Below are 144,179 nucleotides of genomic sequence, written 5' to 3' on the forward strand. Positions count from 1 at the left end.
TATAGGCTCCACTGTGCTTGCCGTCATGCCAAGAATGTTTTCTAGTGCTTCCACGCAGCCCATGAAAATAGCCACAGGGTTCTGGGTCTTTAGTAGCCAGACCTCTCAGATTCTCTGCCAGTCACTGTCTTTTCACTGTTAATTCGCAGGGCGGAGCTTTGTCAAGGTGGTGCTAAACAGCTGCTCCTTTGCTTGTATCTTCGGAAAAAGCTCTATTTCCATCTTTAATATCTCTATTTTTCCCTTTCAGGGTTCTTTTAAAAACCCTGACCTGGAGTTACACACTGACTTCGATCTATGTGGGAATGGGACCCGCTCTCGAGGCTTCATGACTGGCTGTTATCTGACATGCCAAGGGCACAGCCTAAGAATTCAGCTCGCCTTTGGAGGGTTTGGACCTTGTGGCTCTGGAGACGAACAGACCGGTGTGTGTGGGAGCCAGAGGACCTTTGCTGTGTGCCCGGAGACCTGAAATCTTAGGGCACTGAGCTCAGAGAAAGAGACAAAATGGACTTTTGACATCATAAACCAGTGAGTTGTTTGTTGTGTCTCCCCTCTTGCTGTGAAATGGAGACATCTCTTTCTCCCTTATAAGGGAGAGAGAGAGAGCCTGTGGTATGTCGTATACCGGGTGATCACTTACTCTTTGGAGCACTGCAAGTCTGTGTCTTTGTTGTTGCTTTTGCTGTATGCTTGAGTGCTCGGAGGTGGGTGAAGATGCTTTTTTTTGCCAGTGGTGGGAGAGGGGATTGTTGCTATCTGCCGCTTATGCATGGGAGGGAGGAGAGCGGGGGGGGGATGACTTTGGGGTTCTAACATTTAACTGTCATTAATTCTTTGGGGCACTGCTCTGTTTTCGTGGATGTTACGAAGAAAAAGCATTTCAGGATGTATATTGTATACATTTCTCTGACATTAAATGTACCTTTGAAACCTTTGAAACATCATCAGAGCACTGCCACTCATCCAGTATCTGAGAGGTCTGTTCTGTCCTCATTTCATACTCCTCCTCGCCATCAGAGCTGGGCTTTGTCCCCAAGAACATCCTGAGCCTACAGCAGCGGGGACTCTCCACCAGTGCACTTTGTCATTTTACCAGGGAGATAAGGGCCAATACCCCTCGCTGGAGGACTCATTAGACCTTCCAGATCAGACCACTCCTTCCCCTCGCTACACAGGAATAAGAGCAACTTGTCCTTAAAGTCTCCGCCCCCACCTACAGGAAACTCCGACTCCTATTCGGCACCCTTGACTACACTCTCCTCTTCTCAGAAAGTACGGACAGCCCATAGCCCCCCTCCCGGGGGGGCGCCAATAGTACCAGGCAGATCCGCTGCTGTTACATCAGCGCTTGTCTGAGCTAAAACAAAGTCTTTGCCCGCCATTTCGTCAAACCTCCGCTCTATGATTGTAACTGTTCCTAATGCTTTAACAGAAAAGTCCTAATCAACAATTCATTGGGGCTACGAATATCCACTCCATTCAATACACATGCACTTTCTACCAGTAATCCCACTGATTCACACAACTGCTCAACCCCTGTGGAATCCATAACCCTGTATCTTAATCACTTTACCAGACAATAGTTTAACACAGACTTAAAGAGACAACACAACAACCCACTGGATCAATGCTCAGGGCAATCACACAGCATCCAACGAAATCAATCCCGCACGATAACCCCACAATGGAACCACTGTTTTCTTGGGATTCTTTGGAAATGGCTCACTAACGCTTACTGGCAGCTTTCTAACTCTGCGCTGAAAGACCCACGGTACTCAGACCACCGTCCAGGGAATACACACTCCCGTCCTGCCAAATCCATGAAATTGGGATGTCTCTCCCACCCAAGCCTAGCTTGTGTGAATGTTGTGTGATTTGCTGCCCTGTTACAACTTGTTGCCAGGAAATAACAGACTGCACACTGCATATACAGGTGTCCCCCGCTTTTCGAACGTTCGCTTTACGAAACCTCACTGTTATGAAAGACCTACATAAGTACCCTGTTTTTGCTTTCAGAAGGTGTTTTCACTGTTACGAAAAAAAAGCTGCGCACGATAAAAGGCAGCGCGCGCTCGGAGCAGCAGCTCTCCCCCGGATTCGGAACTGCATTGCTTTAACACGTGCCTGTGAGCAGCTGTTTGCAAGGTGAGTTCTATGGTGTTGGAAAAGCCTAAAAGAGCACGTAAGGGTGTTACACTTAGCGTAAAACTAGACATAATTAAGCGTTTTGATTGTGGTGAATGAAGTAAGCACAGCGTGAATTTGGCTTGTGGAAGCTGACGAAGATGATGTTGAAGAGGTTTTGGCATTGCATGACCAAGATCTGATAGATGAAGAGATGATACAATTGGAAGAGGAAAGGATAACAATCGAAACCGAATGCAGTAGTGAAAATGAAGCAACTACGTGAGATTTTCGCTGCAATGATAAAGTACGACTTTAATTTTGAAAGGGTACGTAGGTTTAGGGGATATTTGCAAGATGGTTTGAATCCTTACAAAGAATTGTATGATAGAAAAATGCGCGAGGCTCAGCAGTCAAGCAAGCCTTCCACATCAGCCACAGCAGATGACGAACCTCAACATTCGACATCGAGGTGGGCAGTCATAGAAGAAGATGATCTGCCTGCCCTAATGGAAACAGACAACGAGATGACACCCCAGCGTCCCACCACCCCAACACCCAGGCCGCGGACAGATACTGTACCAATTCGCGGAGAATGCAGCAGTAGCCAGGAGGTACACAGCACATCTTTAAGAAAAAAGCCAAAATAAACATGCTAATTAATTAGGTGCCGCCTGACACGTAATTGTCGACCCAGGTCATAGACGACGCAGTCGGAAATCGGCACTGATCTGGGCCGACAATTACGTGTCGGGCGGCACCTAATTAATTAGCATGTTTATTTCGGCTTTTTTCTTAAAGATGTGCTGGATGCCTCCCGGTTACCGCTGGACCCCTGCATGCTTCACGGCAATGTATCGGTCGGTGGCCTGGAGGGTGGGGGCCACTGCACCAGCCAACCTGCAATGACTCAGTCTAAAACACCATCAATGTGCTTGGCGCTGAACCAATTCCGGTAAGTGATACTACACTGTACATACATTATTTCTACTTTATATAGGCTGTGTATTTTTACGTGTTATTTGGTATGATTTGGCAGTTTCATAGCTTAAAGGTTACTGGAGAGAGTGTTCTTGCCGACAGTGCTTGTGTGAGATTTTCTGCCAACAGAGCTTGCGTGAGATTTTCGCTTTGGCGAACAGTGCAGTAATGATTGTGGAAAAGTATTTCTACTTTATACAGGCTGTGTATTTATCATATCATTCCAGCTTTTACTATATGTTACTATTATTTTAGGTTTTATGTGTTATTTGGCATGATTTGGTAGGTTATTTTTGGGTCTGCGAATACTCACAAAATTTTCCCATATAAATAAATGGTAATTGCTTCTTCGCTCTACGACATTTCGGCTTACAAACTGTTTCATAGGAATGCTCTACTTTTGGATGGCGGGGGAAACCTGTAATTAAAAGGAGTCTTAACTAATTAGTTAGTGAAGAAAAGAAAGAAAAAAAAACAAAGCAGGCCTGTTATAATTAAACAGTCAAATGTGCACAGGTTGGAGCTCAACTCTTCCAAAAGTCATTTTCACCAATCCTCAGTAGAACTCAGCACCCTGCTCCATTGAATCACAGTCCCCACTAGGTCAAATCCTACGACCTGTTCTCTCCAGCGTCTTCTCTCATCATCTCCTGCCAAACAAAGACCAAAGCTCACAGCGGTGTCAGGCACACTAAAGAAACCTGCTCCCCTGATTGGACGGCTCACATTCTGAAGTACCTGTTATCTCTAACCGTAACCCAAAACTGCTCCTACAGAAAAACCATTACACAAAATACCCGACAACATTAACAATGAAACCATTACCAGGGCATTACAATACTTTAACCTGCAACTTTATTTTTATTCAATTCTTTCTTCTTTAACATTGGTGAATTTTTTGTTGCATGAAACAACCTCAGAAAATTCTTGATACAGGTAAACGTATCTGGTGAATGAAATTGATCCTTATTATTGTTGTGTATGAGATGAGGGTGCAATGGACAACAGCATCCATTATATCCCTGAGCTTCAGAGTTATATTTATCACTTGTAGCAATAAACATTAACCTAAATACTGGGCAGCATGGTAGCATAGTGGTTAGCATAATACCTTAACGGCCCCAGTAGTCAGCGTTCAATTCCCTCCACTACGAATGAAGAGTTTGTACCTTTCCCCCGTAATTGTGTGGTGTTTGTGTGTGAGACTCCAGTTTCGTCCCTCCTTCCAAGGTTCTACAGGTAAGGATTAGCAACCTGTCAGCATGAACGTCCAAGGATACACGGTGTATCGGAAGGATAGGAAGGTAGGCAGAGGGGAAGCCATGGCTTTATTGGTAAGAAATGATATTAGATCATTCGAAAGAGGTGATATAGGATCGGAAGGTGCAGAATATTTATGGGTTAAGCTAAGAAATCACAGGGGTAAAAGGACCCTGATGGCAGTTATTTATAAGCCTCCAAACAACTGCAGTGATGTGGACTACAAATTACAACAGGAAATAGAAAAGGCTCGTTAGAAGGGCAGTGTTATGATAATTGTGGGGGATTTTAACATGCAAGTAGTTTGGGAAAATCAGGTCAGCACTGGATCTCAAGAGAGAGAATTTGTAGAATGTCTGCGAGATGGCTTTTTAGAACAGCTTGTTGTTGAGCCCACTAGGGGATCGGCTGTACTGAATTGGGTATTGTGTAATGAACCGGAGGTGATTAGAGAGATTGAGGTGAAGGAACCCTTAGGAGACAGTGATCATAACATGATTGAGTTCACTGTGAAATTTGAAAAAGAGAAGCCGAAATCTGATGTGTCGGTATTTCAGTGGAGTAAAGGAAATTACAGTGGCATGAGAGAGGAACTAGCCAAAGTTGACTGGAAAGGGACACTGACGGGAAAGATGGCAGAGCAGCAGTGGCTGGAGTTTATACGAGAAGTGAGGAAGGTGCAAGACAGGTATATTCCAAAAAAAAGAAGAAATTTTTGAATGGGAAAAGGATGCAACCGTGGTTGACAAGAGAAGTCAAAGCCAAAGTTAAAGCAAAGGAGAGAGCATACAAGGAAGCAAAAATTAGTGGGAAGACAGAGGATTGGGAAGTTTTGAAAAGCTTACAAAAGGAAACTAAGAAGGTCATTAAGAAGGAAAAGATTAACTATGAAAGGAAGCTAGCAAAAGAGGATACTAAAAGCTTTTTCAAGTATATAAAGAGTAAAAGACAGGTGAGAGTAGATATAGGACCGATAGAAAATATGCTGGAGAAATTGTAATGGGAGATAAAGAGATGGCGGAGGAACTGAACGAGTATTTTGCATCAGTCTTCACCGAGGAAGACATCAGCAGTATACCGGACACTCAAGGCTGGCAGGGAAGAGGAGTGTGCGCAGTCACAATTACGACAGAGAAAGTACTCCGGAAGCTGAATAGTCTAAAGGTAGATAATTCTCCCGGACCAGATGGAATGCACCCTCGTGTTCTGAAGGAAGTAGCTGTGGAGATTGCGGAGGCATTAGCGATGATCTTTCAAAAGTCGATAGATTCTGGCATGGTTCCAGAGGACTAGAAGATTGCAAACGTCACTCTGCTATTTAAGAAGGGGGCAAGGAAGCAAAAAGGAAATTATAGACCTGTTAGCTTGACATCGGTAGTTGGGAAGTTGTTTAAGTCGATTGTCAAGGATGAGGTTACAGAGTACCTGGAGGCATATGACAAGATAGGCAGAACTCAGCATGGATTCCTTAAAGGAAAATCCTGCCTGTCAAACCTATTACAATTTTTTTTGAGGAAATTACAAGTAGGTTAGACAAGGGAGATGCATTGGATGTTGTATATTTGGATTTTCAGAAGGCCTTTGACAAGGTGCCACACATGAGGCTACTTAACAAGATAAGAGCCCATGGAATTACAGGAAAGTTACATACGTGGATAGAGCGTTGGCTGATTGGCAGGAAACAGAGAGTGGGAATAAAGGGATTCTATTCTGGTTGGCTGCCGGTTACCAGTGGTGTTCCACAGGGGTTCGTGTTGGGGCGGCTTCTTTTTAACAATTTATAATTTTAACAATCAACGATTTGTATTATGGAATAGGTGGCTTTGTGGCTAAGTTTGCTGACGATACGAAGATAGGTGGAGGGGCCGGTAGTGCTGAGGAAACAGAGAGTCTGCAGAGAGACTTGGATAGATCGGAAGAATGGGCAAAGAAGTGGCAAATGATATATAATGTTGGAAAGTGTATGGTTATGCACTTTGGCAGAAGAAATAAATGGGCAGACTATTATTTAAATGGGAAAAAGATTCAAAGTTCTGAGATGCAATGGGACTTGGGAGTCCTCGTACAGGATACCCTTAAGGTTAACCTCCAGGTTGAGTCGGTGGTGAAGAAGGCGAATGCAATGTTGGCATTCATTTCTAGAGGAATAGAGTATAGGAGCAGGGATGTGATGTTGAGGGTCTATAAGGTGCTGGTGAGACCTCACTTAGAATATGGTGGGCAGTTTTGGTCTCCTTATTTGAGAAAGGATGTGCAGACGTTGGAGAGGGTACAGAGAAGATTCACTAGAATGATTCCGGGAACGAGAGGGTTAACATTTGAGGAACGTTTGTCCGCTCTTGGACTGTATTCCTTGGAGTTTAGAAGAATGAGGGGAGACCTCATAGAAACATTTCAAATGTTGAAAGGCATGGACAGAGTGGATGTGGCAAAGTTGTTTCCCCATGATGGGGGAGTCTAGTATGAGAGGGCATGACTTAAGGATTGAAGGGAGCCCATTCAGAACAGAAATGCGAAAAAACTTTTTTAGTCAGAGGGTGGTGAATCTATGAAATTTGTTTCCACGGGCAGCAGTGGAGGCCAAGTCATTGGGTGTATTTAAGGCAGAGATTGATAGGTATCTGAGTAGCCGGGGCATCAAAGGTTATGGTGAGAAGGTGGGGCAGTGGGACTAAATGGGAGAATGGATCAGCTCATGATTAAATGGTGGAGCAGACTTGATGGGCTGAATGGCTGACTTCTGCTCCTTTGTCTTATGGTCTTATGGTCTATGCTAGTTTGGTGTCAGGAATATGGTGACACTTTCAGGCCTCTTACCCCCATGACATCAGAATCAGATTTAATATCACCAGCGTATGTCACGAAATTTGTCGTCTTTGCAGCAGCAAAATACAATACTTAATAATAGGTAAAAACTATGAATTATAGTAAAAAAATACAAAAATTTGTGAAGTAGTGATCATGGGTTCAACGTCCATTCAGAAATTGGATGGCATCCTTGGAGTTGTGGTTGTTTATACAAATGATGCATTTCACTGTATGTTCTGATGTTCGAATGTACATGTGACAAATAAAGGTAACCTTTAATCTTTAGAATCCCTAGTGCAAGAGGTGACCAAATGGTGCATCAAGAGTAGTAACAAAAAGGCAACTGGTACCAAGGCACACGGGGGAGAGGGGGAGAGGGGGAGAGGGGGAGAGGGGAGAGGGGAGAGGGGGAAAGGGGGAGAGGGGAGAGGGGAGAGGGGAGAGGGGAGAGGGGAGAGGGGGAGAGGGGGAGAGGGGGAGAGGGGAGAGGGGACTACACAGATGAATGTGTGCGATGTGAAAGGTAAGTTTTTTACTCAGAGAGTGGTGGATGCCTTGAATCCACTCCCTGTTATGGTGGTAGAGACAAATATATTAGAGGCTTTTAAGAGACGTGTGGATGACACATGGATGTAAGGAAGATGGAGTGATATTGACATGGTGTAGGTTGGAGGGATTAGTTTGGGTGTTTTTTGATTTTGCTTTTTAGCTCGTTTGGCATAACATTGTGGGCTGAGTTGCCTGTTCCTGTGCTGTTCTTTTCTATACTCTTGGACAAATACACAGACAAGGTCATAAAGAACTATCTTTAGTGAAAAAGAAGAGAAAGGAGTTCTACAACAGATGGTACAGCCTCCACAGAGACCTGATTTCAATATCATCGAATCTGTCTGGGACTACCTGGAGAGACAGAAGCAAGCGAGACAGCCAAAGTCTGGAGAACTGTGGCAAGTTTTCCAAGATACTTGAAACAACCGCCCGGCCAATTTTCTTAAAACTGTATGACAGCGTACCTAAGAGAATAAATGCAGTTTTAAAAGCAAAGGGTGGTCACATCAACAAGTGATTTGATTGTGTTTTTTTATTGTTTACTGCTCTTTATAGTAATGTTTTTTGATATTTAGAAACTTTTTATTTCATTATTTTTGAAAGCATCTTTGCTTTACAGAACTTCTTTACGCATGCCTAAGACTTTTGCACAGTTCTGTATATGTATATATGTATATGTACATTTAAGAGATATCTTAACGGACAAATGGAGATGGGGGGGTAGGTAGAGAAGGTTAGGGAACTTTGGATGTCAGAATCTTTTCAGCTGAAGACACTGCTGCTAGAGGTGGACCAGTTACACTTGCAAATGTCTAAGTATTAAATCACAAACAAAAAAAATGCACAAGTATGTTTGAGTTTGTTTTGTAGATTCACAAAATAGCTATTTTAACACTTGAAATTGTTTCCAGCGATTTATCAGTATATCTCCTACTCCCAGCCCACAGCCATTTGTAGCATAGCGTGTGGTAGAAGGAATGGATTCCTAAGATGGTGCAGTTACTGAGCATGTAGAGGGGTGGCAAGACATGTGGCGAGACACACTGGTGTACGTCACAGCCTTACCACCATAGTCCTTTGCCAAGTGTTGTACATAATGGTCTGAGGCAGCTGTAAATCTGTGCACTGAGGGAGAACCTCTGGGTTCCTGGACAGGTGATTGGAATACCACTTCAAAGGCTACTGTTCAACTGCCTTGTTAGTTCTGGGTCATTTGTCTGGCCCTTCCTATGAGATTTCACATTGTGAGTCCAGCTGGGAGAGTAAACACCATTCAGGTCATCGGGGTGTTTGTTTCCATGGTACTTTCACTGTCCTCATGCAATGTGGATAGAGGTGAAAGTGGCTTTGACCAGTTTAAAAGGATCTATTTATCACAGACAGCAAATAGTTAATGGGACAGTCATCCTGAAATCTGTGGCTTTACTGGCACCGGCTTCACCACTGAGTCAAGTGGGTGGGTAACGTATATTGCTAAACCACATTGCAAATCAACTGGCTGGAGCATTTACTGACATATTCAATCTCTCGTTTTGGCAGTCTGAGGTATGCATATGCTTCAGTGCCTGAGAAGAACGTAGTAACCTGCCTCAGTAACTATCATCCAGGAACACGTACATCCACCGTGATGAAATGCTTCAAGAGGATTGTATTGAAGAATGCCAGCTCCTGCCTGAGTACTGATTTGAATCCGCTACAGTTTGCCTGCCATCACACAGCAGATGCAATTTCATTGGCCTTTCACTCAGCTATGGTACATCTGGATGATGAGATACATACATCATGGTGCTCTTCATTGATTACAGCTCTGCATTTAACTCTGTCACCCCCTCGAGACATGGTGGAACAGACTTAATGAATGAATCGCATATTGCTCTTATTTTTAACAGGCATTTGTGATCTGGTTATGCATGGCCAGAGCACTGTTCAAGTAATCCAACTTACTGTGGGATAGATCATTTTAATAGAAACCAGGCAGGTATAATTCCCTTGGAATCTATTTATGTCCAGGGAACAGGTCTCTATGATTACTGCCATTGGTTTTCCTAGGCATACTGTGGGTCTCGGGAACCTCACTTGACCTCACAAGCCTGTTAATATAGTTGTTGCCTCTTCGACCTCAGCCAGTAAGAGCAGACATAAGTTTGGGTGTGTGCTAACTATTGCCATCCCTCTCATACATCAATCCTGTGCTTGTATGTCGTCGAGACTTGGATTACAAGGTTCTCATCAATACATTGAAATTCCCATGTGGTCTCACCACTCCCCATCTCTGATCTCCTCTGGTCCTCTATTCTCCCAGTTGTCCATGCTCCTCTAATCCTGACCATTTGTTCATCATGAAATCCTTCAGCAGCCCTCAGCTGACAAAATCCAAACCAGAAGAACTTTTTCCCTTGACCTTTATTTAAACTATCCTTAATATCTCAAAGTTCTAAGTTCAAAGTAAGATTATTATCAAAGTAAGTTCATGTCACCATCTGAGATTCATTTTCCTGCAGAGAAATGAAGAAATACAATCAAACATGAATATTTATACATATACAAAGACTGACAAATGAACGATGTGCAAAAGAAGAGAAACTGTGCAAGTAAAATAAACAAGTATGTTTATGAATGTTCAATTCAATTCCATTCAACTTTAATTATAGTTCAACCATACCTGAATACTCATGAATACAGACAAATGAGACAGCATTACTCAGGGACCAAGGTGCAAATCACAGTACCAACAGTCACGCACAACTCAAAGCACACATCACACGCATAGGATAGAAAGATACATCTATGCAATAAAGGAATTCAAACCTGAGCCATCCAGCAATGCCGAAATCTGCAGATGACCAAAACGGAGCTTGTTTTCTGCTGACTGAACACTGGAGTTGGGGGAGGTGGCAGGACAGCACTGAATCCAGCCTAGACATTGTGCCACCCCACCCCTGATGTAGTGCACTGGCTCCAATGCCTCTCCCCTGGTGGTGTTAAAAAACAACATGGGGGGTGGCATTGCTAGTCAGGGAAAATGTTACAGCAGGTCTCAGGCAGAACAGATTGGAGGGCTTGTCTACCAAGGCCATATGGGTGGAGCTGAGAAACAGGAAAGGTATGACCACATTAATGGGGTTGTAGTATAGACCACTCAATAGGCAGTGAGAATTGGAGGAGCAAATCGGCAGAGAGATAGAAAACAACTGTAGGAAACATAAAGTTGTGATAGCAGGGGATTTTAATTTTCCACATAATGATTGGGTCTCCCATACTGTTAAAGGTCTAGATGGGTTAGAGTTTGTAAGATGTGTTCAGGAAAGTTTGCTAAATCAATATATACAGTTACCAACTAGAGAGGATGTAATATTAGATCTCCTATTAGGTAACAAGTTAGGACAGGTGACGGAAGTGTGTGTAGGGGAGCACTTTGGTTCCAGTGATCATAACACCATTAGTTTCAACTTGATCATGGATAAAGATAGACCTGGTCCTCGGTTGAGGTTCTAAACTGGAAAAAGGCCAAATTTGAAGAAATGAGAAAGGATCTAAAATGCGTGGATTGGGACAGGTTGTTCTCTGGCAAGAATGTGATCGGTAAGTGGGAGGCCTTCAAAGAAGAAATTTTAAGAGTGCAGTGTTTGTATGTTTCTGTCAGGATTAAAGATGAAGTGAATAAGAGTAAGTGGTTCTCAAGGGATATTGGAACTCTGATAAAGAAGAAGAGAGAGATGTATAGGAAACAGGGAGCAAATAAGGTGCTTGAGGAATATAAAAAGTGCAAAAAAAACTTAAGAAAGAAATTAGGAGGGCAAAAAGAAGACATGAGGTTGCTTTGGCAGTCAAGGTGAAGGATAATTCAAAAAGCTTCTACAGGTATATTAAGAGCAAAAGGATAGTAAGGGATAAAATTTGCCCTCTTGAAGATCATAGTCAGCTATGTATGGAAACAAAAGAAATGGGGGAGATCTTAAATGGGTTTTCTGCATCTGTATTTACTAAGGAAACTGGCATGGAGTTAATGGAAATAAGGCAAACAAGTAGTGAGGTGACAGAACCTATACAGATTGAAGAGGTGCTTGCTATCTTGAGGCAAAACAGAGTGGATAGATCCCCCGGACCTGACAGGGTATTCCCTCGGACCTTGAAGGAGACTAATGTTGAAATTGCAGGGGCCCTGGCAGATATATTTAAAATGTCGGTATCTATGGGTGAGGTGCCGGAGCATTGGAGGATAGCTCATGTTGTTCTGTTGTTTAAAAAAGGCTCTAAAAGTAATCCGGGAAATTATTGGCTGGTAAGTTTGACGTCAGTAGTAGGCAAATTATTGGAAGGAGTAGTAAGAGGTAGGATCTTGTCATGGTCTGGTCCGTGAAGTCCGTATTCCGGTCCACGGTCCGGTCTGTGGACTCTGGACTCCCGGTCTTCCAGCTGTCCCTTGTTTTGACTGGGTTAATCATAGGCACCTGATTCCCATCTTGGGGCTTGGAATATAAATAGCCTTGGGGACAACTGTAGGCTGCTGGCTCGTCTTGTCAAGATTCCCTGGGAGCAACCTGCTGGTGGAAGGCTAGAGCAGCCACTTGCCATCTTCAGGCCGTGTTGGATAACCATTACTTCATGGAGCCTTGCTGTCGGTAATCGAAGCTGTCTTTGCGGTATGGATTCGGCCGTTTCCTGGGCCAGCTGAGTAGCCATCAGCCACTCCGTGCTAGGTATGGATCCGGCTGTTTCTGTAGACAGCCGAGGTTGCTGGCCATAACTGCAACTCAGACAAACCCCGATGCAGAGATGGAACTGTCTGTCGTTCTTCGGTGTTTGTTTCTTCTTGTCCTCGCCTTTGTGGAGTAAGTCAGGCCGTTCTGCCGTAGCCCTGCGGGGGGGCGGGGAAATCTGTCTTGTCTTGTCCTCGCCTCTGTGGGGTAAGTCAGGCCATTCTGCCGTTGCCCTGCGGGGGGACCTGTCCCATCTTGGTGTGGAGATAAATTTGAGTCCTGGCTTGTCTAAGGATAAGTCCTGGCTCTATGTCTATGTACTATCCAGTCTCATGTTAGTGTCATGTTAAAGATAAGTCCCAGCTCTATGTTGATGTACAGTTCCCAGTCTGTCTCTGAGCTCCACCCTCCAAGTTATCAGCCTCTGCATTCCAAGACCCCAGCCTCCAGCCTGCAGTCTCAAGCCTCAAGACCCCAGCTACGTCCTGTCCTGTAGCCATGTCATGTCCTTGCCTAGTTCTGGGGTCTGAGCACGAGGCAAGACCCAGGTTCTGGGTCCTTCTCCAGTCTCTAGCTTGGAGTCCAAGCCCAGGCTCCTAGTTCATAGTTCCTTGTCCGGGTTGCCTGTCTAGTTCATGTCCTAGCCCAAGTCTGCATTTTTGTCCCTGCTCCTTGTCTGTATCCTGTCACGTCCCTACTCTAGTCAAGTCCTGTTCCTAGTACTTCAGTATCTGTGTCTTGCATTTGGGTCCGCTACCAGCACCCCACTTTATGACAGGATCTACAAGTATTTGGATAGACAGGGACTTATTAGGCAGAGTCAACATGGCTTTGTGTGTGGTAGCCATGTTTAACAAATCTATTAGAGTTTTTCGAGGAGGTTACCAGGAAAGTGGATGAAGGGAAGGCAGTGGATGTTGTCTACATGGACTTCAGTAAGGCCTTTGACAAGGTCCCGCATGGGAGGCTAGTTAGGAAGATTCAGTCGCTAGGAATACATGGAGAGGTAGTAAATTGGATTAGACATTGGCTTAATGGACGAAGCCAGAGAGTGGTAGTAGAGAATTGCTTCTCTGAGTGGGGGCCTGTGACCAGTGGTGTGACATAGGGATCAGTGCTGGGTCCATTGTTATTTGTCATCTATATCAATGATCTGGATGATAATGTGGTAAATTGGATCAGCAAATCTGCTGATGATACAAAGATTGGAGGTGTAGTGGACAGTGAGGAAGGTTTTCAAAGCTTGTACAGGGATTTGGACAAGCTGGAAAAATGGGCTGAAAAACAGCAAATGGAGTTTAATACAGTTTAATACAGACAAGTGTGAGGTATTGCACTTTGGAAGGACAAACCAAGGTGGAACATACAAGGTAAATGGTAGGGCACTGAGGAGTGCAGTAGAACAGAGGGATCTGGGAATACAGATACAAAATTCTCTAAAAGTGTCATCACAGGTAGATAGGGTCATAAAGAGAGCTTTTGGTACATTGGCCTTTATAAGTCAAAGTATTGAGTATAAGAGTTGGAATGTTATGGTGAGGTTGTATAAGGCATTGGTGAGGCCGAATTTGGAGTAATGTGTGCAGTTTTGGTCACCAAATTACAGGAAGGATATTAATAAGGTTGAAAGAGTGCAGAGAAGGTTTACAAGGATGTTGCCGGGACTTGAGAAACTGAGTTACAGAGAAAGGTTGAATAGGTTAGGACTTCATTCCTTGGAGCGTAGAAGAATGAGGGAGATTTGATAGAGGTATGTAAAATTATGATGGGTATAGATAGAGTGAATGCAAGCAGGTTTTTTCCACTCAGGCTAGGGGAGAAAAAAACCAGAGGACATGGGTTAAGGGTGAAGGGGGAAAAGTTTAAAGGGAACACTGGGGGGCTTCTTCACACAGAGTGGTGGGAGAGCAGAATAAGCTGCCAGATGAAGTGGTAAATGCGGGCTCACTTTTAACATTTAAGAAAAACTTGGACAGGTACATGGATGGGAGGTGTATGGAGGGATATGGTCCAGTTGCAGGTCAGTGGGACTAGGAAGAAAAATGGTTCAGCACAGCCAAAAAGGGCCAAAAGGCCTGTTTCTGTGCTGTAATGTTCTATGGTTCTATGGTTCTGTGAGTAGTAGGGTGCTGAAAATGAGTCCATAGGTTGTAGAATCATTTCAGTGTTGAGATAAATGAAGTTATCTACACTGGTTCAGGAGCTGATGGCTGTTGGGTAGTAACTGTTCCCAAACAATTCCTATCTCTTTGGCCAGGCTTTTGAAACTGCTGCCTTAATATTTCTTCAAGCAGTTGGAAATTAATTTGACAACATGCCTTTGAAGCTACATGGGATATTTTTTGCTGTACTATGAATGGAAGTTCTGTTGAAGAGCTCTCTCTGGCTATCCATCCCAAAGGATGATGATGGTTCCTTTCAGTCAGTTAGTGGGGTTTGGTAAGTGCGTTCTGGAGTGGCTGTACAGGACTGCTTGCCACGTACTTGGCAGGTGAGGCCTGGAGGGGCAGCAGGGGCAGAAGCTCTGTTGTGGTGTTTCCTGTGCCTTTCCTCTGTTGCCTTGTTGAGCTTGTTCTCAGCAGCGTCCACACCTTTTCTGATGGCGTCCCTCCACTGTGAGCGATCTTGAGCCAGATCCTCCCATGTTGATGGGGCAATGTCAGCTTTCTTGAGGCTCCTGTGCAGAACATCCTTGTACCGTAGTCACTGGCTTCCTCGTTTTTGGGTGCCATTGGAAAGTCGGCCGTACAAGATGTCCTTGGGCAGTCTTCCGTCAGGCATTCTGACAACATGTCCTGCCCAGCGCAGTTGGGCTGACATGACCAAGGTTGAAACTGCTGGCATTCCAGCTCGAGAGGGGACCTCGATATTGGAGACCTTGTCTCGCCAGGTGATCTTCATCAGAGAATGTAGGTGATGCTGCTGCAGCTGGTTAAGCTGGCGTAAGTGTCTCTGATATGGGCACCATGTCTCACGTCCGTATAACAAGGTTGATATGACAACGGCCCTGTATACCTTGCACTTGGTGGCCAACCTGATGTTCTGTGACCAAACTCGATCTTTCAGCTGACCAAAGACAAAGCAGGCTTTTCTGGTTCTTGACTCAATCTGTGCATCCAGAGAAGCTGAGGTTATTATGCTGCCCAGGTAGCAAAACCTGTTGACAGCATTGAGACGAGCGTCATTAATGAGGACAGTTGGTTCTTCGTAGCTTGAGCCAGGAGCTGGTTGGTACGAAACATCTGTCTTTTTCAGGCTGATTGTCAGTCTGAAGCTTTTGGCTGCACTGGCAAAGCGACTGATGATCTCCTATAAGTCTTTGAGATAGCGGGCAACCAGTGCACAGTCATCAGCAAACTGTAGCTCATGCACCACAATGTCCCTGACTTTTGTTTTTGTTGTCAACCTTGCAAAGTCGAGGAGCCTGCCATCAGACTTTGTTTGTAGGAAGACCCCTAACTTCAGGTCTGATGTGGCATCCTGAAGAACAGCAGTGAAGAATAGTCCAAACAGTGTAGGAGCCAGAACACAACCCTGCTTTACACCGTTGCTGATGGGAAATGGGTCTGACAACTCACTACACATGTTGATGCGGCCTTCCATGCCTTTGTGAAACTGATGGATGATGATGGTCAGTCATGGGTGGCAACCAAATTTTGGTAGGAGGTTCCACAGGCCATCTCTACTAACAGTGTCAAACTCTTTGGTTAGATCAACAAATGTGACATAGAGACTTCTCTGCTGCTCAACACATTTCTCTTGGAGATGCCTTAGTGAAAAGATCATGTCCACTGTACTACAGCCTGTTCGAAAACCACACTGGCTTTCTGGAAGGATGTTGTCACTGATATTGGACACCAAGCATCTAAGGATGATCTTCATGAGGCATTTTCCAGCAACTGACAGAAGAGAGATGCCACGGTAATTGTTGCAGTCTCTCTTGTCTCCCTTGTTCTTGTAGATGGTCACGATTGATGCGTCTTTGAAGCCTTGTGGTAGTTCTGCAGCTCCACACAACTTTGTGAACAGCTAGTGCAGGCATGATGTCAGTGTGTGACCACCATACTGGTAGATCTCAGCTGCGATACCATCAGGCCCTGGTGCTTTTTTGGGTTTTAGCTGTTTGTTGGCTTTGATGCCTTGCAACAAAGCTACCAACCCTGCCTGTTGCTGTAAATGACCAAATCCAGACCTTGCGTACACCTTTGCAAGGAAAACGCCACCTCACCATAGTCAACGTTTATGCCCCAACTCTGATTAATCCCAGTGAAGTCAAGGAGGCTTTTTACAGTGAGCTGGAAACCACCATCAGTAGCGTGGCAACTTCCGATAAGCTGCTGTTGCTGGGAGACTTTAATGCTCGGGTTGGCAAGGAGTCCACTGTATGTCCTGGTGTGATTGGACGCCAAGGGGTTGGCAACAGTAACGGTAATGGTCTACTGCTCCTCTTGATGTGCACAGAATTCAAACTGTGCATTACTAACACACTATTCAGATTGCCAGACAAGCTCAAATGCATATGGATGCGTCCATGATCTAAAAGCTGGCATCTCATTGACTATGTCGTCACCCGACAACGAGACATCTCTGACGTTCGTATCACCAGAGTTAAGCGTGGAGCTGAGTGCTCAACTGATCATCAAATGGTGTGGTCGGATCTATGTCTATCGATCAAACCTCCACACAGACTGAATGCTGCCAAACCACCCAAAAAGCTGAACACCACCAAAACGAAACATCGTGAGTGTGCTGATGCCATGAAATCCTCTATGGAAACTGCTCTAAGCAGACTGGGTTGAGAATCCACCAGACGATGTTACTGAGCACTGGAATGCCTTCAAAGAAACGGTCTACAGCGCTGCCCGGGACACCTTGAGGAAAGTCAAGCACGAGCATCAGGACTGGTTTGATGTGAGCAACCAATCCGTGCAAGACCTTTTAAGAGCTAAGGCAGCTGCACACCAGGCTCTTCTTCGACACCCAAACTCAAGTTCCTAAAAACGTGCCTTTTTCAGTGCAAAGCCAACTTTGCAGAGACAGCTCAGTGCTATGAAAGACCAGTGGTGGGCGAATAAAGCCAAGGAGTTACAAGTCTTCGCTGACTGTAATGATTCAAGAAGCTTCTATGAAGCAATCAGGGTTGTGTATGGTCCATCAAAACAAGGCACCTCACAGCTCCTGAGCAAGGACAGTACATCCACCTTCACTGAGAAGTAGGAGCACATGAAAAGATGGCAAGAGCACTTCAATGAGCTGCTGAACAAACCAGAATCCATCACCAAGCCATCAAGCACTGGTCAGAGTACACCCTCGACCCATACTGTTCGAGCTAGATTCTCCCCCTACTCTTCATGAGGTCATCAAAGCCATCAAACAGCTATAACCCAACAAATCACCAGGGCCTGACGGTATTGCAGCCGAGATCTGTTGAAAAACGATTGCAATAATCTACTCACAGCTGGAACAGACAGCCATGATGTGGTCATCCAATTGACAGTGAGCCATCCAATGTCCACTTGCATTCCTCAAAGGAGAAATTAAGGTAGAAAGTCATTATTATTAACACAAGAGATTCTGTAGTTGCTGGAAATCCAGAGTAACAGATACAAAATGTTGGAGGAACTCAACAGGTCAGGCAGCATCTATGAAGAGGAATAAGCAGTTGACCCTTCTTTAGGTCCTTATTTTAAATCATTATTATTAACTTCTTACTGGATTGTAACTATTTTAATGAAGAGAGGAAATATCTGCAATAGTTCTTATTCTTGACTTTAAGGCAGTTAGACTATAAGATGTAGGAGCAGAATTAGATCATCAATTCTGCTCCACTACTCCATCATGGCTGATTTATCATACTTCTTAACCCCATTCTCCTGCCTTCTCCCAGTAACCTTTGATGCCTTGACTAATCAAGAACCTATCAAACTCTACTTTAAATGTACCCAATGACTTGGCCTCTACAACTGTCTGTGGCAAGAGTTCACAGATTCACCATCATCTGGCTAAAGAAATTCTTCCTGATCTCTGTTTTAAAGAAGTGTCCTCGTATTCTGAGTTGTAGATTCCTTGAAAATGAGTCTGTAGGTTAATAGACAATAATAGACAATAGACAATAGGTGCAGGATTAGGCCATTTGCCCTTGGAGCCAGCACCACCATTCACTGTGATCATGGCTGATCATCCACAATCAGTAGTACCCTTTTCCTGCCTTATCCACATATCCCTTGACTCCACTATCTTTAACAGCTCTATCTAAACTCTTTCTTGAAAGCATCCAGAGAATTGGCCTCCACTGCCTTCTGAGACAGAGTATTCCACAGATCCACAACTCTCTGGGTGAAAAAGTTTTTCCTGAACTCCATTCTAAATGGCCTACCCCTTATTCTTAAACTGTGGCCTCTGGTTCTGGACTCCCCTAACATCAGGAACATGCTTCCTGCCTCTAGCGTGTCCAATCCCTTAATAATCTTATATGTTTCAATCATATCCCCCCTCATCCTTCTAAATTCCAGTGTATACAAGCCCAGTCACTCCAATCTTTCAACATTTGACAATCCCACCATCCCGGGAATTAACCTTGTGAACCTACGCTGCACTCCCTCAATAGCAAGAATATCCTTCCTCAAATTTGGAGACCAAAACTGCACAGGATACTCCAGGTGTGGTCTCACCAGGGCCCTGTACAACTACAGAAGGACCTCATTGCTCCTATACTCAACTCTCCTTGTTACGAAGGCCAACATTCCATTAGCTTTCTTGCCATTTGATTAATGAATAAGCCTGTCATGAGTGAGGCCATCCATACTGGCCCAGAAGCCCGACAGCTGCCTGTCATTCTTATTCTGGAGCAGTTCTCTCTGAGGAACGGTTTAAGCTTGACTGTGACACTCCCAAGTATCAAAAATAAAAATAAAAAAGTAGTGAGGTGATATTCATGGTTCAATGTCCATTCAGATTCAAGCTCCTGAACTAGTGTGGATAACTTCACACAAACTGACTCCACAAGCTACATACTTACTTACAAGGATACTACAATTCAGTATTATTTATTTAACTTTAACTAATTTGTAAGATGTCTTCTTTTGCATATTAGCTGTTTGTCAGTCTTTGTTCATACTTCAAAGTTCAAAATGGAGTCCTGCCGAAGGGGTTTGTCCCAAAACATTGACTGTACTTTTTTCCATAGATGCTGCCTGGCCTGCTGAGTTCTTCCTGCATTTTGTATGTGTTGCTCAGATGTCCAGCATCTGCAGATTTTCTCTTGTTTGAAAGCTCAAAGTTAACTTAATTTTAAAGTACCAATACAGAATGTCACCACATCTTACTTTGAGAATCACTTTCTTGCAGGTATATTCAGGAAAATAAAGAAGTCCAATAGCATTTTTGTAATCTACAAAAATGTATATTTTTACAATATAATTTATGAAAAGCTATACAAAACTGATGAACAACTAGTGTGTAAAAGAAGACAAATTGTGTGAATAAATAAATAAATACTGAGGAAATGAGTTGTAGAGACTTTGGCAGTGAGTCCATAGGTTGTGGAATCAGTTCTGAGTTGAGGTGAGTGATGTTGTCTGCAATGGTTCAGGAACCTGATAGTTACAGGGTAATAACTCTTCCTGAATCTGGTGGAGTGGGTCTTAAGGCTCCTACACTTCCTTCCTGTTAGCAGCAATGAGAAGCGAGCATGCTTGGATGGTGAAGGTCCTTGATTTTGGATACTGCTTTCTTGTGCCAGCGCTCTTTGTGGATGTGCTCAATGGTGGGGAGGGCTTTTCCTATGATGGAGTGGGCTGTATTTTGAAGGTTTTTGATTTGCTGACTGCAAAGGCCTTAACTCAAATGAGGACCTGATTTAGATAGCTATGAGTATCCTCTCTAAAAGGAGGTTATACTGTAACTGCTGACTCTTCAAAAACTAGTTCACTTCTGTTTATCCTTCGCGGCAATGCCCACTATTTGAACAGTGGATTCCCCTCCCTACCCAAGGAAGAGATACTTCCAGCTAACAAAATAGTTTTAACACAATTCATTTATTTTTAGTGATACTCATTTAAATTCAAACAACATTATTAAAACAAATTTAAAACTCACAGGATTTTTATCTCATAAAAAAACTTCCAAATTACAAACAATTTCTAAATGATAACGTCTTTCCAAAACACAGGTATAATTCCTATAAACTAAAAATACATACCCATGAACTGCAGGTGAACCAGTCACAGTTGCAGAAATCGAAGACAGAGGAATAGGTTCTCATTCACCCCATGTTTCTGTCATGCTTCTCAACGTTCCCAACAAGGCTTAACTAATCTCTACATTTATACTGTTTCTTTGCCACTTGGGTGACTTCACCCATATGGTATTTTTTCAAATATATTTTCACATAAGCTGTAAAAGCTTATGGAGATAGAGTTTCCAGGTATCCGCAATTAACACAGTGAAGCTGACTGCCTGAGTACACAATCCTTCAAACTATTAACAAATCAGCCATTTGATATGCTGAATGATAATCCGATCTGCAAGCTTCCTTGAACAAAAAAAAAATTAGCCTGTTGTCTAAGTTTGAAACAAGCAAAATTAAACAATCCATTATTTTACACTGCACTTCTTGAGTACTAAGCCTACGTGCTGTGGGCTGATATGTCTGTGGCTCTATAGACAGTGCATATTTTCAAAGCTGTATTTTCAAACTGATTATTGTTTGCCATTTACATTAAGAGGAGAGCAGTAGTGATAGGGGATTCGATAGTTAGGGGGACAGATAAGAGTTTCTGTGGAAGAGATCGAGAATCCCGGATGGTCTGTTGCCTCCCTGGTGCCAAGGTCCGCGACATCTTGGATCAAGTTCTCAGTATTCTCAAGAGAGAAGGTGAGCAGCCGGATGTTGTGGTCCATGTAGGGACCAATAACATGGGTAGGAAAAGTGAGGAAGTCCTGAAAAGTGAGTTTCGGGAGTTAGGCGCCAAGTTAAACGACAGGACCTCCAGGATAGCAATCTCAGGATTGCTACCAGTGCCACGTGCAGGTGGGTTTAGAAATAGTAAGTTAGTGCAGATCAACACTTGGCTGAAGACGTGGTGCAGGAGGGAGGGCTTCAGATTTATAGATAATTGGGCAGTTTTCCAGGGAAGGTGGGACCTGTTCCGGTGGGACGGTTTACATCTGAACTTGAGGGGGACAAATATTCTTGCAGGTAGGTTTGCTAGAGAGGCTGCAGTGGATTTAAAGTAGATATGGGGGGGGGGAGGGGAACGAGAGTCTAGGAACAGATGTAGGGGAGAAGGAAGAAAAAGGAGATAGTAAAGTTGTTAGTGATAAACAGAGTAAGAGGTGGAAAAATCCTTAAATGCGTTTATTTTAATGCTAGGAGCATTACAAGAAAGGTGGATGGGCTTACAAGAAAGGTGGATGGATTGATACCTGGAAGTATGATGTCGTAGCTATTAGTGAAACATGGTTGCAGGAGGATGTGATTGGCAACTAAACATCCCTGAATTTCGTTGCTTCAGGTGTGATAGAATCGGAGGGACAAGAGGGGGAGGTGTTGCATTGCTTGTCAGAAAATATTACAGCAATGCTCTGGCAGGGTAGATTAGAGGGCTCATCTAGGGAGGCTATTATTGGTGGAATTGAGGAATGGGAAAGATGTAATAACACTTATAGGGGTGTATTATAGACCAACTAATGAGGAGCGACAATTAGAGGAGCAAATTTGTAAGGAGATAGCAAATATTTGTAGTAAGCACAAGGTTGTGATTGTGGGAGATTTTAATTTTCCACACATAGACTGGGAAGCCCATACTGTAAGAGGGCTGGATGGTTTGGAGTTTGTAAAATGTGTGCAGCAATACATAGAGGTACCAGTGAGAGAAGGGGCAGTGTTGGATCTCCTGTTAGGGAATGAGATAGGTCAGGTGATGGAGGTATGTGCTGGGGAGCACTTCGGGTCCAGTGATCACAATGGCATTAGTTTCAATGTAATTATGGAGAAAGATAGGTTTGGACTCAGGGTTGAGATTTTGATTGGAGAAAGGCTAACTTTAAGGAAATGCAAAAGGATTTAGGAGGAGTGGATTGGGACAAATTGTTCTATGGGAAGGATGTAATAGAGAAATGGAGGTCATTTAAAGGTGAAATTTTGAGGGTACAGAATATTTATGTTCCTGTTAGGTTGAAAGGAAAGGTTAAAAGTTTGAGACAGCCGTGGTTTTCAAGGGATATTGGAAACTTGCTTCCGAAAAAGAGAGAGATCTGCAATAAATATAGGCAGCATAGAGTAAATGAGGTGCTCGAGGAATATAAAGAATGTGAAAAGAATCTAAGAAAGAAATTAGAAAAGCTAAAAGAAGATACGAGGTTGCTTTGGCAAGTAAGGTGAAAATAAATCCAAAGGGTTTCTACGGTTATGTTAATAGCAAAAGGATAGTGAGGGATAAAATTAGTCCCTTAGAGAATAAGAGTGGACAGCTATGTGTACAACCAAAAGAGATGGGGGAGATTTTGAACAATTTCGTTTCTTCGGTATTCACTAAGGAGAAGGATATTGAATTGTGTAAGATAAGGGAAACAGGTAGGGAAGTTATGGAAACTATGATGATTACAGAAGAGGAAGTATTGGTGCTTTTAAGGGATATAAAAGTGGATAAGTCTCCGGGTCCTGACAGGATATTCCCTAGGACCTTGAGGGAAGTTAGTCTGGAAATAGCAGGGGCTCTGACAGAAATATTTCAAATGTCATTAGAAACTGGGATGGTGCCAGGGGATTGGTGTATTGCTCATGTGGTTCCATTGTTTAAAAAGAGTTCTAATAGTAAACCTAGCAATTATCGGCCTGTAATTTTGACATCAGTGGTGGGTAAATTAATGGAAAGTAGAGTTGGTATATATAATTATCTGTATAGACAGGGTCTGATTAGGAACAGTCAACATGGATTTATGTATGGAAGGTCATGTTTGATAAATCTTATTGAATTTTTGAAGAGGTTACTAGGAAAGTTGACGAGAGTAAACAGGTGGATGTTGTCTATACGGACCTCAGTAAGACCTTTGACAAGGTTCCACACGGAAGGTTAGTGAGGAAGGTTCAATTGTTAGGTATTAATATTGACGTAGTAAATTGGATTCAACAGTGGCTGGATGGGAGTTGCCAGAGAGTGGTGGTGGATAACTGTTCATCAGATTGGAGGCCGGTGACTAGTGGTGTGCCTCAGGGATCTGTACTGGGTCCAATGTTATTTGTCATATACATTAATGATCTGGATGATGGGGTGGTGAATTTGATTAGTAAGTATGCAGCTGATACTAAGTTAGGTGGCATTGTGGATAATGAAGCAGGCTCTCAAAACTTGCAGAGAGAGTTAGGCCAGTTAGAAGAGTGGGCTGAAAGATGGCAGATGGAATTTAATGCTGATAAGTGTGAGGTGTTACATTTTGGTAGGACTAATCAAAATACAAACATAGGACATACATGGCAAATGGTAGGGCATTGAAGAATGCAGTAGAACAGAGGGATGTAGGAATAATGGTGCATAGTTCCCCGAAGGTGGACTCTCATGTGGATAGGATGGTGAAGAGAGTTTTTGGTATGCTGGCCTTTATAAATCAGAGCATTGATTATAGGAGTTGGGATGCAATGTTAAAATTGTACAAGGCATTGGTGAGGCCAAATTTGGAGTATTATGTACAGTTCTGGTCACCGAATTATAGGAAAGATGTCAACAAAATAGAGAGAGTACAGAAAAGATCTACTAGAATTTTACCTGGGTTTCAGCACCTAAGTTACAGGGAAAGATTGAACAAGTTGGGTCTTTATTCTTTGGAGCGTAGAAGGTTGCGAGGGGCTTGATAGAGGTGTTTAAAATTGAGGAGGATAGATAGAGTTGACGTAGATAGGCTTTTTTCATTGAGAGTAGGGGAGATTCAAACAAGAGGACATGAGTTGAGAGTTAGGGGGCAAACATTTGGGGGTAACACGAGGGGGAACTTCTTTACTCAGAGAGTGGTAGCTGTGTGGAACGAGCTTCCAGCAGAAGTGGTAGAGGCAGGTTCGATGTTGTCGTTTAAAGTTAAATTGGATAGATATATGGAAAGGAAAGGAATGGAGGGTTATGGGCTGAGTACAGGTCGGTGGGACTAGGTGAGAGTAAGTGTTCGGCACGGACTTGAAGGGCCAAGATGGCTTGTTTCTGTGCTATAATTATTGTATGGTTATATGTATTAAGAACTGAAGATTGGCTCCTACGACAAGAGGCTAAACAAAGATTATTGTTTGCAAGTTTAACTTATTCAAAAGCAACACTTTGTTCTCTAGCAGTGTTAGCTGAAGTGTTCAGAAAGCTGACCTTGGTAAAAAAAAAAGAACGCCCCCCCACACCTATTTCCCCCCACCCCCTCGGCCCAGGACCGTGAATATTCATCACAGTATCCACCAGTTTTTGAAAGTTTTTTTTCATTCTTGGGCATTGGCTTTCGATACCAGGTTGTCATGCAATCTGTCAGGATACTCTTCACTCTACATCTATAGAAATTTGTCAAGGATTTAGATGACATGCTGTATCTGCACAAACCTTTGAGAAAGTAGAGCTGCTGCTATGCCTTCTTTGTAGTGGAATTTGGATGTTATTTACATATTTTTCGTAAGTACTATTATATTTCTTTATTTTCCTGTAAATGTTTGGAAGAAAAGGAATTTGGTCAACTGTATTTACTTTATGGATAACGTATGCATACTTTAACAGATACATACTTATCTACCTACACAAATGGGCCCAGATGGTGTCCCGGGACAGGTTCTCCGGGCCTGTGCAAACGAGCTAGCTGGAGTGTTTACTGACATCTTCAACTGCTCCTTGCTTCAGTCTAGGATCCCCTCGTGTTTTAAGAAGGCAGTGATAATCCCAGTGCCGAAGAAGAGCAAGGTGGCATGCTTGAATGACTATCGACCTGCGGCTCTGGCATCAATTGCTATGAAGTACTTCGAGAGATTGGTTATGGCACACATCAACCACAGCCTACCGGTCAACCTCGACGCTTTGCAATTCGCCTACCAGAGCAACAGGTCAACGGCAGATGCCATCTCTCTGGCCCTACATTCCTCCTTAGAACACCTGGAGAATAAAGACGCATACATAAGGCTTCTTTTCATTGACTACAGCTCAGCCTTTAATACCATCATTTCAAATAAACTGATTCCTAAGCTCCGGAACCTGGGCCTTAGCACTCAGATCTGCAGCTGGATCTTCAACTTCCTCACAGACAGGACCCAGGCTGTAAAAATAGGGGACAAACTCTCCTCTATAATCACTCTGAGCACCGGTGCCCCACAAGGCTGTGTACTCAGCCCCCTGCTGTACTCACTGTACACCCATGATTGTGTAACCAAGTTTCCGTCAAACTCAATACAGTACATAAGTTTGCTGATGACACAACAATAGTAGGCCGTATCTCGGGTAATGATGAGTCACTTAGGAGTGAAGCTTTATTGTCACCTGTATCGCTTGATTTCACTTCGTAGGAGGTGCCAGGACAAAGAAAGTTTACAACTAGTATAATCAGATGTAATGTGTGCTGATGTAGTGTCAGGGATCCACTGACAAGTTTTGACAATGGAGAGATGGTGTGCAGTTTTAACAGCACCAAATTATAGAAGATTGGTGATTTCATGTTGTCTCATGCCACTATTCTTGTGGCTAAAACTGAGAATTACTGTTCGACTTACAGTATATTTTACTTTGTAATCAAAACTTAGTTTTACTGTTAATTAAATCTACTGTCTAATGACATAATCAAGGAAATAGAACAATCAAAGTTTAGCTAATTAAGAAGTGTGTAAGAAATGTACAAGGCTGTCCCAAAATTGTGTTCAGGGATATCAGATTTATCTGGTCTCTTGGTGTGCTATAGTTTCAGTAAATTAACGATTGTTCAGACATTAATTACATGTGGCTTTTCTCTTTTGCTCCTAGAAAGCCTCATATAAATTTTTATGTTTTTCAAGTCTCTGATGTTAAACAAAATTGTAAGTTGAGAAGGGAAAACTTTAAAGGGAACCTGAGGGGCAACTACTTCACACAGTGATGTGCACGTGGAACAAGCTGTCAGAAGGTGCTGTTGAGATATTTGGACGGGTATATATACACAGGGATATGGGCCACATGCAGGCAGGTGGAATGATCTTTGATAGGTAGTTTGTTGAGTATTGACAAGATGGTTAAAAGGCCTGTTTCCCTGCAGTCATGTTTCCATAACCGAATAGCTAAATTTTTAAAAAGACAGAGTCATAGGGAAGCATAGCACAGGAACTGACCCTTTGGCTCATCTAGTCCATGCTGAACTATTATCCTGCCTGTCCCATTGACCTGCACCTGGACCACAGCCTTCCACACTTCTCCCATCCATGTATTTAACAAAACTTCTCTAAATATCAAAATTAATCTGGGAAACCACCATTTCTTGCTGGCAGCTTATTCTACTCTCACCTCCATCTGAGCGAAGAAGTTCCCCACCACACTTCCCTTAAACATTTCAACTTCCACCTTTAACCCATAACCTCCAGTTCTTGTCTCACCCAGCTTCAGTGGAAAACAAAACTGCTTGTATTTACTTTATCTATACCCTTTATAATTTTGTATATAAAAGTACATAGTGGACACTATATTAGGTAAACCTGTACCCCTGATTGTTAATGCTAATATCTAATCAGCCAATCACGTAGCAGCAACTCAATGCATAAAAGCATGCAGACATGGTCAGTTGTTCAGACCAACTATCAGAATGGGGGAGAAATATGATCTAAGTGACTTTGATGATAGTTGACCATGTTATGACCATGGTTTTTCTACATTCTTAACGTAGAATTCTGCATGGCCAGTTCACTGGTTCATTGCGGAGACTGAGAGAAAGTGGGGAGCCGCATAGGCTTGGTTGTAGCGTGAACTAGGCCCTCACGGTGTGGGATTGCCTGTTGCAGCTGCACAGCAGGGAGATGCCAGAGGGGTTGTGGAACAGGGCAGAGGCATGGAGGACTCACTTCACTTGTGTCCATACTGGGTTGGGGTCTGATCCGTGCCAGCGGTACTCTCCAGTTGCCGGATTATGTTCATCTGCATCCGTACTACCAGATAATGGTTGGGCAGCTTTGGGCTTGTTCTTGTTGACAACATCATGCCCCATAAATCTATAGGACAGGATATTTAGGGACTTGGGCTACATTATCTCTTTTTGTGTGACTTTATGTTTACTGCTTTCTTGTATGTGTTACATATGCCTTGCACTGTGAATGACTGTTGGTCCTCTATTTTGCATCTTGGCCCTGGAATAAAGGTGTTTCATTTGGCTGTATTCATGTTTGATTGATTGACAATTAAACTTGAATTTAAATTTGAACCTGATTGTTGGTACCAGGCACAGTGGTTTGAATATCTCAGAAACTGCTGATCTCCTGGGATTTTCACACATGGCAGTCTCCAGAGTTTATAGGGAATGGTGTTTAAAAAAAACATCCAGGGAGAGGCAGTTCCATGGATGAAAACATCTTTTTACTGAAAAAAGTCAGAGGAGAATGGCCACATTGGGTTAAGCTGACAGGAAGGTGACAGTGACTCAAAGAACCTCATTTGTAGAAGAGCATCTCTAAATGCACAACACATCAAACCTTGAAGTGAATGTGTAACAGCAGCAAAAGAACACAAATGTATACTCAGTGGCCTCTTTATTTGATACAGGAGATAGCTAATAGAGTAGTCACTAAGTCTATATTTTTAAATGAAATTAATTATAAACAAATAAAAAGTATTAATGAATTAAACTGAACTAGTGTAACTAAAAGCAAATAACTTACCTTCCTTTTTGCCTCTTAATCCAGAGTACTATGGACTGGGTATTGGATTCTGCACTAGTTCTGATTAGGTGCAGGATCCATAAGGGATCTCACAACTGGCAGTTCTGTCTCATGGCAGATTTAAACTCTGGGATCTATCAGTTACCCCATGACTTCATAGCTCACTGTTGGGATCTGCCATTGAATTGGATAAATGTTGATCATTTCATTGCCAGCATTTCCCAGCATGACTTCGGTATGATTTCTACCTTTGAGAAACTGGCTTGAATCCAGTGCAAAATCCTGACTGGATTGTTGGGAACATGTTGCAATACATGTTGCTCAGGGTCTTGCACTATGTATGTGTTTTCTTCTGTAACTGTTTTTTTTCTCCTGGTATTTTGAATGTATTTATTTTACTGTGTTGTTTCCCACATTGGCCCCAGAGAAGTGCTGTCTCATTTGGCTGTGACCATTTATGGTTGAATGATAATTAAACTTAGATTGGCTTGATTTGATTGATTTGAAAATGATGGGAAGAAAGTCTCTGCTGATTGTCAGGATGCTTTGCATACTTATATGGATAGCATTTAGAAATTATACAGCAACTGGGTACAAAAAAAATGCAGATCAGTAAAATAGATGTGATTAAATATTTGAGCAAAACAGTGATTTGCCCAGGTTTACCTGACTGAGTAAATGGATTCATTATGCTTAGGTGTTGCTTAATACATTCTGCATGAGGCATATGAAATGCTTTCTAGGAAAGAGTGCCCAAGTGCACTCTCAGTTATTAGTCAATGGTGCCCAGATGATGGATTAATGTGGAGCAGACACATGTGTGTAATTGCCCATGAAAGTGCAGCAAAGCCTCTTCTGTTGCTCCATTTCAATTTTTAGCTTTGGTGTTTGATTCCTTACGTCCACTTAGAATACTTAAATATCAGACCAGTTATTGTCTGTCCCTTAGTACACCTGGTGACCATTACTGTAGCCACCGCAAGAGAAAGGTAAGCGAAATCCTTGAAAAGAAATCCTTGGAAAGAAAGAAGTACAAAGGAAAGGGCTTGTTGTTACATTACACTGCATACTCGACTGAGGAAGACAAACAATTTGGAGAAGTTCGGTTCAAATCCTGGCAGAGGAATTCTGAGTCAGTTAAGTCAATGAAAAAAATTGGATATTAAAAAAAGCTAATATCCTGGTGATATCAAAACAACTTGGAGATGAAAACCCTAAATATTGTGGTCATGCATGACTTCAGGAGTAATGTGTCTCCACTCACTCATCATCAACAACTGTACAGTTAGCACTATTTCAACATTCAGCTTCTGAGGCATCATTATTTTTCAGGACTTCATGTGGAAGAACCATATCTCCTTCATTAACAAAAAGACTCAGCAGAGGATGTACCTCTTACAGCAGCTGGTAAAATTCCACCTTGCCCAGATTGTACTGTGTAATTCCGCACTGGCATCACAGAGAGCATCCACACATCAAAGTTAAAAGTACATTCATTATCACAGTATGTATACATTATATTGGGATTCATATCCTAACAGCCAGCCATGTAACAAAGAAACACAAAAGACCCTATTAAAACAAAAGAAGTCCATCAACACCAAATGCAAACAATAAATGCAAACAAAGAGCATTTTGAACTGAAGTCCACAAAAAGAGTCCAACCACAGACCCTTAGTTCAGTGTGGAGCAGAGCAGTGAGTTGATCTGGGCTGATCCTTGCCTCAGGCCATGATATCCTGATGTTTTCAATCTGGCCAGTGCCTAAATCATTGTCCAGACAATGGATTCAATCTCTTTGATGTGCTCTGAGGCTTGGACCCTGCGGCCTCGATTTGACCAGGACCCAATGTTTCAAATTCGGTTCATACTTAAATCAGAATCTAAGCCTTGGTTCCAGTTGCATTGGTAAGTTCTGAGGCTTAGATGACACCACCTTGATTCGGCCTGTACCCGACTTTTTCAATCTGGCCTGGCGCTTAAATTGATCAGATATTGGGTTTTCCTTGTTCTCAACAGCACCTCACTTCGGATCTGCCATATGGAATCATTTCCAAGTCCAAAGGGAAGTTACAGCCTATTGTTTGTGACTGCCTACCATCTCAGTAGGCCTTGTACATGTCCAGGACAAAGAATGAGACAGGAAAGAAACATTGTGGAATTCTTCCACCCTGTAAACTACCTGTTCCAAATGCTTCACTTGCAAAGCACTATAGGCTATTAAAAGAAAAAATTCACACAGGCTGTTACTCTGATCAACCATTCTAATTAACCCCCTCACCCTCCACTGTCTATTACGTACCTGAGGCACAACACTGCACTATAAACACTTTAAGCCAGTTTTGATAATGCTATTTACATTGTAAATAGGTGTTAGTATTGATGCATTTATGCACATTTTATTCCATATCTAAAATTTAACTTCTGGTTTATTGTCACTGACATATGTTGTGAAATTTGGTTGCAGCAACAGTACAGCAAAATACATAAAAAAATACAAATTACAATAAGAAATATATATACGTCTACACACACACGCACGCGCACATTTATATATATTTATTTAAATGACTAGTACCAAAAGAGAGCAAAAGTAGTGAGGAACTATATAACCATACAACAATTACAGCACGGAAACCGGCCATCTCGGCCCTTCTAGTCCGTGCTGAACTCTTACTCTCACCTAGTCCCACTGACCTGCACTCAGCCCATAACCCTCCATTCCTTTTCTGTCCATATACCTATCCAATTTAACTTTAAACGATAACATTGTACCTGTCTCAACCACTTCTGCTGGAAACTCATTCCACACAGCTGCCACTCTGAGTAAAGAAGTTCCCCATCATGTTACCCCTAAACTTTTGCCCCCCAACTCTCAACTCATGTCCTCTTGTTTGAATCTCCCCTACTCTTAATGGAAAAAGCCTATCCATGTCAACTCTATCAATCCCCCTCATAATTTTAAATACCTCTATCAAGTCCCCCCTCAACCTTCTACACTCCAAAGAATGAAGACCTAACTTGTTCAACCTTTCTCTGTAACTTAGGAGATGAAACCCAGGCAACATTTTAGTAAACCTCCTCTGTACTTTCTCAATTTTATTGACATCTTTCCTATAATTCGGTGACCAGAACTGTACACAATACTCCAAATTTGGCCTTACCAATGCCTTATACAATTTCAACATTACATCCCAACTCCTATACTCAATGCTCTGATTGATAAAGGCCAGCATACCAAAAGCTTTCTTCACCACACTATCCACATGAGATTCTACCTTCAGGGAACTATGCACCATTATTCCTAGATCCCTCTGTTCTACAGCATTCTTCAACGCCCTACCATTTACCATGTATGCTCTATTTTGATTAGTCCGACCAAAATGTAGCACCACACATTTTTCAGCATTAAACTCCATCTGCCATCTTTCAGCTCACTCTTCTAACTGGCCTGAATCTCTCTGCAAGCTTTGAAAACCTATCTCATCATCCACAACACCATCTATCTTAGTATCATCTACATATTTACTAATCCAATTTACCACCCCATCATCCAGATCATTAATATATATGACAAACAACATTGGACCCAGTACAGATCCCTGAGGCACACCGCTACACACCGTCCTCCAATCTGACAAACAGTTATCCACCACTACTCTCTGGCGTCTCCCATCCAGCCACTGCTGAATCCATTTTACTACTTCCGATTGAACGTTCCTATCTAACCTTCCGTGTGGAACCTTGTCAAAGGCCTTACTGAAGTCCATATAGACAACATCCACCGCTTTACCCTTGTCAACTTTCTTCGTAACCTCATGAAAAAGTTCAATAAGATTTGTCAAACATGACCTTCCACACACAAATCCATGGAAAACTATTCCTGAGCATTTATTGTCCATTCAGAAATCTGATGGAGGAGAAGATGAAGCTGTTTGTAAAACTTTGAGTGCATTTCTTCAGGCTCCTTGACTCCTCCATGATGGTAGCAATGAGAAAAGGGCATGTCCTGGGTGATGGGGGTCGTTGATGATGGATGACCATAAGACCATAAGGAAAAGAATTAGGCTATTTGGCCCCTGAGCTATTTCATTAAGGCTGATCCATTTTTTCTCTCAGCTCTAATCTCCTGACTTCTCCCTGTATCCCTTCTTGCCCTGACGAATCCAGAATCTATCAACCTTTGCCTTAAGTACACTTAAAGACTTGGCTTCCACAGCGATTTGTGCCAAAGGATTCCACAGATTCGCCACTCTCTGGTTAAAGAAACTCCTCCTTATCTCCGTTCTGAAAGGATGCCCCTCCATTCTAAGGCTGTATCCTTTGGTCTGATTCTCTTCCACCATGGGAAATGTCTTCTCCACATCCACTCAATCAAGCCTTTCACCATTCAATAGATTTCAATGAGATCATGGATTGATACCTGGAAGTATGATGTGGTAGCTATTAGTGAAACATGGTTACAAGAGGGTGTGATTGTCAACTAAATATTCCTGGATTTCGTTGCTTCATGTGTGATAGAATCAGAGGGTAAGGGGGGAGGTGTTGCATTGTTTGTCACAGAAAATATAACAGAGGTGCTCTGGCAGGATAGATCAGAGGACTCGTCTAGGGAGGCTATTTGGGTGGAATTGAGGAATAGAAAAGGTGTTGTGATGCTTATAGGGGTATATTATAGACCACCTAATGGGGACCGAGAACTGGAGGAGCAAATTTGTAAAGAGATAGCAGATATTTGTAGTAAGCACAAGGTTGTGATTGTTGGAGATTTTAATTTTCCACACATAGATTGGGAAGCCCATACTGCAAAAGGGCTGGATGGTTTGGAGTTTGCAAAATGTGTGTAGGATAGCTTTTTGCAGCAATACATAGAGGTACCAACGAGAGAAGGGGCAGTGTTGGATCTCCTGTTAGGGAATGAGATAGGTCACGTGATGGAGGTTTGTCTTGGGTAGCACTTCAGGTCCAGTGATCACAATGGCATTAGTTTCAATATAATTATGGAGAAGGATAGGTCTGGACTTTTGGTTGAGATTTTTGATTGGAGAAAGGCTAACTTTGAGGAGATGCGAAAGGATTTAGGAGGAGTGGATTGGGACAATTTGTTTTATGGGAAGAATGTAATAGAGAAATGGAGGTCATTTAAAGGTGAAATTTTGAGGGGCAGAATTTTTATGTTCCTGTTAGGTTGAAAGGAAAGGTTAAAAGTTTGAGAGAGCCATGGTTTTCAAGGGATATTGGAAACTTGGTTCCGAAAAAGAGAGATATCTACAATAAATATAAGCAGCATGGAGTAAATGAGGTGCTCGGGGAATATAAAGAATATAAAAAGAATCTTAAAAAAGAAATTAGAAAAGCTAAAAGATACGAGGTTGCTTTGGCAAGTAAGGTGAAAATAAATCCCAAGGGTTTCCACTGTTATATTAATAGCAAAAGGATAGTGAGGGATAAAATTGGTCCCTTAGAGAATCAGAGTGGACAGCTATGTATGGAACCAAAAGAGATGGGGAGATTTTGAACAATTTTTTTTCCTTCGGTATTCACTAAGGAGAAGGATATTGAATTGTGTAAGATAAGGGAAACAGATAGGGAAGTTATGGAAACTATGATGATTAAAGATGAGGAAGTACTGGAGCTTTTAAGGAATATAAAAGTGGATAAGTCTCCAGGTCCTGACAGGATATTCCTTAGGACCTTGGGGGAAGTTAGTGTGGAACTAGCAGGGGCTCTGACAGAAATATTTCAAATGTCATCAGAAATGGTAATGGTGCTGGAGGATTGGCATATTGCTCATGTTGTTCCATTGTTTAAAAAGGGTTCTAAGAGTAAACCTAGCATTAATCAACCTGTGAGTTTGACATCAGTGGTGGGTAAATTAATGGAAAGTATTCTTAGAGGTGCTATATATAATTATCTGGATAGACAGGGACTGATTAGGAACAGTCAACATGGATTTGTGCGTGGAAGGTCATGTTTGGCAAATTTTATTGAACTTTTTGAAGAGGTTACTAGGAAAGTTGACAAGGGTAAAGTAGTGGATGTTGTCTATAGGGACTTCAGTAAGGCCTTTGACAAGATCCCACATGAGAGGTTGATTAGGAAGGTTCAATCGTTAGGTAATAATATTGAAGTAGTAAAATAGATTCAGCAGTGGCTGGATGGGAGACGCCAGCAAGTGGTGGTGGATAACAGTTTGTCAGATTGGAGGCCGATGACTAGTGGTGTGTCTCTCTCAGGGATCTGTACTGGGTCCAATGTTGTTTGTCATATACATTAATGATCTGGATGATGGGGTGGTAAATTGGATTAGTAAGTATGCAGATGATACTAAGATAGGTGGAGTTGTGGATAATGAAGTTGGTTTTCAAAGCTTGCAGAGAGATTTAGGCCTGTTAGAAGAGTGGGCTGAAAGATGGCAGATGGAGTTTAATGCTGATAAATGTGAGTTGCTACATTTTGGCAGGACTAATCAAAATAGGACATACATGCTAAATGATAGGGCATTGAAGAATGTAGTAGAACAGAGGGATCTAGGAATAATGGTGCATAGTTCCCTGAAGATGGAATCTCATGTGGATAGTGTGGTGAAGAAAGCTTTTGGTATGTTGGCCTTTATAAATCAGAGCATTGAGTATAGGAGTTGGGATGTAATGTTGAAATTGTACAAGGCACTGGTGAGACCAAATTTGGAGTATTGTGTACAGTTTTGGTCACCAAATTATAGGAAAGATGTCAACAAAATTGAGAGAGTACCGAGAAGATTTACTAGAATGTTAGCTGGGTTTCATCACCTGAGTTACAGAGAAAGGTTGAACAAGTTGGGTCTTTATTCCCTGGAACCATAGAACCATACCATAGAACCATAGAAACTACAGCACAGAAACAGGCCTTTTGGCTCTTCTTGGCTGTGCCGAACCATTTTCTGCCTAGTCCCACTGACCTGCACACGGACCATATCCCTCCATACACCTCCCATCCATGTATCTGTCCAATTTATTCTTAAATGTTAAAAAATAACCCGCATTTACCACCTCGTCTGGCAGCTCATTCCATACTCCCACCACTCTGTGTGAAGAAGCCCCCGCTAATGTTCCCTTTAAACTGCACCCCCCCCCACCCTTAACCCATGTCCTCTGGTTTTTTTTCTCCCCTTGCCTCAGTAGAAAAAGCCTGCTTGCATTCACCCTATCTATACCCATCATAATTTTATATACCTCTATCAAATCTCCCCTCATTCTTCTAAGCTTCAGGGAATAAAGTCCTAACCTATTCAACCTTTCTCTGTAACTGAGTTTCTCTAGTCCCGGCAACATCCTTGTAAACCTTCTCTGCACTCTTTCAACCTTATTTATATCCTTCCTGTAATTTGGTGACCAAAACTGAACGCAATACTCCAGATTCGGCCTCACCAATGCTTTATACAACCTCATCATAGCATTCCAGCTCTTATACTCAATACTTCGATTAATAAAGGCCAATGTACCAAAAGCTCTCTTTACGACCCTATCTACCTGTGACGACACTTTTAGGGAATTTTGTATCTGTATTCCCAGATCCCTCTGTTCCACTGCACTCCTCAGTGCCTTACCATTAACCCTGTATGTTCTACGTTGGTTTGTCCTTCCAACGTGCAATACCTCACACTTGTCAGTATTAAACTCCATCTGCCAATTTTCAGCCCATTTTTCCAGCTTGTCCAAGTCCCTCTGCAGGCTCTGAAAACCTTCCTCACTGTCTACTACACCTCCAATCTTTGTATCATCAGCAAACTTGCTGATCCAATTTACCACATTATCATCCAGATCATTGATATAGATGACAAATAACAATGGACCCAGCACTGATCCCTGTGGCACACCATTAGTCACAGGCCTCCACTCAGAGAAGCAATTCTCTACCACCACTCTCTGGCTTCTTCCACCGAGCCAATGTCTAATCCAATTTACCACCTCTCCATGTATACCTAGCGACTGAATTTTCCTAACTAACCTCCCATGCGGGACCTTGTCAAAGGCCTTACTGAAGTCCATGTAGATAATATCCACTGCCTTCCCTTCATCCACTTTCCTGGTAACTTCCTCAAAAAACTCTAACAGATTGGTCAAACATGACCTACCACGCACAAAGCCATGTTGACTCTCCCTAATAAGCCCGTCTATCCAAATGCTTGTAGATTCTGTCTCTTAGTACTCCCTCCAATAACTTACCTACTACTGACATTAAACTCACCTACTACTGACATTAAACTCACCGGCCTATAATTTCCCGGATTACTTTTCGATCCTTTTTTAAACGTAGAAGGTTGAGGGGGGGACTTGATAGAGGTGTTTAAAATTATGAGGGTGATTGATGGAGTTGACATGGATAGGCTTTTTCCATTAAGAGTAGGGGAGATTCAAACAAGAGGACATGAGTTGAGAGTTAGGGGGCAAAAGTTTAGGGGTAACATGAGGGGGAACTTCTTTACTCAGAGAGTTGTAGCTTTGTGGAACGAGCTTCCAATAGAAGTGGTTGAGGCAGGTTCGATGTTGTTGTTTAAAGTTAAATTGGACAGCTATATGGACAGGAAAGGAAGGGAGGGTTATGGGTTGCATGCAGGTGGTGGGACTAGGTGAGAGTAAGAGTTTGGCATGGACTAGAAGGGCCGAAATGGCCTGTTTCCATGCTTAATGGTTATAGGGTTATATATGGTTATCATCACTCATTCTTCTGAATTTTAGTAAATACAGGCCTAGACCCATTAAATGTTCTTCATATGACAAGCTGTTCAAACCTGGAATCATTTTCATGAACCTCCTTTGAACCTTCTAGTTTTAGCACATCCTTTCAAATATGAGGGGCCCAAAACTGCTCACAATACTCCAAGTGAGGCCTCACCAGAGCTTTATAAAGTTACAATATTACATCCTTCCTTTTATATTCTTGTCCTCTTTAAATGAATGCTAACATCGCATTTGCCTTCTTCACTACAGACTCAACCTGCAAATTAACCTTTAGGGAATCCTGCACAAGGACTCCCAAGTTCCTTTGCATTTCAATATTCTTTTTTTCTAAATGGAGAGAAAATACAAGTCAACCTTTAATTTCTTCTACCAACGTGTATGACCATACACTTCCCAACACAGGATACCATCTGCCATTTCTTTGCCTATTCTTCTAATCTGTTTAAGTCCTTATAACCTAAAACTGATGCTGCCTTTTTGAGACTTCACATTTTGAAAGTGTTCTCAGTGCTGGAGAGGCTTGTGCCCAAGACAGAGCAGGCTTTATTTTTAATCTTCTGCATCTTTTTCCAATCCTGTGCATTAACCCCTCCATACCAGACAGTGATTTAACTGGTCAGAATGCTCTCCACTGTACACGATGTTAGGTTTCTAGTCAATTGTAACACTGAGGATGTAGATAGTGGGGGACTTAGCAATGGCAAGGACATTGAATATCAAGGAATAATGTTAAATTCTTCCTTTTTAGAGATGGTATAAACATTGCTTGACATATACCTACGGTTCAGTGTTGCCCAGGTATTGCTTCATTAGCAGAGGAATTTCAAATCAAATTAAAAATTGTGCAGTCATACCAAATCCCCTCAGATCCAATCCCATGAAAGTATATTTTTAATATCAGTGTGACACTTTATCTCATTGTTCATCATGAGTGACATGTGTTACCAGGCAATGTGAAGAGAGCTTTGGAATATTGGTCTTCGTAAATCAGGGTATTGAGTACAAGAGCTGGGATGTTATGTTGAAGTTGTATTAGACTTCAGTGAAACTCAATTTGGAGTTTTGTGTACAGTTCTGGTCAGCCAGCTACAGGAAAGGTATCAATAAGATTGAAAGAATACAGAGAAAATTTACAAGGATGTTGCCAGGACTTAAGGGCCTGAGTTATAGCAATAGGCTGAATAGGTTAGGGCTTTATTGTCTGTTGTAGGTTAATGGGAGGATATTTGATAGAGGAATACAAAATTATGAGGAGTATAGATAGGATAAATGCAAGTAGGCTTTTTTCCATTGAAGTTGGGTGGGACTAGAACTGGAGGTCATGTGTTAAAGTTGAAAGGTGGACTGTTTAAGGAAAATCTGAGGGTGAAAGTTCCAGAAATCAATGTTTGAGTTTGGGTAGACTCTAGCCTGATAACACCTTATATTCTGTCAGAGTAGCCTCCAATCAGGTGGCATGAACATCAATTTCTTGAACTTCTGGTCATTCCACCTTCCCTTCACTATTCTCTTTCCTGTTTCCCTCTCTCATCTTATCTCCTTATCTTGCCTATCAACTCCATCTGATGCTCCTCCCCCTTCCTTTCTTCCCTGGTCTTCTATCCTCCTTTCAGAATCCTCCTTCGCCTGTCCTTGATCTCTTTCACCTATCAGTTTCTCAGCTCTCTACTTCACTCTTCCCCCTCCCAGTTTCACCTATCACCTACCACCTTGTTACTTCTTCCTCTCCTACCTCCCCCCCCCCACCTTATTGCTTTTCCATAGATGCTGCCTGACCTGTTGAGTTCCTCCAGCATTTTGTGTATGTTGCTTATAGTTTTCACATTGTCCTTGTTATCCATCTCACAACCCAGACAACCAGAGATGAAGCAGGTCACTCTCAATTTCCAGGGACTACTAAAAAGGAAGGCAAGGTCTGTGCTGGGACAGCTGATCAGACTTCAGATCACCCTGGCCCCTTTATCAGACACAAAGGATAAAATCGAGGATTTGCTCTACAGTTTATAGGTAGAAGGAGATGAGTTATACAGCTCTCGTTACATGCACATGCAGGTCAACACTTTGAAGTTAATAACTCATCAGTTAATAACCCATCAGTGGTGATCGATAAGTTCGTGGCCTAAGGTAGAAGGAGATGAGATTTAACTAAAAACTTTCTGCATGATTACTCAAAGACTTGACCTGCAAGTGCATGTAACAAGAGCTGTATAACTGATCGCCTTCTACCTTAGGCCACAAACTTATCAATCACCCCAGCTGTGGACATTTTCTGGAGATCCAAGATCCGTATGCTCCATGGCCACTGGACTAAATGTGTAAATGCAGGAGGGGATTATGTTGAAAAATAAATGTGCTCTGTTTTCTAAAACGGACTCCTTCTATCTTAGGCCACGAACTTATCAATCACCCCTCGTAAATGTGATTTTCTTTTCACTTGAAAGCGTAGCAGTCATGACTGAATGGCAGAGTAGACTCAACGGACCAAATGGCCTCATTCTGCTCCTATGTCTAATGGTGTCATGAAAAAAATGACTAAATAACCCCAGTGTTACTTTAGAACAAGAGCAGTTAAGAATCGTGAAGACATCCTCTGTATCAGAAGCAAACACTTAGACTGTATCTTTTCTCTCTTCCATATTACTCTGAGATCCTTTGATGATAAATTGATGCTACTTTGTATACTATGGCCGGTTCCAGTTTATGTAACACTCTTCATTCTCTCCTCTGAACTCATCTGGTGCTTCCACCCTCTTGAGAGCGGCCTCTACACACAGCGGCCACTATATTTGGTTCACCTGTACGTTTGCTCTTTAATGCAAACTTCTAATCAACCAATCTTTTGGCAGCAGCTTAATACATAAACTGCATGCCAACATGGTCAAGAGGTTCAGTTGTTATTTAGACCAAACATCAGAATGCGGAAAAGAAATGTGATCTAAGTGATTTTGACCATAGAACGACTGTTGGTGCCAGAGTATCTCAAAAATTGCTGGTCTCCTGGGATTTTCACAAACAACAGTCACTGAAGTTTACAAAGAATGGTGCAAAAAACAAAAAAACTAGTAAGTGGCTGCTCTGAGGGCAAAAATGCCTTGTTAATGAAAGGACAGAGGAGAATGGCCAGAATGGTTCAAGCTGACAGGAAGGCAACAGAAACTGAAATAACCATGCGTTACAACAGTGGTGTGCAGAAGAGCATCTCTGAATGCACATGACATCAAACCTTGAAGTAGATGGGCTACAGCAGCAGAAGACAATGAACATACACTCAAAGGCTATTTTATTAAAAGAGGCTAATGAAGATAGCTAATAAAGTGACTAATGAGTATAAAACAGCTGTAGTAGGATCAAAAGTAATTTTCTAAATCATTGGAAGCTGATTTTGGTCCATCAATAGTAATAAAACCTACCTTAATTTTGACTTATAGAACTTGTTATATATGGGCTTTAAATATGGGAATGGATTGACTATTCACAGCTATAACTATCAAAATGGATGTTTTTTTCCCTGTTTTCTAGTGAGGAATGTTAACTGCCAAATTGAACCAATATCTGATCATATCTAGCCTTAAGGGTGTTAATCTTTCCAACACCAGGGCACAAGAGGACAATCTCTGATCAGAATATTTTTTGTTGTGAAAGATTTAACAATCAACAGCAGACAACATTATAGAACCCAAACACAATGTTTTGAGTTTATGGTCTCATTCATGCTTAAAGGATCACCCAGCTGGTTCTTTAATTATCTTCCTGGTTTGGTCATAAATGCTTTGAGACTCTACTGTTTAGCACAACTGAGAAGAGGAAATAAGCAATCCATTCCACAGACAAACTCAGTTCCTGCAGCCGTCCCCAAGAAGTGTTTCATTTATTTACAAACATCAATTTCTTTTGAGTTTAGAGACAGGAAATAGAATAGGTTAAACTCAGTGGCTCAGGAGGCTTTGAAGTAAATGAGTTTCTATTCACTAAAATGGAATCTGCCTGGTCAGGGCTTTAAAACGCCCTGAACAAGGCAGTTGATCAATATGCTGTTAACTTCCAGATAGTCCCATAGGTATGGTTACTTTCATCTACAAAGCGTTTAGAATTATTCCTTTTCTTAAATGTTTACTATCTTGCTAATCATTTTGATAAGCTAATGAAATAATTTATGCACATTCCTGCTTTCCATAACTCTTTCAAACACTATTATAAAATAAAGCAATTTATTTTCACTTCATCTAGTGGTTCTGAAATCATATAATGATCTTCCTATGTGCTTAAAATATCCCGAATAGATACATACTCAGTAGCCACTTTATTAGCTACTGCATGTACCTAATTGTGGCCACTGAGTATATATTTGTGATTGTCTGCTGTTGTTGCCCACCCACTTCAAGATTCGGCATGTGTGTTCTGAATTGCTCTTCTGCACATCACTATTGTAACACGAGTTATTGTCACTTCCCTGTCAGCTTGAACCAGTCTGGCCATTCTCCTCTGATCTACGTCATTACAATACCTTTTCACCCATAGAACACCACTCACTGGATCTTTTTTTGTTTTTCACACCATTCTCTGGAAACCCTAGAATGCACGAAAGTTTCAGGAAACATAGAAAACATAGAAACATAGAAAAATTACAGGACAATACAGGCCCTTCAGCCCACAATGCTGTGCCGAACAGGTACTTACTTTAGAAATTACCCAGGGTTACCCATAGCCCTCTGTTTTTCTAAGCTCCATGTACTTATCCAGGCATCTCTTAAAAGACCTTATTGTTTCCACCTCCACCACCGTCACCAGCAGCCCATTCCACACACTCATCACTCTTTGTGTAAAAAACTTACCCCAGCATTTCCTCTGTACCTACTTCCAAGTACCTTAAAGCTATGCCCTCTCATGCTAGCCATTTCAGCCCTGGAAAAAAAGCCTCTGATTATCCACACGATCAATGCCGCTCATCCTTTTATACACCTCTATCAGGTCGCCTCTCATCCTCCACCACTCCAAGGAGAAGAGGACAAATTCTCTCAACCTATTCTCATAAGGTATGCTCCCCAATCCAGGCAACATCCTTGTAAACATCCTCTGCACCCTTTCAATGGTTTCCACATCTTTCCTGTACTGAGGTGACCAGAACTGAGCACGGTATTCCAAGTGTGGTCTGACCAGGGTCCAATATAGCTGTAACATTACCTCTCAGCTCTTAAACTCAATCCCATGGTTGATGAAGGCCAATGCATCATATGTCTTCTTAACCACAGAGTCAACCTGCGCAGCAGCTTTGAGTGTCCTATGGACTCAGACCCCAAGATCCCTCTGATCCTCCACACTGCCAAGAGTCTTACCACACTGTCAAGAAGTCAGCAGTTCCTGTGATATTCAAACCTCTCCATCAGGCACCAACAATCATTCCACAGTCAAAGTCACTTGGATCACATTTCTTCTCCATTCTGGTATCTGGTCTGAGCAATTACTGAATCTCTTGATCACGTCTGCATGTTTTTATGCATTGAGTTGCTAGCACATGATTGGCTGATTAGGTATTTGCATTAACAAGCAGCTGTACAGGTGTACCTTAAAAAAGTGCCCATTGAATGTAGATTAACATAGAATGATTTTTAAATGGTCTTACTACTATGTTCACTGGCTATGCCTATTATTGAATGATTAAATAACAGTTCCTATGAGGATCAGGTCATCTACCCACAGTCCAATCTAAAGTCACTAAAGTTAAATATAACTTGCCAGAACATTGGTAAGATTAAATTATTTTATATTGAATTCTCAAGTCTTAAAGTTTATAGTCATCACAAGCACATCTGTAGTACCTACAAGGAAGAAGTCAACATCCCTCAGAAACAGAATCGGGTTTATGATCACTGACGTATGTCATAAAATTTGTTGCTTTCCAGCTGTGATACTGTCCAATACATAATATGAAAAAATACTTTAAGTTATAATGAGAAATATAAAATATAAATTAGTGCAAAAAGAAAGCAAAAGAGTGAGTAAAGTTCAAGGGTTCATTGTCTGTTCAGAAATCTGATGGAGGAGGAGAAGAAGCTGTTCCTAAAATGTTGAGTGTGTCTCTTTAGGCTCCTGTGCCTCCTCACTGATGGTAGTAATGAAAAGAGGGCACGTCCTGGATGGTGAGTGCGATAGACGTTGAGTTCTTGCGAATTGCCTATTGAAGATGTCCTCGGTGATGGGGGTCTGGTGCCTATGATGAAGCTGACTGAGCTTACAACCCTCTGCCGCTTTTCAGTCCTGTGCATTGGTGCCTCCATAACAGATGGTGGTGCAACCAGTTCAAATACTTTTCACGGTCTATCTGTAGATATTTGCTGGAGTCTTTGGTGATAAACCATCTCCTCAAACTCATAATGAAATATAGTCATTGGTGTGCCTTCTTCAAAATTGCATCGATATGTTGGACCCAGAATAGATCTTTAGAGATGTTGACACCCAGGAACTTGAAACTGCTCACCCTTTCCATTGCTGATCCCTCAATGAGTACCTGTGTGTGTTCCCTTGACTTCCCCCTTCCTGAAATCCACAATCAATTCCTTGGTCTTACTGATGTTGAGTGCAAGGTTATTGCTGCAACACCACTCAACCAGCTGATGTATCTCATCCCTGTATGCTACATAACCTACCATATGACTCTTACCTGCTTACTCAGGAGCAGTAACAGTTGGGCAACAAAACTTCATGCAACATCCACACTCTTTGAATGAATAAATAAAAGCTAATGATCATGCTGTCATTTGGGTGAAAAATCAGATCAGTATTTTATTTCCTGTAGAAATAAAACCATTTGAAAGTTTTCCTATATGAGACAGTCCATGTTGCAAGCCTATACTGGTCATGCTCCCCAGGTCTTTCTGCATTACATCGACAACAGAATTGGTGCTGCTGCCTGCACCCATGCTGAGCTCATCAATTTCATCAAAATTGCCTCCAATTTCCACCCTGCCCTCAAATTTACTTGGTCCATTTCTGTCACTCTGACACCTCTGACACCTCTCCACCTCTGGAGACAGACTATCCACTGACTTGTAAATCTACTGACTCCTACAGTTACCCTAACGATATCTCTTCCTATCCTGTCACTTGTAAAACGGCATCTCCGTTTTTTCAGTTTCTCTGTATTTGTTCTCAGGATGAGGTTTCCAATCTAGAGCATCTGATACATCTTTCAAAGGAGAGGGTTTCCTTCCACTACTACCGATGTTTCCCTCACCCACATGTCTATCTTGCATTTCCTGAACAACTTCCCTCAATCCATTCTCCCATAACAGGGATTGGGTTCCCTTTGACATTATTTACCACCCCATGAGCCTCCAACATCATTCTCTGTAGCACCTATCACCTCCAACAGGATGCAGTTCATCAATCTCTATAGCTTCCTGCATCTCCAGGTATACTTGAGGGCAAAGTGGAAATTGGAGGCAAATTTGATGAAAGTAACAAACTCAGCATGGGTGCAGGCAGCAGTGCCAATGCAATAGTGATGTAGCATAGAAAGAGGTGGGGAGTATTACCGGTGTGTGGGCTTGGTACATGGACTGTTCCACATAGGACCAATTTTGAATGGTTTAACATGCTCTCTTCCACTAAACACATCTCCCCTCCTCCTTACCCAGCGCCTCATCACTTTCCGTAGGGGTCGCTCTCCACATGGCTCCCCTAGTCCACTCATTTTTGCCCACTGATCTCTCTCCTGGCACTTATCCTTGCAAGTGCTACACCTGCCCCTACACCTCCTCCTTCATCACCATTCAGGTCCCCAAACTGTCCTTGCAGGTGAGGAAACACTTCACTATGTTGCCCCCTTTACTTCAGTAAAATGCACCACAGACTTTGGGGAGGGGGGGGGGGTTTGCTTGGCCAAGCACTTTTACTTTGTCCATTGCAAAAGGCAGGATCTCTCAGAGGCCACCTGTTTCAATTTGACCTCCCATTCCCATTCTGACATGTCTGTCCATGGCTTCCTCTACTGCCACAATGAGGCCCCACTGAAGGTAGATGAGAAACACCTCATATTCTGTCCAAGTGGCCTCCAACTAGATGGCATGAACATCAATTTTTTTTAAATTCCTTTCCTCGCTCCTTCTCTCTCTATATACCACTCCCTATTCTGACTCACCTCTCACGATTTCCCATCTCCTCACCTCCATCTGGTTATCTACTCCTTCCCTTTCTCTCATGGTCCATTGTCCTTTCCTATGAGAATCCCTCTTCTTCAGCCCTTTACCTCATCCATATATCCTCTCTCAGCTTCATACTTTATCCCTACCCCACCCACCCACTTTCTCCTTACCTGGTCTCACCTATCACCTGCCAGTCTGTACTCCTTCCCTTCGTCTCACCTTCTTCTTCTGGATTTTGCCCCCTTCCAGTCCAACCTAATGAAGGGTCTCAGCCCAAAACATCTACCATTTATTTCTCTCCATAGGTGCTGCCTAACCTACTGAGTTCCTCCAGCATTTTGTGTGTGTTGCTCTGGATTTCCAACATCTGTAAAATCTCTGTTTATGAAGGCGGACAGTTCCCTTTATCCAGAATATTATTCACCAGATGTTAAAATATTGATTCATTTATCCCTGAAGATACTGTGGGGATTCAGTTTCACAATGAATTTACATTTGTAATGTTGTATAAAGATGTTTCCCATGTCTGCTATTGAATAAAAATTCACACTGAGCTGTATCTGTAGTGAAGCTCACTTGTGTTCATTGGTACACAATACTGTCAGTGGTTACTTTACACAGTACCTCCTGTACCTGATGACATGGCCACCGAGTGTATGTTCCTGGTCTACTGCTGCTGTAACCCATCCACTTCAAGGTTCAAAGTTTTGTGTGATCAGAGACGCTCTCCTCTACACCGCTGTTGCAACGCGTGGTTATTTCAGCTACTGTCACCTCCCTGTCAGCATGAACCAGTCTGGCCATTGTCCTCTGACCTCTCTCATTCATAAGGCATTTTTGCCCAGAGAATTACTGCGCACTGGCTGTTTTTTTTGTTTCTCACCCCATTCTCTGTAAGCTCTAGTGACTGTTGTACATGAAAATCCCAGGAGATCAGCATTGCTGAGATACTGAAACCACCTCCTCTGGCACCAACAGTCATTCCACAGTCAAAATCACTTGGATCGCATTTCTTCTCCCATTCTAATGTTTAGTTTGAACAACAAATGAACCTCTTGACCATGTCTGCATCCTTTTATGCATTGAGTTGCTGGCACATGATGGGCTGATTTGATATTAGCATTAACGAGCAGGTGCACCTAATAAAGTGAACTCTGAGTGTATATTGCAGTTACAGTGCAATCTGTCCTGCTCCAGAAATGGATTCTCAGAGGGAAGCAGAGCACAGTGCCATGACTCCTTGTGCCATCTATCAATGATGAATTTCTGGTAGATATTAAGATAGAAGATCATAACTATTGTTAATGAAATTGGTTGTAGAGTATAGAACATAGAGTATTACAGCACAGTACGGACACTTTGGCCCACAATATTGTGCTGATCTTTCAACCTACTCCAATATCAATCTAGTCCTTCTTTCCCACACAGCCCTCCATTTTTCTAGCATCCATGTGCCTATCTAAAAGTTTCTTAAATTTCTCTAATGTATCCGCCTCTACCACCTCCCCTGGCAGGGTGTTACATGCACCTACCAGTACCTGTTTAAAAAATGTCTCTAACACCTCTCTTTACCTTTCTCCAATCACCCTAATATTGTGCTCTCTCATATTAACCATTTCCACCCTGAGAGAAAGTCTCTTGTCTTTATACTCAATCTATGCCTCTTTTAATCTTGTACACCTCTATTAAGTTTCACTTCATTCTCCTCTGCTACAAAGAGGAAAACTGTAGCTCTCTTAACCTATCCACAATCATGCTCTCTAATCAAGGCAGCATCTGGTAAATCTCCTCTGCACCCTCTCTGTATCTTCCTCATCTTCTTATATTAAGGTGACCAGGACTGAAGACAATATTACAAGTGTGGTCTAATCAGGATTTCATAGAGCTACACCACTTCCTCGTGGCTATTGAATTCAGTACCCTGACTAATTAAGGCTAGCATACCATATGCCTTCTTAACAACCCTATCAACTTGCTCAACAAATTTGAAGGATCGATGGCCATGTACCCCATGATCCCTCTGTTCTTTCTCACTGCCAAGAAACCTGTCATGACCCATTACCTTGGCCTCAATACCTCTTTGTACAATTGGATCCTCGATTTCCTCACTTGTAGACCCCAGTCAGTTCAGATTGGCAAACAACCGGCACAATCTCTACAATTGACTGGCTGCATCATAGTCTGGTATTGAAATACCAATGCCCTTGAATGGAAAGTCCTATAAGAGGTAATGGATATGCCCCAGTCCATCACAGGTAAGCCCTCCCCCCACTGAGCACATCTACATGAAACGTTGTTGCAGGAAAGCAGCTCCATCATAACCCCCACACAAGTCATGCTCTCTTCTCACAGCTGCCGTCAGGAAGAAAGTACAGGAGCCTTAGGACTCGCACCACCAGGATCATGAAACATTATTACTCCTCAACCATTAGGCTCTTGAACTGAAGGGGACAACTTCATTAACCCATCATTGAAATATTCCCACAATCCATGGACTCATTTTCAAGGACTCTTCATCTCATGTTCTTGATATTTATTGCTTATTTATTTATTATTATTATTAGTTCTTTCTCTTTTTATTTGCACAGCTTTTTGTCTTTTTTACACTGGTTGAAGGCACAAGCCGGTGTAGTCTTTCATTGATTCTATAATGATCATTATTCTATTATAGAATTATTGAGTATGCTAGAAAATGAAACACAGGGTTGTATGTAATGACATTTATGTACTTTGATAATAAATTTACTTTGAATTTTGATTGCCCTTATTATAGGCATCCATTCGTCTCATGAGACCATGGATTTGTGCCTTGGAAAGTTTCCAGGGCGCAGACCTGGGCAGGGTTGTATGGAAGACCAGCAGTTGCCCATGCTGCAAGTCTCCTTGCTCCACACCACCGATGTTGTCCAAGGGAAGGACACTAGGGCCGATACAGCTTGGCAACGGTGTCTTCGCAGAGCAATGTGTGGTTAAGTACCTTGCTCAAGTACACACACGCTGTCTCAGCCAAAACTTGAACTAGCAACCTTCAAATCACTAGACGAATTCCTTAACCACTTGGCCAACACCTTAACTATTTGCCCCTATATACTGCAAATTTATCCTTCCCCCTTTTTCAGTTGAATTTCATCTGATTTTAAGGAGAAGCTGAATGGCAGGAAGACACCTAGAGAGACAGAAAGGATTGTGAGGAAGCTTAGGATCAAGGTAACTGACAGCTTGACCGTTATTGAAAGAGCAATGAAACTTTGGGTTACCAGTTGACTAGAGTGAACAAAGTGCAGAATTATCACAGTGATATAGATGTGGAGGAAAACCAATGGAGCATTTTCAAACAAGGATAAGATATGAGTTTCACATCCTGCCTCGAAGAATTGGCCTTTGTTTATCAAGAAAATGTTCACAGGAAGTGTTGGAAAATATTTAATTATAATGGTTGTGATGAAATCTAAGGCGTGGTGCATCCAATACTCATGCAAGCACATGTTGCAGCAGGGACAGTTGGAGCAATTAGAGCAGGAACTTCCATTTCCTTCTATGTCACTGGGCTTAGAGAATACTTCTTAAAGACTCTCTGACAAGAATAGTCAATGTAAAAGCTCAAAACACACCAACAATTGGACCTTCATATTCATTTGTTGAATAATTGGGATTTGTTGAGGAGAATGGGGATTCATCTGCAGAAAGGGTAAATACAAGCAGGCATTTTCCACTTAGGTTGGGTGAGACTAGGTTTAGAGGTCATGGGTTAAGGATGAAAGGTGGAACGAGCTACCAGTGGAAGTGATGGATGCAACTTTGATTTCAACATTTAAGGAAAATTGGGATAGGTAAATGGATGGGAGGGGTATGCAGGGCTGAAGTCTGGTTGCAGAACAATGGGACAAGTCAGGTTATTAGTTTGGCATGAGCTAAATGGGTTGAGGGGCCTGTTTCTGTGCTGTAGGTCTCTATGAGTCCATAACTCCAGTTTTCCTGTTGAGCATTTAGGGATACATTTAATATTACTTTTACAGTATGGTGGGATTCACTCTGAATGATAATACTTGCTATTGAGTTTTGAGTTTCAGCAAAGTTTGAGGAAAACCTCCACATTTTCCATCTAGGGCAGCACGATAACGTAACGGTTCATGCGACACTTTACATCAGACAGCTCTAAGATCGGGGTTCAGTTCTCTGTGAGGAATCGGTACATACACCCAGTGACCACATGGCTTTCCTCCAGGTGCTCCAGTTTCCTCCGACATTCCAAAGATGTACGGGTTAGGGTTTGTGAGTTATGGGCATGCTATTTGACATCACTTCTGGGCTATCTAGGACAATCCTTGCTGATCCAATTTGGTGAAAACGATGCATTTCACTATACGTTTTGATGTACATGTGACAAATGAAGTCAATATTTAATATACTGTATTTATATTTAGTAATGCTGCAGCCAGATTCAACAACACGCACAGGATGCTGGAAGATCACAGCATGTCAGGTAACATCTATGGAGGGAAATAAGCAGCTGATGATTTACATTAAGACCCTTCACCATGTTCTGACAAAGGGTCAAAGCCTGCAAAGTCAACTATTTATTTTCCCTTTGTAGATGCTGTCTAACTTGCTGAGGTTCTCCAGTATTTTATGTGTGCTGCTCAAGATTTCTAGGACTGCAGTATATTTTGAGTCAAATTCTACAATATAACATAACACATATTTCAAAACTAGCCTGTTTCAAAACTAGCTTGTTCCGCTGCAAGATTCCCACAAACAAACTGGTTCAGTTTTCACTCTTTTCACAAGTATTACATAATCTGCTTGATATTTTCAACAGGTCTGCACCTGGCAGTCTCTCTACTCCTTTGCATTCTCTCTCTAACTTCCCTCTATCCACCAATTAACTCTATCAATATTTTATCCATCATGTCATCCATTGACCCCTCTTACCCTAGTCATCTGGTCATTCTCTCTTCCCCCCACCCCCAAGATACAAAAGTTTGACAGCATGTAGCACCAGGCTTAAGGGCAACTTCTAGCCTACTGTTAGAAGACTCTTGAAAAGACCTCTTCTTGAATAAAGATGAATGCTTTATCTCCCAGTCTGTCTCATCATGGCTCTTGTGTTTGGTTTGTCTACCTGCACTGCATTTTCTATAACACTTCTTTAACATTGTAACACCTTATTCTGCATTCTGTTTTCCTTTTTGCTACCTCGATGTACTTATGCATGGAAGGCATGCAAGTGCTACGGGCGGTTCCCACTTGCTTCAAAAATGCAACAATTATATCAGTGTTTAAGAAGAATAATGTGGACTGCCTTAATGACTATCGCCCAGTAGCACTCACATCGACAGTGATGAAATGCTTTGAGAGGTTGGTCATGACTAGACTGAACTCCTGCCTCAGCAAGGACCTGGACCCACTGCAATTTGCTTATCACCACAATAGGTCAACGGCAGATGCAATTTCAATGTCTCTCCACATGGCTTTGGACCACCTGGACAACATAAACACCTATGTCAAGATGCTGTTCATCGTCGATAGCTCAGCACTTAATACCATCATTCCCACAATCCTGACTGAGAAGTTGCAGAACTTGTGCCTCTGTACCTCCCTCTGCAATTGGATCCTCAGCTTCCTAACTGGAAGACCACAATCTGTGTGGATTGGTGATAACATATCCTCCTCGCTGACGATCAACACTGGTACACTGCAGGGGTGTGTGCTTAGCCCACTGCTCTACTCTCTATATACACATGACTGTGTGGCTGCGCGTAGCTCAAATACCATCTCTAAATTTGCTGACAATACAACCATTGTTGGTAGAATCTCAAGTGGTGACGAGAGGGCATACAGGAGTGAGATATGCCAACTAGTGGAGTGGTGCCGCGGCAACAACCTGGCACGCAATGTCAGTAAGATGAAAGAGCTGATTGTAGACTTCAGGAAGGGTAAGACAAGGGAACACATACCAATCCTCATAGAGGCATCAGAAGTGGAGAGAGTGAGCAACTTCAAGTTCTTGGGTGTCAAGATCTCTGAAGATCTAACCTAGTTACAACATATCGATGTAGTTATAAAGAAAGCAAGACAGTGGCTATACTTTATTAGGAGTTTGAAGAGATTTGGCATGTCAACAAATACACTCAAAAACTTCTATAGTTGTGAGCATTCTGACAGGCTGCATCACTGTCTGGTATGTGTTGGGGTGGGGGGGGGCGGCGGCGTTGCTGCACAGGACCTAAAGAAGCTTCAGAGGGTTGTAAATCTAGTCAGTTCCATCCTGGGCACTAGTCTACAAAGTACCCAGGACATTTACAGGGAGCAGTGTTTCAGAAAGGTAGCATCCATTATTAAGGACCTCCAGCACCCAGGGCATGCCCTTTTCTCACTGTTACCATTAGGTAGGAGATACAGAAGCCTGAAGGCACACACTCAGCAATTCAAGAACAGCTTCTTCCCCTCTGCCATCTGATTCCTAAATGGACATTGAATCTTTGGACACTGCTTCACCTTTTTTTTAATATACAGTATTTCTGTTTTTGCACATTTTTAAAAAATCTATTTTATATACATAATCGTGTAACCTCTTTAACCCCACCTGACTCCCGTTGTCTAGGGTGAATTGCCATCAACCCTGCCAAACAGTGTAAACGCTTGGTGTGGATACGGTGTGAGACCCCCAAATATCAGCAGCGACACCAATACCAAACAATAGACAAAGTGTGAGTAATGAAATATACTTTATAGCAATTCGTAATGATGGGTTAAAAGAAACAACTAAAAGAAAAGGCGCCAAATAAGTAATTTTATCAGTCTTGTACATATAATATTTTAATATGTTGGAGCTCACGCCTCCGAGTCCATCCACAACATCCTTCCGAAACTTCGGCCACCATCCGAACCCCCGAGGTCCGGTATCTGCCACCCTGGATCCGTGGTCCGTTCCCCACACATCCGTCCTCTCCACTCGCTTCCCGAAAAAGCCGGTGATCCTCAGCTCAGCACACACATACAAGATACCAGAACATGACTTCCATCAGCTAGCAAACCAATACAATTTCCATTATCACTAATTATAACCCAAACATGCTGCCACAGGGAACCCCTTACTCAGCAGTTAACAGTACCAAGTCATTTTATTATAACACTTCAGAGAAGCCATTTTGTAATAAGCAATTAACAGTTAACAGTCCAGCTAATATTACTGAGAACCCTACAATTGATTTACTTGTTTATTGATTATTATTTAATTTTTTTTCTCTCTCTCTCTCTGCTAGATTATGTATCGCATTGAATTGCTGCTGCTAAGTTAACAAATATCACGTCACATGCCAGTGATAATAAGCCTGATTCTGATTCTGATTCACTGTGTTCACATTCAGATTTCCATTTGTTTATCAACTGTACATCGCAACATACAGTGGAATGCATCTGTGTTAACAACCAACATACCCAACGATGTGCTGGGGGCTACCCGCAAGTGTTGTCACACATTCTGAAACCAACATATTCAGCAGAACAACACAAGCAGCAACTGCAACAAAAAAATACAACAACAGCAAAAAATCCCTTTTCTCATCTCTCCCACCCACTCACTCACTCACTTACACACCCCTCCATCCCTAGGCCAGACTGCTCCGGACCTCCAACTCTTCCAACGACAGGCCAAGCTGCCTCCAAGTCTCTAATACCAGGCCAAGCCACCTTCAGATCTCTAAAGCCAGGCCAGGCTGCCTCTGGGCCTCCAATCCCAGGACAGGACACCTCCAGGCCTCCAATCCCAGGACAGGACATCTCTGGGCCCACAGTCCTTGTCCTGGATTCTCAGATTTGCAGACATCAGGCCCCAACCTTCAGTATTTTGATATTTATATTTTGGTACATGTGACAATAATAAACCAATAGCCAATACCAAAGCCACCCCTCTCAGAGATATTCCCTCTCCATCACTCCTCTGCCCTTTCTTCAATGTAAAACTCACTAATTTTCTTTCTTTCTTTCCCATATTGTACAAAGAGTTTTCAATCTTAAGCATTACCTTAGCTTGGCTTACCACAGAAGCTGTCTGACCTTTTTTTTCTAATAGTTTCTGCTTTAAGTTCAAATAAGGTGGGGCGTCGTAGACAATGGCGCCTAACAGCGACTCCTTTGCCTGCACCTTCGGAACCAACTCTATTTCTATCTTTAATACCTTGATTTTTCCCTTTCAGGGTTCTTTTGAAGACCCTGACCTGAAGTTGCATGTTGATTTTGATTCTTTGCGGGAATGAGAACCGCTCTCGGGATATCACAATTGGACGTTACTTGATATGCCAAGGATGCGGCCTAAAAGATCAGCTCGCCTTTGGAGTTTTGGGATTTCGTGGCTCTGGAGGCGGGTGGATTCGCAGTCCGTGCCTCTGCAGGAAATTGGTGTGTCGTAGGAGACAGAAGATCTCTGGCTGTGTGCCCAGAGACCCAAGATCTTTGGGCACAGAGCTCGGAAAAAGCGACACAGCAGACTTTTAACATTGTAAACCAACGAGTTGTCTGTTACGTCTCCCCTCTTGTTGTGAAACAGGGACACCCCTTTTTCACGCATTAGGGAGAGAGAGAGAGCCTGTGGTATGTCAAATTACCAGGTAAATGAGTAGTCTTTGGGGTACTGCAAGTCTGTGTCTTTATTGACACTTTGCTGCACACTTGAGTGCTTGGTGGGGGGCCCCGATGCTCTTTTGCTGGTGGGGGAGGGGGGGACTTTGGGGTTCTAACATTTCACTGTCATTAATTCTTTGAGGCACTCCTCTGTTTTCATGGATGGTTACGAAGAAAAAGCATTACAGGATGTATATTGTATACATTTCCTTGACATTAAATGTACCTTTGAAACCTTTGAAATTTCCACAACCTACAGCTCTTTTTTGGATATCATCTGCTGTAAGTTTATCCACCTGTAATTTTAATGGAACTCAGCAAGTCCAGCACCATTTATGGACTGGACGAGAGAATCGACGTTTCAGGCTGAGATCCTTCATCAGGACTGGAAAAGAATGGGTGAAGATGTCAGAATGAAGAGGTGAGGGGAGGGGAGGGGAGGCATACAAGCTACCTGGTGATAGGTGAGACAAGGTGAGGGGAAAATTGGGTGGAAGGAGTGGGGGAGAGCGAGATGAAATTTGAAACTGGAAGCAAGATTCTGCAAATGCTGGAAATCCAGAGTAACACACACAAAATGCTGGAGTAACTCAGCAAGCCAGATAGCATCCCTGGTAATGAATAAACAGTCAACATTTCATATTGAGACAATTCAATAAGATTGTCCCAGCTGGTTACTTCATTCCTCCTCCTCCCCAACACACCTTCCCCTCATCTGGTGTCACCAGTCACCTGTTAGCTTGTACCCCCCCCTTTCCCCACACCTTCTTATTCTGAGTGACGAAAGAGCTCAACCCAAAACGTTCACTTTTTATTCCCTTCCATAGAAGCTGCCTGACTTCCTGCAAAACTTTCTGTGCATTACTCTGGATTTCCAGCATCTGCAGAATCTCATGTTTGGAATTTTAATACTTATTTTTACTCTCTGGAGAAGCTGCTTACCTAAAGGAAGTTCTCTTTTTGGCTTCAGTAACCGCTCTGAGTTTCACTCTACCACAATTACCGCATCTCTCCTTCACTTACCAACTCTACCACATTTGCCACACCTCTTTTTCAGTTAGCAACTCTACCAATTTCAGCATGTTCCTCCTTCACTTACCAACTTCACCATGTCTTCGTTTTTTTTCTCTGTATCTCTATCTTTCCTCATTAATCTTCTAACTTAATGCCCCACATAAGCATCACAGCTGTCCCCTTTAGACATGAAAAGCAATTAGCTTGAAGCTCCGTAGAAGTTGATGTCATGTTAAGTTATGTAAAATCAGCAAGGTTTTTAATGCTAGGTCATAAGGAAGACTGGCGTAATGGAGTGGAGGTGAATGGTATCATAATGGGTGGTCAGAAAGCACATCCTAATGGAGATTAAGATGCAGATATTCAGATTCTTTTTTTTATCATACATACATCGAAACATCACTCACAACACACTGGAGGAACTCAGCAGGTTGGGCAGCATCTGTGGAAAAGATCAGTCGACGTTTCAGGCTGGAACCCTTCATCAGGCCTATAGAAGGAAGGGGCAGAGGCCCTATAAAGAAGGTGGGGGGAGGGTGGGAAGGAGAAGGCTGGTAGGTTCCAGGTGAAAAACCAGTAAGGGGAAAGATAAAGGGGTGGGGGAGGGGAGACAGGGAGGTGATAGGCAGGAAAGGTGAAGAAAGAATAGGAGAAATACAATGGGTAGTAGAAGGAGGTGGAACCATGAGGGGGGTGATAGGCAGCTGGGGAGGGGGCAGAGTGACATGGGGATAGAGGAAGGTAGGGGGAGGGAATTACCGGAAGTTGGAAAATTCTATGTTCATACCAAGGGGCTGGAGACTACCTAGTTGGTATATGAGGTGTTGCTCCTCCAGCCTGAGCTTAGCCTCATCATGGCAGTAGAGGAGGCCATGTATGGACATATCTGAATGGGAGTGGGAAGCAGAATTGAAGTGGGTGGCTACTGGGAGATCCTGTCTGTTGTGGCCGACGGCTTCGTCGAGCACCTGCGCTCCGTCCTCCAAAACGTCGACCGATCTTTTCCACGGATGCTGCCTGACCTGTTGAGTTCCTCCAGCGTTTTGTGAGTGTTGCTTTGACCCCAGCATCTGCAAATTATTCTGTGTTTTTATCGAAACATACAGTGAATTGTGTTACTTGTATTCGCAAAGATGATAGGATGGAACAAGACAACAATGAACATAGGCTGAGTGAGCTTTGGGTTTTCTTTTTGAAGGGAGGAGGATAGACAGATAGATACAAGCCCCTTTCCTCCCACCCACTCACACACACACAGACAGTCTTCCAAGCCAGGACAGGCTGCTGGGCCTCCGGTCTCGGTGAGCTTGTGGACGTACAGACAATGGACCTCTGACATCACCAGTGGACTCAGCTTCATAGACCCAGAGCTTCTGCCATTGGGCTTCAACTTCCAGTCAACCTTCAGGTGTTGATCTTTGCTTTTGACCCAGGTCTATTCAATAATGGAATCCTGAGTTTCAGGCCTCAAATTTCAGACTTGCTGATTCATGTACCTAGGGAGTAACCAGCATTTGTGCCTCCTGCAGGGAAGGAGAAGGATGCAATGGTCCTTGGCTTTGTTCTTCCCAAACAGCTGCCTAACAGGCTGTTCCCAGGATCACACACTGAGACAGACATCAAGTGTTACTGGTAGCTCAACAACTTGGTGAAAGGTAGTCTTCAGTCTGCTCCAAACTTGTTGGTCTTCCAGAACAGCAAAATGTCCGTGAGGGAATGCTGCTGACAGGCACATTGGAGGCTGCAGGAGAATGTGCTGAGGGATGCTCTGAAGCTTAGTAGAACTACCACAAAGCCTTTATGGACAAAGACACCAGTCCAGTCTTTTTCCCACTCCTGGATGTGGAAGAGCTGATTTGTGTGGGGAAGGCAGTTGAATGCTGAAGTGTTGGTACACACACCCACTCGGGTCACAACGTGCTATGGATTTATAAGATTTGCCTTATTTGTCACACATACATGGAAACAGTGAAACCCACGGTGAAATTCATTGTTTGCATCAATAACCAGCACAGTTTGAGGTTGCGCTTGGAGCTGCCACAAATGTCACCACCAGCATCCCCACAATGCACTAGTCCTAACCCTAACCTGGGAGGAAACTGAAGCACCACGAAGAAACCCGCTGTCATGGGAAGTGCATACAAACTTCTTACAGAGAACGGTGGGAAATGAACCCTGACTGGTATTCACTGGTACTGTGAAACTAATCATAATTACTGCTATAATACCATGCTGCCATAGAAACATACATTTTTCTGCTTTTAAAAGATAAGTAAACACTACTGAATGTATTGATTATAAGCAAAAGTTTTGTATCCTTTGGTATATTTTTTTTATCATGAACAGAGTTCAGGTTTAAAATCTTCCATCAGGAAGTTAAGGAATAGCCTTGTGTAATGCCTTGGTTCATAGTTTTACTGCTATGCTATATATATTTCATTTCAGCAGCTCTGTAAGGGCAACCTGTTCTGTTTTCATGCTTGTTTGAGTTACTGTTGAAGATCAGAGATGAGGAGCAATTAGGATGGTTGGATTAAGGGACGTTTCCAACCATCCTAATTGCTCCTCATCTCTGATCTTCAACAGTAACTCAAACAAGCATGAAAACTAAAGTTGGGCTTGGGGTTTTTGTTTGAGAGGAGATGAAGAGAGAAGACACTGGGGAGAACTGGTCATAGCATACAATCCGGTGGGAAAACAGTTTGTTCAAGATGGATTGCGAGCGACGTTCGGAAGGTGGTGTGTGCTTTCATGCTGACCAAGAGCCCAGCACATGAGTGACAGAGAAATTCAAGATGACTGTTTAATTAGAATGGACCCTTTTCTCTTTGTTATTCTTAACTAGCCCTTTAGTTAAGATCCATAAATATAATTCCTTTAATCATATGCAGTGTACTGGCTGTTATTTGTGGCATTAAGTTGTAACAGGGTAGCAAATTACACAGCATCTACACAAACTAGGGTTTGGGGCTCGTCAATCTCACAAGTTTGGCGGGGCAGGAGGTTGTCTTCCCTAGACTTACACAGCCAAGGAAACCACGGAAGAGGGAGCTCAGCATCTCCCCTTTCTGTCTTGTCTTCTTCCATCTGTAATCTTCTTGCCTCTGTCTCCCAAATCCAACACTACTGGCTCAATCTGCTCATCATCCTTCCATTTACCCATCATCGAGTGGCCTCTGTCTCACCACTCCCTCTCTTCTCTTTATACTGGCAGTCTCCACTCTCTTCTCTCAACCCCAATGCTTCTTTCACCAGGCCATAAGACTACTGAACCCAGTAGTGCCACCACCCAGGTATCATCATGTATGAAGCGCCAGTAGTGTTATACTGTTTACTTTTTAACTTATGTTGTAAATGCACATTCTATTAAATGTCAATCTTCTAGATTCTTGTTTTATTACTTTATTATTTATTAATTTATTTGTGATAATAATACTTATTACGTTGCATGTGTTGGTTATACATACTGCGTTGTGCACCTTCATCCGGAGGAATGCTCTTTCGTTTGGCAGAATACACACAAGATTGAAGTTCGGCATTCTCATCTGGGCTTCTCATTCATCATCATCAGTGAGTTCTAAGTTCAAAGTACATTTATTATCAAAGAATGTATAAATTATACACCCTTGAAAATTGTTTGCTCACGGGTACCCTCAAAGCAAGAGACCCGAAATAACCCAATTAAAGAGCAACACCCGGTGTGCAAGACAAAAAAAGAATACAAATCATGCAGACAATTGAAGCGAATATCAACATCTGAAGTAAATTGAGTCCTCAGATCTGAATCCTGGAGCAGCCCAGAGTGGGCCCCCAAGCCTCACTTATCAGTTCATTATATTAGCGGGCAGGAAGCACAGCAGCAGGGGCAGTCTTCATGGCCTCAGCACCATGATGGAAGGAGTGACCATTGTGGAGATCGAGTGAAATCGACTCTCATCTCAGATCTCGACATTTTGTCTTTCCAGTCTATCTAGGCCTGCATTTAAATTGAGCAGACAGCCGAACTGCAAAAGGCTCCAAAGCCCTGTAGAGAGGAATGAACATCGTGGAGATGTGGAGAGGTAGTGAAATAGGCTCTCGCCTCTGATGTGGGTTGTAAATTATCTAAAGAATGGATCATAACTCGCATTAGGACCCGGCTACTGAGAAAGATTTGGGGCCTACAGCATGCCACCTAGTGACTCAATCTAGGCCCAGATTTTGTCGCCCAGATTTTCTCTTGTTTGTTTTGATGTTGTTGTGCTCTGTGTTGTTCTCCTGAGGATTGTGGGTATGCTGTGTTGGAGCTGCAATGTGTGACGACATTTGCAATTCTAGTTGTTAGTTGTTAATGGAAATGACACATTTCACTGTATGTTTCCATGTAACTGTGATAAATAAATCTGAATTTTAATATGAAGGTCATGGAGTCCTTTATAATTTTACTTCAGTAATTTACAAAAACATTGCCAAATCTTTGTTGATGATATCTTCATGGAATACAAGTGTAGTCACATTTCATGCAAACACAGGCAGTGTTTTATTTATTTACAATCCAAACATTCATACATTGCCACCATGTATTAAGCAGTCATAGTTTATTATGAAAACATCAAGTTTTACAGAAGATATGCACAGAGAATTTGGTGGAGGTGGCCTTATGCTACTACCTCACTACTACCATCTGGAAGGAAATAAAGGAGCCTTCGATCCCACACCATCAGGTTCAGGAACAATTATTACCCTAAAGCCATCAGGCTCTTGAATCAGCATGGATAACTTCACTCACCTCAACAGTGAACTGATTCCCCATCCTACACATTCACTTTCAAGAACTCTTCATAATTCATGTTCTCATAAGTATTTATTTATTGGTATGTATAATTTGCACCTTTTGCACATTGGTTGTTTTTCAGTGCTGTATAGTTTTTTGTAAATTCCTGCATTTTTGTAGAATACAGGAATTCTATTGTATTTCTTTATTATCCCATAAATGCTTGCAAGAAAATGTATTTCAAGATAGTATATGGTGACATAGACATACTTTAATAAATTTGGACAATAAACTTTTTGCTTCCTGGATACTTTTAGATGTATAATACAGATTTTGGGCTGCTGATCATGAAAATCACCATAGAATTTTCCTATCACACACCATTTTTTTGAAATCACATACTTTTTAAACCTCAATTCATATTTGAGACAGAATAAAAGAAACCAAGATTAAGGATCACATTTTATTGTTAAAAAATCAAACATGTCATCAATGACAGAAAATTCAAAGAAGTTCCAGTAAAAATATACATGGAAACATTCACGGAAGTGTATGGAAAATGGACAGGAAAACATACAGTGAAATGTAAAGGCAAATGTAAGGGGAGATATACAGGGAAATATACAGGAAAATGTATAGGGAAATGTACAGAGAAATATATAGTGAATTGTACAGAGAAATATACAGGGAAATGTAAAGGGAGATATACAGGGAAATGTACAGAAAAATGTACAGGAAAATGTACAGGGAAACATATAGGAAAATGTACAGGAAAATATACAGGGAAATGTATAGGGAAATGTACAAAGAAATGTATAGGGAAATATACAGGGAAGTGTATATGGGAAATGTATGGGAAATGTATACGGAAATGTACGTGGATATTTCCCTAAACATTTTGCTGTACATATACAGGGGAATGTACAAGGAAATGCACAGGGAAATGTATAGGGAAATGTGCAGGGAAATGTATAGGGAAATGTATATGGGAAATGCACAGGGAAATGTTCAGGGAAATGTATAGGGAAATGTACAGTGAAATGTACAGCAAAATGTACAGGCAAATATACAAGGAAATGTACAGCAAAATGTACAGGGAAACGTAAAGGGAATATACTGTGTAATGTTCAAGGAGATATACAGGGAAATATACAGCAAAATGTGCAGTGAAATGTACAGCAAAATGAATAGGGAAATATACAGGGAAATGTATAGGGAAAAGTACAGTGACATGTACAGCAAAATGTACAGCTAAATGTACGGGGAAATATACAGGGAAATGTATAGGGAAATGTATAGGGAAACATTCAGGGAAGTGTATTGCGAAATATACAGGAAATGTATAGGGATATGTACAGGGAAACGTACATGGAAATACATAGGGAAATATACAGGGAGACGTAAAGGGAAATGTACACAGAAATGTGTCATTCACATGAACAACTAATGCACATAAAAATGTGCCACAGGTAGCCCTCAAGTGTCATTACATACTCTACTGCCAACATAGTATGTTCAGGTAATCATTCCCTAGTCTCCAGGCTTCAGCCATCAACATTGGAGATCTAAACTTCTGATTGACCTTTGGGCTTCGATCTTCGGTATCGACCCCAAACTCTAGGCTTCAACTTTGGGCTTGTTGATTGACTTGTTATTGTGCTTCCTCAACCAATCTTCTCATATAGGCATTCTACTCTTGGGCCCACTGACCTGGGACAGTCTAATATCCACTGATATCCTTCATCACCCATCCATTTCAATGGTCTTCGTTTGCAGAGTGAAAGTCTAGAATCCACACTCCTACGTCCACATCGCTGGATTTTGAGCATGGAGCCCCTCTCTCCCATGCACCTACCTTACTCCTCACCTGGTCTGAGCAATCACCTGACAGCTTGTACTTCCTTTCCCCATCTTCTTATTCTGGCTTCTTGCCCCTGCCTTTCAAGTCCTGATGAAGAGTTTGAGCCTGAAACATTGACTCTTTATTCCTCTCCATCGATGTTGCCTGACCTGTTGAGTTCCTCTAGTATTTCATGGGTTGTACTGAATTTCCAGCAACAGATTTGTTGCTCCACTGCAAGGTCTCTTCCTGGTATCTCTACCCTAAAGAAGTTGAAATCTTCTCTTCAGTAGTTCAGTGAGACCTGTTCTCACTGCTATCATTCTGTGAGCTCTGCTGATCATCTGCTGTTCAACCATGTACTCATCTAAACTTGCTACCACAGCTACAGTAACTTCTCCCCCTCCTCTCTTTTTCCATTCCTCATTCTGGCTCCCTCCTCACCTAACCAACACCTCCCTTAGGTGTCCCTACTCCTACCCTTTATCCCCTGGTCCACTATCCTCTCATGTTAGCTTCCTTCTTTTTCAGTTCCTTACTTCTCCCACCTATCTCACTTCTCACTTTCTACCTCCTCGCTTCATTTTACCTCCCCCACTCAGTTATATTCTCTGTCACTTGGTTTCACCTGCCAGCTTGTAATCCTTCCCTCTGCCCACCTTCTTATTCTGGCTTCTGCCTCCTCCCTTTCCAGCTCTCATGAAGAGTCTCAGCCCGAAACGTTGGCTGTTCAATTGTCTCCACAGATGCTGCCTGACCTGTTGAGTTTCTCTAGTTTTTTTTTGTGCGTATACCATTCAACTGGTGCATCTTTGGGATGAGAAAGTAAACCAGAGATCCCAGAGGAAACCTATAAGATCTCAGAGAGAACATGAAGGTTTCTCACAGATGGCATCAGAGTTCAGGCCTGAAACCAGGTTGCCAGAGCTATGAACAGCAGTCCCATTTACTGCAATGCATCAATTTGACATCTTATTTTCATTCTACAGAGGTAAATTTTGAATTTTCTTCTTGACAAGTTCAAAGTCAAATATATTATCAGAGTACATACATGTCACCACATACAACCCTGAGATTCTTTTTCTGCAGGCGTATTTAGCAAATCTTAGTAACTGTACAGACTAAGTACTGTAACTAATAGCTACAGAACAGTAACTGTAAACTGTAAACATCAGGAACAGTAAACTGTAAATAAACTGTGCAAATAAATAGCAATAAATAACGAGCATGAAATAACAATATAACAGAGTCCTTAAATGAGTGTAGCTATCTCCTTTTGTCCAAGAGCCTGTTGGTTGAGGGGTAGTAACTGTTCTTGGACCTGGCGGTTTTAGTCCTGAGGCAACTGCACCTTATACCTGACGGCAGCAGCGAGAATAGAGCATGGCCTGGGTGGTGAGGATCTTTGATGATTGATACTGCTTTTCTGCGACAATATTTCATGTAGATGTGCTCAATGGTTGGGAGGGTTTTACCCGTGATCTACTGGGCTGAATCCATTATTTTTTGTTGGATTTTCTACTCAAAGGCATTTGTATTCCCAAATCAGGCCATAATGCAGCTAGTCACACACATCAAAGTTGCTGGTGAATGCAGCAGACCAGGCAGCATCTCTAGGAAGAGGTACAGTCGATGTTTCAGGCTGAGACCCTTCATCAGGACTAACTGAAGGAAGAGTTAGTAAGAGATTTGAAAGTGGGAGGGGGAGGGGGAGATCCAAAATGATAGGAGAAGACAGGAGGGGGAGGGATGGAGTCAAGAGCTGGACAGGTGATTGGCAAAGGGGATATGAGAGGATCATGGGACATGAGGCCCAGGGAGAAAGACAAGGGGGGAGGGGTACCCAGAGGATGGACAAGGGGTATAGTCAGAGGGACAGAGGGAGAAAAAGGAGAGTGAGAGAAAGAATGTGTGTATAAAAATAAATAACGGATGGGGTACAAGGGGGAGGTGGGGCATTAGTAGAAGTTAGAGAAGTCGATGTTCATGCCATCAGTTTGGAGGCTATTCCATGGGTAGCCTCCAACCTGATGGCATGAACATCGACTTCTTGAATTTCCAGCATCTGCAGAATTCCTGTTGTATGCAGCTAGTCAGCACACTTTCCCTCACATATTATAAAAGTCTGTCAAGGTTTTTGATGACACGCGAACCTCCACAACTCCTGAGGAAGTAAAGGCACTGTCATGCTTTCTCTGATGATTACTGGCTCAAGTTATCTATGGAACTGAGTATGACTACAGATAATTTTAAGTAGACAATAATTAATTTCCTTAGGAATAAAAATCATATTAATTAGCCATTAATAAATTATCATAGGAACAAATCATTCACAAATTATATAGTCAGTAGCCACTTTATTAGGTACACCTGTACACCTGTTCGTTAATGCAAATATCTAATCAGCCAATCGTATGGCAGTAATTCAATGCATAAAAGCATGGTCAAGAGGTTCCGTTATTGTTCAGACTGAATGGGGAAGAAACATGATCTAAGTAAATTTGACCATTGATGCCAGACGGGGAGGTTTGAGTATCACAGAAACTGCTGATCTCCTGGCATCTTCATGCTTTCATGCTCTAGAGTTAACAGAGAATGGTATGGAAGAAAAACAGCTGCAGCAGCAGAAAACCACAAACATACATTCAGTGGCCACTTTATTAGGTACAGGAGATACTTAACAGAGTGGCCACTGAGTGTGTGTAGTTCCCCAAACAATCTAAAACTCTATGGTTATCAAAGGGACTGTCATGCTCATTGTATTCATTCCTAAAATTTTAATCCCTGTGAAAATAAAATGTTCCTGCAAGCGGACTTCAAAAGTAGTTTGGATCGTCTAAATGTGCTTTGTAATTTGAGTAAAACAGCTTTTGAGTCATTTAACTTACTCCTGTTAAAGCTTTAGCTGAATATAAATAGACACATTAAAAATTAAACTACTCCTGCTTCAAGATAATGTGAGCCAGAGGTTGCAAGAAAGGTTTAGACAGCGGATAATAGCAGAATATTTTAAGTTGTTATAAATCTGTTAATTGATGGGCTAAGGGATGTTCCGACATCTTGTCTAGACAGGCTGAATAGAAAATCTATTTCATGAATAACAATTGCCAAGTTTCTGATCGGAGGCTGCTAAATTTAATTATCCATAGGATTAGGTGTCCATCAAATGGCTGTGCAAAGGTAAATGTCATTATTATTATGTCAAGTAACCTTGAATCTCTCTGGTGTAAATTTTATAAACTACAAGCATCAGCAGAGTTTCACCTCATTGACCTAGCACAGGCTTGAAGTGTTGCCTGTTTGTCACACCTGTTTGAAGTGCAAGTCCAAAGCTGCCGCCAAGGGCACAGGCTCTGTAAATGTTCTTGGCTTGAAAGCTGCTCTGCACTTATGGGAACAGATGGCTCATGCAGATATGAAGTCAGAATGAAAACAAGTTTATTATCACTCGCATATGTTGTGAAACTTGCTGTTATGCAGTAGCAGACCAAAGCAATACATAAAAATACAACGATTTACAAGATTCAAGATTCAGGATTCATGCTCTCTGACTATTAATATCATCAGGGAGAAGGTACTGGAGCTTGAAGGCACATACTCAAAATTTTAGAACAGCTTATACCTGTCTGCCATCAGATTTCCAAATGGACAAAGAACCAACCCATGGATACTATCTCAGTATTTTTGCTCTCTTTTTGCACTACTTTTCAATTTTTAAATTTATTTCTTACTGTAATTTATGGTATTTTTTATGCATTGCATTGTAATGCTGCTGCAAAACAATTTGCTGTAAGTTTTATGACGTATGCCAGTGATATTAAACCTGATTTTGGTCCTGATTCTGAGATTGTTTATTGTCAGTTTTTTTTTTAGGCGTCCGTTAGTCTCATGAGACCATGGACTTGCGCCTTGAAAGGTTTCCAGGGTGCAGGCCTGGGCAAGGTTGTATGGAAGACCGGCAGTTGCCCATGCTGCAAGTCTCCCCTGTCCACGGCACCGATGTTGTCCAAGGGAAGGGCATTAGGACCGATACAGCTTGGCACCAGTATCATCGCAGAGCAATGTGACAAGGACACAAGGACACAACACACTGCCTCAGCCAAGGACACAACACACTGCCTCAGCCAAGGGTTGAACTAACGACCTTTAGATCACTAGACGAACGCCTTAACCACTTGGCCACATGCCAACAGTCATCAGTACACAAGTCCAACCAAGATTGATTGCTACTCCAGATATGATATAGCATAAAAAATACATAAAGAACATGATAAAAAAGTACAATAAAAACAAATACATTAGATTAGCTAAAGTGGCCACTTTTTTAGGTACGCCTGTAGACATGCATAATAATGCAAATTTCCAATCAGCCAAGCATTTAGCAGCAACTCAATGCATAAGAACATGCAGACTGGTCAAGGGGTTCAGTTGTTGTTTCGACCAAACATCAGAATAGGAAAGAAATGTGACAGAAGTGACTTTGACTGTGGAATGATTCTTGGTGTCAGATGGTGTGGTTGGAGTATCTTAGAAACAGCTGATCTCCTGGAATTTTCACACACAGCAGTGTCTAGAGTTTACAGAGAATGGTATGGTGTGAACAACAAAAAAAAAACAGTAAGCAGCAGCTAGATGACAAAGCCTCGTTGTTAATGAAAGAGGTCAGAGAAGAATGACCAGACTGGCTTACACAGACAGGAAGGTTACAGTAACTCAAATAACCATATGTAACAACAGTGGTGTGCAGAAGAGCATCCCTAAACACACAGCATGTTGAACCTTAAAAAGGACAGCAGAAAATCACAAACATACAATCAGTGGCCACTGAATGTAGACTGATTGTCTGTACATAGAGTGATGCTCCATACAGTAGTATCTACACATAAGGTGACTATGAAAGGAAATGATAAAGTATGGCGGGTCTGGTGGGGTGAGTTAATGGGTGGAGTGGATCAATAAGAAATATATATAGGCAGAGAAGACAGACCAATGAAGGAGAGGGAGAGGAGTCGTTGAGACAAAGTTTACCAGGAGCTTCGGAGGCCAACACTGCAACCATCTGGGTTCCGCGATGGGAGTAAATGGTTCAGGTCCCAGTGGTGGCGGCTTGGTAGGGGTCTCGGGCTCGATCCCTTGTGCTTACGTTACATCTGTTCACAAAAACCTCCAGATGAGAGTAACCAGAACAACAAATTAACAAGGTCCACGCTAATGGTTGGGAAATCAGGACCACCTGGTGAGAAATTGGCTACCAGAACAAACCATAAATGGACAAGATGGAATAGATAAACCATAAATCGACAGCATGGAATTAATGGAATGCTACTGGGTTTCTGACAACAACAAAGGCCATCATCTATATTCAAAGAAAACAACTGATTACCTAGCGATTAAAGATTGTCAACAAAGGATTGATATTACATCTTGAATTGGAAGACAGACAATCATGATGCACCAAAGTAACATCATCACAGAACCGAACCGAACCGATCAGGAAAATTCAGTTCAAACCCCATCCCCACAACTCACAGGAGGTGCAACGGTAATAGCATCACATTGTACATGGGAAATGCAAGTTCGATCCTCACCTCGGGGTATAGCGACATTGGCTGCTGCAGTCAGAGAGAAGATCACAGCTAAACTGGTGACTGTGAATCAACGAACTAGGCTCCCCAGACTTAGTGGTGAAATTCCATGAGACAGCATGCTGGAAGCGGCCAATGAAGCTCTGCTCACAACTGCAACCTCCAACATAACTGAGACCAATAACCTGATGTATGCATCGGCAGCAGCAGTCCTAGAACTGCTGGGCCACAAAATGAGATACACTGGAGAGTACTGTTATAGCCATCTCCAACTCCCCCTCCAGCCCCCAAATGACGACTGGAAGCCAAGATGTAAACCACAGGGGTGGAATCAGCAGAATAACTGAGCTGCAGAAACGTAGGAAGAACAAAAACTCATCTTGGTTACAAAGGAAGTACAGAGGTATGTCCATAGCCAAAGTCCTGGAAACTGCCAAGCAACAGTTAACAGCTCTGACTACCAGACTACGGAGGTACACCAAGGAAATAGAGGCCAAGTGAATAAATGTACCCTTCTCCAAAGAACGAAGAAATATATTCACACAGTTCCAGAACAACAACATGAACCAACCAAAACAGCAATTGAGGAGTATTGGAAGAGTACAAGGGAGGAAGAAGCATAACATAACTCAGTTGCTGAAAGACCTATAAGAAAAAGCTTGTGCAATCTCCCAGAGGAAGAACCAGTCACCAGCACGGCAGTAGATGTCTAGCAATGCGTAGCAAGTATGAAGAAACATAGAAAACCTACAACATAATACAGGCCCTTCAGTCCACAAAGTTGTGCCGAACATGTCCTTAGCGTAAAAGTTACCTGGGGTTACCCATAGCCATCTATTTTTGTATGAGGGGTAATTAATAAGTTTGTGGTCCAAGGCAGAAGGAGATGAGTTATACTGCTCTTGTTACATGCACGTGCAGTTCAACTTTTTAACTGAAAATGTAGAAAGTTTGAAGTTAATAACTCATCTCCTTCTATCTTAGGCCACAAACTTATCAATCACCCCTGCTGTGGACCACTTCTGGAGGTCCAAAACACCAACTTCTACAAAGAAGGGATCCGTATGCTCCACAACCGCTGGACTAAGTGTGTAAATGTAGGAAAAATAAATGCGCTAGGTTTTCTAAAATTGACTCCTTCTACCTTAGGTCACGAACTATCAATCACCCGTTGTAAATTCCATATGCCTATCCAGGAGTCTCCTAAAAGACCCTATCGTATCTATCGTCACCACTGTTGCTGGCAGCCCATTCCATGCACTCATCACTCTCTGCATAAAACACTTACCCCTGACATCTCCTCTATACCTACTTCCAAACATCTTAAAACTGTGCCCTCTCATGCAAGCCATTTCAGCACTGGGAAAAAGCTTCTGACTATCCACACAATCAATGCCTCTCATCATCATAAGACAGGTCATCTCTCCTCCTCTGTCACTCTAAGGAGAAAAGGCCAAGTTCACTCAACCTATTCTTATTATGCATGCTCCCCAATCCAGGCAACATCCTTGTAAATCTCCTCTGCACATCCTTCCTGTAGTGAGGTGACCAGAACTGAGCACAGTACTTCAAGTGGGGTCTGACCAGGGTCCTATATAGCTGCAAGGTTAACTCTCAGATCTTAAACTCAATCCCATAATTGATGAAGACTAATGAACTGTATTCCTTCTTAACCACACAGTCAACCTGCTCAGCAGCTTTGAGTGTCCTATAGACTCGGACCTCAAGATCCCTCTGATCCTCCACACTGCCAAGAGTCTTACCATTAATACTATATTCCGCCATCATATTTGACTTACTTATCTGGGTTGAGCTCCATCTGCCAATTCTCAGCCCAGTTTTGCATCCTAGCAATGTCTTGCTGTAACCTCTGACAGCCCTCCTCACTATCTACAACACCCCCAACTTTTGTGTCATCAGCAAATTTAGTAACCCATCCCTCCACTTCCTCCTGCAGGTCATTTATAAAAATCACGAAGAGTAGGGGGCCCAGAACAGATCCCTGAGGCACTCCACTGGTGACCGACCTCCATGCAGAATATGACCTGTCTACAACCACTCTTTGCCTTCTGTGGGCAAGCCAATTCTAGTTTCACAAAGCAATGTCCCCTTGGATCCCATGCATCCTTACTTCCTCAATAGGCCTTACATGGGGTACCTTATCAAATGCCTTGCTGAAATCCATATATACTACATCTACTGCTCTACCTCCATCAATGTATTTAGTCACATCCTCAAAAAATCAATCAGGCTTGTAAAGCTCGACTTGCCTTTGACGAAGCCATACTGACTATTCCTAATCATATTATGACTCTCCAAATGTTTATAGATCCTGCCTCTCAGGATCTTCTCCATTAACTCACCAACCACTGAAATAAAACTCACTGGTCTATAATTTCCTGGGCTATCCCTACTCACTTTCTTGAATAAGGGAACAACATCCACAACCCTCCAATCCTCCGGAACCTCTCCCGTCCTCATTGATGATGCAAAGATCATTGCCAGAGGCTCAACAATCTCCTCCCTTGCTTCGCACAGTAGCCTGGGGTAGATCTCGTCAGGTCCGGTTGATTTATCCAACTTGAAGCTTTCCAAAAGCTCCAGCACATTCTCTTCCTTATGCTCAAGCTTTTCAGACTATTGTAAGTCATCTCTACAATTGCCAAGATCTTTTTCTGTAGTGAATACTGAAGCAAAGTATTCATTAAGTACCTCTGCTATCTCCTCTGGTTCCATACACACTTTTCCACTGTCACATTTGATTGGTCCTATTCTCTCAGGTCTTATCTTCTTGCTCTTCACATACTTGTAGAATGCTTTGGAGTTTTCCTTAATCTTGTCTGCCAAGACCCTCTCATGGCCCCTTCTGGCTCTCCTAATTTTATTCTTAAGCTCCTTCCTGCTAGCCTTATAATCCTTTAGATCTCTACCATTACCTAATGTTTTGAACCTTTCATAATCTCTTCTTTTCTTCTTGACTAGATTTACAACAATCTTTGTACACCACACTTCCTGTACCCTACCATCCTTTCCTTGTCTCATTGGAATGGACCTATGCAGAACTCCACACAAATATCCCCTGAACATTAGCTACATTTCTTCCGTTTGATTCCCTGAGAACATCTGTTTCCAACTTATGCTTCCAATTTCCTGCCTGATAGCCTCATATTTCCCCTTACTCCAATTAAACACTTTCCTAACTTGTCTGTTCCTATCCCTCTCCAATGCTATGGTAAAGGAGATAGAGTTGTGATCACTATCTCCAAAATGCTCTCCCACTGAGAGATCTGACACCTGAGCAGGTTCATTTCCCAATACCAAATCAAGTACAGCCTCTCCTTTTGTAGGTTTATCTACATATTGTGTCAAGAAACCTTCCTGAACACACCTAACAAACTCCACCTCATCTAAACCCCTCACTCTAGGGAGATGCCAATCAATATTTGGGAAATTACAATCTCCCACCACAACAACCCTGCTATTATTACACCTTTCCAGAATCTGCCTCCCTATTGCTCCTTGATGTCCCTGTTACTGTTGGGTGGTCTATAAAGACACCAGAAGTACTGGTCATCACCAGAGCCTGACATGATCCATGCCTATTGGCCGAAGAAACTAACAACATTACATACACGGTTGGCAGCTCAAATGAAGCGGATGCCTGAAGCAGGCTCCCACCCTGACTGGCTAACTCAAGGAAGGACAGTATTCATAATGAAGGATCCTCACAAAGGAGCAACATCATCAGAGTACCCGCCTATAACCTGCTTGTCAACAACATGGAAGCTCCGATCAGACATCATAGCCACCAAACTAAAGGAACATGTGTGTTAATTACTGAGCCCTGCTCGGTGGTGGATTGGCAATGGAACCAAAGGCTTCAAGCACCAACTACTGGTAGACAAAGCATCATGCGAGACTCCAAGAACAGGCAGACCAAAAAGAAGCAAAGAATAGTGTTCATGGGTTCATTGTCCATTCAGGAGGGGAAGAATCTCTTCTTAAAATGTTGACTGTGTGTCTTCAGGCTTCTCTACCTCTGCTTTGATGGTAGTAATGAAAAGAGGGCATGTCTTGGATGGTGGGGACATGAGACCCCTTTGTGCCAAAACATCAAGTTTGCTAATGATGCCATAGTAGTTGGCCTCATCAACAACAATGACGAGCTGGTGTACAGAGAGGAGGTAGAGCGGCTGGTAGAATGGTGCAAGCACAACACCCTCAGTCACAACATGGACAAAACCAAAGAGCTGATTGTGGATCTTAGGAAGGTACAGGCTGACCATTCCTCCTTGTACATGCACAGGTCCTCAGTCGAAAGAGTTCAGAGCACCTGGTTTTTGTGAGTGCATATAAAAGGCGATCTCACCTGGTCCCTCAACGCTACACGAAAGCACAGCAGTGGAAAGCGGGCAGTGCGTGAGTGGGCCAGTGAAGGAGTGGAGCTTTGAGGCTTTGACTCGAGAGGCTTCGACGAGAAGAGGCAGAGGACAAGATTGCTCGCAGTTAGTTTTTACAATGTCTCCTGAGACGATGATGTGCCTCTCATGTGAGATGTGGCAGTCTTGGGGGACGACCCCTCTCCCGCAGAGTCACATCTGCCAGAAGTGCATACGGCTGGGCGATCTGGAAGACCGTGTAAGGAATCTGGAGCAGCAGCTGAATGACCTTCGACTCATAAGGGAGAATGAGGCAGTTGTAGATGAGAGCTACAGGGAGGTAGTCACACCTAGGCTGTCGGAAGCAGGTCGTTGGGTGACAGTCAGAGGGGGGAAAGTGAAGGTGAGCAGACAGGTAGTGCAGAGCACCCCTGTAGCCATTCCCCTGAATAATAAGTTTACCGTCCTGGATACTGTTGGCGGGGATGACCGACCAGGTGTGAGCCACGGTGATAGGGCCTCCGGCACTGAGTCTGACCTGGTGGTGCAGAAGGGTGGGATGGAGAAGAGGAGAGCTGACGTCATTGGAGACTCTATAGTCAGGGGAGCAGACAGGAGGTTTTGTGGACGTGAGAAGGACACCCGCATGGTTTGTTGCCTCCCGGGTGCCAGGGTCCGGAATATCTCTGACCGGGTACACGACATCCTGGTACGAGAGGGAAAACAACCAGAAGTCGTGATACATGTTGGGACCAACGACATAGGCAGGAAGAGGGATGAAGTCCTGAAGTGTGAGTTTCGGGAATTAGGCAGAAGGCTGAAGAACAGGAGCTCAAGCGTGACGTTCTCAGGATTGCTGCCAGTGCTACGTGACAATGATGGTAAGAATTGGAGGAGATGGCAGTTGAATGCGTGGGCTGAGGAGTTGGTGCAGGGAACAAGGTTTTAGATTTTTAGATCATTGGGATCTCTTCTGGGGAAGGTGGGACCTGTACAGATTGGATGTGTTGCACCTGAACCCGAGGGGGAGCAATATCCTTGCAGGTAGGTTTGCTAGCATGGTTCGGGAGGGTTTAAACTAATTTGCGAGGGGGATGGGACCCAGAACGCTAGAGCTGTGAAAGAAGTGCATGGAGTAAAGCCAGATCTAACATACAGAGAGGCTTTGAGGAAAGAGAAGCAGAATAAAGGGTGTAAGGACAGTAAGGTAGAAGGGCTGAAATGTGTGTACCTCAATGCAAGAAGCATCAGGAACAAAGGTGATGAACTGAGAGCTTGGATACATACATGGAATTATGATGTAGTGGCCATTACAGAGACTTGGCTGGTACCAGGGCAGTAATGGATTCTCAATATTCCTGGATTTCAGTGTTTTAAAAGGGATAGAGAGGGCGGAAAAAGGGGAGGAGGGGTGGCATTACTGGTCAGGGATACTATTACAGCTACAGAAAAGGTGGGTAATACAGCAGGATCCTCTTTTGAGTCAATATGGGTGGAAGTCATGAACAGGAAGGGAGCAGTTACTCTATTGGGGATATTCTATAGGCCCCCTGGTAGCAGCAGAGATACAGAGGAGCAGATTGGGAGGCAGATTTTGGAAAGGTGCAAAAATAACAGGGTTGTTATCATGGGTGACTTTAACTTCCCTAATATTGATTGGCACCTGATTAGTTCCAAGGGATTAGATGGGGCAAAACTTGTTAAGTGTGTCCAGGATGGATTCCTGTCACAGTACGTGGACAGGCCGATCAGGGGGAATGCCATACTAGATCTAGTATTAGGTAATGAACCGGGACAGGTCACAGATCTCTCAGTGGGTGAGCATCTGGGGGACAGTGACCACCACTCCCTGGCCTTTATAATTATCATGGAAAAGGATAGAATCAAAGAGGACAGGAAAATTTTTAATTGGGGAAAGGCAAATTATGAGGCTACAAGGCTAGAACCTGCAGGTGTGAATTGGGATGATGTTTTTGCAGGGAAATGTACTATGGACATGTGGTCAATGTTTAGAGATCTCTTGCGGGATGTAAGGGATAAATTTGTCCCGGTGAGGGAGATAAAGAATAGTAGGGTGAAGGAACAAGTGAGGTGGAAAATCTAGTCAGGTGGAAGCAGGCAGCATACATGAGGTTTAGGAAGCAAGGATCAGATGAGTCTATTGAGGAATATAGGGAAGCAAGAAAGGAGCTTAAGAAGGGGCTGAGAAGAGCAAGAAAGGGGCATGAGAAGGCCTTGGTGAGTAGGGTAAAGGAAAACCCCAAAGCATTCTTCAATTATGTGAAGAAAAAAAGGATGACAGGAGTGAAGGTAGGGCCGATTAGAGATAAAGGTGGAAAGATGTGCCTGGAGGCTGTGGAAGTGAACGAGGTCCTCAATGAATACTTCTCTTCGGTATTCACCAATGAGAGGGAGCTTGATGATGGTGCGGACAATATGAGTGAGGTTGATGTTCTGGAGCATGTTGATATTAAGGGAGAGGAGGTGTTGGAGTTGTTAAAATACATTAGGACAGATAAGTCCCCGGGGCCTGAAGGAATATTCCCCAGGCTGCTCCACGAAGCGAAAGAAGAGATTGCTGAGCCTCTGGCTAGGATCTTTATGTCCTCGTTGTCCACGGGAATGGTACTGGAGGATTGGAGGGAGGCGAATGTTGTTCCCTTGTTCAAAAAAGGTAGTAGGGATAGTTTGGGTAATTATAGACCAGTGAGCCTTACGTCTGTGGTGAGAAAGCTGTTGGAAAAGATTCTTAGAGATAGGATCTATAGGCATTTAGAGAATCATGGTCTGATCAGGGACAGTCAGCATGGCTTTGTGAAGGGCAGATCGTGTTTAACAAGCCTGATAGAGTTCTTTGAGGAGGTGACCAGGCATATAGATGAGGGTAGTGCAGTGGATGTGATCTATATGGATTTTAGTAAGGCATTTGACAAGGTTCCACACGGTAGGCTTATTCAGAAAGTTAGAAGGCATGGGATCCAGGGAAGTTTGGCCAGGTGGATTCACAATTGGCTTGCCTGCAGAAGGCAGAGGGTGGTGGTGGAGAGAGTACATTCAGATTGGAGGATTGTGACTAGTGGTGTCCCACAAGGATCTGTTCTGGGACCTGTACTTTTCGTGATTTTTATTAACGACCTGGATGTGGGGGTAGAAGGGTGGGTTGGCAAGTTTGCAGATGACACAAAGGTTGGTGGTGTTGTAGATAGTGTAGAGGATTGTTAAAGATTGCAGAGAGACATTGATAAGATGCAGAAGTGGGCTAAGAAGTGGCAGATGGAGTTCAACCCAGAGAAGTGTGAGGTGGTACACTTTGGAAGGACGAACTCCAAGACAGAGTACAAAGTAAATGGCAAGATACTTGGTAGTGTGGAGGAGCAGAGGGATCTCGGAGTACATGTCCACAGATCCCTGAAAGTTGCCTCACAGGTGGATAGGGTAGTTAAGAAAGCTTATGGGGTGTTAGCTTTCGTAAATCGAGGGATAGAGTTTAAGAGTCACGATGTAATGATGCAGCTCTATAAAACTCTGGTTAGGCCACACTTGGAGTGCTGTGTCCAGTTCTGGTCACCTCACTATTGGAAGGATGTCGAAGCATTGGAAAGGGTACAGAGGAGATTTACCAGGATGCTGCCTGGTTTAGAGAGTATGCATTATGATCAGAGATTAAGGGAGCAGGGGCTTTACTCTTTGGAGAGAAGGAGGATGAGAGGAGATATGATAGAGGTGTACAAGATAATAAGAGGAATAGATAGAGTGGATAGCCAGCGCCTCTTCCCCAGGGTACCACTGCTCAATACAAGCGGACATGGCTTTATGATAAGGGGTGGGAAGTTTAAGGGGGATATTAGAGGAAGGTTTTTTACTCAGAGAGTGGTTGGTGCGTGGAATGCACTGCCTGAGTCAGTGGTGGAGACAGATACACTAGTGAAGTTTAAGAGACTACCAGACAGGTATATGGAGGAATCTAAGGTGGGGGCTTATATGGGAGGCAGAGTTTGAGGGTCGGCACAACATTGTGAGCCGAAAGGCCTGTACTGTGCTGTACTATTCTATGTTCTATGTTCTATCTCCACTTCCTGAGGAGACTGAGATGAGCAAGTCTCTCCCTCCCCCCCACCATTCTAAACAATTTTTACAGGAACACCATTTAGGTTGTCTTGATCAGCTGCATCACTGTCTGGTATGTGAATAACAATGCATCTGACTGCAAGTCCCTACAAAGGATTATGGGGACTGCTGAGGATCATCTTGTCTCTCTTCCACCCATCAGAGATATTCATCAGCAGTGCTGCATATGCAGGGCCATTAGCTCTTTTTACACTACTTAATTAACTTTTTCACCTCACCCTTTATGGATAGTGTGTACATATATTTTTCCCTCAATCTTGGGTCCTCTACTGGAAGCTGGGAGCTTGAGAGTTTGGCACAGTATCATTGCTGTTCCTAGTAGTACACCCTTCTGGGCCAAGATCTCAGATGTCGTTCCTGGGATTGTTGGAGCCACTCTCCCAGTCCAGGTGTCACAGCTCCAAGAACTTCTATCACAACCAGGATTACTCTGGCTTTAACCTTCCACATCCTTTCTATCTGCTCTTTCAATCCCTGGTATTTCTGCAGCTTCTCATATTCTTTCTTTCTGATGTTATTATTGCTTTCTTCTGTTCCTAGTCCAGTATTACTACATTTGGTTGGTTGACCGGATTATCAGTCTGTATTTGGAATTCCCAGAAGATCTTAGCTCTGTCATTCTCCACTACCTTCTTTGGCGATTCCCATTTGGAGTTGGGAGTGTCCAATCCACACTTCGCACAGATGTTCCTGTGCAGAATCTCTGCAACTTGGTTGTGCTGTTCAGTGTTTGCTGTCCCTGCCTGCATCTTGCACCCTGCTACTAAGTGCTGGATGGTTTCAGCAGATTCCTTGCACAGTCTTCACCTTGGGTCTTGTCTGATATGATAGACCCTGCTTCCATTGCTCTTGTGCTCAGCACCTGTTCTTGTGCAGTAATGAGCAGTGCCTCTGTGCTGTCCCACAACCCTGCCATTTCCAGCCATTGATAGCAGTTTCTTCTATCAGCCACCTCTGATTTATGGCATCCTAAGCAGTACCTGTCCTGCCATGGCCTCTGCTGCTCTGGCTCTGCTTCACCCACTTCTATTTCCATGTGCCCTGCTTGCTGTCTGAGGTATTTTTCTAGAAGGTCATCCTTAAGGGCTATCTTCCTGACATACTCACGGACGTTTTGCACTTCTTCCAGGACTGTGGCCTTGACACTTCCAAATCTCCATCCTTTATTCCGGTGGGTGTGCAGTCGCTCAGCATTGGATTTTGGATGGAATCCTCCATGTATTGCTAGTAGTTTCTGGGTCTTGATGTTAGCGGCTTCCAGTTCGTTCCTTGGCCAGCACACTTATGTGACTGGGTATCGGATGACTGGTAGGACGAATGTGTTGATGGCTCTGATCTAGTTCTTCCCATTCAGCTGGCTTTTTAGGAACTGTCTCACTCTTTGGAGGTACTTGGATGTTGCAGCCTTCCTTGTGGCCTTATCATGGCTTCCATGCACCTACAAGATTTCCAGGTATTTGTAGTTGTCCTGTACATCTGGCATGTGGCCTACTGGTAACTCGACTCTCAGTCCTGATGAGTTTTCCTCTTTACCGTACCATCCAGCTGTACTTCTCCAGTCCAAAGGATATCCCTTTATCGCTGCTGTACACCCTCATCTGGTGGATTAGTGAATCAATTCCTCTTTCATTTCTAACATACAGCTTGATGTCATCCATGCACAGGAGGTGGTTGATGGTCACTCCACTCTTGATCCCGTTCCCATATCCACTTTGAGATGATCTGGCTGAAGGTGTTCAAAGCTCTGCATTGTCAATGATCCACCCATCCATTCAGCAATCTCTTTGACCTCCTACCATCAGGCAGGAGGTACTGTAGCATTAGGACAAGAACTGTTAGAATAGGAAACAGCTTCTTCCCCTGGGGTGTGAGTTTCTGAACTCCCTGCCACCACCCAGGTCTCATCAAATACGAAGTTCCAGTAGCATTATGTTGTTTACTTTTAACTTCATGTCCACTCTATCCAGACTTGCAATATTTGATAGATAGCTTATTGCGGCCAAAAAGTTCTAATTTAACTTCATCAGTCCACAGGACCTTTTTCCAAAATATATCAGGCTTGTTTAGATGTTCCTTTGAACCTTTTGAATAGAACTTTTTAGCTGTAATGAGTAAAGGTATGTTTGGAGAAAAAAGAGTGCAGAATTTCATGAAAAGAACCCCTCTCTAACTGCTAAGCACGTGGGTGGACCAATCATGCTTTGGGCTTGTGTTGCAGCCAGTGGCATGGGGAACATTTACTGGTAGAGGGAAGAATGAATTCAATTAAATACCTGCAAATTCTGGAAGCAAACATCACAAAAGCCGAAGATGAAAAGAGGATGGCTTCTTTCTACAGCAGGAAAATGAACCTAAACACACCTCAAAATCCACAATGGACTACCTCAAGAGGTGCAAGCTGAAGGTTTTGCCATGGCCCTCATAGTCCCCCGACCTAAACATCATCGAGAATCTTTGGATAGACCTCAAATGAGCAGTGCATGCAAGACGACCCAAGAATGTCACAGAACTAGAAGCCTTTTGCAAGGAAGAATGGGCGAAAATCCCCCAAACAAGAATTGAAAGACTCTTATCTGGCTACAGAAAGCGTTTACAAGCTGTGATACTTGCCAAGGGGAGTGTTACTAAGTACTGCCATGCAGGGTGCCCAAACTTTTGCTTTGGGCCCTTTTCCTTTTTTGTTATTTTGAAACTGTAAAAGATGGAAATAAAAAGTTTTCTTGATTAAAATAGTAAACAAATGTGTCATCTTTAACTTCATGCCTTTTAGAAATCAGTTCATCTTTTACTCACTTAGCTATTCACAGTAACAGAAATTTTGACTGGGGTGCCCAAACTTTTGCATGCCACTGTAGGTGGTGTGCAGAAGAGCATGTCTGAATGCGCAGCATATCCAATCTTGAAGCAGACGGGCTACAGCAGCTGAAAACCATGAACATCCACTCAGTGGCGCTTTATTAGGCACAGGAGGCATCTAATAAAGTGTCCATTGTGCGCAGTCCCTTGCGAGGGGTGACATAGAATCATGAGATGTAGTTTCAGTATGGATAGAACTGAGAAATTGTAAGGGTAAGAAGACTCTAATGGGAGTTACCTACAGGCCCCCAAGCAGTAGCCTGGATATAGGGTGCAAGTTGAATCAAGAGTTGCAAATTGGCATGTCACAAAGGTAATGCTACGGTTGTTATGGGGGATTTCAACATGCAGGTAGACTGGGAAAATTAGGTGGTACTGGACCCCAAGAAAGGGAGTTTGTGGAGTGCTTCCGGGATGGATTCTTCAAGCAGCTTGTATTAGAGCCTACCAGGGAGAAGGCAATTCTGGATTTAGTGTTGTGTAATGAACCGGATTTGATAAGGGAACTCAAGGTAAAGGAGCCATTAGGGGGTAGTGACCATAATATGATAAGTTTTAATCTACAATTTGAGAGGGGGAAGGGAAAATTGGAAGTGGCAGTATTACAGTTGAACAAAGGGGACTATGGAGCCATGAGGGAGGAGCTAGCCAAAGTTGACTGGAAAGATACCCTAGCAGGGATGACAGTAGGACAACAATGGCAGGTGTTTCGGGGAATAATACAGAAGGTGCAGAATCAGTTCATTCCAAAGAGGAAGAAAGATTCTAAGGGGAGTAAGGGGTGACCGTGGCTGACAAGAGAAGTCAAGGACAGTATAACAATAAAAGAGAAGTATAACATAGCAAAGATGAGCGGGAAGCCAGATGATTGGGAAACTTTTAAAGAACGACAGAAGATAACTAAAAAGGCAATATGGGGAGAAAAGATGAGGTACGAAGGTAAGCTAGCCAAGAATATAAAGGACGATAGTAGAAGTTTCTTTAGGTATGTGAAGAGGAAAAAATTAGTTAAGACCAAAGGTGGGGCCTTGAAGACAGAAACAGGTGAAATTATTATGGGGAACAAGGAAGTGGCAGACGAGCTGAACAGGTACTTTGGATCTGTCTTCACTAGGGAAGACACAAACAATCTCCCAGGTGTAATAGTGGCCAGAGGACCTAGGATAACAGAGGAACTGAAGGAAATTCGCATCAGGCAGAAAATGGTGTTGGGTAAACTGATGGGACTGAAGGCTGATAAATCCCCAGGGCCTGCTGGTCTGCATCCCAGGGTACTTAAGGAGGTGGCTCTAGAAATCGTGGACGCATCGGTAATCATTTTCCAATGTTCTATTGATTCAGGATCAGTTCCTGCAGATTGGAGGGTCGCTAATGTTATCCCACTTTTTAAGAAAGGAGGGAAAGAGAAAGCAGGGAATTATAGACCAGTTAGCCTGACATCAGTGGTGGGGAAGATGCTGGAGTCAATTATAAAAGCCTGGCTTGACACCAACCTACTGTACCCTCTACTGTGCCTACTGTCTTGTTTATTATTTATTATTATTTATTGTAGTGCCTGCACTGTTTTGTGCACTTTATGCAATCCTGGATAGGTCTGTATCTAGTGTAGTTTTTGTGTTTTTTTTCTTATGTAGTTCAGTGTAATTTTTGTATTGTTTCATGTAACACCATGATCCTGGAAAATGTTGTATCATTTTTACTATGTCCTGCACCAGCAGTTATGGTTGAGATGACAACAAAAAGTGACTTGACTTGACTTGAAATTGCGGCACATTGGGATAGCAGTAACAGGATTGGTCCGAGTCAGCATGGATTTATGAAGGGGAAATCATGCTTGACTAATCTTCTGGAATTTTTTGAGGATGTAACTATGAAAATGGACAAGGGAGAGCCAGTGGATGTAGTGTACGTGCACCTCCAGAAAGCCTTTGATAAGGTTCCACATAGGAGATTGGTGGGCAAAATTAGAGCACATGGTATTGGGGGTAGGGTACTGACATGGATAGAAAATTGGTTGGCAGACAGGAAACAAAGAGTAGGGATTAACAGGTCCCTTTCAGAATGGCAGGCAGTGACTAGTGGGGTACCACAAGGCTCGGTGCTGGGACCGCAGCTATTTACAATATACATTAATGATTTAGATGAAAGGATTAAAAATAACATTAGCAAATTTGCAGATGACACAAAGCTGGGTGGCAGTGTGAAATGTGAGGAGGATGTTATGAGAATGCAGGATGACTTGGACAGGTTGGATGAGTGGACAGATGCATGGCAGATGCAGTTTAATGTGGATAAATGTGAGGTTATCCACTTTGGTGGCAAGAACAGGAAGGCAGATTACTATCTGAATGGTGTCAAGTTAAGAAAAGGGGATGTACAACAAGATCTAGGTGTCCTTGTTCATCAGTCACTGAAAGTAAGCAGACAGGTACAGCAGGCAGTGAAGAAAGCTAATGGCATGTTGGCCTTCATAATAAGGGGAGTTGAGTATAGGAGCAAAAGGGGTCCTTCTGCAGTTGTACAGGGCCCTGGTGAGACCACACCTGGAGTATTGTGTGCAGTTTTGGTCTCCAAATTTGAGGAAGAACATTCTTGCTATTGAGGGAGTGCGGCGTAGGTTCATAAGGTTAATTCCTGGGATGGCGGGACTGTTATTTTGAAAGATTGGAACGATTGGAAGATTGGGTTGTATACTCTGGAATTTAGAAGGAAGAGAGGGGATCTGATTGAAACATGTAAGTTTATTAAAGGATTGGACACGCTAGAGGCAGGAAACATGCTCTTGATGTTGGGGCAGTTCAGAATCAAAGGCTACAGTTTAAGAATAAAGGATAAGCCATTTAGAACGGAGTTGAGGAAAAGCTTTTTCACACAGAGAGTCGTGGATCTGTGGAATGCTCTGCCTCAGAGGGCAGTGGAGGCCAATTCTCTGGATGCTTTCAAGAAAGAGTTAGATAGAGCTCTTAAAGATAGCAAAATCAAGGGATATGGGGAGAAGGCAGGAACGGGGTACTGATTGTGGATGATCACAGTGAATGGCGGTGCTGGCCCAAAGGGCTGAATGGCCTACTCCTGCACCTATTGTCTATTGTTATTCATTTTTAGCACTGTTTTGAATTAGTGTAGAAAATCACAATAACTGGGGTTTTCGGGTCAATACTTCCTTACATATCATACACCGGTTTAATCCTTTATTGTTACTGGAGTTAGCTGAGGAGGAAGAAACAGATCAAATTAATGTGCCAAGATATTTTATATAGGTACTGTACAGTCAAAGCCTCATGACTGTGAAGGAGATCAATGAGTGGGATGATGAAAAATATGGTCACCGTGGTATATTTTAATGAGTGGATAAAGGAGCTAGAGAGCTTGCATTCTGTGCAGTTCAATGGTAGACCAAAGAGAGTCAGTGACATATACAGACTAGATTTCAGAAGACTGGATGGATTGATAATTACTGTTATTACAATGTGTTGCTGACAGTGAAAGGACAAGGGAATGTCTGACAGTGAATTAATACACCAAACATCAGGGGCATTAACATTCAGTAGACATTTTATTTTTGGTATTCTGCAAGTCCCAAGTGACTTGGAACATCTCTCTTGCCACTGACTATGATAAGGACATCTACAATGGCAGGATCTAATCTTAAACTAATCTCATTTATATGATAATTTTCAAGACCAAAAGCAAACACAAGTTAGGAGTGAACCAAGAAAGCCAAAAATTGACAGGAATTCTTCATCACCTTTAATACGGCTGTTTTCTGGGCCAGCTGAGTAGCTGTCAGTCACTCCGAGCTAGGTAGAGATCCGGCTGTTTCCATAGCCAGCCTAGGTTGCTGGCAATAACCACGACTCGAAGCAACCCCGCTGCAGAGATGGAACTGTCTGTCATTCTTTTGTGCTTGTCTCTTCTTGTCCTCACCTCCGTGGGGTAAGTCAGGCCGTTCTGCCGTTGTCCTGCGGAGGAATCTGTCTTGTTTTGTCTTTACCTCTGTTGGGTAAGTCCGGCCGTTCTGCCGTTACCTGACGGATGGGCCTGTCCCACTTTGGTGTCATGTTAAAGAGGAGTCCCGGCTTTTCGTAGGATAAGTCCCGGCCCTATGTTTGATGTACAGTTCCCAGTCTGTCTCCGAGCTCCAGCCTCTGAGTTAGCAGCCTTAAGCCTCAGGACCCCAGCCAGCAGCATCAAGTCTCAGGACCCCAGCCCGCAGTGTCGAGCCTCAGGACCCCAGCCCGCAGCATCTAGCCTCGAGCCTCTAGATCCCAGCCACGTCCTGCCCTGTATCCATGCCATGTCCTTGCCTGGTTGTAGGGTCCGAGCCCAAGGCAAGAACCATCTTCTGGGTCCTTGTCCTGTCTCTGGCTCAGGGTCTAAGCCTAGGCTCCTAGTTCATAGTTCCTTGTCCGGGTTCCCTGTGTCTTGTCCATGTCCTAGCCCAAGTCTGTGCTCTTGTCCCTGTTCCTTATCTGTATCCTGTCACGTCCCTACTCTAGTCAAGTCCTGTTCCTTGTACTTCAGCGTCTGAGTCTTGCATTTGGGTCCACTACCAGCACTCCCTCATATGACAATCTATCCTGTGTCTTCTGCATTGCCCCCAGAAACTCCAGCCATTGCTGTTCTGATGTCATCGCTGCTAGTGTTCCCTTCCAATCAACTTCGGCTAACTCCTCTCTCATGCCTTTGTAATTCCCTTTATTCCACTGATTGACTCCATTTCTTGCTGATTTAAGCATTGAGGAAGATTGAAACATTGATGCTAGTGTGGAGGAGAGCTGTTGTGCTTGGTGATCACTCTCTATGAAAGGCCACGAAGCTGAGTCAAGTGGTTGCTCTCTACAGTAGGCTGCGCCACCTTCTCCCTCTCTATGGAAGTTCTGTGTTCAAGTAGTCACCCTCCTCAATGCTGACGAAGGATGTTATCGAAATTCTAAGATTTATGTGATTATTGGTGTGGACTATACTTCATATTGGTCTTCTTCAGTTTTATTCTTGTTGCTGATTGGCATGTTGGGGGTTGGGGTTAGGGTTTCAAAGATTCAAAGATTCAAAAAACTTTATTGTCATTCTAACCATACATCAGCTCTGCAGGGCAGAATGAGACAGCGTTTCTCAGGAGCAGTGCAATCATAACATAACAAACGCAACACTAAATAATAAACATAACAATAAATAGTAAAACACAATAGCCACATGTCAGTTAAAATCAAGTTATAAGTGTCCAGTGCAAGTTAAAAGTGTCTAAAGCAGAGTCAGGTGGAGCAGCTATTTAGCAGTCTGACTGCCTGTGGGAGGAAACTGTTTAGTAGCCTTGTGGTTATAGTTTTGATGCTCCTGTAACGTTTGCCTGATGGCAGAAGAACAAACAGTTCATGGAGAGGGTGTGAGGGGTCTTTAATGATGTACCATGTCTTCTGAAGGCATCGACTCTGAAAGAGGTCTTGGACAGAAGTTAGGGAGATCCCAATAACCTTCTCTGCTCCCCTAACCACTCTCTGCAAGGCTTTTTTGTCAACAGCACTGCAGCTGGAGTACCAGGTTGTGATGCAAAAGGTCAGCACACTCTCAACCACGCCTCTGTAGAATGTAGTTAAGATGTTAGTGGGGAGTGATGCTTGTTTAAGCTTCCTCAGAAGGTGCAATCTCTGCCGGACCTGTTTCACAATCCCAGTGGTGTTCCTGGACCAGTGAGATTGTCCAAGATCTGCACCGCAAGGAACTTGATGTTTTTCACTCTCTCCGCTGTGGAGCCGCTGATGCTGAGGGGTGTGTGCTCAGGCTGAGAGCGTCTGAAATCAACGATCATCTCCTTGGTTTTGGTGACATTAAGCATCAAGTTGTTATCCCTGCACCAGCTCTCTAGGTGTTTGACCTCCTCCCTGTACATTGTTTCATCATTTTTGCTGATGAACCCCACCACTGTGGTATCATCTGCAAATTTAATGATCAGGTTCTCCTTGAATCTGGCTGCACAGCCATGTGTTAGCAGTGTAAACAGCAATGGGCTAAGCACACAGCCTTGTGGGGATCCAGTGCTCAGTGTGATGGAACCAGAGATGTTCCTGCCAACACGGACTGATTGTGGTCTCTCTGTCAAATCCAGAATCCAGTGACACATGGCAGTGCTAAGGCCAAGCAGTGACAGTTTCTCCACTACTCTCTGCGGGATGATGGTATTGAACGCTGAACTAAAATCAATGTACAGGATTCTGGCATAAGTGTCTTTGTTGTCCAAGTGAGAGAGAACTGTGTGCAGCGTGGTGGATATTGCATCCTCCGCAGAGCGATTTGGATGATAAGCAAACTGTAGAGGATCCAGCGATGAGGGCAGGCTGGCTGTGATATGAGGCTTGACAAGGGTTTGCTGTCCTTGTTGTTGTTTAATGGATGGGTGATATGTTCGTTTTTTGTGCAGGGAGGTTTTGGGGATTTGGGGGTTGATGTTCTTGTTGGTGCTTTTCTGGAAGGGCAATCTGGTAGTTTTTTGTGTATGAGAGAAAGGTTGGAGGTTTAATGTTATTGTTGTTTTTTTTTCTGTGTGAGTGATGTGTGTGTTTTTTGTGGGGGAATGGCTTAGGCGTTTGGAGTTCGATGTTCTAGTTGCTGTTTTCCATGTGGGTGATCTGTTAGTATTTCTGTGAGGGAGAGGGTTGGGTTTAGAAGTTTGTGTTTCTTTTTCTTTTTTGTGGGTGAGGATTGATGTCTTTTCTTTCAATGACTAGCATGGTTTTTCTGTCTAGTGAAGACAAATCCCAGAGTTGTATTCTACATACATGTTTTGATATTAAAATGAACCATTGAACCTTTGTAATACTGTTACATCTGATTTCAGCTTCTCCCTCTCAAACTGCTGGGTTAATTCTATCAAAATATGGTTACTATCTCCTAAGGTTCCTCTACCTTAAGCTCCCTAATCAAATCTAAGATCAAATTTCTTCCCCATTCTGATGTTTGGTCTGCACAGCAACTGAGCCTTTTATTTATATCTTCCCTGCAGTTACGTGAACCAGAACTGCATGCAATATACTCCAAATTAGATCTCACAAGCATCTTGTGCAAATTCAACATAACATCCCAATTCCTTTTTTCAATATATGCAGTCCAATTTGCTCTCTGCAGCCCTATCTACCTATGATGGCATTTTCAAGGAATCATAGACCAGTAGCCCCAAATCCCACTGTTCTACCGCACTCCTCAGTTCCCTACGATTCACTCTGTGAGTCCTTCCCTGGCTGTCCTGCCAAAGTTCCTCCAGCATTTTGTATGTGTTGCTCTAGATTTCCTGGTAAGTGCAATCCTATTGCAGCTCTGGTGGTAAGATCAGGGTTTGATCTCATTGTTGCCTGTAAGGAGTTTGTACATTCTTACTGTGACTACGTTGGTTTCCCTTGGGTGCTCCAGTTACTCCCACATTCCAAAGTATATGGGTTACGGTTAGTGAGTTGTGGCATGCTATTTTAGCACCAGAGACATGGCAAGGCTTATAGGCTACTCGCCTGCATAACATTTGCTGATTTGATTTGATTCAAATAACCAGTTGTCAGTCCTGCTGAAGGGTTTTGGCCTGAAACATCAACCTTACTCTTTTCTTTTCCATAGATGCTGCCTGGCCTGCTGAACTCCTTCAACATTTCATGTGTGTGACATATTTCACTGTAGTTTTGATGTACATGAAATAAATAAAGCTAATCTTTATGTATGGAGAGAAATAAACTGTTTATTCCATCCCTTAAATGCTGTCTTACCTACCGAAGTCCTCCAGCACTTTGTACGTGTTCCTCAGCATTTCCAGCATCTACAGAATTGCTTGTGTCTATGACCAAAAGGAAAATGAGGCAGAGTAGCTTGTTAATGAAGGAAGACATGAGAATAGTGTGAATAATGATATAGAAACAATAGATAGCAATACAAAAATGGTTTAGGTTGAACTCATGAGCAACGAAGAAAAGAAGGCACATCTGGGAAAAGTCTGTAAACTCCCAACATTTGACACCTCAGTAGAACATAGAACATAAAACTGCAAAGCACAGTACAGGCCCTTTAACCCACAATATTGTTTCAACTTTTTAACACACTCAAGGATCAATCTAACCCTTCCTTCCCATGCAGCCCTCCATTTTTCTATCATCTTTGTGCCTATCTAAGAGATTATTTAATGCCCCTGATGTACTTGCCTCTAAACACTACCCCTGGCAGAGTGTTCCACGCACCCAATACTCTCTATGTAAAAAACCTAGTCCTGACATCCAGCCTATACTTTCTTCCAATCACCTTAAAATTATGTACCCCCATATTAGCCATTTCTACCTTGGGAAGAAGTCTCTGGCTATCTACTTGATTTATGCCTTTTATCATCTTGTTCATCTCCATCAAGTTACCTCTCATCTTCCTTCACTCCGCGACCTCTCTGGTGAAATGATATCGTATTTGTTAAATAGGGGGCCGTGCACAATTCTGATTTGATGGAGACGGACGTGAGAAGCATGGAGGAACATCTGGAGAAACTTCTGAAATGCCCGGTTCGCTGCTGCTGCTACTGTGCGATCGAGAATCTCTGGAGGGAAGGCCCCAAATCTCACCTTTTCCTGTTGCTGGCATCCAGGGCTGGGGTTGAAGCGCTCGGCAGAGATGGCGCTCGGTGCTCGGTGTCGGAGGGCTGGTTGGAGGCTCGAAGTTTTTGGATGACTCAGAGTCGGTCTGTGGTTGGGTGCTTCCAGATGAAGCCACACTCAGGTTGGAGGAACAACACCTTATATTCCGTCTGGGTAGCCTCCAACCTGATGGCATGAACATCGACTTCTCTAACTTCCGCTAATGCCCCACCTCCCCCTCGTACCCCATCCGTTATTTATTTTTACACATTCTTTCTCTCACTCTCCTTTTTCTCCTTCTGTCCCTCTGACTATACCCCTTGCCCATCGTCTGGCTCCCCCCCACCCTTGTCTTTCTCCTTGGACCTCCTGTCCCATGATCCTCTCATATCACTTTTGCCAATCACCTGTCCAGCTCTTGGCTCCATCCCTCCCCCTCCTGTCTTCTCCTATCATTTTGGATCTCCCCCCCTCCCACTTTCAAATTTTTTACTAACTCTTCCTTCAGTTAGTCCTGACGAAGGGTCTCGGCCTGAAACGTCAACTGTACCTCCTCCTAGAGATGCTGCCTGGCCTGCTGCGTTCACCAGCAACTTTGATGTGTGTTGCTTGAATTTCCAGCATCTGCAGAATTCCTGTTGTTTAAGTTTGAATTTTGTAGGGTTAGAGGGAAGGGTTAGACTGCTCTCAGAGTAGTTTAAAAGGTTGGCACGACATCGTGGGCTGAAAGGCTTGTACTGGGCTGCAGTGTTCCATATTTAATGCTGGATGATTAAGTTCCTTTCTACAAAGATTCCATCAAAGTTTCTGTTCAGTTCATTTTCTACGCAACTTTCTACAATTTTCCTCACTATCAATAACACCAACTTTCACGTCATCTTACTAATCATTCTTACTGCATTCACAGCCAAGATAGATTTTGAATCAGAATGGCATCCTATCACCATTATCGTTTGCTTCCTATCATCAAGTCTATTTTGAATCCAGTTCACCTTGGATCTCACATGCCTTAACCTTCTGAACCAGTGCTACAAGGAGAAAGTAGCATCCATCATCAAGGAACCCCACCATCCAGTCCATGTTCTCTTCTCACTACTGCCATCAGGGAAGAAGTACAGGAGCCTTCGGTCCTACATCACCTAATTCAGGAACGGTCATTACTCTTTAACCACAATGCTCCTGAACCAGTGTGGATAACTTCACTCACCTCAACACTGAACTGATTCCACAGCCTATAGACTCACTTCCAAAGACTCTACAGCACATGCTTTCAATCTTATTTATTACTTCTTATTTTTCTTATTTTTATTGTAGTCGCACAATTTGTCTTGTTTTGCGCAGTGACTGTCCAGCTTTGTGTGTAGTTTTTCACTGATCCTGTTACATTGCTTTATATGTACTGTGAATGCCCACAGGAAAATGAATCTTGGGGTAATATATGGTAACATAAGTACTTTCATGATAAATTTAGTTTGTGCTTTTAACTCTGAAGTTTTAATTTTGAACCTGTCATGTGGTAGCTCACAGCACATTGAAACTCAGAAGATATATAAAGCTTTAATATCCGGAGAGATTCTGGGCTATCATTTACTTCATACTGCATTTAGAAGCAGTTGTGTAATATCATTTGCAGCTATTGTTGCTGTAGCAACTGGCATAATATTGTGCTTGCTTTGATAGCAAATTGATCCAGATGATTCTAGAGCAAATTTGCAATTAATCTTTTCAAAGCTATTTTGTGGAGGCCAGTCCATTAAGGAATGTCTATAGATTACAACAGAAGGGCTGCCTTCCAGAACATCAAGACTTGACCCAAAGAGAGCAGTTCAATTTTACTTTTATAAATGATGCTTGCTTACTGCAAAGAAGCAATTCAGGTATTTACTGTGCAGACTTTTTACCTCCAGATGTGGTCAAGGTAATCTGACTTCAATCCCACCGTGATAATTTGTTATTGGAGGGTGGTGAAAATTGTACATCATCAAATATGAATATATATTCAGTGGTCACTTTATTAGGTGTAAGTATGCACGGTTCATTAATGCAAATACCTACTCAGCCAATCATGTGGCAGTAACTCAATGCATAAATGCATGTAAACAAGGACAAGACATTCAGTTGTTGTTCAGAACCAAACATCAGAATGAGAAAGAAATGTGATCTCAGTGCCTTTCACAGTGGGATGATTGTTGGTGCCAGATGGGATGTATCTCAGATACTGTTGATTTCTTGGGATTTTCATACACAGAAGTTTGTAGAGTTTACAGAGAATAGTGCAAAACAAAAAAAAAAATTCCAGTAAGTAGCAGTTCTGAGCATGAAAACTCCTTGTTAATGAGAGAGGTCAGAGGAGATTGACCTGACTGGTTCCATCTTACAGCAAGGTCAGACTAATTCAAATAACCATGTTGTGTGCAGAAGAGCATCTCTTGTTACGTACCAGCAGCAATAGATATGAAATTCAATTGGGTGTTTATAAATAAACAAAGAAATTTATTAACCTCTACTCAAAAACATAGAAAAGTAAACAAACAGCTAACTTAAATGGAAGTTAACAGTGTTATGCATCTATAGTTATCAAACAGTCAAACTTAAAGCCAATTCTTAACAGATCTTACTTAAGCACAGTCTTAAGGTGGTAGTTTTATAAGTCCATATGATTCATAAAGTAAGTGAGAAGAGAGACTTCCCGAACCAGCGAGCGATTCCTGAAGCATAGACAAAACTGCAGATGTAGATTTCAGCCGAGAAATGCCCTATCTGAAGAGATCACGAAAAGTAAGATTTCTCAAAGTAACTGACCTTTCACTGGAGGTGGTCACCATACACCAGAGACCATGCAGGAGTTACCCAAAAGTGTGTACCACAATTCACATCAACCTCTTCGAGACACACAAAACACCACTGACTTCTACCCAATTCTTTTGGTTCACATGAAGCTGGTAATTCTTCACACTCTCTCTCTCCTTCTACGATTGCATAACTACTGACTGTGACTCCCAACAAAACAACTATACAACAAACTGTTGTTTCCCCTTTTATATTGGTTAGAACATGAAATCACATCACCCCACTATCGTGAGACAATTATATCATGCCCATCAGGAGATAATTACATCATGCTCACGAGATAATTACATCGTGCTCACAAGATAATTGCATCATGCTCATGGGGCAGGTAACACCTTCCCCCAAGAAAAGAAAATTTTGATCTATCAAGAGCAAAATTTTAACTACTATTTTCAAAATACACAAATGCATAAAATTTATAAAATGAACCATATACATACAGTTATGATACAGTACTAATATTACATATGGCAGGAGTGTAAACATATATCAAAATTCCACTCCAAAAAAACACATTTTAAGTTCAACATCTGGACAGACAGTCGGCAATTACATTATCTTTGCCTTTAATGTGAGTTATTAAGAGATCATATTCTTGTAATATCAAACTCCAATTTAACAACCTTCTATTTTTGATTTTCAGTTTACCTAAAAATACCAATGGGTTATGATTGGAGTAAACCATGAGTGGTTTCTGAGTTGCACCAACATACACATCAAAATGTTGCTGAGCATTCCTTTTCTATAGTTGAATAATTTCTTTGATGCCCATTAAATTTCTTGGAGAAGTAAGTCACAGGATGGTCAACATCATCATAATTATCCCTTTGTAGTAACACTGCTCCTGCAGCCTTGTCACTAGCATCCACAGCTAGGGAAAGTGGCTTTTCAAAGTCAGGTGACCTAAACATAGGTTGGTACATAGGATAGCTTTCAATTTATCAAATGCTTCCTGACAAGTATCTTTCCAAATAAACTATTCACCTTTCTTCAGGAGGTTAGTCAATGGAAGGGCAATCTCGGCAAAGTTCTTACAGAACTTATGGTAATATCCTACCATTACCAAGAATCTTCTAAGAGCTTTTTCACTGGTTGGGGTGGGAACCTCTAAAATTGCCTGAGCTTTTGCCTGAATAGGAGCCAGCCTGCCTTGACCCACAACGTAACCAAGATAGGTCACAGTGGCATGGCCAAATTCACTTTTAGCTAAGTTAACAGTTAGGTTGGTGTGTGAAAGCCTTTCAAACAGCTTTTCCACTGCAGATATATGTGCTTCCCAGTGTCATTCCCTGTGACTAAATCCGTATGTTTTAACCCTCGAATTACAGAGTTAATCATTCTCTGGAATGTTCCTTGAGCATTCTTCATTCCAAACGGCAGAACATTGTATTCATATTACCCAGATGGCGTTACAAAAGCAGAAATTTCTCTACCTTTATCCGTCAATGGAACACACCAATACCCTTTTAACAGATCAATCTTTGTAAGAAACTTAGCTTTTCCAACCATGTCCACACAATCATCTACCCTAGGGATTGGATCCGCATCGGTTTTTGTTACAGCATTCACCTTTCTGTAATCCGTACAAAACTGAATACTACCATCTGGTTTAGGCACCATGACACAAGATGAACTCCAATCCGAAGTAGAAGGTCTAATAATATCATTTTCTAACATATACTTAATTTCTTGTTCGGCCAATGTACATTTTTCCATATTCATTCCATATGAATGTTGCTTTATGGGTTTGTCGTTTCCAACACCTACATCATGTGAGGCTACTGTGGTTCTTTTTTGGAATATCTGGAAATAAATCTCTAAATTTCATAATTAATTGCTTCATTTTCTGCCGCTGCTGTGGCTGCAGATGAGCCAATTTCTCATCAATATATTCCAAAATTGTTGAATTTGGTAGTCTGGCGGAAATAATGTTCAATTTAAAATAATCCTCAGATGGATCAGCTACCAAATTCCCAGGGAGATCAGACTCATTATTATTGACAACAATAGTCATAGTGGCAGACTGTTTTTCATAATATGGTTTTGTCATGTTTACATGACAAAGCTGCGTTGGCCTTCATCGATCTGGTGTTCTTACCACATAGTCCACATTATTAACTTTAGGTATAATCTCATAAGGTCCATGAAATTTAGCTTGTAAAGGGTTCCTTTGCACAGGGAGAAGGGAAAATGGCAGTGCGACGCAGCTTGCAGCGGCCACTCCGGTGGTGATGTCTGTTATTTGCCAAGTAGGGTACCGTGCACAATCCTAATTTGATGGAGACGGACGTGAGAGCACGGAAGAATATCTGGTGAAACTTCTGAAATGCCTGCTTTCCTGCTGCTGCTACTGTGTGGTCCAGAATCTACGGAGAAGAAGGTCCCGAGTTCTCGGCTTTGCTTCTTGCTTGGCGGCTGGGGCTGGGTCGAAGCACTCGGTAGAGTATGGTGCTTGGAGAGGCTGTGTCGAAGGGGCTGGTCGGAGGCTCAAAGTTTTCAGATGGACTCAGAGTCCGCTGCAGTCGGGTGCTTCCAATGGTGCTGCATCAGCAGGTTGGCAGTGCTTGGAGGTTCATGGCGGGGAGAGTTCCTCCTTTCTGCCGCCTGCGTGAGATGATGAGTCTATTGGGACTTTGAGACTTTTTTTTACCGTGCCCATGGTCTGCTCTTTAACAATCTATGGTATTGCTTTGCACTTTGTAACTATATGTTATAATTATATGGTTTTGTCAATTTTAGTCTTGGCTTGTCCTGTGTTTTCTTGTGATATCATTCTGTATCATTTTTAATGCATGCATTTCTAAATGACAATAAACGAGGACTGAGTGTCCTCGTAACCTAAAAAAAACAACACTTTATCTCCCGGCTTAAATGACCTCATTCTAGCTTCCTTGTCATACCAAATTTTCATTCTTTCCTGAGCAGATTATAAATTTTCCCTTGCTAAACTGCAAGCTCTTTGCAATCTTTCCTTAAGTTTTAAAACATAATCCAACAAATTAGTATGTAGTTGTTTGTTAACCCACTGTTCTTTTAACAATGCCAAAAGTCTTCGGACCCCATGCCCAAACACAAGTTCAAGGGGCTAAAGCCTAGGGACTCCTGCACTGACTCCCTTACTGCAAACAAAGTCAAATAAAATCCCTCATCCCAATCCTTTTCATTTTCAACACAAAACATCCTAATCATGTTTCTGAGGGTAGAATGGGACCATTCTAAGGCTCCTTGTGATTCTGGATGGTATGCAGATGGTGTAATGTGTTTGGCTCCTAGTTTATAAACTACCTGTTTATATGTATAAATCCAGACATAAAATTACTTCCTTGATCAGACTGGAGTTTTTCAGGTAACCCAAATAAAGTAAAGAATTTTATGAGGGCCTTCGTCACAGTTTTGGCTTTTATATTGTTGAGAGGTATTGCTTCTGGAAACCTCGATGCTGTACACAAGGTAGTCAGAAAATACTGACGGCCAGTTTTAAATTTTGGCAATGGGCCAACATAATCTACAATAACTTTAGAAAATGGTTCACCAAATGCAGGAATAGGTTGCACTGGGGCCACTGGGGTAACTTGATTAGGTTTTCCCACAACCTGACAAGTGTGACAAGTTAGACAAGATGTCGCCACACCTTTCCTCAAACCAGATCAGAAGAAGTGTTTTATAACTTTGTTCATAGTTTTCTTCACACCTAGATGGCCACCTAAGGGGATACTATGAGCCAAAGTTAAAATTTCATTCTTATGGTCCTTAGGAATGACTAACCTGGTGAATAAATGCCCAATCCTCATTTGCAAGAATCACAGGTGGTCTCCACTTTTTCATTAACACTCCACTCTTGAAATAAATCCTACTGGCACCTTCTCAATCTCGTTATCTGGGAGGGCATTCTCTTCCAAGGTGGCAATCTCAGGACTTCCGCTCTGCTCTGCTATAACCCCCTTCCGAGACAAAGACAAGTCTTTATGGTCAGACTCACTACAAAGATCTTGATCAAACGAGGAAGGTAGGAAAGTTCCTGACAAATCATCAAAATCTGAATCCTGATTTGAGCTGTCATGGGTAGTAGACCCAAGCTGCACAGAACCATCTTCCTTGGCAGACATTTTGGCCATAGCTCGGGTCACTGCACAGGAGGGATACATGTTAGAATTCATCTTTGATCATCAGTGATTGGCTTAGTTGTCAGCTGCACTGCAGGAACAACTTTCCCACCTGCTAGGTCATTCCCTAACAATAAGGAAACACCATCCACCAGTAAACTGGGTCGTAGTCGGATTTTAACAGGTCCTGAAACTATTCCTGACCGTAAAACTACCTTGTGTAGGGGTACAGGTGCAAGGTTGCCCTCAATACTTCGTATAAGATTTACTTCACCAATGTCAGTCTCATCATTAAACTCTAGAACACTGTCTAACATAAATGACTGAGAAGCTCCAGCAACCCAAAGAATTTTTATTGGTATTTGAGTGGACCCTTCATTCATGGAAACAAATCCCTCTGAAATAAAATGATTGAATCCCTTCCTAACTCGGTCTGATCTTGACAGAGCTTCCTTTGAATGTCCCGAACCCTGCGGATTGATGGGTGTTTCAAAGTGTTGCACACAAGCATCTGAAACTGCCTCCATTTCCTTCTTCTTCAGATGGAAACAGTTAGCCAGGTTTCCTACAATAATGACAAATAGGACCAAAATGTTTTTCCTTCACTTGCTTCCCTTCATCCCTACCTTTATCACTAGCTTCCGATTTAGTTTCTGGCCTCACTGAGGGAGAAAGTCTGGAACATCTTCGCACTGACCAATCGTCATTCCTTCAAATCCACGAGCAGGCAGTGCACGCGGAGGAAGTCTGCACCCAGCAATGGCTGTGATACTGCGGCCAGCGTAAATGTCCATGTAAAGCAGCTGGAACTGAACTGCAAGGGGATGGTTCTTGTGCCATAGGTGCGGATGGTGCTGCTGTTGGTTGCTGTAAGTTCCAGTCCTGTTCTTCTCATTCGGGTATCGTGGCTCGAGTGGGGTAGGATACTGATTTCCGCCCCCTTTGTCCACCAGGAATCTTCGCCCGGAGTGCTTGTCCCAAACGTAGATGAGGCCATCATGGTGACCAGCCGCCGTAGCCATCAGCGACGGCTGGTCCTGGCGTTTCCCTGGCACGATCATGGTGGTAGGCAGCAGCGGGGCCCGGAACCCCACCTTTGATGATAAAAGCACCAATACTCAGAAGTGGTGCAGTCCTTTGGTGTGGGTGTTCGGTGCTCCGCTGCTGGGGTGCGGGAGGGCTGGGCTTTCGGCCATGCCGCAGCACTAATTTCGATGGTGGTTCCACCATCTTGTTTGGCGCGCCAAAGCATGTCCCCGTGGGCAGCCACCCCGCGTGTGTCTCTGAGGTCTTCATCTGCTAGTAGGAGGCGGATGTCTTCTGGCATTTGCTCCAAGAAGATCTGTTCAAAAAGCAGGCAAGGCTTATGGCCGTCTGCCAGTGCTAGCATGTCGCTCATCAGGGCTGATGGTGCGCGGTCGCCTAGGCCATCCATATGCGGTAACCACGCGGCCCATTCGCGGTGGGAGAGGCCAAATATGCAGATTAACAGGACCTTGAGTGCCTCGTACCTGTCTGTTGCCGGGGTCTGATGCAGAAAGTTGATAATGCGGCCCGCTGTCTCCTGGTCGAGGGCACCCACCACGTAGTAATACCTGGTGGCATCTGAGACAATTTGCCTGACATGGACCTGGGCCTCTGCTTGCTCAAACCAGACCTGGGGTTGAGTGGACCAGAATATTGGCAGTTTAAGGGAAACTGCATTCTGCAGAGCTGAGTTGTTCATGCTGGGTCCGAATGCCGTTGGACTGTTGGGGTCAACAATGTGGTTGCGCTGATATGCAACGAGCGAAAGCAACACACTGAGTCAAACAGGATCTGGTTGAACTGTTTACTGTTTCAATCCGCGCACGCTTAAGTGCCGCTCCCAGCATCCCTTGCTCTTTGTGGGGCGGTTGTGATGTCGGTATCTGGGCCGAGATCTGCCCCACACTCAGGGCCCTCTCAGTTGCCGCTGGCTGCGGACTCGCCTGCGACTGCTGGAGCTGGTTTGCTTGCCGCGTGGGCGAGCCGCCACAGTATTTTGATTTACAATTCACTGTGAAAGAAAATAGGAACTGCAATTCAAACACTATTCAAATCTATTTAAAGCTACAAATAAAATAATTCTTTATTTAATTACAGTAAAATATCATCAACAATTTTAGTGTGTAAACCAGTTGTCCAACTATTCACCACTTCATTGAGACGGATGGTCTTGATGCAGTGATATCAGCTTCTCAACATCACGCTGAATGTCACTCAGAACTATCAGATCCCCGTGTTCGATAATTTCCAGTCTGTTTCCTTCTTCTTTCTTTCTTTATCAATCTTTTTATTGATTTAAAAGGAGCAGAAATACAAATAAGAGGAGAATTATCTCAAATATATATATCAATAGCAATACATATAGGAAGTGAAATAAACATTATAAAAATCATACATAGTGTTAAGCTAGTATGCAGTACATAATAAAAAAGAAGACAGCTAATTCTCCTCTTATCAATTCATGGAGAGAAAAAAAACACTTTAAATTTTTAAATGAAAAAAAAACCACTACACTATACAAAAAAAAAAGAAAAAACAGAAAAATGGACTGGGCAGTGCATTCTGAGGATACAACCAAAAAAAAAGAAAGACTTTCTGATCAAATCTAAAACATCAAAAAAAAAATTGGAAGAGTAATAAATCAAATCAAATGAAAATATTGAATAAAAGGTCGCCAGATTTGCTCAAATTTAAAGGATGTATCAAGCGTCTGACTTCTTATTTTCTCTAAACTTAAACAGGACATAATGGAGGAAAGCCAATAAAAGACAGTAGGTGGATTAGAATCCTTCCACTTCAGTAAAATGGCTCTCCTAGCCAATAAAGCTGAAAAGGCTATCATACGTTGACCGGAAACAGGAACACTTCCTGTTTCCGATGGGATAATCCCAAATATTGTCATTAGTAAATTACATTGTAGGTCCAGATCCAAGAGTTTTGATAATGTTTTAAAAACATCTCTCCAAAAATTGTCTAGCTTTATGCAAGACCAAACCATATGAGTTAAAGTGGTCACCTCAATATTACATCTGTCACAAATAGGATTGATGTTGGAAAAAATACGTTCTAGGTTATCCTTTGACATATGGACCCGATGCACTACCTTGAACTGTGTCAAGGAATGACGGGCAGAGATAGATGAGCTATTAACCAAATGAAATATTTTACTCCATTGATGATCTGTAAATGACTCTTGAAATTCCAATTCCCAAGCACATTTAATTTTATCGTTAGATATCATTCGTAAATTCAATAGCCATTTATAAATTATAGTTTTCAACCCTTTTTGAAGTGGTTTAAGCTGAAAGAGAGCATCTGTCATATTAGGTGGATAAGCAGAAGGGTAACTTGGCACCAAACCACGTAAAAAAATCCTAAATATAAAAAAAGTAATTACCTAAAAAAGTGTACATTAGATAAATCGTATTTATCCACTAACAGAAAAAGACGTTAAACAATCCCTCAAAAACAGATCTGAGAAAGTTGTTATTCCCTTGGTTTTCCAAATTAAAAAGGCCTTATCCAAAATTGATGGTTTAAAAAATAATTGAAATGGATATTACTAGAAAGAGCAAAATTATTTAACTCAAAAAATCTATGAAACTGAAACCAAATTCTTAATGTATGTTTAATAATAGAATTAAAGTCTTGTCTACTAATCTTAGAAAACAAAAAGGGAAGAGGAGCTACATTCATGTATATCTGAATAGTGAATCCAAAAAGTAATATATCGAATATTGATTGCCCAATAGTACATTCTAAAGTTAGGCAAAGCCATACCACCATCCTTTTTTAATTTCTGTAATAAAGGTTTACTCAATCTAGGATTTTTATTATAACAAATATAAGACAAGATTATAGAGTCTATTCTATCGAAAAATGTTTTAGGAACAAATGCCTGAAATGCATGTAAGAGTTTCAGTAGAACTATCATTTTAATAGCATTAATTCGACCTATTAATTATAACGTCATAGGTGACCATTTAGAAATTGGGTATAATCAATTAATAGGAGAAAATTATATTTATACAGGTCATCTGCATACAATGAAACCTTGCGTACTTTGTCCCCTCTCTTAATACCCTGAACGGTATTGGAATCTCTAAGAGCAATATCAAGGGTTCTAAAGCCAAGTTAAATAATAAACGGCTAAGAGGATATCCCTGCCGAGTACCTCAGTATAATCTAAAGTATAATCAAAAGATTTTTGATTATTAGTTATAACTGCAGCATAGGGGCTTGATAAATCAACTTGATCCAGGAAATAAATCCCGACCAAAATTAAATCTTTCCAAAACCTCAAATAAGTAAGACCACTCCACCCTATCAAAAGCTTTCTCCGCATCAGATTCTTTAGATGGAGAGGAGTGAATAATGTTTAATAATCTTCGAACGTTAAAATGTGAATACCTATTTTTAATAAATCCAGTTTGATCATTGGAAATAACACTAGGTAAAATACTCCCAAGTTTACTAGCCAAAATCTTAGAAAGAATTTTAAAATCCACATTCAGTAAAGAGATTGGTCCACAGGAAGTGCATTCAGATAAATCCTTTTCTTTTTTAGGAATTAATGAGATTGATGCTTCATAAAAAGTTTTCGGGAGATTCCCAGAGGGTAAAGAATCAGTGAAAATTTGACATAAATGAGGTGTAAGTATTTCAGTGAAAGTCTTATAAAATTCCACCATATATCCATCTGGTCCCAGTTGGGAAGAAGATATAGCCCTTGCTATTTCCTCCTGTTTAATAGATGCATCTAATGTATTCATACCTTGAATAGAAATGTTAGGTATATTCAATTTTTGCAAAAATCTACTCATAAAAGTAATATTGTCTGAAAATTCAGATTTATAAAGGTTAGAGTAGAAATCCATAAATACCTTATTAATTTCATAAGGATCTACCGTTTCAGTTCTATCAGGTCTTTGTATTTTCAGGATCTGTCTTCTAGCCATAGTTGCTTTTAATTGACCAGCCAATAATTTGCCTGATCTGTCCCCACGTATATAAAATTAACTTTTAGATTTAAGAAATTGCTGCTCAATGGGAAAAGTCAAAAGCAAATCATGCTGTATTTGGAGTTCCACTCTTATAGAGATCTTCACTAGGCATTACTGAATATAGTTTGTCTATTTCTTTAATCCTATTAGTAATTACTAAAAGTTCCACCTTAGTTTTCCTTCTTAAACCTACTGAGTATGAAATTATCTGTCCCCTAAGAAAAGATTTCACCGTGTCCCAAATAACCAAATTTGACATTCCCTCAGTTGAATTTAATTCAAAAAATAGAGAAATTTACTCTTTCATAAAACTTACAAAGTTTGAATCTTGTAGCAATATAGCATTAAACCTCCACTGAGGTATCTTCAGTATATTATCAGAGAACTTCAAAGTTAGTTTCATGGGTGCATGATCCGACAGTGCAATGATATCATATACACAATCAGCAACAGAGGGCACCAATCGCATGTCCAGCAAAAAATAATCAATTCTTGAGTATTTATGGTATACACGTGAAAAAAATCCCTATCTTTAGGATGCATAAATCTCCAAATATTCACCAGACTATATTCTAATAAAAAAGAATTAATACAAGTCTTAGCTTTATTAGGAAACGATGGATTGGTGGACGATCTATCAATTGACAGGTTGAGACAACAGATAAAGTCACCGCCCGTAATCAACTTATATTCATACAAATTCGGCAGCACAGAAAATAGCTTCTTCAAAAATTCAGTACTATTTATATTAGGTGCATAAACACACACCAAAACCACCTTTTGACCACATAACAGACCAGTAACAATTAAATATCTTCCAGTTAAATCAGTAACAGTGTTAAAATCTGTTTCCTTTCTTCAAAAGAAGTTGGGTAACTGCACTGAGACCACACTCCTCTAAATATGATGTTGGACTCAATAAACAATACCATACTTAATATTCTTGAGTTGATTACTAAATGAAGCATATGTGTCTTCAATTAATTTTATCACAGTTTTGAAAAGTGCTTAAAATGTCTCAAGCAGTTTTCTTTTGAGAGCCATCTGACTTCTGTGTGAAACAGTAAGAGTTCAGACTGTTCATCATTCTCAATACAAAGCTCTCAAAATAATTGAGAATTGAGAACACGGGACTTGATTTTATTTATTGCTGTGGTTTGTGCAGCTGATCACTTGAGCGTTTTGCAAGAAGCTGTCTGTGAATTACACAGTGAATGGTAAATATATTAGGTATAGCTTTTTTTAAAAAAAATAATAACCCCGCAGTGGTGTCTTGTCATTGTTGGTGTCCCATCTGTTGCACAAGCAAGACTGTCGGTGAGCAAAATGTTACTTAAGACCCCAAAATATAGACTCCCCCTTTGTACCTGCTTCTAGGCCTCTTGCAAATAGCAATTGTTGAACCATACTTTTATCTTTTAAGAAATAACATACCCAAGAAGCAAAAATTTGTTGCCTAGCAAAGTTGACTCTCCAACTGCAGAGCAAATTCTGTTGCCCTAAGTGTGTTCAGGAACGTGTCTTCCACATTCTCAGATATTTCATCTATCCATCTTTGAACAGAGTTGTTGCTGAGCAAAGTTGCTTTAATAATTTGATCTAGTGACTTATACAAATCCATACTCAGAATCTCCCTTACTGCTGTCAGAATCAGATCTTACCCAATTGTATTGAGCTTTCCAGATTTAGCAGTGAGCTATGAAATGTTGTATGAAGCATAGGAACCATTACTGTTTTGTTGTGAAAAGCTAGCAACATGCTTTAAGTTTTTTGTCCATTTCTCAAATGTTCAAGGAGCCTGCTGTTTCATTGCCTCATTTGAAACAAAAAAATCACAAAACAGACGTATTGGTTGCTTGCCACTGGTAGAGATCTACATTTCAGATTCTCCATATTATGCTGTCTACATCCCCCTTTCGTTTGGTCTGCTTCTGCAATTTTCATTATGGATTAACTGCCTACTGTTTAAGTCCAACCTCGAGTGCAGTGATCAATAAAGGGGAAAGTTTTGATGTTATAAGAGCTCAGGCAAAAACTGACTCTCTGTCCGAAGGTACATCAAGTATATCTTGGTTGGGCTGTAGGCTAGAGAAATGTGGAAAAAGACCATTTCAAAGGGCAAATTCTGTACTATATCTTATTTTACACCAGACCCTAATTCACAAGAATTGTGTCATTGTGTGTTTAGAGTATAGGAATTGTACTGGCTAATACTGTACTACAGAGGTGAACGGCAATAATACGGAGGCCGGGCCCAGAAATAACATGATTTCTTCAGTCCAGATTTCTCATGGTATTTCAAACGCAGGGTGTCATATTGTTTTTCAAGAGCTATAACATACTTCGAGCAAAGTCTAAGAGAACAGTGGGGGGCGGGAGTTGCAAGAGATGAGGTGATTATGAGATTATTGTAAACAATTATGAGGCACCCAGGATCAAATAATTATAATAAATAACTTCTTAAATTAAACATGTAATCACTTAGATGCCCCCTCACCCCGCCATCGACTGTCCGGCCACCACCCCCTTTATCTTTATAAGACAGAGGAGCAGAATTAGTCCATCTGGCAAATCAAATCTGCTCTGCTATTCCATCATGACTGATTTACTAATCCCCTGAACCCTATTTTCTTGTCCCCATAACCCTAATAATCAAGAACCCATAAACCTCCATTTTAAATATATTCAATGACTTGACCTCCATAGCAGTCCTTGGCAATGGATTCCATAGATTCACAGAGGTTGGTTGACCAGGAAAAGTCCCAGGGTCCATTAAGAGAGCAGGATCCTGCAAGGGTAGGGGAAACCATGCATGCTATATGTGCTGGGGGATATGACAGACCTTACCTCATCCCCCCTGGCTCGGCTTCTGTCTGTCTGTCTGTCTGTCTCTCCCTTCACATCTTCTCTTACTTAGCGCCCCCTTAGAAACTCCCACCACCCCCAAGGGAGCGATATCTCCCACTTTGGGACCCTTTACCTTAAGACTTGAAGCCAACATTCTGTAAATGGTCTCCAATAATCATTCATGCCTGATTAAACAATGGAAAGTTCCCTTCATTTTTGTTAACTCACTTGTGGGGTAGATAAGACTATGAATGGTACGTATTGGAAATGAGATCTGATATATTTCTCACCTTTTAAGAAAGATTAATTCATAGTGACTTGTGAAGGAAATATTGTCACATATAACCATATAACCATATAACAGTTACAGCACGGAAACAGGCCATCTCGGCCTTTTTAGTCCCTACTGAACTCTTACTCTCACCTACTCCTGCTGACCTGAACTCAGCCCATAATCCTCCATTCCTTTCCTGTTCACATATCTATCCAATTTAACTTTAAACAACAACATTGAACCTACCTCAACCACTTCTGCTGGAAGCTCGTTCCACACAGCTACCACTCCCTGAGTAAAGAAGTTCCCCCTCATGTTACCTCTAAACTTTTGCTCTTTAACTGTCAACTCATGTCCTCTTGTTTGAATCTCCCCCACTCTCAATGGAAAAAGCCTATCCATGTCAACTCTATCTATCCCCCTCATAATTTTAAACACCTCTATCAAGTCCCCCTTCAACCTTCTACACTCCAAAGAATAAAGACCTAACTTGTTCAACCTTCCTCTGTAACTTAAGAAGTGAAACCCAGGCAACATTTTAGTAAATCTCCTCTGTACTCTGTCATATCCCCCAGCACATATTGTCACATTCCTCCTTAATCTTTAATTTTCACTGTATTTCACATATTCTCTGATCATCAACTTTATTAGGTACACCTGTACACTTGCTTATTAATACAAATATCTAAGCAGCCAATCAATGAGCAGTAGCTCAATGCATAAGGGCATGCAGACATGCTCAAGAGGTTCAGTTGTTGTTCAGACCAAACATCAGAATGGGGAAGGAATGTGATTCAAGTGACTTTGTGGAATGATTGTTGGTGACAGAGAGGGTGGCTTAAGTATCTCAGAAACTACTGATCTCCTAGGATCTTCAGGCATAACATTCTCTAGAGTTTACAGAGAATGGCTGTGTGTGTGAAAGTGATGTGATTTGGGCAGATGATGTTCATCCCAGATAAGTGTGACATGGCTCATTTTGAAAGATCAATTACAGAAAAATAGAAACATAGAAAACCTACAGCACAATACAGGCCCTTCGGCCCACAAAGCTGTGCCAAACATATCCCTACCAAAGAACTACCTAGGCTTACCCATAGCCCTCTATTTTTCTAAGCTCCATTATTCCATCCAGGAATCTCTTAAAAGACCCTATCGTTTCTGCCTCCACCAGCGTTGCCGACAGCCCATTCCATGCGCTCGCCACTCTCTGCATAAAAAACTTAACCCTGACATCTCCTTCCAAGGACCTTAAAACTATGCCCTCTCATGCTAGCCATTTCAGCCCTGGGGAAAAGCCTCTGACTATCCACACGATCAATGACTCTCATCATCTTATACACCTGTATCAGGTCACCTCTTATCCTCTGTCGTTCCAAGGAGAAAACTCATCCTATTCTCGTAAGGTATGCTCCCCAATCCAGACAACATCCTTGTAAATCTCCTCTACACCCTTTCTACGGTTTCCACGTCCTTCCTATAGTGAGGTGACCAGAACTGAGCACAGTACTCCAAGTGGAGTCTGACCAGGGTCCTATATAGCTGCAACATTACCTCTCGGCTCCAAAACTCAATCCCACAATTGATGAAGGCCAATGCACCGTATGCTTTCTTAACCACAGACTCAACCTGCGCAGCTGCTTTGAGTGTCCTATGGACTCAGACCCCAAGATCCCTCTGATCCTCCACACTGCCAAGAGTCTTGCCATTAATACTATATTCTGCCATCATATTTGACCTACCAAAATGAACCACCTCACACTTATCTGGGTTAAACTCCATCTGATGGCAGAATATGGTATTAATAGCAAGACAAGAGGGCACAGTTTTAAGGTACTTGAAAGTAGGTACAGAGGGGATGTCGGGGTAAGTTTTTTTACGCAGAGAGTGGTGATAGTGTGGAATGGGCTGCCGGCGACGATGGTGGATCGATGGACGATACAAAAGTGTCTTTTAACAGACTCCTGGATAGGTACTTGGAACTTAGAAAAATAGAGGGCTATGGATAACCCTAGGTAATTTCTAAGGTAAGAGCATGTTCGGCACAGCTTTGTGGGCCGAAGGACCTGTATTGTGCTGTAGGTTTTCTTTGTTTCTGTGATGTGAAAAACAAAAGAAACCTCCACTGAGCAGCAGTTCTGTGGGTGAAAATGCCTTGTTAATGAGAAAAGTCAGAGGAGAATAATAGCCAGACTGGTTCAAGGAAGGTGACAGAAACTCAAATAACCACATGTTACAACAGTAGTGTGCAGAAGAGCATCTCTGAACACTCAACACTTCAAATCTTGAAGTGGATGGGCTACAGCAGCAGAAACCCACACAGGTTCCACTAGTGGACAGTGAGTGAACTTCAGCAAGTTTCAGGAAGCCATCTCATGGAGAAGTGAGAAGTAACGTAATAGAGACATTTCAGGAGGAAATTCACAAAGTTTGAAAGTTGCTGTTATCAAGTTAATGTTACAAAGTTAAAGTGTTCTTTTTAGAATAATAATGGTTTTAAGAGCCCTCTGTGTCTTCAAGGAAAACATTAGCCTGGTCAAAAGGAAACTTGGATTCAAAGTATTACCTGTCCTCTTCAGTACTCTCAGAAAGACTACTCAATACCTCTTCCCCAGGACAGAATGTCCTTTATGGACAGGATATCCCTTATACCAGTTGCCTCACTGAGCCACTAATGGTCACCCTTATCTACATAAACACAATGCATGTCACTCTCAGGTTGGAGAAGCAGCCCCTCATAATCTATCTGGTTTGCCTTTAACCTGTCTGATTGCACTAACTTTGTTAATTTCTCCCTCTCCCCTTTTCAGTTGGTCATTCTGGCTCTCCTCTTACCCCTTTTCCTCTTTTCCTGCCCATCACCTCCCTCTGATGCTCTTTCTCCCATGGTTCACACTCCTCTCCCATCAGATTCCTTCTTCAGCTCATTATATTTTTCACCTTTCACTTTCAGCTTCTCCCTTCATCCCCCCCATACCGCACCAAGCTACCTTCTCCTTCACCTAGCACCTCCTTTTCCCTCCCTCACCCACCTTCTTATTCCAGCTTCTTTCCCCTTCCACTGTGGCCCTGATCAAGGATCTCAGCCTGAAATGTCAATCATTTATTTCCTTCCATAGATGAAGCTTGACCTGTTGAATTCCTTCAGCATTTTGTGTCTGTCCCTTCTTATCTACGTTGGATTCTTCATCTATGAAAGATCTCTGTCAATGAAGAAACTCCTTTGCAAATTCTACTTCCCACTCAGTACTCACAGGAGGATTCTAATATAAATAATGCTATTTCCCCCTCTCCTACCCCCCACCCCTGCCCTTTGGTGGCCTTCCCCTTTCTGAGGAAACAATTGTCATATCAGTGCAAAGATTGAGTTATTCTGGCTATCTTCTTCAGTTTCCAAAAGACTTACAGCATGGGCAACTGCCAGTCTTCCATACAACCTTGCCCAGGGCTGCACCCTGGAGAGTGAAGACTTTCCAGGCACAGATTCGTGGTCTCGCGAGACTAACGGATAACACCTGAGGGAGACCAGTTTACAGTGAATGGTGCGAAAATCAAAAAAAAAATCACACTTCCCTTTTAAAGGGGAACAGGTCTTCTCATTACTATTTAAAAATCAGCACAATGTGTTCACAAAACAACCAAGCCTCCCAAGTATAGTTGCCCAAGCATTGCCCTCTCTTTGTGTTTTGCATTTTGGGAAGTGTGACGTCTCAGTTGTGGGCTAGTTTCGACAGCTGTGTATTAAAATGATATCACTGCTGGCTGGAAATCACTCTATGTGTGACCCTCCCTGTTATGGAATATTAGACAGTTTTCCATTTAGACTGGAAGTCTTTTGCCCAGGTTTTACGCTATGATCTACAAATGAAGCAAGAAAATGCTATTTGTGACTCATCTTGATACACTCCGCGTTGTACTGCTAAAGTGTGGTCGCTTTGATGTTACAGGATACTAGTTTGTGTACAGTGAGATCCAACTGAAAGCAATATACACTCAATGGCCACTTTATTAAGTGGCCCACAGTACATTCATGGGTTTTTGCTGATGTAGCCCACCCACTCCAACATTTGACATGTGGTGCGTTCAGAGAAGCTCTTTTGTTGCACCACTGTTGTTTGAGTTACTGTTATCTCCTTGTCAGCTTGAACTAGTCTGGCCATTCTCCTCTGACCTCCCTCATTAACAGGGCACTTTCACCCACAGAACTGCCGCACACTGGATTTTTTTTTGATTTTCGCACCATTCACTGTAAACTGGTCTCCCTCAGGTGTTATCCGTCAGTCTCGCGAGACCATGAATCTGCGCCTGGAAAGTCTTCACTCTCCAGGGTGCAGGCCTGGGCAAGGTTGTATGGAAGACTGGCAGTTGCCCATGCTGCAAGTCGCCCCTCTCCATGACACCGATGTTGTCCAAGAGAAGGGCATTAGGACCCATACAGCTTGGCACCAGTGTCATCGCAGAGCACTGTATCATTAAATGCCTTGCTCAAGGACACAACACGCTGTCTCGGCTGGGGCTCGAACTCACGACTTTCAGATCACTAGTCGAATGCCTTAACCACTTGGCCACGTGACCACAAAGGTTATCACCTACAGAGAAAGTCTAGGACCAGAGAGCACAGCCTCAAAAATAGAAGGACATCCTTTCAGAACAGAGGTGAGAGGAATTTCTTTAGCCAGAGGATGGTCAATCAGTGGAATCAGTTGCCACAGATGGCTGGGGAGGCAAAGTTATTTTGTATATATAAAGCAGAGTTTGATAGGTTCTTTATTAGTAAGGGCATCATAGGTTACAGACAGAAGGCAGGAGAATGGGATTGAGAGGGATGATAAATCAGTCATGATGGACTGGCAGAGCGGACTCAGTGGGCTGAATGGCCTGATCCTGCTTCTATGTCTCCTGGTCTTACATCGAATCATAGAGTGAAATGCGTCAATAGCATTAACAACCAACACGCTCATAGATGCACTGTGGGCAGGCCACAAATGCTGGCCATAGATATGATGGGCCAGATGTCCCTGGTATGACAGTTGAACCTATTATCTATTGGTTCAGGGGTGTGAATTCTTCTGAGTGAACCATGAGCTGGGGAGAATGTATGGTCTGCTGGTTGAGAGTCATCCTTGAAATGCGCTGACCATTAAAACAGCCAACAGCATGAAGAGAGAGCTAGGAGCTTAGTTAGGATGTTGCTAAACACTGACTCCTTTGTTTGCATCTTCGGAATAGCTCCATTTCCACCTTTAATAGCTCTATTTTTCTCTTTCAGGGTTCTTTTGAAGACCCTGACCTGGAGTTACATGATGACTTCGGTTCTTTGCGGGAATGGGACTCGCTCTCAGGGTTTCACAACTGGCCGTTCTTCGGCACACCAAGGGCTCAGCCTAAGAGTTCGGCTCACCCTTCGAGGCCTAGGATCTTGGGGCTCTGGAGACGGGCGGATCGAAGGTCGGAGTCTCGACAGACTGGTGTGTCACGGGAGTTGGAAAATCTTTGGCTGTGTGCCCAGAGACCTGAGATCTTTGGGCATAGAGTTCAGAAAAAGCAACGCAACGTACTTTTAACATCATAAAACAGTGAACTGTTTGTTATGTCTCCCCTCTCACTGTGAAACAGAGTCGCCTCTCTCTCACTTATCAGGGAGAGAGAGAACCTGTGGTATGTCGAATACCGGGTGAAACACTAAGTCTTTAGGGCTATTGCAAGTCGGTGTCTTTGCGGTTGCTTTGCTCACGCCTTTAGTGCTCGGTAGCAGGTGCTGATGATTTTTTTTACCGGTGGGGGGAGGGGGGATTTGTGCTTGCTGCCGCTTACGCGCAGGAGGGAAGGGAGCTGGAAGGGACTTTAGGGCTCTAACTGTAATTTTCGGTTCGGCTAGTGGCTTCATCTAGGGGAAGACAGCCTCTGGCCTGGCCAAACTTAAAAAAACTTGTTTGGGTGGATGCTGCGTGATGTGTTCCCCTGTTACAAATCAGTACCACGAAATAATAAATAGTACACAATATGCAATTAAACGATTGAGCTTTATTATTCTTAATTTGACTATATGGTTAATAAAGAAACGAAAAAGGAAAAGGGCCCATTCTCATGAAACAGTCTAATGCGCAACGTTGGAGCTCACGGTTCAGTCCACTGGTTTTCCGTCGACCTCTTCCGAGTGTAGCCGGCCCTCGGAACCACACTCAAAGTCCACTCCATCTGGTAGTCTACCAACTCTCTCCATTTGCATCTTCTCTCGGACAAAGACCGCAAAATCCTTGCTCCCAGACCCACAAGAAAGAACAACATTCCTCTCATTGGATAGCACACATTCCAAAGCCCTGTTATCTCTAGTCACCGGGACCAGACAAGATGTACCCCAGGTTACTGTGGAAAGAGAGGGAGGAGATTGCTGAGCCTCTGACAATGATCTTTGCATCATCAGTGAGGACGGGAGAGGTTCCGGAGGATTGGAGGTTTGCAGATGATGTTCCCTTATTCAAGAAAGGGAGTAGGGATAGCTCAGGAAAGTATAGACCAGTGAGTCTTACTTCAGTGGTTAGTAAGTTGATGGAGAAGATCCTGAGAGGCAGGATTTCTGAACATAATATGGAGAGGCATAATATGATTAGGAATAGTCAGCATGGTTTTGTCAAAGGCAGGTCGTGCCTTACGCACCTGGTTGAATTTTTTGAGGATGTGACTAAACACATTGATGAAGGTAGAGCTGTAGATGTAGTGGATGAGGGATTTGATGCAAGGCATTTGATAAGATATCCCATGCAAGGCTTATTGAGAAAGTAAGGAGGCATGGGATCCAAGGGGACATTGCTTTGTGGATCCAGAACTGGCTTGCCCACAGAAAGCAAAGAGTGGTTGTAGATGGGTCATATTCTGCATGGAGGCTGGTGACCAGTGGTGTGTCTCAGGGATCTGTTCTGGGAAGTCTACTCTTTCTGATTTTTTTTATAAATGACCTGGATGAGGAATTGAAGTGATGAGTTAGTAAATTTGTTGATGACACAAAGGTTGGGGGTGTTATGGATAGTGTGAAGGGCCATCAGAGGTTACAGCAGGACACTGATAGGATGCAAAAGTGGGCAAAGAAGTGGAAGATGGAGTTCAACCCAGATAAGTGTGAGGTAGTTCATTTTGGTTGGTCAAATATGATGGCAGAATATAGTATTAATGGTAAGACTTTTGGCAGTGTGGAGGATCAGAGGGATCTTGAGGTCCGAGTCTATAGGACACTCAAAGCTGCTACGCAGGTTGACTCTGTGGTTAAGAAGGCATACAGTGTATTGGCCTTCATCAATCATGGGATTGAGTTAAAGAGCCGAGAGGTAATGTTGCAGCTATATAGGACCCTGGTCAGACCCCACTTGCTTAGTTCTGGTTGCCTCTTACAGGAAGTATATGGAAACTATATAAAGGGTGCAGAGGAGATTTACAAGGATGTTGTCTGGATCGGGGAGCATGCTTTATGAGAATAGGTTGAATGAACTTGGCCTTTTCTCCTTGGAGCGATGGAGGATGAGAGGTGACCTGATACAGGTGTACAAGATAATGAGAGGCATTGATCTTGTGGATATTCAGAGGCTTTTCCCAGGGCTGAAATGGCTAGCATGAGAGGGCGTAGTTTTAAGGTGCTTGGAAGTAGGTACAGAGGAGATGTCAGGGGTAGGTTTTTAACTCAGAGAGTGGTGAGTGTGTGGAATGGGCTGCCAGCAGCGGTGGTGGAGGCAGAAATGATAAGGTCTTTTAAGAGACTCCTGGATGGATACATGAAGCTTAGAAAAATAGAGGGCTATGGGTAAGCTTAGGTAGTTCTAAGGTAGGGACATGTTTGACACAGCTTTGTGGGCCGAAGGGCCTGTATTGTGCTGTAGTTTTTCTATGTTTTTATGTTTCTAGTCATAACCCAAACACTGCTGCTACAGAGAAGCCATTACATTCGCAGTGAAACATTATGGAGAGGCCATTCCATTAGCAGTGAAACCTTACAGCACGTTACACTCTCCCCCCATCAAATTTTGTCATGTCCTCATGACATTGAGGTAATGCGCCTACCCTTACTGCAAAAGACAAAGTCCAATCCAGGTGTAAAAGGCAGTGGCATGTCTTCCAAGAATGGTAGGGGTCACACTCTGTTCCCCTGCTGGCTAGCCTCCTAATTCTCTGAGACCTCCATACCCCCTCACCTAAGTTTTCAGGTTCAGACACTACTGGGGATACTTCCAGTATACCTGACAAGGCCTCCCCTGACCTATCACTCGTGCCCACCTGCAACTCAGACCCCTCTGTCCCATAGCCAAGCCTCACTACATCTCTTACAGGGTCCCGCTGCAACCCAGGCTGTCCACAGATAGCCCCCACCACCACATTACCTGACTCAGCAGGAGAAGGGCTGGATTTAGAAAAAGGCAGCATATTACCACACATTCTGGTCCTCATCCTCTGAATCAGTATCTTTCTCAGGGGTGGGGGCCAGCCTAACCTCTCCTGCTGTGGGCCCTGCAGTCGCTCCGCGTTTCCTCAGAGTCCTCTTACTAGGTGTACTCTCAGGCTCTGGGTCAATACACACCTCTTGTCCCAGGAGCAGAAGGTGGTTCCAAAGGAGAATCTTGACAGGCCCATTCCCATTCTCTGGTTTCACCCAGAAAACTAGTAGGCTTGGCATCTGTCTCTCCACCACACAGGGCATAGCACCCAGCGGTCTGCCAACTTAAGTTTCCCGGGTAGCTCCAAATGCCTTCTGAGGACCCAGTCTCCCAGCAGGAGTTGGGAGAAACTCACCCTTTGATCATACCTCCTCTTATTTTCTTAATTCTGCTTGGCAGCTGTGACCCCAGCTAATTCATAAGCCCTTTTCAGCTCTTTTCTCATGTCAGTCGCATACTTCAGATTAGTCTTTGATGGTAAGTCACCCTCATCAGTCCCAAAAGAAAGGCTAATGAGCAACCTCGCCTCACACCCAAACATCAGGTGGTATGGCCAGTACCCAGTAGCTTCATTGCAGGTACAGTTGTAACTGTGGACCAGATGTCCAATATGTTGACTCTACCTGCTCTTCTTGCTGAGCTCCAAGGTACCGATCATGTCTAGCAAGGTCCGATTGAACCCCTTGGGCTGGGGATCAGCCTGTGGGTGATAAGGCGCAGTCCTCGACTTCTCGATTCCAAGCATGTCTAGTAACTCATGAATGAGTCTGCTCTCGAAATCCTGTCCCTGATCACTATGTATCTGCCTGGGAAGTGCTATGCTTCTCCCATAACACTTTGGCCACTGTGAATGCCCTCTAGTCCTTGGTAGGAAAAGCCTGTGCATATCTGGAGTAGTGGTCCGTGATGACTACAACTTTCGCTGTGTTGCTGGCATGGGGTTCTATTGACAGGAAATCCATACACACCAGGTTCAGGAGCCCTCTGCAAGTGGGACAAGGGAGCTGCCCGAGTAGGCAACGTCTTCCGTTGTATGCATCGAATGCATGACTTGCAGTATTCTTCGACCTCCGACTTCATTCGGGGTCAGTAAAACCGATCTCTGAGCAATCCATAGGTCTTTTCCACCACCAAATGTCCAGAATCATCATGAAGTGATTTCAACGCAATCCTCCAATACTTCTCCCGCAGAATGAGCTGGCAACACTGAGGTCGGTCCGGGGGTGGTGTGACCTGGTATAGGATCTGGTTCCGCAACTCCAACCGAGGCCATTCTCTCAGTAATGGAGGCACTACTGCGTGTTTTGTCTTCACTGCCAGAGCCATGTCTCCCTTTTTGACCAATGACCAAATGGTACCAATGCCCGGGTCATCTCGCTGAGCAGCTGTCACTTCCCCAGAACTTAATTCCAGCAGCTGATTTGTCTTCAGAGCAGTCAGATTACAGTAAACTTGGGGAATGGTGTCATCAGAAGCTTCCAATTGATCCACTGCTTGATCCTGCCCCTCCTTTCCCTCTGCCTTCACGGTGATGGCAAACTGGCACATGGCCTTCACCCCAGGGGCAGGAATGCTCTCCCACTCCTTGTCCCTGTCCAGTCCCTCATGCACCCATCAGGACAAAGCATGAGCATCAACGTTCCTGCTTTCCGGCTGGTAATCATAGGCAGACAACGCCGCCAACTACCGATGGCATCCAGTTTCAGGATATAAGTTAGGGGGTTGTTGGCCAGCCTCACCTCAAAATTGGCCCCATGGAGGTAGTCACTCAGCTTATCCATCACCAATTTCAATGCCAGAAATTCTAACTTGTGTGTGGGATAGTTTTTCTCGGAGGTCGACAGACTCCGGTCTCTACCCAGTACCCTGGTCCTGATACAGGATGCCTCCTAAGCCCTCTCGGCTGGCATCCATGTGCAGTACATACGGCAATCAGGGGTCAGCACCGGCGCCTGGGTCAGCAGCTCCTTCAGCGACTGAAACGCCTCCTCACATTTTGCATCCCCGTTCGGTCCAAAGGGCTCCAACAGGTTAAGATACTCTCCACCCTCCTGTCCTTTTCTCCCCCTCCCTTTCTTCCCTAGGAAGGGTAACCACACAGAAACTGATTCAAATGGTGACTCACGTTCACAAACCTCCGATAATAACCACAAAACCTGAGGAACAAGTGCAGAGTGCTCACAGTCTGGGGTCTTGGCCAAGCAGTCACCGCCTCTATCTTAGCCGGATCTGTACCTACTCCACCGTGAGGCTATGTGCTCAACATAGTTAACAGACATTTTGCAGAACTGGCACTTGTCCAAGGAGAATTTTAACCCTTCAGCTTTCAGGCAGCCCAGCACCTTCAGCAGCCTCGCTTCATATTCTTTTAAGGTGGATCCAAATACTATGATGTCATCCAAATACAGAAGTACCTAAAATAAGTTCATATCCCCCACCATCTTCTCCATGACCCGCTGGAAGGTTACAGGGGCTTCCGACATGCCAAGGGGAATCCTTTTGAATTGGAAAAATCCTAGGGGACATACAAATGCCATCTTCTCTTTGTCAGCTTCACTTATGGGGATCTGGTAATAGCCACTCCTCAAGTCCAGCACACTGAACCATGTTGCACCACTCAGGCAGGCCAGCGCGTCTTCAATCCTTGGGACAGTATACCAGTGTGCCTGTTCAGAGTCCTATATTCCACACACATCCGTACTTTCCCATTCTTCTTTCAGACCACTGCTATTGGGGACGCATAGGGGCTTCGGGACCCGGTGATGACCCCAGCTTCCTTCAATTTACACAAATGCTGCCAAATGTCCTCCACCTCTACAGGGGCCAGTGGCCGCGACCTTTCTCTGAAGGAGGTGTCCTTGGTCACCCAGATAGTGTGCTGCGTGCTCTTGGAACAACCCACATCAAACTCATCAGTGGAAAAGACACCTTCCAGCTTCAACATCTTCTCTACCAACCTCCTCTTCCAACCCGCAGGTTTCTCCCCGGGGTGTCTCACAGGGACATTAGACATTGCCGTCACCAGGAACAGATGTGCCAGGGCATCCCCTGCTTGAAGGTGACCTCCTTCTTCGTAGTGTTCCTGACTATCACTGCCATCCTGCTTGCCTGTACCACCGAGGGATTCTGCAATTCAGGCCTCACTAGTACCCCAGCAGGAAATCCCGAGTCCCCTTCGTGCTCTTACGGCGCATCCACTAAGAGGGTCTCGCCCTCAGGCACTCCAGGAAATTTGGGGGTCCCCATTACCCTCGCTACTTCCCCGGTAGTACTACCATTGGCTTTGACTGGGTGAACCACACAGTCCCTCGTCTAAATTCGGTACCTGGCCTAATGCAGCCACTCACTTCCTCAAAAGCAGCTCGAAACACCGGGTGCACAGGCAATGCTCCCAGAAAGCTCTCGTCAGCCTTCTCCTTGCAGGCCCCAGTGAGCCCCCTCACAAGAGGGGTGCTGGGCCCCACCAGAATTGAAATGCCGCCCTTCTCAACAGGATTCGGACAGCACCAATGTATCAAGAACCTCAGACACTACCACATTGGCCTCCGAGAACTCCAACTTCACTTAAAAATAGCTGTCATATGGATAATCACCAGCACTAAGCCTCCAGATCTCCGGTGCCCTGAATGGGGTCAATGGAAAATGCTTCAGATACTGGTTGTAGAACGAATAGTACAACAACGTGACCTGTGACCCGGTGTTGAGTATGGCTTTAGCATAAGTACCCTCAATCCGTAGTGACACACTGGAGCGTGGTCCCATGGAGCCTTCAGGAGTAGGGCATTTCGCGTTTGAGGGGTCCTTGGTACGTTGCTGGGAACGTGTTCCCCCAGACACCAGGCCGCTCCCTCATTGGGTCTCCTCTAAGTTTTCACAACGACTCTCTCTGCTAAGGTGCCCAGGGGCTCACTGTCCTTCTGGCGTGACACCTGCTGCCAGCAGCCCTCCGCATTGTTCGTCCCCTTGGGAGATCCGCTCCCCCCCACCCATCAGCTCCATCATATGGGAGGGGATCACACCCGCCGGTAACAGCCGACATATCTCCGTTCTCAACTCTGCCACATTCTCCTCTACGGCTCCCCAGGGCAGGCTATCCGTGGTCACTTCACCGCAGGGGACTACTACCGAGAACTGTACCCTGCTGATGGAGGCCTCCCTCACCTCCAACGCATTCTCTTCCTGTACCTCTCTGATCAGCTCAACAAAAGATGGAATGGGAGCATGTCTGACAAGGCTGTCGGAGACCCCAAAGAATCAGGTCTGGGACTTGGCGCCCTTGGCTATCTGGTCCAATCTTAGCTGATTCACCTCAGCTGCCTGAATTACCCCTGTGCACCGCAAGCAATATAAGCAGAAAGCTTCTCCCCCTTCTCCTGACGCATGCTGTGAAACCCCACCATGAGCTCCATTGGGCTTCCTGTTGGGCCAAAAGCATTGTCCAGTGCTTGTAGGTAATTGACAACTGTTGCTACTGGATATTTCAACCTGACAGCTCTCACAACGTCAGCGGCCTGCCCATTCAAACTTTCAACCAATCTCTATCACTTTTCATCATCAGAGCACTGCCACTCATCTAACAACTGAGAGGTCCACTCCGCCCTAGTCTCATACTCCTCCTCCCCTTTAGGGTGGGCGTTATTCTAGAGAATAGGCGGAGCCTGCCATCGCTGGGACTTTGAACCTGTGCATTTTTCCATTTATTCGCCAGAGAGGTAAGGGCAGATACTACCACAGAATTCTCTCTTTTCATTGGGGGACGGGAACTAATTAGACATTCCAAATCTAACCATTCCTTCCCCTCATTCCTCAGAAATGATAGAACCCTGTCTTTGAAATCTCCATCCCCAGCTACCTCTACATCAATGCTAGACTGCATTGAAACGAGAGCTGCGCCCGCCATTTTATCAAACCTCCACCCTGCAATTGCAACTTTAACAGTACTTAGCAGGCGAATTAACAATTTATCCGGAGTGCGAATATCTATCCTACTGTTAAAACGCTCTGAGTACTCACAGAGCATCCAACAAAATCAATCCTGGACGAACCCCCGCTATTGTAATTCTTGGTTCGGCTAGCGGCTTCATCTAGGGGAAGACAGCCCCTGGCCTGGTCAAACTTAAGAAATCTTGTTTGGGTGGATGCTGCGTGATGTGTTCCCCTGTTATAAATCAGTACCACAAAATAAAAAACAGTACACAATATGCGATTAAACGATTGAGCTGTATAATTCTTAATTTGACTATATGGTTAGAAAAGAAACAAAAAAAAAGAAAAGGGCCCATTCTCATGAAATAGTCTAATGCACAACGTTGGAGCTCACGGTTCAGTCTACTGGTTCCCTCTCGACCTCCTCCAAGTGCAGCCAACCCTCGGACCCTCGCTCCAAGTCCACTCCGTCCAGCAGTCTACCAACTCTCTCCATCGCGTCTTCTCTCCTCATCTCTCCCTGACCAAGACTGTGAAACCCCTGTGCCCAGACCCACTAGAAAGAACAACATCCCTCTCATTGGATAGCCCACATTCCAAAGCCCCATTATCTCTAGTCATAACCCAAACTAGAGAGAAACCATTACCTTAGCAGTGAAACCTTACAGCGCATTACATAACATTTAACTGTCATTCATTCTTTGGGGCACTCCTCTGTTTTCGTGGTTGGTTGTGAAGAAAAAAGCATTTCAGCATGTATATTGTAAATATTTCTCTGATATTAAATGTATCTTTGAAACCTTTAGCATGGTGAAACAATCATAGCCACTTTTTCATCGTTATCTTCTGAAGTGGTCAGTTGGATTGAAAAGAGTTTGCCACCACTGAGATTCTGTGGGTTCTGAGTGGCTGATGAGGGAAGATCAGTCAAAAACGTTGTCTGCTTATTCCTCTCCATAGCTACTGCCTGAGCTAAGGAGTTCCTCCAGCATTTTGTGTGTGTCACTGAAAATCTGCAAGTTCTTCAGCAGGAGCCAGTGTCTTGCAGGGTAGATGGGTGAGTGTCTTGTGAGGTGGTGCATTTATTCTGCCACTCACGCAGGGCGTCTGTGTCCTTCTAATACTTGGACTTGCAATTCTCCAAGGCCTCATTCTGTATTTAGGTGGTCATGGGTCAGAGGTGGCAAGTTGTCCATGGGAATGTTACATCCCTGAAGGTGACTTGGAGCACATCCTTAAAATCTTTTCCTTTGTTTGCTTGTGATCTCGTCCTGTGACAGAGTTTGGTAGAGAGTGTCTGTTTGAGAAGTCTGACATTGGGCAGCAAACATTGCATCTATGCAGTGGAGCAGGCACAGAGGCAACTTTAAGTAAAATTTGGCACCAAGCAAAGCTCAAAATAAATTTACTATCAAAGTATATATATGTCACCATATGCTACGCTGAGATTCATTTTCTTGCAAGCATACACATAGGATCGAAGAAGTACAATAGAATCATTGAAAGACTGAAAAACAACCATTGTGCAGAAGACTGCAAATACAAAAACAAACAAAGGAGCAAATAAACAAATAAATAAATAAATACATAAATAAGATCATAACGCATAGGAGCAGAATTAGGCCATCCGGCTCATCGAATCTGCTCCACCATTCAATCATAATGATCCTCTTTTTTCCTCCTCCTCAACCCCAGTTCCGGCATTCTCACTGTAATCTTTGATGCCATGTCCAATCAAAAACCTATCAATCTCTGCCTTAAATACACCCAATGACCTGGCCTCTACAGCTGCATGTGGCAACAAATTCCACAAATTCACCACCCCATGGCTAAAGAAATTTCTCTGCATCTCTGTTTTGAAAGATTGCCCCTCTATCCTGAGGCTGTGCCCTCTTGTTCTAGACTCCCTACCATGGGAAATATCCTTTCCACATCTACTCTGTCTAGGCCCTTCAACATTCAAAAGGTTTCAATGAGATCCCCCCTCATTCTTCTAAATTCCAGCAAGTACAGACCCAGAGCCATCAAACGTTCCACGTATGATAACACTTTCATTCCAGGAATCATCCTTGTGAACCTCCTCTGGACCATCTCCAATGCCAGCACACCTTTTCTAAGATGAGGGGCCCAAAACTGTTCACAATACTCAAGGTGAAACCTCACCAGTGCCTTATAAAGCCTCAGCATCACATCCTTGAAATGAATGTTAACATGGCATTTGCCTTCCTTACCACCAACTCAACCCGCGAGTTAAGGATATTCTGCACAAGGACTCCCAAGTCCCTCTGCATCTCAGATTCCTGGATTTTCTCCCCGTCCAGAAAATAGTCCACACAACCAAACTGCATGACCATTCATTTTCCAACATTGTATTTAATTTGCCACTTCCTTGCCCATTCTCCTAATCTTTCTAAGTCCTTCTGCATCCTACCTGTTTCCTAATCACTACCTGCCCTTCCACCAATCTTTGTATCATCTACAAACTTGGCAACAAAGCCATCTATACAATCATCTAAATCATTTATAGACAGCATCAAAAGAAGCTGTCCCATCACCAACCCCTGCTGAACACCACTAGTCACTGGCAGCCAAGCAGAAAAAAGTCCTTTTATTCCCATTTGCTGCCTCTTATCAATCAGCCAATGCTCTAACCATGCCAGTAATTTTCCTGTAATACCATGGGCTCTTAACTTGGTAAGCAGCCTCACGTGTGGCACCTTGTCAAAGGCCTTCTGAAAGTCTAAATATACAACATTCACTCTATCCCCTTTATCTATCCTACTTCTAATCTCTTCTTGATAATGGAAAATCCTCTTGGTAATCCTCTAAATAATGAGAATCTGAGTTGAAAAGTCCTTGGCCGAGAGTCCATAGGTTGACTCTCATAGTTCAGTGTTGTGCTGAGTGAAGTTTTCCTCACCAGTTCAGGAGGTTGGTGGTTGAAGGGTAATAGCTGTTCCTGAACCTGGTGGTGTGGGACGTAAGCAATGGCAGTAGCAAGCAGAGCGAATGGCCTGGATGGTGGAGGACCTTCATGATGGATGCTGCTTTCTTGGGGAGCAAGCATAGAGGAAACTTCAAATAAAATTTGGCACCAATCTCAATTTGGAGATGTTGAAGGAGTAAAAGTAGAATGGCCATCTGTAGGCTTCCAAATTCTGCTCCACTCGGGAGAGGGTTAAGGCTTGCAGACTAAATTTAGAAAAAAGAATGCAAGGCAAGATATTACAATCTTGCATGTTTACTATGAACAAATGGAGTTAGTTTCTACTCATGACTTCTCTCATCAAAGGTAATGCTGCATCTTCTGCATACAATTGGCGAGCTGGTGTATGAATAAGGTGCCCTATAGAAGGTTCAATTTGGAAATAACAACAGTAAAGGCATTGCCATTGTATCAACCCACACAGTTTTTTTTCTGGCCTAACGCTTATGACAGGCACCTTAGTAACCCATTGATTATGAGAAAAGGGGAGAAACTTCTAATCCAACACAGAGTGAAACAGCGAGCACAAAGATAAAACTACCAAGCACTTAAAAATCAATGCTTCTTTAGAGTCAGACTTATCATGAATTTGGGCAATTCCTCAGCAAAGGTGTTTGAGATCAGTGTATTGAAACTATTCAAACGTAGCAAAGTGAAAGTCAAATTAAATTTATTATCAAAGTATGCATATGTCACCGTATACTACTCAGATTAATTTTCTTGCAGACATTCAGAGGAAAATAAAGAAATACAATAGAATTCATGACAAACTATACACAAACAAAAACTGACAAATGACCAATGTGAAAAAGTAGATAAATTATGCAAATAAAAATAAACAAAGTCATACTGGTGTAACACCCTGGGAAACATTTCACTACTAACGTAATGGTCTTTCTGTAGAAGTGATGTTTGGGTTATGGTTAGAGATAACAGATACTTTGGAATGTGAGCTGGGTTTTTTGTTCAGTGGGAGATGAAGAGAGAAGACGCTGGAGAGAACCAGACGTAGGATACAACCCAGTGGGGGAACCATGATTCGAAGGAGTTGGACAGTGAAATCAACTGAATTGAGCTCCAACTGGTGCACATTTGACTGTTTAGTTATAATGGGCCCTTTTTGTTTTTTCTTTCTTTTCTTAACTAACCCTTTAGATTCATAAATATAATTCTTTAGACCATATGTAGTGTGCTGTCTGTTGTTTCTTGCCACTGATTTATAACAGGTTTGCAAATTACACAGCATCCACAAAAAAATGGGGTTTGGGGTGGGAGAGCAGTCTCAATCTCACGGGTTTGGTGGGACTGGAGTTTGTCTTCCCTAGACTTGCACAGCCAAGGAAACCAGCGGGGTTTCATTTGTGGGGGCTCTTCCGGGATCAATTTCGTTGGATGCTGGGTGATCGTCCTGGGCATTGATTCAATGGGTTATGTGTTTAAACCTGTGTTAAATTATTGTCCATTAAAGTGATTAAAATACATGGTTATGGACACTGCAAGGGTTGAGCAGTGGTGCATATCCATAGGGTTACCAGTAATAGATGCATGTGTATTGAATGGGGTATTCATTCATAGTCCCAATGAATTGTTAAATCAGACTTTAAGTACCATTAAAGTATTAGGAAGACTTATGATCATGGAGCAAATGTTTGACAAAATGGCAGGCAAAGCATTTGTTCTAGTTCAGACTAGCACTGACGTAATAGCAGTGAAACTGCCTGGTACTATTGGAGCCCCAGGGAGGGGAGCTGGGGGCTGTCCATACTTTCCAGGTGGAGAGGAGTATAGAGCCAAATCAGAAGCTGAGTTTCCTGTAGCTGGGGACGGAGTCTTTAAAGACAAGTTGATCTCGTTTCTGCAGAGCGAGGTGAAGGAGTGGCCTGAGGTGGAAGGTCTGATGAGTTCTCCAGTGAGGGCTGAGCATCCTGAGTTGGTAGCAGCCCTTATGTCCCTGGCGAATAAATGGCACAATGCCCAGGTTCAAAGTCCCAGCTATTGTGGGCTCAGAATGTTCTCGGGAACGAAGCCCACCCCCGAGGGGGAAGAGGAGTATGAGACTTGGGCGGAGCAGACGTCTCAGATAGACAATAGACAATAGACAATAGACAATAGGTGCAGGAGTAGGCCATTTGGCCCTTTGAGCCAGCACCGCCATTCACTGTGATCATGGCTGATCATCCACTCTCAGTATCCAGTTCCTGTCTTATCCCCATAACCTTTGATTCCACTATCTTTAAGAGCTCTATCCATCTATTTCTTGAAAGCATCCAGAGAGTTGGCCTCCACAGCCTTCTGGGGCAGAGCATTCCATATATCCACCACTCTCTGGGTGAAAAAGTTTTTCCTCAACTCTGTTTTAAATGGCCTACCCCTAATTCTTAAACTGTGGCCTCTGGTTCTGGACTCACCCATCAGCCGGAACATGCTTCCTGCCTGCAGCGTGTCCAATCCCTTAATAACCTTATATGTTTCAATAAGATCCCCTCTCAGCCTTCTAAATTCCAGAGTATACAAGCCCAGTCGCTCCAATCTTTCGACATATGACAGTCCCGCCATCCCGGGAATTAACCTTGTGAACCTATGCTGCTCTCCCTCAATAGCAAGAATGTCCTTCCTCAAATTTAGAGACCAAAACTGCACACAGTACTCCAGGTGTGGTCTCACCAGGGCCCTGTACAGCTGCAGAAGGACCTCTTTGCTCTTATACTCAATTCCCCTTGTTATGAAGGCCAGCACGCCATTAGCTTTCTTCACTACCTGCTGTACTTGCATGCTTGCTTTCAGTGACTGATGTTGGATGGGTAGCACTGCTCTGATGTAAAAAGACTACGATTGGTGGAGAGTTTGAGGAGATCGGCTGCTGACGTAGTGAGATGTTTAAAGACACAGAACCCCTTTGCTATATTTGCGAGCTACATGCAAGCACTAGAAAATGCCTTTGACGTGTGGGAAGCCAAATGGAGCTTATGACGAGGTTTCAAAACATGCTTCAGGGAAATGGGGGAGAAACTTGCCACCTACATTTTTTGGCCAGAAAGGCAGCTGCGTTGCTTACAGTGTTGGTGGGGTGGCATATAAACTGCTGAAGTGAATCAGTTAAAGGCCAATTTATACTTGTGCGTCAAATCGAAGCCGTAAGTACGGCATAGCTGCGTACCCTACACTGTAGCCTGACACGCACCTCCTCAAAAATGTAACTACATGTCGCGGTGATGCAGACTGCAACAACTGTGACTGGTCCGCTTGGTGGCATTGCATTTCCTCCTACGCTGCAATAGCTTCCCATTGGGCGACTGAAGGGCAGGGAAGGAACTCTGGCAGAAATGCTTTCCATAAAGCTTTACAGACCTCCGAAATTATGGAGGACCCTGTGCTTGACGCCAGTCTGTAGCTGGCTGCTCCAGCCTGTTGACTTCCACCTGAAGCTAAAACTCAAATGGTGATTGCCAGTCTCTGAGTATACTGTGCGTACACTGATGAAAATAAATAGTTGGAGACAATGAACCAAATCTACCTGCCGATATCCAAAAATATTTTAAATGCCTTTCCTCGTCCACATCTCTCAGTGGCTGGACAAGAACAGAAAATTCACCCTCCTTTAGTTTCAGTCGTCGTTGTTTGAAGTTTGAGTTTCTTCATGTTGAGTTTCAACACGAGGAAACTCAATGCAGGGGCATAGAAACCCTACTGCCAACTAGCGTTTTGGCAGTGAATTGCAGAGCGATGCAGACACACCAACGCCCAAGTATAAATGCTCACAACGACATAGCCCACTTGCGTAAGCTATGATGTAAGCTAGTACACACAAGTATAAATCAGCCTTAAGAATGAACCAAGTAGTGAAAGGCACCCAGTCACAGGATCTGATTGCTTGCAGCCTCCAAATGTCTCATATGACATGGCCACCTCCCTCGTTTGTTGAGCTGATCAGAGAAGTAAGAGAGGAGGAGAATGTGACGGTGGCGGTCCATGGTAGATGCCCCCTTGGCTGAAGTGCCCATTCATAACCCAATCCAGGGAATGGTAAAGGAGCTTGTGGCAGAGCTTAGGACTGAGACGTCCCAGTTGTTATCAGCAGGTGCGCCCCCCCCCCCCCCCGTACAATAAGTTGACAGGGAGTTACACCCCGGAGGAGACAGAGGGCTGCAGATGAAGCAGGGTGCCACAAGAAGGGGGAGCAACCGATATTGTCTGTTATAACTGTGATGAAGAGGGACACTTCAGGCGGGAGTGTGAATGACAGGAAAACTCCTGGCGAGTGAGCCCCCGGGTGCCTAAGTGGAGAGAAACTTAGAAGAGACCCAATGAGGGAATGGCCTGGTGTCTCGGGGGAACACATTCAAATCAACATATCAAGGAACACCCTAAAGAGAAAAAACCCTGTTCCTGAAGGCATAGTGAGGCCAAGCTCCAGTGTATCGCTACAGATTGAGGGTATTTATGCTCGAGCCATACTTGACACAGGCTCTCAGGTTACTCTGCTGAACTGTTCATTTTACAACCGGTATCTGACACATTTACCATTGATGTCACTCAGTGCACTAAAGATCTGAGGTCTTAGCATGGATGACTACCCGTATGATGGTTATTTGTCATCAAAGCTGGAGTTTTCAGAGGCTGATGTGGGAGTGGCTGAGGTCCTTGATACATCCGTGCTGGTTTGTCTGGACCCCATCAAGAAGGATGAAGCTTCAGTTCTTCTGGGGACGAATATTCCTATTATGAGGAGGCTAGTGGGAGCCTGCAAAGAGAAAGTTGGGAAGAGCTTTCTGAAAATATTGTCCATTCATCCTGTATTCAAATCTGCTTTTGAGAAAGTGCGTGGGTGCACTGGGCTGGATAATGAACATAAATGAGGGACTGTGTGGTTCACCCAGTCCAAACTGGTCATGTTACAACCTGGGGAAGTAGCGAGAGTGATGAGAAACCTCAAACTTCCCAGAATGCCTGATGTCGAGGCCCTCCTGGTGGATGCTTCGGAAGACCATGAAGAGGAGTCTGGCCTACCTGTTGGGGTACTGGTGAAGCCTGAACTGCAGAAGCCCTCGGTTGTACAGGGGAACAGGATGACAGTGAGTGTCAGGAACACTTCGGAGCAGGAGGTCAGCCTCAGGCGAGGGGTGCCAATGGCACGCCTCTTCCTGGTGACAGTAATGTCTCGTCCCTGTGAGACAAGCTGGGGAGAAACTCTCTCCAGAAAGAGGAAAGTTGACTGCTGTGTCATTCAACTTCGGGGACTCCCTGGTAACTGGAGGTTGGAAGAAAACGTTGATAGAGAAGATGCTGAAGCTGGAAGATGTCTTTTCTACTGACGAGTTTGATGTGGGTTGTTCAAGAGCATTTGCCACACCATCCGGGTGACAGAAGACATACCTTTCAGAGAAAGGTTGCAGTGACCTGTGCCTGCAGAGGTGGAGGATGTTTGGCAGCATCTGTGGAAGTTGAAGGAAGCTGGGATCATCACTGAATCCAGAAGCCCCTATATGTCTCCAACAGTGGTGGCCAGGAAGAAGAACGAGAAAATACAGACGTGTGTGTACTATCGGACTCTGAACAGGTGTACAGTCCCCGGCCAGTATAGAGTCCTGAGAACCAAAGATGTGCTGGCTTGCCTGAGTGATGCAAGGTGGTTCAGTGTGCTGGACTTAGGGAGTGGGTATTATTAGAGCTCCATGAGCGACAAAGAGAAGATAACATTCATATGTCCACTGGGATTCTTCCAGTTCGAAAGGATGCTCCAGGGTATATTGGGAGCCCTGGTACTTTCTAGTGTGTCATGGAGAAAATGGTGGGGGATATGAACTTGCTTGAGTTATTGGTGTACTTGGATGATCTCATAGTTTTCGGGTCCACCTTGGAGGAACACATGAAGCGAGGTTACCAAATGCGCTGAGCTGCCTGAAAGCTGAAGGGTTAAAACTTACCCTGGACAAGTGTCACTTCTGCAAGACGCCTGTCATTATGTTGGGCACATAGTCTCACAAGACTGAGTAGCTACAGATCCATTTAAGATAGAGGCGGTGATCACATGGTCAAGGTCCCAGAGTGTGAGTGCTTTGTGTTCATTCCCTGGGTTCTGTGGGTACTATCAAAGGATCATGAAGGACTACTCTAAAGTGAGTCACACTTTAAATCAGGTTCTGTGCAATTACCCTCCATTGGGGAAGAAAGGGATGAGGACAAAAGGAGAAGATGGTAAAGATTATCTGAGCCCTTCAGAGCCTTTTGGACCAAGATGGGATGTGAAATGTGAAGAAGACTTTCAGTTGCTGAAGGAGCTGCTGACAAACGGGCCTCTGCTGGCTTTTACAGACCCGTGATTGCCGTATGTATCGCATACAGATGCCAGCAGAGAGGTCTGAGGGGGTGTTCTGTATCAGGATCAGGGCACAGGGTTGAGACCTGTTGTGTTTGTCAGACAGAGTCTGTCATCCTCCAAGTGAAACTACCCCATGCCCAAACTGGAGTTCTTGGCATTGAAATGGGTTGTGGTGGGTAAGCTAAGTGACCATCTATATGGTGCTAAGTTTGAGGTGGGGACGGAAAGCAACCCATTAGCTTACATCCTGACCTTGGCGAAATTGGATGCCACAGGCCATCGCGGGTCAGCGGCGTTGTCTGCCTATGATTTCAGCTTGAAGTACCAGTTGGGAAGTAGGAATATTGATGCTGATGCTTTGTCCCAACGTGCACATGAAGGACTGGACAGGAATGGAGAGTAGGAAAGCATTCCTGCCCCTGGAGTCAAAGCCATGCTCCAGTTTTCCATCGTGGGGAAGTCAGAGGAAAGGCAAGGGCAGGATCGAGTGGTAGATCATTTAGGAACCTCTGATGGAGCCAGTCCACAAGCTTACTGCAACCTGACTGCTCTGAAGATAAAGCAGTCACCAGAATTGAGTCCTGGGGAAGTGGCAGGCACTCAGATAGATGACCCATGCATTTCTACTGTTTGGTCAGCATTTGCGAAGGGGGACATGGCCCAAGCAGACAAGATGAAATACTCTGTGATATGGTGTCCCTACTACTGAGAGAGTGGCCCAGATTGGAGTTGAGGAACCAGATCCTATACCAGGTCACGCCGCCTCCCAACCAGCCTTGGTGTTTCCAGCGGGCTCTGCCTGAGAAGTATCAGAGGAATGTGGTGAGCAGCCAGTTGTCTTGGTACATGTTGGTACCAATGACATAGATATGACAAAGGAGGAGGTCCTGAAGAGAGATTTCCAGGACTTAGGAAGGAAGCTAAGAAGCAAGACCTCCGGGGTAGTAATCTCGGGATTGCTACCTGTGCCACGTGCTAGCGAGGGCAAGGATAGTAGGATCAGGCAGATGAATGCATGGCTGAGAGACTGGTGTGGGGGGCAGGGCTTCAGATTCTTGGATAATTGGGATCTCTTCTGGGGGAAGTATGACCTGTTCAAAAAGGACAGGTTACACCTGAACCCGAAGGGGACCAATATCCTGGCAGGAAAGTTTAATAGAGCTGTTAGGGAGGGTTTAAACTAATTTGGCAGGAGGATGGGAACTGGAATGACAGAGCGGAGGAAGGGGAAAGCAGAAATAAATCTAAGATAGTGAGCAATAAAGATGTCAGGAAAGACAGGCAGGTGATGGGGCAAATTTGTAGCCGTTGGAATGAGTTGCAGTGCAATAAAGTTGCAGTGAAATCAAAGTGAAAAGTATCAAATACTGGTCTTAAGGTGTTGTACTTAAATGCACGCAGCATAAGGAATAAGGTGGATGATCTTGTCGTACAGCTACAGATTGGCAGGTATGATATTGTGGCCATCACTGAGACCTGGCTAAAGGATGCTTGTCTCTGGGAGCTGAACGTCCAAGGGTACACGGTGTATCGGAAGGATAGGAAGGTAGGCAGAGGGGGAGGCGTGGCTTTATTGGTAAGAAATGATATTAAATCATTAGAAAGAGGTGATATAGGATCGGAAGGTGCAGAAACTTTATGGGTTGAGCTAAGAAATCGCAGGGGTAAAAGGACCCTGATGGCAGTTATTTATAGGCCTCCAAATAGCTGCAGGGATGTAGACTACAAATTACAACTGGAAATAGAAAAGGCTTATCAGAAGGGCAGTGCTATGATAATTGTGGGGGATTTTAACATGCGAGTGGACTGGGAGAATCAGGTCAGCACTGGATCTCAAGAGAGAGAATTTGTAGAATGTCTGCGAGATGGCTTTTTAGAACAGCTTGTTGTCGAGCCCACTAGGGGATCGGCTGTACTGGATTGGGCATTGTGTAATGAACTAGAGGTGGTTAGAGAGATTGAGGTGAAGGAACCCTTAGGAGACAGTGATCATAACATGATTGAGTTCACTGTGAAATTTGAAAAAGAGAAGCCAAAACCTGATGTGTTGGTATTTCAGTGGAGAAAAGGAAATTACAGTGGCATGAGAGAGGAACTGGCCAAAGTTGACTGGAAGGGGACATTGGCGGGAAAGACAGCAGAGCAGCAGTGGCTGGAGTTTATGCGAGAAATGAGGAAGGTGCAAGACAGGTATATTCCAAAAAAGAAGAAATTTTCAAGTGGAAAAAGGATGCAACCGTGGTTGACCAGAGAACTCAAAGCCAAAGTTAAAGCAAAGGAGAGGGCATACAAGGAAGCAAAAAACAAGAGGACATGGCTTTAAGGTAAGGGGTGGGAAGTTCAAGGGGGATATTCGAGGAAGGTTTTTTACTCACAGAGTGGTTGGTGCGTGGAATGCACTGCCTGACTCAGTGGTGGAGACAGATACTCTAGTGAAGTTTAAGAGACTACTGGACAGGTATATGGAGGAATTTAAGGTGGGGGCTTATATGGGAGGCAGGGTTTGAGGGTCGGCACAACATTGTGGGCCGAAGGTCCTGTACTGTGCTGTACTATTGTATGTTCTATGTTCTATGTTCTATGTTTGGCGGGACTGGAGTCTGTCTTCCTGGGACTTACACAGCCAAGGAACCCAGCAGGGTTTCACTGAGAAAGTGAGTCCATAGGTGTGGAATCAGTTCAGAGTTGAGGTGAGTGACATTTATCCATACAAGGGAAACAATGGGAAGTGCTTGGGAGTATCTTGAATAAGATGTAATTGAATGAGCGGAAGAGGTTGTCTTACAATGTATGAGGTATAAGATTTTTATTAACTTAGAATGTATAGTCTTGGGAGTTAGTGGGTTGAAACACCATTTTTAAGTTACACTAAGGAAACTCCATATGGACATGTGGACATGTGGACAGAAACTTGGACATGTTTCTGCCTTCCATTTTACTTGTTTATAACTAGATTCTATCTTTATGAATGCCCATGAGATATGAAATCAGTGGTTAATGAAACTCTGCATGAAGGAAATAAATATCACCTGGGATCCTTTAAATAGAGAAACCACAAACATGAGCTGTCTTATACATTTCTATCGGTAGAAGGCAGGAAAGCCCTGTGAGGCAGCTGGCCAGAATATATTTTACGCAGAACTGCTCAAGCATGAGTTTCTCAAAGATGTTAGAATAATTAAGGTAACTGTTAATGACTAAATCTATTGCTCTTAATAAACTGCATTGTATAATCATGTCTTGAGAACTGGCTGTAATTATATACTTAATAACCGGTTCACAATGACCAATATGCTTTGTCTGTTCAAAGGGTACCTAGTTCCCATTTTATCTAGTTTTAAATATATTCTGCCATTTGGATCCAAATATCTACAGTTTAGAATTCTGTATAAAAGAAGTATAATTTTATAAACTGTTATAATGAATAACTGGATTTAATCTTCTGGTTAATTATTATTGCTCCTTTGTCACTTGCATGGGTGACACAGTAATATAGCAGTTAGTGTAACGCATGCAGCACCAGCAATCAGCGCTCAGTTCCTGCCGCCATCGCCATCTGTAAGGAGTTTGTATGTTCTCCCTGTGACCATGTGTGCGTCCTCCAGGTGTTCTCGTTTCCTCTCACATGCAGGGTCATAGGTTAATAGGTCACATGGGTGTAATTGGGTGATGCAGACTCATTGGTCCAAAAGCCTGTTACTGTGTGTATTTCTAAATAAACTAAAGTTAAAAAGTATATGGGATGTGAAAAGGAATTGCCAACACGCCCATGATCACTGAAATGGTCTCATCTATTCCACGTAAAGGGGTGAACTGTAATATTGGTTGTGAACTGCTCAACACTACAGAACAGCTTGAGATTCATCTGCCTGCTTTTCTACATTGGAATCTCAATCAGAATCAGGTTTATTATCACTGATATATGTTGTGAATTTAGCTGTTTAGCGACAGCAGTACAGTGCAACATATAACAAGAAATATATATATTTTAAAAAGAGAACAAAAGTAATGAGCAACACACACAAAATGCTGGAGGAACTCAGCAGCCAGGCAGCATCTATGGAAAAGAGTATAGTTAATGTTTCTGGCCAAAACCATTCAGCAGGTCTGGAGAAAAAAGCTGAGGAGTATACAGATCTTAAAAGGAGCGGGGAAGAGAGAGTGAACCACCAGATGATAGGTGAAATCTGGAGGGGGAAGGAATGAAGTAAAGAGCTGGGAATTTGATTGGTGAAAGAGACACAAGGTCAATGAAGAAAGAAAAAGGGGGAAGGAGCGCCAGAGGGAGGGGAGGGCAGGCAAGGAGATGAGGTGAGAGAGGGAAAAGGGGATGGGTAAAGTAGGGGAGGAGGGTTAGGAAGTATTGCCAGAAGTTTGAGAAATCGATGTTCATACCAACAGATTGGAGGCTACCCAGGCAGAATATAAGGTGTTGTTCCTCCAACCTAAGTGTGGCCTTATCGCAACAGCAGAGGAGGCTATAGACGGACATATTGGAATGGGAATGGGAAGTGGAATTAAAATGGGCAGCCACTAGGAGATCCCACTTGTTCTGGCGGACAGACCGTAGATGCACGGCGAAGCAGTCTCCCAATCTATGTCGGGTCTCACCAATATACAGGAGACCACACCGGGAGCACCGAACACAGTAAATGACCTCAGCAGACTAAAATAATGAGGTAGTGTTCATGGGTTGTTTCATCGTCCTTTAAGGAATCTGATGGCAGAACGGAAGAAGCTGTTGCTAAAATATGGAGTATGTGCTTTCAGGTTCCTGTACCTCCTCCCTGATGGTAGTAATCTCTCTGCATCAAGCCAACTGACATCATTGTCAGGCTTCGACCAACATAGTTGTCCCGAGGACCATATTTTTGCCTCTTTGGAGGAAACAATTAGGCCTTCTCTTGGTGTGATTCCATGAATGAATTACCGGTGCAAGGAACTAACCCTCCTTGCTATGGATTTCCGCAAAAGATTTTATGAGAAGTGTTTTCAACCATAAGAACTGATTTCAGAAAAGCTGTTGAGAATTCATTCATTTTGCATACCAACAGAATGCCAGCTTTTTTTAAAATAGTATATTAATACAGGAAAATATCCCAAGGCAACTATTGGGAACGTTGTGAAACAAAGAACCAAATTGTTGGAGTTTGAGCGGCTGTGGAGGCCAAGTCATTGGGTGTATTTAAGGCAGAGGTAGATAGGTTCTTGATTAGCCAGGGCATCAAAGGGTATGGGGAGAAGGCAGGGGAGTGGGGATGACTGGAAGAATTGGATCAGCTCATGATTGAATGGCAGAGCAGACTCAATTGGCCAAATGGTCTACTTCTGTTCTTATATCTTATAGTCTTATGGTCTAACTGCTCAAGGCTTTGCAGATATCTTGAGAGAATGAATTCAAGAGCCGCAAGGTAGTTTTTCAGCTCTACAAAATCCTGGTTAAGTCACAGTTAGAGCAGTTCTGGTCACCTCAATGTACATAGGAGTTTCAGAGAAGGTGCTGAGGGGATTTATCAGGATGAGATAGCCCCTGGACTAGATGGCATGTCTTATGAGGATAGGTAGAACAAACTAGGGCTATTCTCTTTGGATTTAAGCAGAATGAACGGTGACATGATAGAGGTGAACAAGATGATAAGAGACGTGGATAGAGTGGATAGCCAGAGACTTTATCTCAGGGCGGAAATGACTAATAATGGGCATAAGTTTTAAGGTGATTGGAGGTATAGGGGTATGTCAAAGATAAGTACTTTACATAGAGAGTGGTGGATGTGTGGAATGCCCTGCCAGGGGTGACAGTAAAGCCAGATATATTCAGGACATTTAAGAAATTCGTAGATAGGCACTTGGATGATTAAAAAATGGATGGCTACAGGGGTGGAAAGTTTTAGACTATTCTCAGAATAGGTTAAATATCAGCACAGTATTGTGGACCAAAGAGTAGTACTGTGCTGTAATGTTCTATATTTCTATGTTCTATCTTGGAAAGTTGTAGGAATGGACACAGCACAGAGAAAAGATGAAGAGAAACCACAGATTAATGAAATTATTTTCAAATTGAGCCACAGTTGAAGCCGGAACCAATGACCCCGTTTGGATTAAGTAGCATGTTTTCTATTGCCTACCAATAGGTTTGCACTGTATTTCTGTGTACCATGCCATTCAGGAAAATGACAATCTGACATGTAATGCGAGTTGCATGCCATTGAGTGATTTTCCACGTGTGTAGTGGGTGTGGAGCACAGTGGAGCCCAGGTCATGCACTGTAAGCTTGGATATTACAAATGTATTTATGGGATTTTCATCCACAGTGACTTAATGAGAAGCTGATTCAGAAGCAGAGTTACGCAAAATGGAGTGCTATACCAGGAACAACTGCTCAGTGACATGTTTGCTGCAGCCAATGGTGCTGCTGTCTCACCATGCCAAATTCAGATTTAGATCAGGATTCAAATTCAGATTTGGAATTCGACTCATGTTTAGATTTAAATTCAGATTCAGATTCAGATTTGGTTATTTATCACACAATGAAATGTGTTGTTTGTGTCAATGACCAAAACAGCCAGGGATGTGCTGTGAGCAGCCTGCAAATATCATCACACAGTCCAGTGCCAACATATCAAGCCCACAATGCTCGGCAAAACAATATAAGCAACAACAGCAACAATAATAACAGCAGAACAACAGCAACAAAACAACAGCAGCAAAACAAGTCCTTTCACCTACCTCACTCACATAGCTGGTGATACAGGTTCAATCCCAAATTAGAAACACAGACATAGAAAACCCACAGCACAATACAGGCCCTTCGGCCCACAAAGCTGTGCAGAACATGTACTTACTTTGTGTCATCAGTAAATTTACTAACCCATCCCTCCACTTCCTCATCCAGGTCATTTATAAAAATCACAAAGAGAAGGGGTCTCAGAACAGATCCCTGAGGCACACCACTGGTCACCAGCCTCCATGCAGAATATGACCCATCGACAGCCATTCTTGCCTTCTGTGAGCAAGCCAGTTCTGGATCCACCTTGGATTTCATGCCTCTTTGCTTTCTCAATAAGCCTTGCATGGGGTACCTTATCAAATGCCTTGCTGAAATTCATATATGCTATATCTATTGCTCTATCTTTATCAACAAGTTTAGTCACATCCTCAAAAAATTCAATCAGGCTCGTAAAGCACGACCTGCCTTTGACAAAGCCATGTTGACTACTCCTGGTCAAATTATGCCTCTCCAAATGCTTATTAATCCTCCTTCTCTGGATCTTCTTTATCAACTTACCAACCATGGAAGTAAGACTCATTGGTATATAATTTACTGGACTATCTCTACTCCCTTTCTTGAACAGGGGAATAACATTTGCAACCAATCAATCCTCTGGAACCTCTCCTGTCCTTGTTGATGATGCAAAGATCATTACCAGAGGCTCAGCAATCTCCTCCCTTGCCTCCCTCAGTGGCCTAGGGTACATCACGCCCGATCTCAGAGACTTATTCAACTTCATGCTTTCCAAAAGCTCCAGCACATCCTCTTTCTTGATGTCTATATGCTCAAGCTTTTCAGTCTGCTGTAAGTCATCCCTGCAATCGACAAGATCCTTTTCCATAGTGAATACCAAAGCAAAACATTCATTAAGTGCATCTGCTATCTCCTCCAGTTCCATACACACTTTTCCACTGTCACATTTGATTGGTCTTATTCTCTCACATCTTTTCCTCTTGCTCTTCACATACTTGTAGAATGCCTTGGGGTTTTCTTTAATCCTGCTTGCAAAGGCCTTCTCATGGCCCCTTCTGACTCTCCTAAACTCATTCTTAAGCTCCTTCCTGCTAGCCTTATAATCTTCTAGGTCTCTATCATTACCTAGTTTTTTGAACCTTTCGTAAGCTCTTCTTTTCTTCTTTACCAGATTTTCAACAGCCTTTCTATACCACAGTTCCTATACTCTACCATCCTTTCCCTGTCTCATTGGAACATACCTATGCAGAACGTCACACAAGTATCCCCTGAACATCTGTCACATTTCTTCTGTACGTTTCCCTGAGAACATCTGTTCCCAGTTTATGCTTCCAAGTTCCTGCCTGATAGCTTCATATTTCTCCTTACTCCAATGAAATGCTTTCCTAACTTGTCTGTTCCTATCCCTCTCCAATGCTGTGTAAAGGAGATAAAATTGTGATCACTATCTCCAAAATGCTCTCCCACTGAAAGACCTGACACTTGACCAGGTTAATTTCCCAATACCAGATCAAGTACAGCCTCTCCTCTTGTAGGCTTATCTCGGACCAGCAACCCGAAGAAACCAAGACTGGTTCGATGAGAATAATGAGGAAATACAGGCACTACTAACGGAGAAACATCAACATTACAGAGTGCCTCAGAATGACCCCACGTCGCTAGCCAAGAAAGATGCCTTTACCAACGCAAGAAGAAAGGTGCAGAAAAAACTTTCCGAGATTCAGGACAGCTGGTTCAGCAAGAAGGCCGATGAAATCCAGGGCTATACAGACAGCCACGACATAAAGCGCTTCTACGATGCGCTTAAGGCTGTATACGGACCCCAGTCCTCCGGCTCCTCACCCCTCCTCAACGCAGATGAGACGCAGCTGCTGACAGAGAAGAAGCAGATTCTGGATCGGTGGGCTGAGCACTTTAACAACGTCCTTAACCGCCCTGCCGACATCAACGACGAGGCCATTGCCCGCCTGCCCCAGGCAGAGATCAACAAGAACCTCGACACCCTCCCCACAGTAGATGAAGTCAGGAAGGCAGTGAAGCAACTCTCCTGTGGCAAAGCGCCAGGACCCGATGCAATCCCTGCTGGGGTATACAAAGCAGGAGGCCCTGTCATGATTCAAAAGCTGACTGTACTCTTCCAGTCCATGTGGAAAAAGGGACAGGTCCCGCAACAGCTGAAAGATGCCAGCATAGACCACATCTACAAAAGGAAAGGCAACCGCCAGTCTTGTGACAACCACCGAGGCATCTCCCTCTTGTCCATTGTGGGGAATATTCTGGCCCATGTCCTGCTCAACCACCTTCTCCAACATCTTGAGCAAGGTCTGCTCCCAGAAAGCCAGTGCGGCTTCCGTGCTGAACGTGGGACCGCGGACATGACTTTTGCTGCGCGCCAACTCCAGGAAAAATGTCAAGAACAACACAGCGACCTCTTCGTGACCTTTGTCGATCTAACCAAGACTTTCGATACGGTCAGCAGAGAAGGCTTGTGGAAGATCATGGAGAAGTTTGGCTGCCCCAGCAAGTTCATCACAATCGTCCGGCAGTTCCACGACGGTATGATGGTGGAAGTTCTGGATGACGGCGACGAGTCGGAGGCCTTCCCAGTGACAAATGGCGTCAAACAAGGCTGCGTTCTTGCCCTGACTCTGTTCAGTATGGTATTCTCTGCCATGCTGACAGATGCCTTCCATAACTACGAAGAAGGAATCCACGTCAGATACAGGACTGACGGCAGGTTGTTCAACCTTAGGCGCCTGCAGGCAGTTACAAAGGTGCGAGAGACTGTCATCAGAGACTTCTTGTTTGCTGATGACTGCGCACTCAACGCCAGCACAGAGCAGAAGATGCAGCGTGAAATGGACTGCTTCTCACAAGCCTGCGACAACTTCGGTCTCACTATCAGCACCAAAAAGACCAAAGTTATGTACCAGCCTGCCCCAGAAAAGCCATACCAGGAGCCGCGCATCACGGTGAAGGGCCAGAACCTCCAGGCAGTCGACAACTTCACCTACCTGGGCAGCATACTCTCTCGCGCAATGAACATAGACGCTGAGGTCAACAACAGGATTGCCAAAGCCAGCACCGCCTTTGGGAGACTCCGTGAGAACGTCTGGGAGCGGAGAGGACTCAGCCTTACCACCAAGCTGAAGGTCTACTGTGCAGTGGTCCTTACCACCCTCCTTTACGCCAGTGAGACCTGGACTGTCTACAGCAGACACGCCAAACAGCTCAACCATTTTCACCTGAGCTGTCTCCGCAGACTCCTCCACATCAGGTGGCAGGACAAAGTCCCCGACACGGAAATCCTGGAACGAGCTGGGCTCTGCAGCGTCTACACCCTCCTGCTGAAAGCTCAAGCCAGGTGGGCTGGACATGTGGTCAGAATGCCAGACAGCCGATTGCCTAAGCAGCTGCTGTACGGAGAACTGTGTCAGGGCAAGCGCTCAGTCGGGGGGCAGAAGAAACATTACAAAGACTGCCTGAAAGCGTCCCTCAAAGGCCTGGGTGTCGACATCAACACGTGGGAGACGCTTGCCCTCGACCGTCCAGCTTGGCGCAGCAAGATCACCACAGGAGCCCGTGCAGCTGAAGTCAGGCGCATCATCGAGGTGCAACGAAAGCGTGCTGTGCGCAAGGCCTGAGCAGCATCCACTGCCACGACAGCACCCACCCACTTGTGTAGCCTTCAGGGCCCGGATTGGCCTCATCAGTCACCTCCGGACCCACAGCCACCAATCTCCCATTTGACTTTGAAGCCATGGTCATCTTTGACTACGAAGGGCGAACAACAACAACAACAACAAGGCTTATCTATGTATTGTGTCAGGATCATTTCCCGAACACACCTAACAAACTCCATCCCATCTAAAACCCTCACTCTAGGGAGATGCCAATCAATATTTGGGAAATTACAATCTCTCATCACAACAACCCTGTTATTATTACATCTTTCCTGAATTTGTCTCCCTATCTGCTCCTCGATGTCCCTGTTACTACTGGGCAGTCTATAAAAAACACCCAGTAGAGTTATTGACCCCTTCCTGTTTCTAGTTTTCACCCATAGAGACTCAGTAGATAATCCTTCCATGACTTCCTTCTTTTCTGCAGCCGTGACACTATTTCTGATCAGCAATGTCATGCCTTCACCTCTTTTGCCTTCCTCCCTGCCCTTTCTGAAACATCTAAAGCCAGGCACTCTAAGTAACCATTCCTGCCCCTGAACCATCCAAGTCTCTGTAATGGCCACAACATCATAGCTCTAAGTACTGATCCACGCTCTAAGCTCATCTGCTTTGTTCATGATACTCCTTGAATTACAATTTGACACATCTCAAACCATCGATCTAGGCATATCCCTTCTCTATCACCTGCCTATCCTCCCTCTCGCACTGTCTCCAAGCTTTCTCTATTTGTGAGCCAACTGCCCCTTCCTCCGTCTCTTCAGTTCAGTTCCCATCCCCCCAGCAATTCTAGTTTAAAGTCTCCCTGATAGCCTTAGCAAACCTTCCTGCCAGGATATTGGTCCCCCTCGGATTCAAGTGTAACCCATCCTTTTTATACAGGTTACACCTGCCCCAAAAGAGGCCCCAATGATCCAGAAATCTGAATCCCTGCCCCCTGCTCCAATCCCTCAGCCACATATTTATCCTCCACCTCACTCTATTCCTATACTCGCATAGCACAGACAGTAATCCCGAGATTACTACCTTTGAGGTCCTGTTTCTCAACTTCCTTCCTAACTCCCTGGAGTCTGCTTTCAGGATCTTCTCCTTTTTCCTACCTATGTCGTTGATACCAATATGTACCACAACCTCTGGCTGTTTGCCTTCCCACTTCAGAATATCGTGGACGTGATCAGAAACATCCCAGACCCAGGTACCCGGGAGGCAAACTACCATCTGCGTTTCTTTCCTGCATCCACAGAATCGCCTGTCTGACCCTCTAACTATAGAGACCCCTATTACTGCAGCTTTCTTCCTTTCCCTACCCTTCTGAGCCACAGGGACAGACTCTGTGCCAGAGGCGCGGCCACGGTTGTTTCCCCCAGGTGGGCCGTCCCCCCCCAACAGTACTCAGACAGGAGTACTTATTGTTAAGGGGGACAGTCACTGGTGTACTCTCTAGTATCTGCCTTGTGCCCTTCCATCTCCTGACTGTTATCCAATTATCTGTCTCCGGAGGCCCCGGTGCATCTACTTGCCTATGGCTCCTCTCTATCACCTCCTTACTTTCCCTGACCAGACAAAGGTCATCAAGCTGCATCTCCAGTTCCCTAACGCAGTCCCTAAAGAGCTGCAACTCGACGGATCTGGCACAGATGCGACCATCCAGGAGGCTGAGAGTCTACCGGACATCCAACATTTGATACCCAGTACAGAACACTGGCCTCACAGATATACGTCCTGTCTCTATTCCTCACACGTAGCTTACCTCGCCTCGACCCATTATTGCCGAAGCCCGAATGAGCCAAAGCCCTAGCACTCTGGTTGTCTGGAGCTCACTTATCCTCTCTGCAACCAGGTGGGTTTTCTCTGGATCATCCTGTTTCCTCCCTCATCTCTAAGTCATTGCAGTGACACACACAAAACCAGTGGGTCAGGCAGCTACAGTAGACAGAAAAAGGCAGTCATTATTTCAGATCAGAGACATTCATTTGGACTGAAAGGTAAGAGGTGAAATGGTGAGGTGAAGGGAAAGGATGGAACTAGAGCTGGCAGGTAACTGGTGGATTCATATGTGGGAAGGGGAAAGATGTTGGGGGCAAAGAAGAGTAGGGTAGACTAGAAGCTGGGAGACAATGGGTGGAAGTGACAAGGTTTGAAGATGATGGAATCTGATAAGAGAGAAAAACCTGGAGCTATTCCCAATATTCCCTCTCCCTAAAACCCCTCCTCACCCAGGATCCACGTATCACTTGGCAGCTCTGGTTCTATTCTTTCCCTCACCTTTATATCCTGGTGAACTCTCCCCCAAGTGAAGAGTCTCAAACCAGAATGTTAAGTATATCTCCCTCCAGCAGATACTGCCTGACCCATTGAGTTTCTCCAGCTTTTTGTGTGTTATTCCACTTTCCTGCATCTGCAGGAAAGAGCAAACAGTGAATGTTTTGGGCCAAGACCCTTCATCAAGACTAAAACGTCAAATATTTACTCGATTCCATAGATGTTGCCTGACCCACTGAGATCCTCTAGCATCTTATGTGTATTGCTTTGGATTTCCAGCATCTGCAGATTTTCTCGTGTTTGTGACATATACACAGTTCTCCAACCTAGGACAGACTATCTCCAGGGTCCAACCTCCAAGCTCAAACATCCATCATCAAGAACTCCCAAGAAGTCACTGCTGTTATCCTTAGGCAGGAGATACAGGATCTGTAGGTCCCACACCACCAGATTCGGAAATAGCCATTACCTTTCAACCATCAGGTTTCTGAACCAGCGTGGATAACTTCACTTATGTCAACCCTGAACTGATTCTACAGCCTACAAACTCACTGTCAGGGACTCAACAACTAATATTCTCAGTATTATCAATGTACAGTAGTGTTAGAAAGTTTGTGAAACCTGTAGAATTTTCTCTATTTCTGCATAAATGTGACCTAAAATGTGATCAGATTTTCACAATTTTGCCACGAACAACACAAAAAATTATACTTTTGCATTTATTTATTGAGAAAAATGATGCAATATTACATTTTTGTAATTTGTTAAATTCAGGGCATTAAGTTAGATAAACTATATCTAAAGTGATAAGTATGTGAAGCAACACACACAAAATACTGGAGGAACTCAGCAGGTCAGGCAGCATGATCGGAAGGAAATAAAGAGTCAACGCTTTATGCCGAGATCCTTTATCTGGACTGATGAATGGTCCTATGAAGGGTCTCAGCCTGAAACACCAACTCTTTATCTCTTTCTGTCGATGCTACCTGACCTGCTGAGTCCCTCCAGCAGTTTGAGTGTGTTACTCTGGACTTCCAGTATCTGTTTTTAAGTATTAGAAGTATTTGGTCATTTTTATGGAGCAGAATTATTCTTCTTTGGATAGACAGGCAAAAAACAAAATAGATTGAATGATATCAGTGAAGATTACTGTTTCAGTTTTTCCAAATGGTAAGCTGCCCTGCTGCCACCTAGCACCTGTCTGAATGCATTGGCACACCCAACTCCCACTCACCCCCACCACTCTTCAACTCACAGCACACTCTCATCCTGCGCTGGTCATTTCTCATCTTTCAGTGCTACTGTTCACATATTTATACGACTGCTTGTTTTATTATAATAGTGACAGTGACAAGTCTTACATAAACATGCTTCTCACACTTTCTGCCAACCTGTCAATCTTCAGGCCATGTCTCTCAGGGACTTGTGCTAATATTATTCTGTGACTATATGTGCTGAGTCGTAAATACTGTACATGCACTGTGTGTGACTCCATGTACTGTGTTTTGCACCCTTACTTGGGAGAAATATTGTTTTGTTTGGATATATGCATGTGTATGGTTGAATGACAATAAACTTGACTTGTGTAGGATGTAAATGTGTGCTGAAATACACAAAGTTTAAGGTGAATTTATTTTTCAACCTCTTTTTTGTTTGAAACGTACCTTTGCAAATAGATAGGTCAAGTTTGGGTGGAATGGTGGTGCAGCGGTTAGCATAATGCTATTACTTCACCAGTGACCTGCGTTCATTTCCCACTGCTGTCTGTAAGAAGTTTGTATGCTATCCTTTTGACTACATGGATTTCCTCTGAGTGTTCTGATTTCCTCCCACATTCCAAAGATGTGCAGGTTAGCAGATTAATTAGTCATATGGGTGTAGTTAGGCAGCACGAGCTAGTTAACATAGAAACATAGAAAATAGGTGCAGGAGTAGGCCATTCGGCTCTTCGAGCCTGCACCGCCATTCAGTATGATCATGGCTGATCATCCAACTCAGAACCCTGTACCAGCCTTCCCTCCATACCCCCTGATCCCTTTAGCCACAAGGGCCATATCTAACTCCCTCTTAAATATAGCCAATGAACTGGCCTCAACTGTTTCCTGTGGCAGAGAATTCCAGAGATCACCACTCTCTGTGTGAAGAAGTTTTTCCTCATCTCGGTCCTAAAAGGCTTCCCCTTTATCTTCAGACTGTGTCCCCTCATTCTGGACTTCCCCAACATCGAGAACAATCTTCCTGCATCTAGCCTGTCCAATCCCTTTAGGATTTTATACGCTTCAATAAGATGCCCCCTCAATCTTCTAAATTCCAACGAGTATAAGCCTAGTCGATCAAGTCTTTCATCACATTAAAGTCCTGCTATCCCAAGAATCAATCTGGTGAACCTTCTTTGTACTCCCTCTATGGCAAGGATGCCTTTCCTCAGATTAGGGGACCAAAACTGCACACAATACTCCAGGTGTGATCTCACCAAGGCCTTGTACAACTGCAATAGTACCTCCCTGCTCCTGTACTCGAATCCTCTTGCTATGAATGCCAGCATACCATTTGCTTTTTTCACCGCCTGCTGTACCTGCATGCCCACTTTCAATGACTGGTGTATAACGACACCCAGGTCTCGTTGCACCTCCCTTTTTCCGAATCGGCCATCATTCAGAAAATAATCTGTTTTCCTGTATTTGCCACCAAAGTGGATAACCTCACATTTATCCACATTAAATTGCATCTGCCATGAATTTGCCCACTCACCTAACCTATCCAAGTCGCCCTGCATTCTCTTAGCATCCTCCTCACATCTAACACTGCCGCACAGCTTCGTGTCATCCGCAAACTTGGAGATGCTACATTTAATTCCCTCATCTAAGTCATTAATATATATTGTAAACAACTTGGTCCCAGCACTGAGCCTTGCGGTACCCCACTAGTCACTGCCTGCCATTCTGAAAAGGTCCCATTTATTCCCACTCTTTGCTTCCTGTCTGCCAACCAATTCTCTATCCACATCAATACCATACCCCGAATACCGTGTGCTTTAAGTTTGCACACTAATCTCCTGTGTGGGACCTCGTCAAAAGCCTTTTGAAAATCCAAATATACCACATCCACTATTTCTCCCCTATCCACTGTACTAGTTACATCCTCAAAAAATTCTATGAGATTTGTCAGACATGATTTTCCTTTCACAAATCCATGCTGACTTTGTCCAATGATTTCACTGCTTTCCAAATGTGCTGTTATCACATCTTTGATAACTGACTCTAGCATTTTCCCCACCACCGATGTCAGGCTAACCGGTCTGTAACTCCCCGGTTTCTCTCTCCCTCCTTTTTTAAAAAGTGGGGTTACATTAGCCACCCTCCAATCCTCAAGAACTAGTCCAGAATCTAAAGAGTTTTGAAAAATTATCACCCATGCATCCACTATTTCTTGGGCTACTTCCTTAAGCACTCTGGGATGCAGACCATCTGGCCCTGGGGATTTATCTGCCTTCAATCCCTTCAATTTACCTAACACCACTTCCCTACTAACATGTATTTCCCTCAGTTCCTCCATCTCACTAGACCCTCTGTCCCCTACTATTTCTGGAAGATTAGTTATGTCCTCCTTAGTGAAGACAGAACCAAAGTAGTTATTCAGTTGGTCTGCCATGTCCTTGCTCCCCATAATCAATGCACCTTTTTCTGTCTGTAGGGGACCTACATTTGGCTTAACCAACCTTTTCTTTTCACATATCTATAAAAGCTTTTACATTCAGTTTTTATGTTCCCTGCCAGTTTTCTCTCATAATCTTTTTTCCCTTTCCTAATTAAGCCCTTTGTCCTCCTCTGCTGGACTCTGAATTTCTCCCAGTCCTCAGGTGATCCACTTTTTCTGGCTAATTTGTATGCTTCTTCTTTGGAATTGATACTACCCCTAATTTCCCTTGTCAGCCATGGGTGCACTACCTTCCCTGATTTATTCTTTTGCCAAACTGGGATGAACAATTGTTGTAGTTCATCCATGCGATCTTTAAATGCTTGCCATTGTATATCCACCGTCAACCCTTTAAGTGTCATTTGTCAGTCTATCTTAGCTAATTCATGTCTTATACCTTCAAAGTTACCCTTCTTTAAGTTCAGAACCTTTGTTTCTGAATTAACTATACACTCTCCATCTTAATGAAGAATTCCACCATATTATGGTCACTCTTACCCAAGGGGCCTCTCACAACAAGATTGCTAATTAACCCTTCCTCATTGCTCAATACCCAGTCTAGAATAGCCTGCTCTCTAGTTGGTTCTTCGATGTGTTGGTTCAAAAAACCATCCCGCATACATTTGAGCCAGAAGACCCAGAAGAGACTGTTACCATGCTTATTGGAAAAAACAAACAAAAACTATTTGTAGACTCCTTACTCCATAACTGGTGATAACTATGGAGCTACTCTGTGTACTTGAAACACAACTGTTGCATGCCATGTAGGCAGCTGTAAGCTAGGGTTTGACAGTTAGAGCTTGGCCAGTAGGATCGGCAATTGCTTAGATGAAAGTCACCTGGAGGAAGAATTAATGCACAATGCTGGGAGGGTCACTGGATGGACTATTAAACAAGGAGGTGAATAGGTATTACTAGTAGGGGTTTGGAAGAGTGTGTCATTGAGAGGGCTAGATCAGAGTGCGGTGTCATGGGGATGGGTGGAATGTGGTGTCTTTGGCAAATGACTTGATGTACATGTTCATGCAGGCATTCACAGTAGAACAAAGAAACACAATAGAATCTGTGTAAAGCTACACACAAAGACTGACAGACAACCAATGAGAAAAGAAAATAAACTGTACAAATAAAAATAAAAAATAAGTAAATAAACTAACAAACAAATAAGTAGATAAATAAATAAATAATGCTGAGAACACAAGGCCAAAAGACATGGGAACTGAATTAGGCTAAGTGACCCATGGAATCTCCTCTGCCATTCCATTATGGCTGATTTATTCTCCCACTCAACACAATTCTCCTGTCTTCTCACCGCAACCTTTGACATGTTGACTAATCAAAAACTTATCATCCTCCACTTTCAATATACCCAGTGACTTGGACTCCACAGAAGTCTGTGACAATAAATTCCACAGATTCACCACCCTCAGGCTAACAAAATTCCTTCTCATCTATGTTCAAAAGGGATTCTATTCTGATACTGTGCCCTCTGGTCCTAGCCTCACCCATGGGAGGAAACATCCTCTCCATATCCACTCTATCTAGGCCTTTCATATATTTTATATGTTTCAATGAGATCCCACCTCATTCTTTTAAACTCCAGCGAGTACAGCAAGGCATTTGATAAGGTAACTTTGCTCTGTGGATCCAGAATTGGCTTGGTCACAGAAGACAAACAGTGGTTGTAGACAGGTCCTATTCTGCATGGAAGTCGGTTACTAGTGGTATGCCTCAGGGATCTGTTCTGAGAATCCTTCTCATTGTGATTTTTATAAATGACCTGGATGAGGAAGTGCTGGGATGGGTTAGTAAATTTGCTGATGACACAAAGGTTGGGGGTGTTGTGGATAGTGTGGAGGGCTGTCCGAGGTTACAACGGGACATTGATAGGATGCAAAACTGGGCTGAAAAGTGGCAGATGGAGTTTAACCTAGATAAGTGTGAGGTGGTTCATTTTGGTAGGTCAAATATGACGGCAGAATATAGTATTAATGGTAAGACTCTTGGCAGCGTGTAGGATCAGAGGGATCTTGGGGTCTGAGTTCATAGGACGCTCAAAGCAGTGTGATTGTGTGGTTAAGAAGGCATACGGAGCATTGGTCTTCATCAACCGTGGGATTGAGTTTAAGAGCCGAGAGGTAATGTTACAGCTATATAGGATCCTGGTCAGACTCCACTTGGAGTACTGGTCACTTCACTACTGCCCAGAGCTATCAAACATTTCTCAAGTATTTACCCTTTCATTCCTGGGATCATTCTTGTGAACTTCCCCTGGACCCTCTGTAATTCCAGCATATCTTTCTTAGATAAGGGGACCAAAGCTGCTCACAATACTCCAAGTGCAGCATGATCAAAGTCTTATAATGCCTCAGCATTATATCCTTAAAGTAAGTTCATGGGTTGTGGGATCAAATGTCAGCCTTGCAGTGGCTGTTTGGACTGAGGGATGAGGTGCTAGTGGAACAGAGAGGAGTGCATGGGGAAGCAGGGAGATATTGTTTGTGGAGCGAGGGGCTGACTAGTGATATAGCAGTCTTTGCTGGAAGGAGATGATGTTGAGACGATGTTTCCTACAGTGGCAGAGTCTACAACCAGAGGGACACCCTCAGAATACAGGACAATGAGATGTACAGAGATGAGGAGAAATTTCTTCAGCCAGAAGGTGGTGAATCTGTGGATTTTAGTGCCACAGACGGCTGTGGAGGCCAAGTCATTGGGTATGTTTAAAGCAGAGGTTGATAGGTTCGTGATAGGGAAGGGTGTCAAAGGTTCCAGGGAGAAGACAGAGAACGGGGTTGAGAGGGAAAGAATGGCTGAGCAGGCTTGATGGGCTGGTGGGAGATGTTAATGGAAAGATAAATCATTGAACATGGTCTGCTGCTATGTGGTGTCAACAAGTGTTGAGAATTGGTCTGCACAGAGGAAATGTAACTGCTACAGGGTGACCTCGGGCCCCAACTTTCACCTAATTTTGCATTACCACTGTGTTGTAAAGGGGAAAGAAAAACACATTTTGCTTTCAATTTGACTCACTCTCATCTATTGCTTTGTGGCAGGCTGGAAAACCCACCCACTGCTTTTAGGAGAATTCTGTCCACTCACAACCTTCTTCACATTGACAGCACAGCAGTGGAGAC

This window comes from Mobula birostris, chromosome 9, assembly GCF_030028105.1.
Source record: "Mobula birostris isolate sMobBir1 chromosome 9, sMobBir1.hap1, whole genome shotgun sequence".
Classification (NCBI taxonomy): Eukaryota; Metazoa; Chordata; class Chondrichthyes; order Myliobatiformes; family Myliobatidae; genus Mobula; species Mobula birostris.